At 34.4% G+C, this 144,179-nt stretch overlaps 1 protein-coding gene across 1 annotated transcript; it reads left to right on the top strand.

The window, feature by feature from the left end:
- Positions 1-60,923: 60,923 nt before the first annotated feature.
- On the top strand, positions 60,924-143,042 carry LOC133326230 (protein sickie). Its single transcript, XM_061534911.1, has 14 exons — positions 60,924-61,005; positions 61,723-61,893; positions 89,877-90,190; positions 110,271-110,398; positions 110,568-112,254; positions 120,208-120,752; positions 120,818-120,959; positions 121,063-121,380; positions 122,542-122,870; positions 122,944-123,095; positions 140,149-141,980; positions 142,054-142,309; positions 142,371-142,850; positions 142,916-143,042. The coding sequence occupies exons 1-14, from the start codon at positions 60,946-60,948 to the stop codon at positions 143,033-143,035; spliced, it is 6,534 nt and encodes a 2,177-aa protein (XP_061390895.1). The 5' UTR covers positions 60,924-60,945; the 3' UTR covers positions 143,036-143,042.
- Positions 143,043-144,179: the final 1,137 nt, after the last annotated feature.

Raw genomic sequence — 144,179 nt, 5'->3', positions numbered from 1 at the left:
TCAGCAAAAACAAAAACCTCATTTGTAACGGTACATAGGATAACCGAAAAATCACAAAGAGTAACCGAAAAATCGCAAAAACAAAAACATCAATTGTAAGGGTACATAGGATAACCGAAAAATCGCAAAGATTTTTGACAGCATTGCCATTTTAAAATTTCTTAATTCAGTATAAATTTATATAGAAGCAGGTGTTTAAAAAAGATGCATCCGCAATTAACAAAAAAAAAAAAAAAAAAAAAACCGATGCGTTTTTTATTTTATTTTTTAATCCTGTTTCTATGTGAAGGAATTTACTTAACTTTTTTCTGTTTATACCGCGCTTTCTGTGCTAGGCTATGAAATTACCGAACTGCCTTCGTATTTTCAATAAGTAAAAATACATAGATTTAATAAAAATTCTACAATTATCTCATTTGTTGTTGTTTTGTAGTGATGAGTAAGTCGCTAAGAGCTGTTTTTTAAGATTTTAAAATATGGACTTACTCACTTTTCATGTTAATCCATCGATAATATGCCTTTGTATACTTATTAACCATAGCAAATAGTACAATTCAATTTTTTTCAGTTTTAGGAATTTCAATAATTTATCAGCCTTATTCTGGATGTCAATTCCACGTGAATTTACTCGCTCTTCCCCTTCGTCTTATTCTGAACAACATTTTTGTGTGAATTTTTTCGCATTCTCGCTCTCGCCTTATTCTGAATGAAGTTCGAAAGCGAAAAAATCCGCTTTGGGGAAAAATTAGGTATTCTGGATTACAGGGAGTGGGAGAATGAGATGAAATTTTGTGCGAAATTGTTCGCTAATAAATTCAAAGTGAGTTGACTACAAAAACATAAGTTATAAATATTTTTATGAAAAATATTAACACAATACATATTCTATGACGATTTAGAATATTATAAATGATAATAAGCAAATATTTATCTGGAAAACAGCAAATAAAATGCCTTTGGAAATCCTATTGATAATGATGCCTGCAGAACCAAATATTGCCAAGGAATGTATAAAGGTAATAATGAATATTTAAGTCGAGTTTGATGCATTTGGGAGGCGAAAAAAAGACATTTTGGGTGAGGATCTGTCTCTCAAGAAAAAAATTATAGAAAAACCAAATTTGCCTAATGAGCCGCTTAACAGTGAAAACTTAAATACAAATTATGAAACAACACAAAAAAAACTACAAAAAATATATATTTTTTTAAATTATCGTTTGCATTATTTGAAGGAAGAAATAAAGGAGTAGGTCACTTTAAGAATTTGGAGAGATAAAATATCGAAATTAAATTAAAAGGCACACAATTATGTGCCTGTGTTTTTGCCATCATAAAAAATGTTCTTTTATTTGTAATCTATTGTAGTTGTTGTACCAAATTGCATCAAAACAATGAACAGCTGTTTCACATGTCATATTGTAGGTTGCCATATTTTCAAACTTTAATTAATTCTCTTTTAATTACAAAACATTTATAAAGCGGATTCTTGATATTTCACATTTGTATTGTTATAAAGTTTAAACAACAATAACAAGTAACAATTTTTAATAAAATAATCAATAAATAAAATATTGAAAAATATTACACAATTAAAATACAATGGGGCAACACACATTACAACTTAAATTACAATATGGCAACACACATTACAACTTAAATTGTAATATAGCAACACGAATCTTTTTTTCAACCACCATTTTCGAAAACTCGAATCCGCATCTCGCATTTTTTGCGTCTCCTTATTCATTCAGAATAAGGCGTGAATGTGAAAGCGAAAAGCGAATATCCAAAATAAGGCTGTATATATTATATCGAATTTCATAGAAATATATGATAGATATTGAAACTGGTTGACATGGTCACCGCTTGAAGGATTTTTATTTATTACATTGTTTCTATTTAAAAATTGGTTATCATCTAGAAAGCCTTAATAATAACTTAGAGTAGTTAAAGGTGGACGACCTCCTCAAATTTTTTTTAAATTATATTGGACCTCGTTTTGACATTTCCCCTATGAACGGTACATTCTGTAACATATTTTGGTACATCTTTGTTACTTGTATATAAAATATAGAAATGCGGAACGGAGTTTTTTTTCGAATTTTCCAAATGGTTTTAAAAGTTTGGCCGAACGAACTTAACGTTCTTCGACGTCAAATTTATATATACGTGTGTGTCATACGTTCCATACGTCGGAAAAATCATAAATTGCAGAAACATATCTGTTAGGATGGGCTTTGAAAATGTGTATTCCTCAATGCAAGATATTCTGTCATTATCCTTCATTCTCACGAGTTTCAGTAATGTGTAATGTGATTTGAATGGAAATTGCAATATTTGACTCCAAGGGCTATTTCAGTTATTCGATATTTTCAGTTATGCGAAGTTTCACTTATGCGGTGTAAATTGTGAGCGATTAACCTAAAATGTAATGGTGCCGGAAATCAATTTCACTTATCCGATATTTTTCAGTTAAGCGACTTACAGTAAAGCGGAGTCGACTATAATGGGAAAACTCTGCGAATTATGTCAATATTTTGTACCTTAAATATTCTTAAATATATTCCAGAAAATTCGCCTTCTTGATGACCTGATCACATGTTATTCAAAATATATCAAATGTAATTCACAACATATAGGTTTCAATTCGAGAATTCTACACCTAATTTCAAATGTTATTCAAAACTTTTCAATTGCAATTCGAGAATTTAATTCGTAAATCGAAAACTTTATTTGCAATTCATAACATTTTACTTGTAATTCGAGAATGTAATTGGTAATTTACAGCATTTCATTTGTAATATTACATTTTTCATTTGAAAATAAAACAAAAATTCTTTTAAATTTAAAAAAATTTCATTTGTAATTGGTATATTTCCATTTGAAATTTGTAAATGCAATCTTTTGAATTTCAAATGGAAGTTTATGAATTTCAAATGGAATTCTATGAATTTCTAAAGGTATTCTATGAATTACAAATGAAATTCTCTAATTACAACTGATATGTTATGAATTGTAATTCTGATTACAGTTTAAAATTACATCGAACTATGAATTTTATTTAATAACTCTCTTCCCAAAACTCGGAAAGTTGTCCTGCACGAAAGTTTTAATGATGTATTTTTTGCAACGGAATTTAAAATAATTCTTTAAAAAGTTTTTTTTTGAAAGGTTTTTAAATTTTGGAGGCAATTACTAACTCTACACAAGAGAAAAATAATTTTTTTTAAATAAATAAATATGACACACACCGTAAGTTATCGGACATAAATAAATGTCGTTGGCATGGGGGATGGTTTGATAAATTAATCCATGGTGGTGAGTTCTCACAGACGTTATTTAAATTTGTATTTTATTTCTAAAGCTGAATTTAATAGCATGTTGACACCTTTTGTAAGAGGATTTCTTCATTTATCTGCGTGACATAAATGTGAGAAACACGCAACCACAAATACACTGTAGATTGTCCCTGTCATAACAAGAACTAATATAGACGTAATCTATGGTTTCGTGAGGCATTGAAATATGCCACCTCGTAAATGCATTTACAAGCGAACCAAGTGTCACATTATTGCCGAATCCATGGAATACAGCAATCTTTAATATAATATTTCGTTAAGTAGCCACACACTGTAAACGCAATAAATAAATGTGACAAACTGAACTTGTTTTAAAATTGAAATGTACAACTATTTGATCTTCAAATACAGATTGGATTAACTGGGAAATGTTTTATGAATGTTTGGATTGGTTATGCTTATGGCAATACGATATTATAATTCCTTCAGTCATTTTATATAATATTCCTTATTTGTATTTTTATTTATTTTTTTATATTTCATATTGCCCAGTCTTTCGACCTTAAGGCTGTAAACTACGTTTCACAATTAAATATACATTTCATCATGATAAAGCGGCTTAAATGTAAAAGGGAGGGAAATTGTACTACAAAAAATATTATACCAAGCAAATTACAAAAAAAGGTTTTGATTAATTGGATTATGGGTTATGATTAAAAATAGTTTTGATTAACTGGATTATGACTACTCCAGTGGGAATGGGATGGCTGTTAATCCACACCAAAAGAAAGTTATTATATATAAAAATGAGTTGTATTTTTATCTAAATAAACGGATTCACAAATATAAAAAAAAATTAAAAATACAGTCGACGCCCGGTATAACGAATGATATATTGCCAGGCCTATTCGTTATATCGAAAAATTCGTTATATCGCGAAGTTATTTTAAGGTCCAATTTTATTAAAAACCAAAAAGGTAATCCACTTTTCAATGGATTTCTTACAAAAAATATGTTAGTTAACGTAATAACAGTAATAATAAAGTGTATATATGTATTTTTTATAAGGCTAGCCAATTATGTTTTGTGCCATTCGTTATACCCAGTATATAAATTCGGAAAACGTTCGTTATATGCGTTAGTCAGTGTAAAAAGTCGAGTATTTTTTTCATTCGTTATATCCCGAATTCGTTAAACTGAGTATTCGTTATACCGAGCGTCGACTGAACAAAAGTATATTAAGAAATTGGATTGGATTTGAACTTCTCCAACTACTCGTTCTTTTTATACTCAATATAAATGTTAAAAGTGTTTAGTGTTTTAAGATTTCTTACGATTCAACGTAAAATTCAAGATTTAAAGTAGCAAAATTCCATCCACTTCATTTAGATATGTAAGCGTGCGTTCTACTTATCAATGAATCTGGATTCATCTGCATTAATGAGTATTGCTACTCAAACGTGTATGGAATATTACACAAAAAGGGATGGAAGCAGTAGGCTAAACGAAAAGGCAATCGTAAAAATACAAAAGAAAACAAACAATATTTTTGCATATTTTTCGCATAACATTTTATGTTCGATAGGTAAATGTAAACATATGATGCTAGAACAAAAACACCACCGAACAATTCAGCAAAATTTCGTATATCTATGGACAGATCTGGACCGGCAACCGAAGATATTGTTTTCAAAAGTCTATTTATATTGAAATGTGATAAATGAACTACGACATTGTTCCTTGGAACAAGCCAAAGTTTATTTATGAGCCTATTTGATATATATGTTTGGCAAAGTTTTGAAAAAAACATCGCGATTTCTGCATACCTATAAATAAATTTATATATTATTTATTTTGCAATTGCAATTATACGATTCTCTATTTATTTGTAATAACTGAATAAGCCCATGTGAAAATCTACAGGATTATATAATTACACAAAATATACAAATTAGTAGCTCAGTAGTGGGGTTCTTCTGTACATTTTCCCTTTTATCGACAAATATTAGTAAACTTAAAATACATGTTTTTTATGTAAAAACTAAAACAAATTTTTAATTCTTTATAGGTGTCGTTAGGGCTTTACGAAATTATAAACATATGAAAATATGAATTTAATTCTTTTTTAAATAGTTACATAATTACACTACAGAGTTACCGATATCAGCAGTAGCGTTTAATCGAACTTGAATTTGAAATTTTGTGGCCGACTGTAGCTACAAACATTTGTACATTTACATATATTCCTTATAACTTCATAGTTTACTAATGTTTTTTCCGAACTGAGTGATGGACGACCATTCGAATGCCTTTATTATATTCCAAATACATTCAAATATATGTACATATGTATTTCATTTCCCTCTTGTTTCATTTCAAGAAGAGATATACACATAAGAGAAGATGTACGATTCATCGTTATTTAGTTTCTCTTCAGTGCCACATACACATGCAACAATGGGTACAGACGGAAACGAAACAGGATATTCTTTAGATGTAAGAAACAAGTGTCTGAACAAAGAGAAACCTTGAAAGGAAAACCGGTCGGCTTTTCCTTTAGTTCCGTTTTGTTACCAGCGGGGACCGGTTGTATGTACGCACGACGACCCTTCAACAATCCTCCGCGTGTAAGAACGAAAAAAAAAACAAATAGAGAACACAACAACAACACCCATTAGTCGGAATCTATAGCTCTGCCCTTTTCATAACACTTCAAAACAAGTAAATAATGGAGCCGTAAATTGTGAAATATTAGCTATGTTCATGGATACAAATGAACAATCTTAACGTAAATTAAGGAAAGCAATGGAATTCGGCGCATCTACAAATTAACAATAACGCCATACCGACGTTATGTAAATAAGAAATAAATGCTCAAGAGCGGAATCAAAATTATTTGAGTTATTGAGCCATATTACAGCGTGTTTGATAATGTCCGGCGATAACGTTTATTGTCGTTCAGACAACAGTTCGTTCTTGATTTATACAGCCCTTCATTTTTTTATGAATGCGACTTGAAAGGGATTCACCAGGACACGCAACACCCCTTTGTCTGTGTAAAAAGTGTCAGTCTAGCGCGGTCATGCTATCTGATTGTGAATATGTGTCAGTGTGTGTGTGTTAGTGGTAGAAAAATGTTGTTAACTGCCTTTTTAAATTAATGGCTTTTTAATAGCTCGTGTTACAAAATTGTCATTGTTGTTTTTGTCGTTGTGTAACTTGTTTCCCACTCTGCGGAGGTAGAATACCACCCTCTGCTTGTTAACAATGTGCAATATACGCTATTTTAACCCTACCAGCAAGCGAGCAATCAGTTAACAAAAAAGCCTCAAGTGATTTATGGGTTGTTTGTGTGATACGGTATTGCAATTTGCAACATACCATCACACATACTATTGCATTCAACAGTGTTATTATGATCGTACCATGCTGCAAGCTTTATTATGGATTACTGTTCCTGTTTTCACGCCAACCCACCGAACTTCTCGTAAAACATGAGATTTGATTTCCCAGCTAAACGGATTAACAATTATTGGATATACACACATTTATTTTCAAATTCGGTAAGAAACGAATGTCACAACATCAGATAAAGTCATCAAAAATCTATTTAAAAAATCAATAAAAAATATTATATAAAATTCCGTTGAGATATTTCAAGTCGAAGTGATGTTAGTATCCGATGAATATTTTTCAATTTTTAAAGTGTAAGATAAACGTATGATTTGTTACTTGAATATTATCTATGAACAATGCGTTAAATTTAAAATATGTACAAGAAAACAAACACAAATATGTTCTTATCTCAGGTGTCTATAGCCTATGGAAGGATATTAACACGAGGTGGGTGGGTGTCAGCTCATATATATCCTATTTGAGAATTTATATTCGGATAAAATATAAAATACGCAACACATAAGGCAAATTGAATTTGAAGGCGTTATTTGCTACGTTACGTTCCTCAAGAAACACGTGCAAATATTACGAGTTCGTGTAGGTGTATTACCGACCATTTCAGTTTCAGTTCACACCACTCGTTTGGCATTCGACATATGACAGGCTATAAAAAATATTTTACGACCTCATATTACATAAACTCATCTCGTGAATACACAAGCTGCTACACATTTTTAAACAAGGAAGCAGAGACGGTTTAGTGCGAAGATGACTTCCTTTTCCCCATTTTCAAGGTAAACATAAAATTGTTGCCTAAGAATAGGATTTCCTACGAAGATACAATTTGATATTGACACATTTACACAGAGCACTCATTTAGCCGATGATGCACAAGTGGAACATGGATGAATCATTCAAAAACTTTCACAATATGATTATATATATTCTTTCAAGGATTTTGATTTGATGTGTCATGAGTCATACTCTAGCCAAAATGCAATAACAATGTCTGTCAACAGGATACATTTGATGGCAATGATATTTGGATGACTAATTTTGGGTTTGCATTTAAAGTTAAGAAAATATAATCTCGGTGTATTAGAAAATTTAATTGTCCTCACATTATTTATCTACATGCTTAAGAAAAAAATCCTAGGTCTATGGTCTAGAATTTTTACAGTTCTATTTAAGTTGATGTATTTGAGTGTCATCGTTATTTAAAAAAAAAATCCCCAAAAACAGGCAAGTCACTAAATTAAATGAAGTAGGAGTCTCTAACGAATTCGTTGTCATCAATTAGCCAATTGGTTAGGAGTTCTTAGAAACTTTTGTGGCACATTTAGAATGCAAATAACGACTTTTTATTAAATATGACAAACAACATTAAGAAACCCACGTAAAACGATGTTCCGTTGGATGATGACAATTAGCCAAACGCAAACGACCGTTATACGAAACACACCATGCCTAGAGCTTCGACTCAATGTCAAAAAAACTTCGACATTTACAATAACTACTCGTTGTAAGAGAGTAGTCCATAACATGATTCAGACCCTTAAATATGGCACTGAACAGTGGTGTCATGTTTAAGAGGCTCTTGTATTACCAAGTAATCTTAATGATAATCAAATAAAACAACCCACATCAACAAGGACTACGAAAAAGAAACCATCGTTGGCGGTTTTACCAAAACTCGCTCAGAGGGTGGCTGTCTTCCTATGAAATGTGTTTTAATTTTTGTTATTAAACTTGAAGAAAGTTCCATTACCTTTTGTTAGGTAAATCGGTTTCATTGCAGTAGAGCCCACTTGCCTCGTCATAAGGAAACACTCCTCTCGCCCTCTTCGTCGGCCATGTACACTTCGAATTTGAAATACAAACATTGTGATCAAAGATTAAATTCCATTTAAACTTTCGCCGTTGTTTTTTCGAAATACTTTGGTGTATGCCAATTTAAAGGATAAATGTGTTTGTACCTAAAGTGACTGTAGGGCAGTTATAGACGAATGTTCACAGGCAAAATATCTGTTACGCGGAATGTGTTATAACATATTCGTAGTGTGAAAATGTGAACACAATTTTTGTAAACCGTTTCTCATGCGTGTGTGTGGCGTGAGGATAAGAGGATTACTGTAATTGTTGTAAATTGACGCTTAAGTTTTTCGATTTATGTACTGTTTAGAATAAAACACAGCCCTTCAATATGACTTGACACATCTTAAAAACTAAATAATCCTTTTTAAAGGAGCTATTTGAGTGATGTTCATTCATATGTGCTCTCTATGATAACGTTATTGGCACAAACTCAAAAAATAACTCTTTCACAATTTTTGGGGTTTCCTACTTGAAAATGGTAGAAAATAATAACCGAATTTTACAAGTACTCATACGTTATCGTTATCAACTGTGCATAATATCTTATATCTAAACGTTGGAAAGGTCATATATACAGTGGGGTACAGAAGTGAGTGGATGTTTGAACTTTGGACAATACTGAGAAAAGTAAACAGACAACATCCAGTAAGATTTAGCAAAATATCACGTAAATTTACTTAAAATTATAGAAATTTACTTTTTAGAACTATTTTGAAAAATGTTTTTTGACATTGGTCAAAATTTAAAATTAACAGCTGATTGAAATACTTAGAGTTGTGTTGGATAAATCTTACTAGAAGAAATTTACTCAGTAACATTCAGTAAGTTTTGTTAAACTAGCTCTCTCTTTTCGCTCTCCTTTACTGGATTTTCGAGTAAACAGACGCCATCCAGTAACATTTGCTATTATTGTATGTCTGCATTTTATGAATATTTTGAAGAATAGAAATGCAAAAGTACACTTTTACGTTTTTTCGCAATTAAAGAGGCTGTTTTACCCTAGAAATTGCAAAGGGACTTAAATTGTGCCAATGGTCATATCCCCTTATGACCACTAATTGGTAAAAACGGTGTTCCCTCTTTTCTAAGCCTCAATTTTTTTTAATAAACGAATATGATTCGTTAATACTCGGTGGTCAATGTGATAATGATGGTGGAGAAGATTTTTTTAATCTAGACTGACTGCTGGGGACCTGAAGATTACAATTACATTTATTTGGTGTTAAAATATTCCTTTCAAAGTTCAAGTATTAATTCTGGCAGAGATAAAATTACAATTGCCTTCAAATATGTTCGCATTTGTTGATGGCGGCAAGAAATGAAAGTATTGCGATTGAAAGTGTATAGATTCAAGATTATATTTTCATTAAGAATATATTTTCAAATCATGCCCAAAATAGTTTAATACAATATTATATTTTAAAATTTAAATGCGGAGTTAGAGGAAAATTTACTCTTCAATAAATCTACGTTGATTTTAAGTAACATTTTAAGTGTAACACAAATTAAGCAATGATGAAGACAGAACCTTAGGACGACGCGTTTGTTACAAAATGTTTTCAGAGTTCATGACTACAATAAAATTGTGGTCACTATCTGTGTATCCATTCCAAGGAAAGGGTAGTTATAATAAAGTAACATTTCGACGCATATGAACGTACATCCCCTCAATAATAATAAACTATTCTCTGGACAAAGGTCATAATAATTAGTGGTAGGGCAATTGTTGTAGTTCAAGCAATGTACGATAAATGTACACTGTTTGTACAATAGTGTGTTAAAACTACTATGGGGAAATTTTTTCTCGTTAGAATTTCTAACCTACCATGTTTGGGTTTAATTATCAAATTTCGCACCACTTCTACTGACCGATACACGCTTCTCCCCTAGTTGTTGCTTTTGATTAAATTCGACAGGTCAAATTTTCTCTATCGACTCTGATGTGGATTATTTTAGTTGTTTACGATTGCAGTGTTATTTTTAGCAAACCGTCTGCCAACAGTTTATCAATAGTTTTGGCCTGTAATCAACCCCCTGTTTTCTGTCGAAAGGACAGACTTTATGATATTTGCGTCAAGCCCGCATAGTTTTGCAATTTGCACTTTACAAATAAAGGAGTGATTTCTAAACACCCTCGCAAACACCCCAACACCAGTATTGGATGATTTCCGTTAGAAAAGTGTCATCCATACTACAACTACATATAAACCTGTCTATGAGCACAAAAACAAAAAACACATTCGTCCTTTCCAAATTTCGCATTTTTATTTTATGACTTTTGGCAAAAATCGTATACCCAAAATGTTGTTTGTACATACGGTCGATGTTTGTGAGAATTCGGGGTTGCAAGTCATTTCGGTATAGATGCGAAAGAGTGGAAATCCAGCAAGGAAAGGACTTAAGCCGAATATATGATACCCTACACCCCATTGGGTATATGAAATATGAGAGGTTAAAACTTATATAATTTAAAAACCTTGCATTCGCTATTCTATTATCAATACACTACGCATAAGTTCTTGGTAATAACAGACGTTTGGTGTACCATTTATTTGACATCGGAAGAAAACATTTATGGGAGCTATATTTAAATCTGAATTATCCAATGTTAAATAAAATATTTAAGTTATATGTTCAAAAAATCCAACCAATTAATTACCTATGAAATCCACAATTTTATAGGAAATCTGCTATATCCGACTAGCATGACCTTTACGTATTTGAAAATATGGTGATTATTAAAATAATAGTACAGAAGAGAATAATAGTACTGAAGTCGATGTCAGACATATTCATACATATTTAACGTGTTTTACAGATAGTTTACTGGACCAAAACACACGACATTTGTCAATACACACATGCCACGGACAGCCGCAAACACAAACACGTTCCACACACGTGTCTTCCAATATATAATGCAAGGATATAAAGCATAAAAGGAAGCATCAGTGATAGAGAAGGGCGGATTGTCATATCATGTCTTACAACGATATTTCGAATTGTTGAAAATACTAACGGGTGGGGTTCTTGTACTATACCGATAACACGTGCCTAAAGAAAGTCAGTGGAATTGTATCTCTACAGATATTCTTAATTTTTTGATTTGCCATCATGAAAACCAGCTGATTTCCGTCAAATGTCAATGAGCAGTAGGTAATCCATAAATCTACCTCATTCTGCCAACAAAAATACCCTATATTGTAAATGTTTTGGTGGAAAATGAATTTATTTCTCTTATTGTTCTACAATGTTTTATTTAATCAAAATAATGTTCTGCATTAGTTGCTGAATACTTGGCAACATAAGTCGAATGCATACATAGTCGGCGCTGGCGGTAAATAAATTTATCCAGTCTACAAAATATTTAATATACATTTGTTCTGAGATTTATATCTTATTTTGGACAGTTTTTTTCCAGATCTGTTGAGTCCATCATAAAATCTCTATATCTATCATAAACATCTTAAAAACAAAATGTCCGTAAATGTTACATAGTCGCCATTGCGGGATCCAATTGAAAACCCCTGGATTGATTTCATGTCTTCAAAGAAAGTGGTGGCTTTTATCACTTCTTTACTTGTGCTAGAATTAATCGGGAAGTTATTTACACTAACCACATCGTCTTCAAATTAAAAACAAATATTTGCAAACTATTATTCCTATGGCAAAATATAGTTGAGTATTATGTATTTCTTGAAATCACTATCCAGTCCGTCGTAGACATCCGTATTAAATGTCGAACATGTTCGGAATATACAAGGCCGAAGAATTTTAGAGAGATTTTATGTTACCTGTGCAATTATTGTTATAATTCCATTGCACAGCCTATTTACAGAAAAGTACGGCAACTAAACAAAATAAAACAAAAAATGGTAAATTAGGAATTACAAAGCAACACAACAATGATCCCATACAAATGATCCTGTATACCATCTTTGTGACAATGAACCCTCAGGGTCGTCTTAATAATAGTCCAGGCACGTATCTGCAGCTTAAGATAATGTGGAGCTGAATTCTCTTCCCCCCATCTGTAGCGCAAACCTTCTTCTCCGCACAACCATATACATTTAAAAAACGCTCCTTCGCCAAGTGATTCCGAAAGGGACAAAAAGCAAAAGAAAAGATATAAACAAACATAAAGTGACACAATATAAGAAACGTGAATGGATTTGAGACGAGAGTTTTAAACGAATAACGAACTTGCCGGAACAATACAAGCACACTCTACATGGAATGGGCTAAAATATTTGGCCCAAATTTTAAGTCGATGTGTGTTTCGGTATTCCCAATAAGAACGAGAAATTCAAACGGGGATAACAAGAAAACGGCGGAAGGAAAATAAAACTTTAGATGGCGGCAAATAATATTTATACCAACAACAACAACAACACATGCTGCTTCATCAACAACAGTTGTTCAGACAACAAACTGAACAAAAAGGAAACTGTGGAAGTTTTGTGGCCGTGTGGATGTAACGAAGCATTGACGATGGCAATTGTCTACGTACACATGGCAAGCACAGCAAGATGATGGCCAGAGGGAACCTATGGCAAAGCGTCGATTACCTCCCTCGCCCCAACTCTGAACAGCTAAACTTAACGGTTGTGTCGCACAACAAAGTTTTCTCGAAACGAGCGAGGGAAAGTAAAAGTTTTCAAAACAAAAGAGCGAGCACATCGCCAAACACAAAAATACGCCAAATTGCAAAACTAACTCTTTAAGTGACAGTTTAGCTCATTATACTCATTTCCAAAAATAATTAAATTTTAATAAATGAAATGAGTAAAAAGCAATAAACAATTCGAATAGCAAACTACAAAACAGGATTTAGAGGAAAATGCCAATCTAAGGGTTTCATACACTATTGTTGTAATACATAGTTCAATTAAATACAATCTTCATTAGTTTCCCCACAACTTCATGCCTTCGAAATAGGAACGAATATAAGTCAGTTAGTAAGTGAAGGATTTTCAATCATTATCGATTTAAAAATCTGCAAATTCCATATATAAATTGTTTAGGATTCCGGTTTAACGGTAGTCCTCCTTGATGATCATGTGTTTTAAGAAGACAGTAAACTAGAACACGTAAAATAAACTACTTTAATTGCAAAACGTTTTTAGATGCATATGTCGCAGTTTATTTAACGTTATTTGGAAAGACGAGGTGAAGTATTTCAATACAGTTTTCCAAATTAGCCGTGACAGTAATGCAACACATCAAAGAAATATAACAACCATAAGCAATGTCGGCAGCAATGGTCAGAGTTGAAACACATGGATGTACTATGTACGTATGTATGAAGTCCTGGCAGGCAACTAAACGCCATACGAATTACATTAAATGATTCAATGAACAAGAAACGACATCTCCTTGTAGTTTAGTATTCTGGTCAGCGGTGCGTATCGGAATGCAAAAAGCGACTCATCCGCACCATGGGTTATTGGGCACGTAGTCACTGAAGCTGTTGAAATACATGCTATTTGTGATAAAACATACAGTCCACCTAGCCAACTACTAAAGGGAATAATTCATCATTGCAGATACATTTGGCTCAGCTAAACAATGCGACATCGAAGTGGGGACTATGGAAGCACATATATATTTTGTGATAAATACATAAGGTTTTTGAGACGTGACGTTTTCTTTGTTATCACGTTTAAATTGCTTTAATAAATTCCTAAATACGTTAAATAAAATATTTTTTTACGCATCTTTATCGGTGCCAGATTGGCCCGATGATACGGATGGGCGGATTAGTAGGCCACACAATTCAAACTGCAATTCAAACAATTTAAACTGCTGTTATAAATTTATTGTAATATTTTAATTATCTAATTTTAAAATATATAATTTTATTGGTCATCAGACTTCTCAATAAAATAACTTGTGTAAAAGAGTTCCACTTCATAATATAACATCTGAACAGTGTTGTCAATTTAGCACTTTAAGTGCTAGTTTTAGCAATTTTTAAACTCGTTTAGCACAAAAAATAGATGTAGCACCTAGCACCTTTTTTAGGATTCCTTTTTTCTGAATGTTTTTTAAACCGTCGGGTTTTTTGGTTTTATCTCAAAAAACTTACTGTTTTTCGAGTTGACATTGGCATATTGAAATTTTCCTATGTTAGTCGGGTACTTCTCATGGTGAAATTGGCATTGTCCATAGTAGGTTGTTTATTTGAGAAAATGAAAAACCAAATTAAGCGGGGCCTTTGTATGGGAGAGATGTAAAAATCGTGAACTTAAATTAGAAACTTTCTGGAAAGAATTTCACTATTTTTAATATGAGGGCTATGTGTATATATGCCCCGCAATGTTGAATTACAGATTACAGTGCTGTTGCCACATTATAATCAAATGTATCAAATTGTTGAAAAACGTGCCCGACGTCCTCAAAATGCTGAAAAAAACATATTGATAATTATTATTAGGGAGATTTTCTGCCCAATGTGAATCCAAAGAATGAACATTTTAAAATTATTGCAATAAAATAAACAATATTAATTCAATTGCAACCTCACAATGAAAGTTATCTTTTACTGCTTTCAACCTAGTCGTCAAAGATTTTACCTAGTTTTCCGTGTAAGATGTCTGAATTTTTCCATGAGAAGATTGACTTTTAACCGTTATTAAGTTGAAAATAATAACGGTGGATACTTTTCACTGCAAGGTTCTTTTTACTACCCGTTTTATAATGAAAAATCAAATAATCTAAAATAAGATGCCCAAAGTAGGATTACAAAATTTAAGCAGAACAAAATATAATCAAATGTAAAATTTATTTCTCTTATCCATTTTTTCAGAATATGCAACATTTATAAAGCAAAATGCCGAATTTGCAATATGTGGACTATAACAGGAAGTACTCCGCACAGGAAACAATACAAGTAAGTACCAACTATAAAGAAATTCCCTTTTACTATTGAGCCTCATGAAAACGCATATTTAATGGCGGCTTACAACCGTCTTGGTCGAATTATGCCAATATTGTTGTGGGTTGTGTTCGTTATTATTTGATTATGTTGACAGAGAACCAGACAATTATCGTTAAGACGAAAGGCCCGGCAAACATCGAACAGAATGAACTCTGTTCAAACTTGTTAACACGGTTGCTAAAGTGGTCACAAACTCATTTGTCGATCTTGGCCTAAAAACTCGTATTTTTTACGGCACGTGCCATTTACCATGCTTCAGTCATTAAAGCAAGGCAATTTATTGAGAAGGGGTGAGAGAATGGGTTGCAATTTGTCCATTGTAATTTTCAGCAACTGAAACAAAAGAGAGATGGAACAAAAAAACAAGGCGAATCTAATTTTGTTGTATTTGTATTCGTTTTGTGAAATGACTTTATTTTCGGGTCGACTCGTTTTATTACAAGGAAATGTTTAAAATAAGGAGGTAATCGGAATAATTCATAACCAACTCATTGATACGTGGGCTCTAAGCCCGATACATTTAACAATGCTTGTACAGTTTGTAGGGAAAAATTGTATTTCAACTTATTTCGATAAACTTAGCATATTAGGGTATTAATTAGTCGGCTTATATTATCTTCCGAATAAAAAATGCAAAAGTATTGTTAGGCCATGTTACCCTTTGTGGCTGTCTTTTCCCTCATAGACTTCAAAGTCCATAGTGTTAACATCTTCCGGATTTTCCATGAATGCCTCGTGTTCAAAATACGATATTCTGCTCGTAGTCTTATTGGTTTGAATACATTAGAAAACTTTGTATTTGAATAGCTTAATTAACTTGCGAGGAATGGAAATTTGTCAAAAGGTGTTCCTAAGGTTGAAATTTGTATTGATTGTAACTCCGAGCTGCCGCTGGACGTATATAATACTGATTACTGTGTGATTTCATTTTAAAATGTTCTCCATTTTTAATAGTTTTTATCCTAATCAGATTTCAGACCAAATGTTGATTAAACTAAAATCATAAGGCATTTCATTAAACCACGACATTTACCATAAAAGTGGCTGATTTTTCCAAGTTGTTCAAGTAGTAGATTTTTTGAGTGGTCTAAACTTTAAACCACTACTGTTGCATCCTTAGTTGTTCATAGAACAACATATCTAAACATATTCAGTTAGAAAAACATATGGTAGTTCCATGTTTCATTTTCAAGTGTTTCGTTCATTAATAAAAAAAGTATAACCGAATGGCTGCAATTTCGCGCATGACTCGTGGTTACGATTGGGAAAATCTCTCTTTGTCAATGTAACGCTCTTTATAAGAATGCCGCTGATAGCACGTGCAACAGACTTTTGCCTTTAGGAGGACCGTTCTCTTATTAAGCTTTTGTTGTTTTACCGCGCAGACAAACAAAAGTGATAGAATATGTTTATGTACCGGAATGAAATTTTAGCACATATACATTAAGAGGAACCCATTGAAATATAACCAGGAGGATAATGACAACAAATTCTCTCATACTCATCTCTGTACAATTTCTAATGGCCGAGGTTAGATGGGAACTCTTAATAAAGTTCGGTTCCGGGTGATGTTTATAGAACACAAATGCTATCTTTATTACCCGGTATTATAAACAAGAAATGTTACAAATATCCAAAACGGGAATAATCTGCACTAAAATTAATTAATGGAAAAAAGTATAAAAAGAGAAGTAAAGTAACATAAAAATAGAGAGAAGAGTGTTGATGTTTGGTTTCTCTCAACCTTTTGACCATTTTTTATAACCTCGTTTTGATTTCCATGTTTTTGTTTTTGTGCGTTGTGTCTACAGCAGATATTTGGCCATCGGGCAGAGCCTTTGCATTCGTGTGGCGTTTCTCCGCATGTCAAAGCTAAAAATGTTTTTGTCCTTCTTCCATTGTGAACAGTGACATGGAAATAGCGATGTCTTTTGCTGCCTGTGTTTATGGTTAACTTAATATTGTCTTTACGGCGTTTTACGGCGAACAATTGTTAAACTGTTTCATTTAAGTGCTGAAATGAACAAACAATGCTTGTTGTCAGTTGATAATATCTTCAATAATGCCTCCCCAAAATACGAATACGGAACAGTAAGTATGGCCCAATTAAAATGTAAACAAAACAGGTCTACGAAAGAAAATGAACTTATTGGCGATATTTTGGAATTAAGATGGAATGGCAAATAATATTCGAAAATATTGGTATTAAATGACAAATAGTTATGTAACTTTAATTGAATTTTATAGACTACCCCCTTTTATGTTGGTCCAACATTCCCTCTATTCCTTTGATGAATGCATGCAAAATTGCCTAAGTGGCTGTTTAGCATTTTTCCTTCTGGTAGAAATTACATGACTTTCAAGTCGGAAGTTTTCTTGTAATGCAAGGGAAATTGATTTGTTTAATGCCAAGTGCGGGAATTAAAACAACTGTACAATAGAAGTTCTCTGCGCTGTTGTCTACCAACCTTTCTGGTTGTGTATTTTAGCCTCAAGGTTCATTGCCAGTCGTTCTACATGCCAGTCGTTGGACATTCAGGATTTGCGTTATTATTTGGGCCTGCCTCTGTTGGTCGAAGCGTCGTTATAACTTATTCCCATTCATAAAGCCCAGTTTATTCAGAAAATGTTTACATGCGCGTATTTTTTGCATTTTCATGATTTTACTTTGCTGTTGGCCGTCCGTCGACCTTTGCTTTGGAGTTTAATTGAATTTTTACGCAGTAAAATGGAGATATGAATATTTCATAGATAAGCACAAAGTGGGGAAACAATGTTACCGAATGGTGGACAATGTTTGGGTGCACGCGAAAATTGTTTTTATCATTGGTAGATGGACAGTGGGATTCTACATTTTTAGTAGATGAATGGCGTTATCGAATGTGTTTATTCTAACGAATGGTAAATAAACTCTATTGGATTTGCAACGAATATTTTGCAGACGGAATGTCAAAATTAAGTTACAGTACACCTTATGATGAAGTGTATAATAAAATAAACTTTTAATTATCCTTTAATATTTCAGTGTGGAATATTTTATGAAGATTAAAAAAGAAATTCACTTCCAATATTTTGGTGACGCTTTAAACAGTCCCTACAGCGACGTTCCGCATCACATTTCCTTAAACCACAAAAACCAAAAATATAACCCAATCTCACTAGAATGTGAGTTGAGTTACATATGTGTGTGCGTGTGAGTATTAATGTACGCCACAGACTAAATTTTTATTAGATTTTCAAGAAAAGGGTTAAGTTTGTACGTTCTCCTACATACATTTATTTGTAAATCTTTGAAGCATAAAAAGGTTTATGGCCTCAGAAAAGTTCGATGGAACAACTTTAGATTTTTATGGAAATGTACAATGCGTGTCATATGGGGAAACAAACAACTAAATATTGTTATCCCTTTCTCAGAGGGGTTAAGATAAATCGAAATCCAATCAAAAGACGTAACTATGATTGGGAAAGAGAATTAGAAACATATTTAATGCTATGAATACCAAGTGGGCGTATTACGTTTAATTTCGGATTACACCATGATATACACACAATTAATTTTTGAGATCATAATGAATGGATTGGAATTAACTATTCTAACAATCGGGATTGACTTTATTATTATTCAGGAACAAAATTTGACAGTTTATAGATCTCCCTAAATTGTTATCGCCTCTTCTTCATTCATTGTTACAATATCGACGAATTGACAGGTGACATCGTGCCAGAGGTCAAGTCCGTTTCATATCAATTTACTGCTTTGAGGTTGTGGCAATAGAATTAATACATTTGTATGGCTCTTTTTCAATATCTACAATGGAATAATTCTTCAATCAGTCGATTCCCAATGCATAGCCACAACAATAAATTTCTTCAATTGCAAACGTAATTTGTAGTCGTCCTTGCACTTGGCATTCAACATTTCCAGACAAACGGCAAGAAAATGTTGTGTATTTTCTCTTCCCTTTCTATGAAAAGGCCAAACTGTAAAAGTTTTCTTTCAGTGGCTCCTTTGTCGACTCTTAATTTAGCAGCAATTGTCTGAATGCTTGTTTGAACAGTTCATATGAATGGGACTGTGGTGTGTCTGCTGCACATGACCACCCCGACACTCCCAAACCGACAAAATAAATTTTATTCGATGTTTTTGTTGGTAATGGTACCTCGTTGCGGTTGTTGGTAGGAATCAAAGCAATTGAATATGTCACCGGATCCATTGATAAAGAGTTTTTTTTTTAATTTGGAATGGCGCCTAACGTATATTGCAGATTTGGAATAACAATTCGCATTTAGTTTATACTGTGAGACATCCTCATTGGTCTATGTCATTCCGATGGCATGACAGTGTGACATAACTCTGCTCAAGTTTATCCAACACAAAAAGCATGTAATTGAATTTTGTGGCATTGATAAAAGAGAGGGGTGAATACTAGATAAACAAATAAACATGAATGCAAACAAAACAATCAAATCGGAGCAATTAAAACTATGCTAACGAAAATAATAAACAGAGCTACATTTAAATTTGTATCAACGATTCGACTGATAGTTTATTATCAAATAAAATGGGGTTTCCATAAATCATATTTAGATTTGTTAATCAATACGAACAAAGACAAGAAAATGTTGTTTCCCATTTTGGCATTAAACTCCACATCCAGTATTAGTGGAACACAATTGTTTAATTAGTAATTACATGTAACTCTTGGGCTAGATCTCGAAATATGCCACGAAACAATAATGTACGGCAATACAGAACAAATATTTCAGAAACTATTCAGACGAACACTTTTATATATCTTATATCTATAAAACATAACAAATCAGCTGTTTATGTTCGATTCATCTCTCAAAACAGTAGTAAATATAAACGAGTTCTATGAATACAACCAATCGTGAAAACTGTTATTAAATTCTGACTGAATACTAGAACGTTGTACTTTCGGAAGCAATACGTCTTTCAACGCGATAATAAATTCGAAAGAAATGTCGGTCTGTCCTGTCGCAAGAATAACATTTAGATTAACACGTTTTGCATGGTTTGTTATTTTTTGAAACAAAAAATCATGGTGATAGAATCCATCCTCAATATGAAGGAAAACATTATTTTAGTATTGATTTACTATTTATTAGTGGGGAAAGTATGACATTGTCCACCAAGGGGTAAGGCAGGGAAAAATATAATAAAAGTGGAAATAACTTAATTATTTTTATGGTACGGTGAAAATGTGCCTCATCGAAATATTGGTTGTAGACCCCATGTTTCTTTGGACCAAATCCGTTTCAGAAAATTTGGAGTCGATTTACAAATGTCCGCCCGTCCGTTGCCTATCTGACCGCCTGATGCGCACGATAACTCTCAAAGGAAATAATCGATTTCAACCAAACTTTGCACATCTTATTATTTCTTCCAAACTTAGTTCAAGTTCGAACATGGGTAATATCGAACCACTCCTTCCCACACAAAATGGTCAAAATTGTGCAAAAAATTAGTTTTATAATATCATGCGAACCGACTATCCTATTTGAACGAAAATGTGAACAACCTATTATCTTAACCAAGCCTAGATCAAGTCCACTCCTCCTGGTACCTCCCACACTGTAAAAGTTTTATTTCAGTGGCTCCACAAAGGGTCAAAATTTTCAATATTTACAAATCCAATAACAGGCGAATGGAATATCCGATTTGAACCAAACTTTGTACAAGCTATTATCATTACGAAACTTATATCAAGTCCGAGAAATCTAGAGAATTGACAAAAAATAAATCGTTGTAGAAATATGCTTCCCTATAGATTAGGGGGTAAGATACGGAAAATGTGAACTTTAACCTCAATTTAACGTTAGTTGAATGTGTTGTTTTCGGCAACTACTTTCCTTTTTTAACGAAAAATCAAAAGATAACTTTTGATTTTGCTGCAAAACGGGCATAAATAAAAATCTCGATTTTGCAAAAATTACGTTTTAAGTTTTCAATTTACCTAACCTTACAAGGAACAGAGGAACTTCAACAGCTTCTCAATCAGAGTGTGTAGAATATATTTATCTGCATTTTTGTAGACAACATGAAGTGTAATATAGCGAACAATTCTGCATCATTAACTCAAAATAACGATTTCTTATTTATGCCGGTCTTGCAGCAAATGCCCAATATAATACTAAAATCCCGCATGGAAAGATAACAGACTTGGATATCAAAGGTAAAACGAATGATAATACTGTTTCAATATTCCAGTGTACATAGATTGTCGGTAAATTCCCGCATAGAACGATAACAGAGTATCATCATCAATGCAAAACTAATGATAATACTGTTCAAATATTCCAGTGTGCATGGCGATACATTTAAATTTACATTTCTGTCGATAAGACGGTAACAGAAATAATCTTAAAATGTGCTAAATATTAATATATTGTGTAATATAGTCCTAGATTTTAGTACTTAGAAGACAATACAGTTTTAGCACTGACGTTACTATCAATGGCACAGTTAAAACAAACAGCCACACTTTTCGAATAAGTGCTCAAAAGTATGTAGTTTTTTGTGCGTTTTGTAATATGGTTACGTTTTGTTATTGCTTCGTAATGAAACGCTTAATTCGTTTATGTTTGGTATTTCGTACACATAGAACGGCGAGTAAATGGTTGATACCACCGAGTGTTCATTGGTGTCGATAAGACTGTAACAAAGAATAATTATAAAATCTGCTAATTTTTGTTTCAATGTATTGCTAAACATTCAACTTACTTCATAAATGTGGACTGAGTATTTTTAATTTTAGGTAGCACTTATATGTTTTAACGTTAGGAACTAACATCTTGTTATCAAATTATTCGAATACAATTGTGAAAATGTTCACCCTTTATGACAAACAGTTCTTAACATATGTTATTCAGAGTTGATTTTTCTGAGGAATGTATTACTCAAAAACGGAATGTTATGGTTTTGTTCCATTCCAGTGATTGCACAACTTACTTTTATTTGTTATAGTAAGTTCAAGAACCATGTTATAAAATGTTGTTCGAATATACTCCATGGGTTCGTATTGGATTTTCGAATGAACTACGTCCTTACAGGACTAATTACGTCTTTTTCCCATTATTGTGACATTGGTATATAAAAAGCTATAAAAGTAAATACTTTTGTTTTTTTTTCGAAAATTATTAAAACCGATTCAAATGAGGATAGAATTTATAAACTACGACGGAGGTCCTATAATTTTATATTGATATTTTGTATTTAAATATTTGTTGTCCATTAGTATTTTTTACAGTTTAATATTTGCTTCGACAAATACCACTTTCTGTATTTTTTTTTAATTATATATGGAAACCTTTCTGATATATATTTCAAATCCGCTGATTGATAAGACAACTCTCATGATTTGGACATATTCTGATATCGTAGTATACAGTCTGGTTCATGCGGTTATTGCCATAAATATTATTATATCATTATATAGAAGAGGACATTTTGCTTTGCCTTTTTCAGGACATGCATTTCTTTCAATTTATGGTGAATTGCCTGTTTAGCTGTAAATGGTTTTGATACTTGCTTCTAGTATTCTATGGGCTAATTACAGACGAAAGCGGTGGGCAATGTTATCAATATAAATATAAAAAAGTTAAAGAGGGCCATAAATATTATTATATCATAATATAGAAGAGGACATTTTGCTTTGCCTATTTACGGACATGCATTTCTTCGAATTTATTGTGATTTGACTAGTTTAGCTGTGAATGGTTGTGGCCCTTTGTCCTTGTATTGGGCAAATTACAGACCAGAGCGGGGGACAATGTTATCAATATAAACATAAAGAAGTACATTCAAATTCATTCAAATCCCACATGGACTGAACACTTTTTGCTTTCAAGCCTCATTAAATTTGATAAGCCTCATATTTTTTTTAAATGCCAAGCTTATAAAAACAAAAATTAATATGGTGAAAATTACAATTAATTTCGTAGTCTTATTAACCTATTTGAAATTAGACTTTGTAAAGATAATGGGTTGTGCAAAATTTAGTTCAAACCTATTAACTAATATTGGATTTATAAATATTGAAAATGTTGACCATTTATGGGGGAGGTACCAGAAGTAGTGGACCAATGAGTCCCGTCTTTGAGCCCAATCTAGGCAAGGTAAAGATAACCGGCAGTGCAAAATTTGCTTCAAATCGGACATTCCATTCGACTGATATTGGATTTACAAATATTGAAAATTTTGACTATTTGTGGGGAGGTACCAGAAGGAGATCTAGACTTAGTAAAGATAATATGATGTACAAAGATTGGTTCAAATCGGATAAATTTATAAAATTAATTTTTAGCACAATTAAAATTTAATTTTAGCACAAAAATTATCGTAATATCTTAAAAGGTCAGATTGAACAAGATGCTTCAATAACACTGTGCGACACGAAAATTATTCAGGTGTTCTAATGTACCAATTCTGTTTAGTTGGAGTCCCTGGACCACGAAAATACCTCTGGTGTTTCTGGGTCACTTTGAGAATATTAATTTTATAACGGTAAATGTAGAGAAAAACCTGGTTTCATAGATTTTCGATTTGAAACTCGAATGGCTTCTTTTATTTATATTATTTTTTTTTTCTTTCGAAGAGTAGAATTTTTCCTTTCAAACAAGATATATATTTGGTAAAACGGTTGAGGATTGGCTGAGTTACAGTGGTTGAAATGTAAAAAAATACGCATAAAAAGACAAAATTTATTTTTCTTCGGACTGTACGATGAAAGTATGATATCAAGCCGTATCAGTTTTATTATAAGTTTTATTACATTGAATAAGCTTTCGAAAATGAGAAAAATACACATTTTTGTATTGATAATATGCATACTCTCTAAAGGAATGTGCATAGCACAGTGTAATATATGAATTTGCTGATTAAATCGATTAGTTTTAAATTCTGAATGAACTAAAATCAATCGATTTCGTCCGCATTGACGTTTTCAATGCTTCCATCAAGTATTTAAGTCTATACTTTCAAGGCAATCTGGCATGGAATACTCATTTGCAGTAAATAAGAACGAAAGTAGCAATGGTAATTGGTTTAGTTTATAAATTTAAAAAACAAATTTGATGAAGAAATTAAGGTTTTAGTATACATACAAAAATACAGATTTTAAATATTTGTAGAGATCACAAAATAAGGCTCTCAGAATCGTTTACAATCTTCCAAAAATGTATCCGACGTCATTATTGTTTAAAAATTAATCCAAAACTATTTTAACACTATACGGACTTTACAAAATGCAACTATTAACATACATGTACAAATGTATAAATAACATTGGTTATCATGTCATACGTTTTTCGCAAAATCAAACACATTTTAATACGTGAAATAGTTCTAACCTTTATTTTAAAAGATGCAGTTAGAAATCACAAAATAGCGCATTCAACATACCGTTTGTTCTGAATATAATCACCTCCCTCAAAGAATCCCAGAATCTCAAATTTAAAATCCCAGCTAAAATTATTTTTTTTTTAATAATTTCGAAATGCTTCTAAAGTCATAAACTTTTTCTACGTTCATTCCTTTTAATTGTTTAATTCTTTGTTTTTGAAAGTATGATTAGAAATTTTAGTCAGTTGCTCCTAAAATGCCCAAGAGGCGCTGGGGCTATTATATTATTTTTTTCTTCTTGAAATAAATAATGTTAAATAAAAAAATTAAGTTCGGAAAAATCAGTATAATTCATATTTTAACTAGAATATTAAGAAAATATAGTTTTAAAACATTTGAGGTTTGGACGAATCATCCTTTATTATTACAAATAACTATACATGACTTCCCCTTAACCAAAAAGGGGAAATATCCCAAAAGCATGGAAACCCCTATGTATTGGAAAATTAATCGCACGCAGAGCAAAGCTACTCACAATGACGTCATAAAAACAACCTGTTAGTCAAATTCTATGTATTTGGGGAACCAAAACAAGCGGAAGTATAAATGGCCACAATGAAAACACATATACTTCTCCCAAAAGGAAATTGTCGTAAGCGACTAACCATCCCTTGTATGAAGGCGAAGGTCAACAGCTACAGTCACAGTAGCAATTGTGAGAAACAACAACAGAGAGAACTGACACATATTCTCCAATTGGAATATTCTCTCATCGGGAAAGAGAGAATTTCCCACTATGAACATCCTTCGAATGAGAAATCCAGGAATATGTTGTGTGCCATTTACTGGTAATTCAGTTACCGGCTGTTTGCGAAGGAAGAAACACGTAACGGTTTGCCAAAACGGATTATTATTATTTTTTAGAATTGTACGTGTCAAGCGCAATGGATATTTTCCAAATAACAATTTCAAATAAACAAAAAAATTAGTCAAGAAAAATGTCATCGAGAAAATGTAAAAAACCAGTGTGAGTGAGCGTTTCTTACAAATTTCGGCCATCATGTAAACAATAATGAAAATTCGAATAGCCAACAGGATAACACAATATAATGGCTCGATTTTAAGCAAGGAAATGCAATAATAAAGCACAATAAATAGGTGAACCCGGAAATTGCTAAAAATATGTTCAAAATTATCCGAAAGTGCAAAAGTTTAAAAGTGAGAAAGCAAAATTGTTCCGATTGTACAAAAATAGAATGTGAATAATATTCCCCGCATCTACCATCATGAGTAAATTATGATCGAATATAAATATATTAAAATATCAGATCTAAATCATATAAAAATATAACAAAGAAAAAGTGAATTTACTCATTATATTATATTTCTCGATGTTATTAAGATGGTGCATCTAAAATAGTCCATTGACGACACAACTGAAAATCAAAACTCCAAATGGAATTTAAAACGGATAAAAATGTCTTAATACCAAAGGAGGAGAATAACGTGATAAAAACTAACTGAAGACATCATAAAGCAAAACATTACAGTTTCCGTTTCCGGGTATAAACGGCTCTTCTGCATTCTCAATTCGAACAGCATTGCGATACATTTTTGAGGAAAATGGCAGAGCATGACAGAAAATGGCATAGTGTCTATACACCTTAAAACTAAAATAAAAAATAATCCATCCTTGTGTGCGCTATTCACTTTTCTTTGTCATATGGCATTGAAATTCCTTTGTGGCCATTATCAGTCCAAAGAAAAAGTCCTAATATTTTGCGTGCTTCACTTTAATACGACCAACCGCCAATGAGAAGAACACACCAACAAATAATGTGTCCTTAATAAGCCCAACAAATAATAAAAAATAATGTCGCAAAACAGTCGCACATTATGTGTGGATTACATAAAAGGTTTCCCCGGATAAATTATGACCGTGAGCAGAAACGAAAAGCTCTGTTTGTTTTTCTTTTTGCCAATATCCCTTTTTTGTATATTGTGTGTAAATGGCCAATGTTCGCATTAAGAAATCGTGATCTTTTGCCATTATGGATTCTCAAGAAAGTAAATAAAACTAGAAGGAAATACGACGGAACCCTCACAAAATCCCTCGCATAAAATACACTTTAAGATGTTTGCTCCAAGAAAATAAAATATAGCAGGATGTGTTGTATTTCACTTGCAAATCCTTCGAAAATGGTTTTAAGCACTGTCGTGCAGGTGGTAGAAAACACATCGCCTTGGATATTATAATGAATTATGTTAAAAAAATATATTACACTCTTACTCATAGAGGCTATACTGGTAATTTGTAAGTGTTTATATTTGAACTTTAAAAAAAAAAATAATATTTCAGCGGATATTACATTTGAAGTAATGTTTAGCAAAAACTAACCTTATTATCGTAAGCGTTAGGGATATTTTCGATACAGGATTTTTAACGATTTTTGATCGGCATTTATATACGTATCAAATTAGTAACGAATTTTTCTTCGCATTTCTACAAAAAAGATTGAGCCATGAAAGTGTTTGTGCAAGGTTTCTTCATTACTATAAAAATCAGTTATTTTTTTCATGAGTCTCCTAACCATGCCCTCATACATGTCGTACATAAATGCGTACACACCTATATACATATTTCTTGTCCTTTTATTTTTTCACTTTTCTGATTTGGACAACACAAAGTACGTGTCAGCTTTTAGGCTTTCAGCGCGGAATCACAAATGCTCTCTAAAGTAAATTACGTGCTAATTTTGTGTATTCTTTCCCTTCTCAGGCGATCACGTGCGCTCCCTTTGGTCTTCCCACAAGTTAACTGGCAATAATAGTCAAGGCATTTAAGACACGCCACTAGGAGTCACATTTGTCGAATAGCCAACTACAGCTCACAGAATGTTACCGGTAGTAACACGCACCTACGTGCCTAACTTAACGTGACAATGCCTCCCACGTAAATGTAATTTATAAAATAGCTTCGTTCAGAGGACAACTTACAAACAAAAAAGGAAAAATCACTGTTTCATACGCAATTAAATTGTAGTTTAGATTAAAGAATGGGAATAATTTTTGCATATTGGTTTTTTGTATACCCACTAAAATTACGAAGTATTATTTTTATAAATAGATTCATTACTCAGCTTCTAGATGGCGGAATTTTATGGATGACAAAACCCGTATTGGTACAGAGGAGCAAAAACAAAAAAGTTAAAGATACTACTCAGTATAATAAAAGTTAACATTTAACCATTTGGACTCATGCGTGAGAACAATCTTTTCCTGAAGTTATAGTCCATATTTTGGTACTATTTGGAAAAAAAAAACAATCCGTTTTTGTGTATTAAGGGCGAAATTGTTTTCTCTCAGCAAATCCAAATTTTCTAATGTAAGGTGTAAAAAACCAACAATGTTTTAGATGTAAAACAAATTTCAAAGCTCTCTTGTAAAACTACATTAGCAATGTAATGCAAACAGCTTATAATTCACGAAACAGGATGGAACATGTTTTTGAATTTTCAAAAAAAAAAAACAATGTCAAACATTTTTGTATTCTTGCATTACATATCTTCAGTTAAATTTCTCATTGGAATACGAGTATGAATTGTGCATACTGTATACGATCATATTTTGTATCCATATTCCTATTTTATATTTAAATATAACAGTGATTGTCACCATGTGCTTACCTTCAGTGTATGTTTTGTAGAAGCTAAAAAGATACGAAAAAACAATGATACTCATTTAAAAACACAATCAAATACTATTCATATGTGTGGTAAAAATTTAAACATGTTTACATAATAGTGTGATCTTAATCTTAATCACACTATTATGTAAACACGAAATCAAAAGAAGTAAATTATTTTGTAAACATATTAGTCATAACAGTCCTGACAAATTTACTTTTTGACCAACCCAGATTCTTGGTATAAAATTTAGTTGTACAATGCATTTATATCTTGCACATAGTTCAGCCATTTACCACTTGACTCAATTTTAAAAAAGTTAAAATATAAACAAATCGAACATAGAGGTTGGCAAATAACTTTGTCATTGACACGATTAAAAGGAGAAGAAAAGAGAAACTCCCTAAATGCAAAAGCCTTTTCATTGCAAACAAACCACTCCCACAATTGTATAACTCTTAGAAAACCACTTTTCGTAAACCAGATCAAAAGTATTTGCTATCGAAAACATGTTCCTTACAGCAGACCATAAAATCTTACCGAGCTCTAACTATTCTTAGTGAATGCGACATGCGAAGGGAGATCCTCTGAAGGAAGTGTGTATGACAAGCACAAGTTATTTACACAATCTCGGCACTGGAAAATGTTTGCGAAAGTCGTTGAAGAAATGTTGGATAGCTGGAAGAAAGTTGAACAAAACTGTTCAACACATTATTTAACAACAGCACAGAATTGAGAAATATTCGTTGATTTTTGGCGAGAAGGAATGTAGTCGCCACCAATCGCCCAGTCACGCTGAGTATTCTCAAGCGGTAACATAAAATTTAGACCTTTTTAACATAGATATTCCGCTATGGCGAAAAAGTATAGTCTTTTAATTGTTACTCCTATATACCTTCTTATTCCGAAATTAGTTATTATATGCGGAATATGATACAGCATAATAAATGCTCAGGAATATAACCTATTGTAATGCGAACCTAGTTTGAAACTACACAGATCCACTAGTAAAGATAGTCGATTATTAGTAAACAAATGTCAACCATAGAAGCTATGATATTCATTTTCTGATACATTTTAAACTTTAAAATTATGAATTAAAGTGTTCCCATTGATGTTGAATAGAATCCATAAAACAAAACGAAAACAGTTAGTAGCACTCCTAGTTGTGCCGTCCACACCTCAATAAACATTCTCTACGGCATTCCAAACATTCTGGTAACAACAAAACATAAAAGGATTTCGAGGCTTCTGTTTTGCAAATTGCCAAAATCGTGTGTTTTAATTAAAATTTACTCTGTCAACAGTCCTTCGGATGAAATAAGGAAAACACAAATTTATTTTCCTCAAAAATGTATACAAACGCGAAGAACATTGTTACTCAATATGAAAAATATCCTTTGAAACCAACCAAAAAGTGATATGGGTCGAAAGTCATTAACTTTCGAACCGACTGAAGAGAAACGCCATTCACGCTCATAGTTGCCTCATTTGGACTCTGTTCCTTATATTCCCTGTTTGCCAGAGCAGAGCAAATCCTAACAAGAAGTGTTGTGTATATGAAGATTTATGGAAACAATTAAAGACAGTGTCGGCATGCGGAATGGACGTTTCGCTGACAAACGTGTTAACGGTTTAGTCATAACCAGTGGACATCTTTTCATATTAAATTAAAAACAGTTTCGTCACGGAATAAAAAACGATATCTACTTCCACCAGCAGCAACCATAAACCCATATGAAATGTACTCAGTAAAAGTAAAATATGTGTGATGTTGCTGTCACTGTTTCAAGTGATGACAACTGCACCGAGAACGACAAGGAAAAAAACGCCTCAGAAAATAACAATACTCAAATCGCCTCAGCACAATCACTTTCAAAGTCTCAAGCTCAAAGGTTGTCACAGCAACACCTTTCAAAGCAACTGAAAAGCTCCATATATGACTGGGATTCTCCAAGCTCAACTACTGGCACAATCAAGAAAAGACCACGTTCAATCGGCACATATGATTGCAAAAAGGGCACTTCGACCAACAACAATGTTTCGCCCAGGAGTCAAGAAACCTCGGCCAGTAGAGGTGTAAGACGTCAAACAATACATCTGTGCTCCGAGCGAAAACGTGTAATCAAGCGTGCATCACTGACAAATTTGTCGATCAAAAAGTCCTCAAACAGTATGCAAAGGTCTACATGTAGCAATACCTGCAGCACTGAGAAATCCCAAAAACAGAGAGTGCCAAAAACTTCCGATCGCAATGCAAACTCCACCACAACATCACCCACATCCAATGTTGGCAGTAACATTTCTCCACTGCAAACGAGATCTATGCGAATGCCACCCACCAAACGGTCGAAGGACACAAATGAGGAGAACCAGACATGTGGAAATGGGTATCAGGATGAAAATTACATGGAGTTCGACTTCAGTGCTCGAGAACATACTGGACAGGAGCCTTGTCAATTTACAGAGCTGTTTCGCGACTTTCCAGTATGTTACGAGACTACAACATTACCTACAAACATGTGCACTACCGCAGCCCAGGAGCAACAACACCAGCTGCAGCCTCCTCCGTACAGAGATCCTCCACCGCCAACACCACCACCACTATCCCAATTACCATCGCGCAATCCCAGAAATTCCCAAATAAGCGGAGTACAGTCATGTCCTTCGAGTCCTTTTAGAGGCAAAGTTGTCTTAAGCAAGAAAGAGAGAAAGGAGTTGAGTAAATTAGCCAAACTGCAGGACAATAACACGTCGAGCAGTACATCGAACATACGAAATTTGGATGGTTCCGATGTATCCGCTTCATCGCAAAATAACAGTCCATACAAAGGAAGGGTCACAGAGTTAAAAAACTGCATCGCTCGTATAAATTCAAAAGGTTTATTTGCTTCGCTGCATCGTTCATCCCAGAAATCCTTAAACGCGCAGCAGTTATGTGACGAACCAAATTCATCTAGTGAGGTATCACCTCCTCCACCTGCCCCTGAAAGTAGTCCGCCTGGGTCGAACGCCTCCAACAATAATGATGCCGACTACACCGAAAAACTCAAAAATCTTCCAGTAAGACAAAGAAAGGCTCATACCTCACATATGGATAATTACTGCTTGTTCGACCCCATGGATTTTGTCAACGAGAAGACACTACGGAGGCGAACTCATGATGCTCTGCATATGAATCAGCCTTTGCAACAGCAAAACCACGGCCTTAGAGATCCACTATTTAGTTCAAGGCAGAATTTAGATTTTAGCGAGGAAGAATTGGTACCAGAAGTGATTTACGATCAGGAACCTGTGGAGCCTGAACCAAAGGAAGAAGAAGAACGTCCCAAAAACTTCGACCATCACAACTATTTCGTCATAGATCCAGACGATTTTGAAGAAGAGCCACCGCTGGATATTGGCATACCAAATCCCTATACTAACGACCAAATAGTCCAGGCGAACTTGACATCAGTCCAACACACATATGTGAACAACATAGACTCGCTAAAAGCATCCGAAAGTCTAGAGGAACTGCTGAATGCATTTGAGACGGCGCCCAGCATGTCCAATAGTCAGGAAAGCAAGGAAACTACTAATTCTACTACCACCACTACATCCACAGCTCTAGTTGAATCTTCCACCTCAACAAATTCCAATAGTTCTTCGTCATCAAACACTTCGTCGCAGACCACGTTGCAAAGGACCAAAAGGAAACTGACATTCCTAAATCTTTCTCCGTTTCGATCTCACAAATCATCGCACGTTGATAAGTCTGATAATAATAAAGCAGCGGGTAGTGGAACCTTAACGCAACAACAACAACCGCGCGCCGTTTCCGAACTCGTAAATTCGGAGCACATGTTCCATTTACAGCAAATGCTTCTGAGTGCCGATAACGTTTTGAACGATATGCGTTCACAAAATGAAACAATTGAATTAAATTATGTGCTCTTTAATCCGGGTCCGGTTCCTAGTCGTAATATTCAATATAAAATTCGCAAATCTCGTCCTCTCTCAACACATAGCGATGCGGATAGTGGATTTCTTAGTCCATGTTCACCAGAAGAATTCTCTTCTATTAAATCAAATCCAGCCATATTGGTATTGCAGCAGTGTGAAAGTATTCAAGGATATATTGAGGTAAGTCAATAATAGTTTCGGAATATATGTATGTACATATAGTTTTAAATATATTAAACAAATCCTGCGTTCATTTTACAAATTTGAATTTAAAAATTTCAAATATTCAAGTTTTTTGCTGTCTCAATTGATCTAATTGACGTCAATGAATGATCCTTCGCCCTAAAAAGGCATACAACTTAAAAATATTTGACATTTCGTAAAAATACATCATGATGGGCACACAAGATTATGAAATGCATTCTAATATAAATTGCAATAAAATATGTATTTATACAAAGTAAATAATATGCATCCCACCCCTAAGATACATCCCACAAACTGTTGAAGATAGTACGTGCAAGGCTATCAAATGTACATTTTATCTAAAATTACTTATTCATACGCTGCTTTTACATTTCCCTATTGCTGTATTAAATTCTAAAATAAAGAAAAATATCAAATATCTGAGAGTTCACCACTTGAGCAAGATATCACTAGTAAAATGGAAATTTGGTGTTGTCTTCGCAAAATTCATCTATAACAAGTGGACTCGACCGCACGTCTCTCTGCCAGAGCAATTCGTTCCTTGTCGATATTTTTAGCGTTATGTCCACAGCTCACAAATAAAATAATATTGATTTTAAAACTTTATGGAATAGACCATACAGCAAGGGCTCTTCTTTGAAGCTTTCGTTACAACGACGTATCCATGTAGTAAGGACTCTTTACTTCGATCGAATAACTATTACATTAAAGTATAAATATTTTACTACAGGACCCATAATAATGTAAATAATGTTTCGTTTGGTTATTGACACGAAAATAAAGTGTTTAATGGTAAATATCGAAAAGCAATGTAATATGCAGTATCGGTACATCTGCACCAAACTTATTAACAAAATTGGTGTTTTCATTCGTTTGCTTTCAATATGGTCAACAATAAACTTTCAAAATATTCGTTATTGCCATTTGTGACACATTATCTGTGAGGACCTTTATTCTAAAAGCTCTTAACAAGTGCTTATTGACAATAAACAACAAGCCAAGTCATGGCTGCTGACACACAATTCCTTTGCAGAACACATCCCGGTATTCGTTACTAATGAGCCACACTATGCCCAATGTAACAGAAGCAAGTGTTTAAAAGGTTTGCTTCAAATTTCACCGATGAAGTAAGAAAAAACCGAAATTGATTGCTCCCCGGAGGTAAGCCAGCACACATTTCAATACTTCAGGACTCGGAATGCCACAACCAAATGTCAAGTGTTTACATTTCGCGTCAATAGGGGTGTTAATGCAACTTTGCTTAATTTGCTGCTTGACTGAAAAAGACAGAAATTCTGAAAGGACAGTGGAGGGCGTCTCATCAACATCAACAATGGCGTTCCTGCAATCATCAAATTATCAACCCTCAGCGAACATGGGTGTGTATGTGTGTGTGATTGTCTGGAGTCGTAGAAAACACATGTTGTTTTTCCTTCCAAAGAAAATTTAGAAAATCGAGATTTTTATTCTTTCTTTCTATATTCCCCAGTGACTCCGTTGTTCACCCTCTCATTTTGTTATCTTCGTTGCCCAATAAAAGCGAATTATCGCAAATATTAATCTTCATCCTCTATAGAAAATACTAAACTGCATTTTCATGGGCTACCAAGCCTTATTGATATAAAATGGGTCACTTATGGAAATGCAAACCTGTCCCTTTATCTTTGCAACTGTGACCCTTTTCTAGTGGCACTTAAGCGGCTTATGTTGGTTACAAGACAGCACTTTGAAGATAATCGGTTCTTTCGTAGTAACAATATTTTTCCGATGTGGTTTATCTTAACTTTGTGTTTGTGTCGTTTCATAAATAATACAGCAATATCCTATTATGATTTAAATGGACGGATGATAACAAACCATTTGAATGCATTAAGATATTATTGGGTCATTGGGGAGTTTTGATAAAAGAGCAAAATAATCGGTCCTTGAAAATGTAAACCGAGTGAAAGTGAGCAAAATAAGCTTCCTTTGAAATGCAAAACTAGTTGCTGTTATTCCATGTTTGTCTAAGCGCACGTTATAAATACATTATTAATGTTTGATAGCTTAATTATACTTAATTATAACGATTTACAACACGAAATCAACTATAGATAGCGAAATCTACCAACATACATATTTGTCTTTTTTTTTAATTTGCATCTTGTAAATAACTCAGTTTGTTTTTAAAAAATGTGTGATTTTACCATGTACAAGATGTACCACAAAGCATTAATCGAGTCCATTTATGATGTATATAGACCACCGATGGGTGGTCCTGTAATGATGGATGGGAAGGAAGAATAAATAAGTAATGCACTTACAATTGAAATATATTGTTCTATATTATCTTTTCATTTCATACATCTTCTAAAACATCCAATGTAATGAATTATATTATTATTACTTTAATATCGATAACAATAAAATGTTATATTCAGTGGCAGGACATATCCTTCATTCTTTATGGAAATGCTATTACATTTTCTACATCAATATTCCCGAATGAATTTCTAATATGTTATTCCTCACGATTGATCTATCGGAACAAACGTAATTGTCACGTGTTCAACACACCACAACACGACACGCTTTCTACGACACCAGATACACTTTGATGGAACAAAACCTTTATTTCAAAAAACCAACGAAAGCATTAAAAAGTGTTCGAACTGATTTTTCGGGGAGCGTGCAAATTGGAAATTAGTTCCACAACGACGCAAATTACTGAGCCACCCGCCCTCGCCCCGAGGAAAGCAACGGTAAAGCAATAACAATAAATAATACAAAGAGAGGAAATTTTTAGCAGCAATTTAAATGGCAGTTCATTTTTTGGTAACATAAAAATTCAGTTTATCAGCCATATGCAGGGCTGCAAATGTTTTTGTTAGACAAGTTTCAGGTTTATTTTATGTGGCCCAAAGGCGCTAAGCCGTTAACAGTCAAGTGCATGCGACAAAACGTTCTAAACCTTAGTTGGTGGTGGTTTGGGGATTGCTGTCAAATGCAGTAAAGAAACAACTACAGGCAACCGCCAAAAATGCTCTAATGTTTCCATCATAAACTTCAAAAAACCTATTACTCCTTTAAGGGATTAGCAATGGAAATCGTATTATTTGGAAAATGCACACAGGAAGCAGTTACATGCGTATCCTTGCTGAACCCTTGAATATATAGATATGGAGAAGTGACACGCGTTGTCCTTATTCCATACGTTCCCTTGCCAACACTAGAGTGCAAATTGGTACACATTCTACAGGGACACAGCGGGGTCGTCATTAGCTCAATACTACTAAAAACTGTTGTAATCTTTAATAAGAATGTCCTGTGTCACAATTTTGGAATATCCATTGTAAACACAGTTAAAAGGAATTTTGTTAGCGGCAGTTCGAAACAATTTTTGACATACGGTAATCCCCACGATTTTTGTCGTATGACTTTTTGATTTATGGCCGTAATTGTATGTACTCAGTGGGCTGTAATAACTTGGATTAAAATATGGTTAACGTGGTTCTAGAGCTAAAGTATGTCATGCCCTATTTATTCCAACGTTGAATACTTAAAATTGCATTGACAGAAACATGTGTTTGTTGATAGAAAGGGGATGAATTAGTACGATTGTAGTACTGTGTTTGTACATGAATATTTTTCTAGAACTACTACTTGACAAGCATTGTAAGAAAGAATACATCATTCGGTATATGCAAATTATGGCAACAAATAATTTCCAGGTTCGATATCGATAAATTATAATGACTGTATTTTTATATTTTAGTAGAATATTTCAGCGCAGAAGCTGTTGACCATAACAACACAAATTTATAAAATTATGACTCCTACTCCTTCGAAAGCTTTACTTTCCTTTTTCTTTGTACAAAATATCAGCCCTAATGACTGTAACACCGGGATTATCCTTCTCATAAACAATTAACAATTTTAATTTCTCACACAGCTACGTGGCAAAAGACAGCCCCCAACAAATACGCAAAAACACATCCATCCTCATTTTGAAGAGAAAACGAAACATTTTATAAACAATGTTAAAAACACCATAATCTTAGCCCTTCCCTTCTGCTTACATGAGAGTCGGTAAACGAAAAAAAATAACAAACGAAAAGGAAAATGAATGACTTCAACATAAATAAAGCCAGTTAAGAAGGATAAGAAACAAAACTAAACAACACCAATATTCCTAAATGACGTCCTCTTGCTTCCGGTGACTGAAATTAATAGTCCTATAGCAAATGTCAAAGTGAAAACCGAATGTACAGATCGACGGAAGGGGAACAGTTTACAAACATTTTTTTGTCGGATAATAATATGCAGGCAATCAATAATTCTACTTGGTAGGAAAACTTTCGAGCAAACAGTTATTAATATTTGAGGGAAGTAAAAAATCACCGAATCAGTCAAAGAATTCTAATAATAACAAGGATAAACAAACAGAGCAAAATCGGTTTGCTATACTAGTCAATACTCATAGAATAAATGTAAAAACTACACTAGTAATCCCCAAAAAACATTCATGTGACCCATTTACATTGCTGGGAAGAAATGTGTACCAATATCCTATACACACACGACCATCTATCCATCAAACTAGCTGGAAAGACGCCTTGCGCGCATTAATCCTCAAACGTATGTGGGTTTATATTTCTTCCCTCCTTTGTGGGCAAATAGTAGAGGGATGGCAGTTTCATGAAATAGTTCTTTTTTTGCAAAAAAAAAGTAAACACCCATTGCAATTATTCCCATGACACTAAACTTGGCTCAAGGATTTCTTTTGAAAAGAATGATGGGAACAACATATTAATTATTCTCGCTATAAAAACGTGTGTGCTAAAGAAAAGAATTTGGAAATCCATGGCGTATAACGGAAATATTTGTAAATACGCTCGAACGTATTTTTTTATAATTAACATTTCTTATTTTTCATATAAAATACTTATTATAAGCTTATTTATTTCCTCGCGCTATTTTTGTGTAGACAAGAGGTTAAAAGGCGACCTTTCTTTTAAAAAATCGTGTACATTTTTGAAATCTATATAGCACCTTTTTTAAACTCTTGATAAATGTTTTAAAAATGATTTTGAAGAAAAATGCGTCTTATGTAGGCCTCTAAAATAAAATATTAAAAAAAAAAAAAAAATATATGACTAATTGGGGCCTTATCGCTTTACATATGCTCTTGGATTTTTTAGTTAATGTCCTTTATAGGCACATACAAAAATATGTTTCAAATATTCACTCTTTAGTTTTTTTTAATCCACGGTAGCGCTAGATTATTTCCAATGATTGTGGTCCCAACTATAACCCTGTCTGTATGTAACTCACATTACGTCCTGTTGTATTTATAATAACGACAATGTATAAACATGGTCGAAAGATCTGAACAACCCCCTTCATATTTGAAATTGCAATGGGGTGTCAGAAATTAAAACCTCATTTTCGAAAGAAAAAAAATTACAAGACTGTCATTGCCAGGGGCATTAAAACATCCCTTAGATATAATTTGAGATTTCTAAGTGTGGCTTTTGTACTCGTATCTATGATGTTTTGTTACTTTTCTGGTGCCGTGGATGTTAGTTGAACTCTATTCATATAATTATATAACAGAGATGTGACTTGCAAGGAAACGAAATGAAAAATTTAAATTTCATGTATGAGAGGGTGTTATGCGGTAACGTAGTATTTGTTACCTTTTCATATTACTAACGAAATGTACAGAGGCAGAGTTATTGATTCCTCTGCGCAACCGGTGAATGCAGTCAGCGCATGTGAGAGGTAGCAGCATCACATTCAAAAAGGTTGTATTTGTCAAACATGTATGTGTTTACATAAACGTATATCACCATACACGAGGTTTGTTTAAAAAATGTCAAAATTCGAACTGCTGCTGGTTGGAGGAAAATTTTGTTGAAATTTTATATGGATTTCAGTCATATTTTCCAAATTCATTAATGGAAATAGGTATTTTCTAATGGTTTTGGTATCCATTACTTTCACTGTCGGTCATTTTAGATATGCTGCTGGTTGGACGAATTCTATTTCCGATTATTTTCTTGCTGGTATCCGTTACTTTCACTGTCGGCCAACAGCTGCCAAATTTTCCCCAAATATTTAATATTTGGGGAAAATTTGGCTGCTGTTGGCTGGTCGGACAACATCAATAAATGTACACTGAAATTCGCGATACTTTTGTAACAACTATCGAGTATACATGCACATACATTGCTGAATCTATTTACTTTATGTACGGCCGGCAGACAGACAGAAAGAATAGATGTTCATATTCGACATTTGTTTGTAGTTTCTGCTTCTGTTTCGGTTTCCGTTTCCATTGTTTGTGGCTGTATATTTTGTTATTTGCCGTGTTTTTTTGCTTAAAAAGCATATTTCCTGTTTGAACATGGTTTGTTTGGCAGGATATGTCGGTAGTCGCAGTTGCCGTTTATCAAACACTCGTGGAGTGAGAATATGGTGTCGTCAAATTGGTTTCTGTTTTTGTTTCTGTCGTATCAGTCGTATGTACATCATGGCCACGGTCAGGGTGGGCATATCTGGATGAATGTTATACAGAGGATTCAATTGCTATGTTGTATGTTTGTTTAGACGATGGATTTTTTTATGAACGTCAAAATTGTTTGAATGTCGTTCAATATTTTTGTTGGAATTTTTAATTTGATTCTCTCATCATTTGAAAATACTAAATGTTTGATACAGGAACGTCCATTTCATCGTTTATTTCTGGGCCAAATCCTATGCCCATCACTCGTCATAATTTTTGTGTAGTTCATAGATTTTGGTATGATTAATATGTACGTATATACATAAGAACAGTACGATTTGTGATTGGTAAATAGACAGAATAGGGAATGTATGAAAATGTATAATGTAAAACTATACTTAAATGTGAGTTGTCTAAGGTTACAAAAACTTTTCCGCAGTTCAAGTCGGAATATATAAGTGAATTTGTTGTAATTCTAGGTGAATAGAAAAGAAAATTGATATTCTACGAGTATGACAGGCATTAATCACTCTTATGAAATCTTCCACGTCAATACGATATTTCATGTATGACTCTGCAAAAGCCCAAACACATCCTAATCAGTCATCTTACCAAGGCAACTGAGGGGAGGGAGAACAGTTTTCCAAGCTTCAACTAAATTCGTACAATTCACTCACCCCATTTCCTCAAGAAAATCGGATTTTGGAAGCAGGTGGCCAGTCATTCTAAACAGAAGTTACAAGACTAATGAATGAGTGTACCAGCCACCGGCGTAAAAGTCGCAAAGAAACCCCAATGAAACAAAAGACGAATGGGTGGCATGGCAGTTTACCTTTCAATGACTTTTCACAAATAAGCATTGCTGGTCCTAGCTGGGCAATCCAATTCCCACTGGCTGACTGACTGGCGTATTCACATTTCAGATTGTTTTTGCTCTGCTTTAATTTAATTTATTAGTTTAAGTCATATTAATGTTCGGGTAATACCAACTAGGATGTGAGTAGCTCATTTAGGACTGGCAGACGCCCGTAACAAGGCCCCAAGGACATTTCTACCTAACATACATCATAATAGCACAGTTCGGAGATGGGGAGGGCTATACCAAGTCACGTTGTCCGTAGATGTCCGTAGTGCTGTGATTTCAGCAAATAGTATTTTTTGCCTCATTTCTTCTCGAGTTTGCCTTTTACAATTTGTCAAGTCAGCGGAAATCATGCAAGCAATTTTTGTTGGTGTTTAGTTCACTCCAGTCGTATTTTGTGGTCGGGCATAAACAATTTTTGCATGGCACGCAAAAGTATAAAAATTGAAAAATTGCCTTTGCATGTTATGTCACCAGAAGTCAAGTTATTTCAAGGGATTTCCTCGTCTCAAGCCCGAGTAGTAAGTAACTAGAGCACTTAGCGTAACTACATCCACTCCTACTATGGCCTGAACTTTGACTGCTGCGGCTATTTGTGGCACTTGCCAAAAGACATTCATATATGAAATGTCATAAAAATGTTGTATGAATTTAATGTATGTGACTGTGGTTTATTTGTCGGTTTCCTTTTTCCTCTGATTTGAATGGTGTTGTTGTTGCTGCCGTACGAATATGATGAATGTTTAAGAACATTAGAAAAATGTACAGATTTTGTAGCCACAAATGTCATATGGCGGTGTCATGCCCGGTATGGGGGAAATGGTAAACCAATGTTTAAACAGTTCAAATATGCATTTTGATACAAGAAAAACCACTGGCATTCCGACTTCAAATATGGCCAAATATTAGTTAAAAGCTTAAACCCACTTAGATTTACAGTTGGGAACCATTTTACAGAAACAGCCTGTTATGCAATTTACTTAAAGCGGTTATTTTTGATTTTTTGATGTATGCAAATAAAACCATTTCTGGAAATACATTAGATATTATTCTTTGGTTACGGTATCAGCAAAAAGATTAAAATTTACTTTGATGGAGTATTTTAGCCTGGTACTGAGGACACTCTTCAGGCATATGACGAAATTGAGTCATGTGACTGGAACACGTGTTGACAGAGGGCGAAGTACATGTTTGGAGAGAACACGTGCAATTTCTATAAAAATAAACATCAAATTTATTCGAAACCTATGAGGTTTTGAGCTCTTTGAAGCTAAACAAACAACGACTGATTCCCATTAAGGACTTAAAACAAATATTTCTCATTTATCTCCAAGGAGAAAAGAAAAACATATTTTTTTTAAATGACAAGAACCCAAAGTGAGCCAGGAATAGTGGAGTGGTAAATTTACTTTTTGGAATACAACCACCCAGTCACAATATAATTCGGATGCATAAAAGGGAAACCGCGTGTCTTTTTTCATTGTATCAAAATGTTTGCACGACGCGAGGGGTGGCTTCCCGTCGACGACAATAATCGGCCTTTATTTGTCTGGCAACGACAGCAGCATTGGGCCAGAAAAAAGAAAAGGGTGTAGACTTGCAATGACATGATTGAGTATTATAATTACAAATTGATGGCAAATTGACATCATGAAATTAATCAATTCCTACAACACCATAAACTGTGCTGGAATGGAATGTGCAGAGCACTACTTATGAAATTGTGATATTTGTTTTTATAAACGAATGTTAAAAAAATAATACAGATTGTAAACATTCTCGCCAATGGTCTGCATTTCAGTATTGTTGATGTATATATTACTCTTTAAAAAACGTGGTTAACATTAGGCTTTATGGATGTTTTCTTCAACACAGACTCAAATTTTTCAAACAAAAAAAATTTTATTTTTAATCATTTTAAGTAAGTTATTTATACTCCTTCGTGTCTAGCTCAATGATCTAAGTTTTGCAATGAAAAGGAAAGTCAGGTTAAGTGGCTCATCTGGAATATTGGGCTGTGTGACTTTTCAAAGGTCGTATGTTGATAACTTGTATTAATTCGCATATGCGAATTAAATTCAAATTTGTCAAGGTTCGACATTCGTCTTTATTCTAGAAATAGTCCTTTTTCAAAGCAGATTTAATCTATGCTGAAAAGGTAAATCGCCTTCTCCCTTTTTCAGATTTCTTCTCATAATCTTTATTTGGACAACCTACTTGCAAATTACAATAACTTTATTTGAATTGTAGTCAAAATTCAAGTTTATCCACTTTTGGTTTTTTCGCGGAAAAATTCTACCTTCCTAAGACATTTGATCCATGACTTAAACATTTGATTTTTGTTTCTTTAATTTATTTTCAAAGAGTGGAGTTTGACTGCGACTTACCCCGCTTTTAAAATACTTTTACACAATAAATCGTACAGAATCATATTTTTTGACGTGTTTTATATTCAATGCCATGAAAAAAATAATATTTTCAAAAGTTGAAAAACAACTTTGCGATGGAATTTTCTTTTTTTAATATTCGAAATTTTCGTATGCATTTCTACTTTTTGTAATATATTCAACAATAGTAACGAAGTCGTCGTTGACTGCCAACAATGCATAGATTGTGGCTAGCCGCCAGGCATTTGTGTTCCTTGTATGAATAATTGGCACTCTGCTTAATATTGCATAATTTTTGGATTAAAACCCATTTCCCTTTTTTGTGATAGTAGTCAACGGCTTCAACAGACTCTGGAATTTTCATAAATGTTTGGAATGGTAAGAAGTCGAGTCGCAGTTGTTTGGCAATGAACTTGCTAAAAAGTACCCAAATGGGGATTAATTAGAATTATAAAATGCTGGAGTTACATTACACGACTTTGTCTCCACAAAAAGTAAAAGAAGACTAAAAGCATGGAATAGACGTGTGTAAAAACAGGAGTGAAAGAAATTCTAGTTGGTGGTTGGCGCAGACAACGAATGGAAAGAGGTGTGGTGGGGATGAGGTGACAAAAACGAAGATTTGTGAGGACTTTCCAGTTGATGTGGGTGTTAAATTAATTTATGGTTTCAAAACATACATTGCTGCTTGGCACTCTACGAAGCCGTAATAGGCGTTACATTAATCACAGGATTCATAGATAATTGCCAAGAGCTGACAACAGGGTCTCAACTATCTGTTTTATGTTAATTAGGTTCATTTCACAATCTAATAAATGAATTATATACTTTACGTATTGTGAATTTAAAGGAGATTTATGCTATTTAGGACTTTTTCGAACCAAAAATGTGTCCACATATCTGAAATCGGCACCTATGAAAGATCCTTTGGAACTGTATAATATAAATTGTGAGTATTGTAAATATCGTATACGACGATTGACATTCTTGTTTTTATCATACTAATATATTTATTTGTATTTATGTTGGTATTATCGTATTACGTATACAACTTGATTTTTAAATGTAATTTATCTGAATACACACAGCTCTCGACAAACAAATCACCAAAATATTAAATACTTCTTTAATGAGTGGCTGCAAATTTCGCTAGTGAATCGTTTTCCCAAATACATTAAGCCGTTTTCACATCGACAATGGCACGTAGAGGGGCTTAGTAGTCTATTATAATATTTTGAAAGCGTACACAAGCCAAACATAATGGTAAATAAGAGTTTGGGAGTCTGTTTTGAATGCTGAGGATTTTGGGTACTTTGTATACTCCTGCAAACATCGCCAATACTTGTCGTCCTTCGTCACAATCAAAATTCATATTTTCACAGCATTAAAATTAATAAACAAAAAAGGAAACAGTACAGATCAAAATATGTTGCCGCATACCAGTGCCACACAAATATGGGTAGGGAGAGGAAGCGGATATGCACGTTGAAGCAGAACAAAAAGCAAACACATTGTTTTTTGTTACTTTTTATGGCATTTCGCCACTTTTGTTAATGTTCAACTTGAATTTATTTCCCGTTCTGTGGCATTATCAGTTACCATTATAAACACTTGTGCCGAAATTTAAGTTCGTGTCCTTATCATTTATGGAGTGTATCCTTTGCTGGCAGCACTTAACATATTGTCTGTGTTTGCATTAGTATTTGCCGCCAAGTTTCGAATACCCACTCAAATATTTGTCAACAAATAATTAACTTCCCGGAAAATGGCAAATTGTGTATTCAGTTATGTTATACTCTCGCTCAAAGGGTACTTAACTGAATTATGTGTTTGTACTTTGGAGTGAGGAGGATAGACGAGATAAATCGAGTGTAGTTTTTAGTGTTTGGAAACTTTTATTGTTTTAATGGTCAAAATGTTTGTATTAATTAAACACAAGCTTTTCATTTCTAGCCAAGTAATTCCCGGAAGTTCTTAGTTGACTCCCCATGTTTAGGAAATCTCCCCATGTTACCACAAACCGAGTTCAAATCGAATTTGTTGATTCGAATGAAAAAAATTAAATTTTTTGAAACCGATATATTTTTAATGAATAGAGATTAAAACAACATTTAATGTAAACAAATGTCCAAACAGCACCTGAATTCAATCTGTAGTTTGGTCAAAATACCTTTTTTCTGGCAACTTTGAACTCTATCCCTTCTTTCATGGAACCCCTAATGCTGATGCTTTCCAACTCAAAAAAACAAAATGTACACTTAATTTTTATTTCTACAAACGAATTTAATTTTTGTCGGTTTCACTTTAAATACAAACAATCTCCATCACAACCGGAGCAACAATGTAGACATAAAAGGTGAAAAGTCGCCAAAACCGCTGAATGGAAAATTGTGAGTGGTTCAAGCTAATTGTGGCAACAATCGGAGAAGCATGCAAACATCTCGACCAGAACGATACACATTGCTAAATAAAGACTGCTTCGGCCGAGTTTAACTTTGTATTGAAGTATAAGTGTACAAATAAATTCTTCATATATATATATATATACATAATAGAGGAACTCATGAAATCGCGACTAATACTATAGAATCCCCGCCTACAAATCACCTGGAAAACATATTTTTCAAAAATCCAAGTAACAGTTGTTATTAAAGTTGTTATTTTTAAAAAATGCAACTCCCAATCAACTCCTAACACCTTCATCTTTATAAAAGGTGAAATTGTTGCCTCAAGAAATGGGTCAGTCGATTGACCATTTGAATAGAGTAGAGTTCCATTCATAAATGTTTTGATTGTACTTCAAGCTGAGACAAGCCCCCTTAAATACTTAGTAACTCAAGTTTTGAGGTACATCGGAATCTGCTCATTGCAGCATTCTTTTTTAAATAGTTTTTCTTTATTTTAAGACATTTCCCTTCTTTTGAAAGATTTTAGTAGAAAAAGACGGAACAAAATATTTTTAGTTGACAACTAAAAGTACGGCATTGAACGGAACTAGAAATACAATGATATTCACTCAAAGAATTTTCTCCGTTAAATATAAGAAGAAGTAAAGAAGAGAAACTCGAAAGTTGTTATCAGCTTGGCCGGTGAGACACTTTTGGATATTGCCCATTCAACATTATACATATTAATATAATAATATTTTTTACAGGAAATTGCACAATGGATTTGTAAAATATATAAAAGTAAGTCATTAGACATTTTAGGCATGAAAAATATTTATGGTTTAAATCGCGTTGAATAAATTATATCAATAAATACCATAATTTGATTGATTGATGATTTAAAAACACAATATTCAAAATCGAACAAACATGTGTGTAAGTCACAACTTGTGCCGAAGGGGGAAGAAGATTGATTTCATTCCGTCCAATGACAAGTTACACGAGTATTCACAATTATTTCATAATGTGTCACTGTGTAAATGATGCTCAATTAGATGTTGTCACTTTCCAATGTTAGTATCCACCAGGGTTTAAAATGCAGCATCAAAAAATATTAGCATTAGTCTTACAGAGCTACTGCTAAAAAATATTGACATTATGACTAAATCAGCAAACGGCTAGCTTTTTTAGTTCGTAGCATCCGTGTAAGCACGTATTGCACATGCGAGCTTTTTTTGTTATGACTAATCGGCAGTACGACTACATATTCATATTTCGCTGCCGACGAATAATCAGCCGAGGATTGTTTTTATGTTTGTGTGTTGCCAACGCAGAAATTAGAAAAAAGGAATGTCATTTTGTGCGTTTTTATTTAATTTAAACTTGTCAAATCGCAATTAAAAACTGTCAATAATAGTACTAAAAACTAAATAATATATTAAATTAAACTCTTTAACAAGTATTACTAATTGTCTTTGTTCGAAAAAATTAAATTATCATAATCGCGATTTTTAATTCTCTCATATAATTTATAAAATTTCAATGGGCAACACTGAACTCGAAAAATACTCGGGTTTTGTTAGCTAAAAATCTTGCTAAGCAGCCACAGTCAAGGTGCTTAGTCTTCATTGTAAGCTTTGGTTGTTAGTCGCGTTGACAATTATGTTGTAGTTGTTTATTGCTATTTTGTAGCTGCTGACGAAAATCAAGAAGCTTTAGTTTTGTTTGCTAAAATTATTCGTAATGTATTGCTATTTGTTGCAGTTGTGCTTGGCTGTGCTGCATATTTTGAGGATGAATTTAGTTAGCAGTGCGGCAATTTTCTGTGTTTTTGCTATTTTGGCGTTAGCATTTTAAACCCTGGTATCCACTGTTCATGTGCAGTACGAGTCTACACTTTGCTCTATGTTTGCTGTCGCGTGCTAAATTTAGATCACTATGTGTCAGACGAGGTGTCAATTGTATGAGTCGTCACTGTGTTAGTATTAGGAGAATGCCGTAGGCACCATTATTACACATGAGGGAGCCACTGTGAATAGGATTGAAGTGAGGTGGTAAAAGAAGGTTCAAAGAACTTCAATGTAGTGCTAAAAGTAGACCTACATTTATAGACATCACCGATGAGAAATAACAATATATTCCACAATTATTATATATGTATATAAGACTTTGAATCCTTAATGGTACAATGTATTTGGCATTACGTATGTGTCATAAATTATTTCAAGTTCAATGTTAACAGATGTCTTTAAAATTTATTAAGCATAAAATTCGTGGTAAAGAAGTCTTTGTAAAATGGGAGATTGAGAACAGCAATACCTTCAGAAAGGAAATACAAAACATAATTAATTATTTGTTGTTACTTTACTACATCCCTTTGGGCCTGGGATGAGTCTCCAGTGTAAAGATGGCTAGAAAGAAAATCTTATCACTTTCGGAAGCAAACGCATTTCTCTTGGCGTCCGCAGAAAAATTGACGTCACTTACAGGCACAGTGTTCCTATTACACCCAATATGTAATGTTTAAATAAAATATATATTTTTAGAATCGTAACAAACGATTCTATAAATATCCCACATTCTATAAATATCTTAAAATTTCTTTATACTAATCATAGGAATTATGATTTCCCCAATGTAAGTACTTCATATAAAAATCAAAAAGTTTTAAATTAGTCGTCGATTTTGGATTCTTTAGATCTAAAGTAATAAATACAGTTTACGCTCGGTATAACCAATACTCAGTTTGACGAATTCGGTATAGAACGAATGGGCAAAAACGTTTTTTACAAATTTGTATACTGGTTATAACGAATGGTTCAATAATAATGTCATTGTTTTAATTATTATTACATTTTTTGGAAATGCATTGAAATATGAATTACTAGCAAAGTACCCGCTACTTCGTATGCGGAAAGGGAATAAAAAAATATTTCATATGGAAATCGTGAATGCCGTATAATTAGTTGTACTATAGTTCTGAATTCCACCTCTGTTCCTACATTTAATATCAAGTTTATTACCATTAAGTACTCTTCATACACATAAGCACTATTTTCCGAAATCCACACTTTAGCAAAAACGTACAGGTTCCACATGTAATTTCATTTAGAACTTTTCGAACACATAATTATACATTTTCAAGACTACCTCTATACCGTCACCTCCACTAAATTTAGTACCAAAAACCCTTTGGTCCTTCTTTCTAACTCTCTGTCAATGACCAACATTCTAAATTTTAGGTTTCCAGCTCTCTCCGTTACCCAAATTCAAATTATTCCAAATTTAGTGAATTTTCTTCCACCATAGTCCAAATTGTTCCAAATTTAGTGATTTTCGTACTCATAAGTACAAATTTCCAAATGTACCTCAATCCTTCTTTCAAATAGTCCAAATTTAAGAATTTCAGCTCTGTGTGAAACCATTCCGCACTTTTCGTACCCATATACCAAACCAATCTCAATATTCCAAACCTGCTTTCAATCGTAAGTCCAAATTTAAGAATTTCAGCTCTATCTGTTCACTAAACTGTACCATATTTGATACCATTCTGTACTTTTCCTACACTCCCAGAGTAACCTAAGTTGCAACATTCAGGATTCGAGTTCTACCCGTTCACCGAAGTCCAAATTGTACAAAATTTTTTGGTTGTCGTACCCAAAGTACAAATTTCCAAAAATACCTCAGTCATGCACTCCAATAACAACCTTAGGTCCACATTTAAAGATTCCAGCTCTATTCGTTCACCAACATCCAAATTGTACCATTTATTACTTTTCGTCGACGTAAGTATGAGTTTCTAAAACTGCCTCAATTTCCCACTGAAACAGTAATTTTATTCATTAATTTCAGGATAACAGCAATATCTCTTCACATAGATCCAAATTGTACCATATTTAGTACTTTTCGTACTCATGAGTTCGAATTTCCAACACTGTCTCATTTCTTTGCTATAAGAGTAATTTTATTTTCAAATCCATCCATCTCTATCCTTTCACTCAAATCTAAATTGTATTAACTTAGCACCATTTAGTACAGATATTTACGTATTTTTAAAACTACCTCATCCTACACTCCAACCTTATTTTTAAGTCCAAATATTAGGATTCCCGCTCACACAAAACGAATTGTACCATATTTAGTACTAATTAGGTCTTCTCGTATCCATAAGTACGAAATTCCAATACTTCCTTAATCTTGTAATTTTAATTCCAAATTTACGTTTACTATCTCTATCCGTTAACTCGAATCAAAATTGTACCAAATTTTTTTACCATTTACCATAATGACGAATTTTAAAAAATTACCGACATATCTCAATTCTGCACTCAAACTGTAATATTAATTCAAAATTTCAGAATACAGCCCTATTCGTTCACACATTTGTAAGTTTTTCGGTACCATTTAGTACTTTTTGTTTCTATAATTAAACATTTCCTAAACTATGTCAATCCTACACTCCAACAGTAATTTTAATTTAAAAATTCGGGAGTCCAGCTCTATCCGTTCACATGTAATCAAGTTGTACCAAATATAGTACTATTTAGTAGTAGGTAGGTGATATGCTTCCATATCTCAATTCTATATTCAAACATCAACCATTAGTCCAAATTATTGGTTTCCAGCTCTCTCCGTTCACCCAAATCCATCTAGTGCCGTTTAGTACTTTTCGTACACATAAATACGAGTTTCCAAAGATGTCTCTATAGCTCAATCTTCAACAGAAATCTTAATTCCAAATTTCAGGGTTTCAGTTCCATCCTTTCAAGCAACATCCAAATTGTACTAAATTTAGTACCATATATACCTTTCGTACCAAAAAGTACGAATTTCATAATCTACCTCAGTCCTACACTCCAACAGTTATTTTAATTCCCAATTTGAAGACTTCAGCTCTATCTGTTCACCTAAATCCAACTTCCACCAAATTTAGTACCAATTAAGTACTTTTCATACAAATAAGTACGATTTTTTAAAGCTAATTCCGATTATCAAGATTCCATCTCTACACACTCAACTGAAGGTAAATAGTACGGAATTTAGTACCATTTTACACTTTTTATACACATAAGTACGAATGTCTTAAACCATTTCCGTACATCAACACCACTTCCCAACATGTTTTCCATTTAAAATGTCAAGATTCCAGCTATATATGTTCAATATATATACAATAGGAAATAAATTCAGTAAAGTTTAGTACCTTTAGTACACTTATAGGTCGAATTTCCAAAAACCCTTTTGCACATCTTTCTAACCTTCCATCAGTGACCAACATTCCAAATTTCAGAATTCTAGCTCTTCCCGTTCGCTAATAAAAAGGGTACCATATTTGGTACATTTTAGTACTTTTCGTACCCTTCTACTTCCAACAAAACTTCCTGCATACCCCGATCCTACACCCCCATAATGATTCCAAATTTAAATGTACTAAATTTAGTACACAGTAGTACGAATTTCCAATACTTCTTACTAAACCCACACCCCCACAGTTATCCTAAATCCAAGTTTCAGAATTCCAACTCTATCGGTTCATCCACATACAAATAAGTACGATTTTTTAAAGCTAATTCCGATTATCAAGATTCCATCTCTACACACTCAACTGAAGGTAAATAGTTTTAGTACAATTTTAAACTTTTTATACACATAAGTACGAATGTTTTAAACCATTTCCGTACATCAACACCACTTCCCAACATGTTTCCATTTAAAATGTCAAGATTCCAGCTATATATGTTCAATATATATACAATAGGAAATAAATTCAGTAAAGTTTAGTACCTTTAGTACACTTATAGGTCGAATTTCCAAAAACCCTTTTGCACATCTTTCTAACCTTCCATCAGTGACCAACATTCCAAATTTCAGAATTCTAGCTCTTCCCGTTCGCTAATAAAAAGGGTACCATATTTGGTACATTTTAGTACTTTTCGTACCCTTCTACTTCCAACAAAACTTCCTGCATACCCCGATCCTACACCCCCATAATGATTCCAAATTTAAATGTACTAAATTTAGTACACAGTAGTACGAATTTCCAATACTTCTTACTAAACCCACACCCCCACAGTTATCCTAAATCCAAGTTTCAGAATTCCAACTCTATCGGTTCATCCACAATTCAATTTGTACCAAATTTAGTACACTGTAGTACGAATTTCCAAAACTTCCTACTTAACCCAAACCTACACTCCACAGTGATCCTAATTCCAAGTTTCAGAATTCCAACGCTATCGGTTCACTCACAATCCAAATTGTACCAAATTTAGTACACAGTAGTATGAATTTCCAAAACCTCCAACTTACCCTAACCCTACAACCCCACAGTGACCCTAAATCCATGTTTCAGTATTACAACTCTATCGGTTCACTCACAATTCAAATTGTACCAAATTTAGTACACAGTAGTACGAATTTCCAAAACCTCCAACTTACCCTAACCCTACAACCCCACAGTGACCCTAAATCCAAGTTTCAGGATTACAACTCTATCGGTTCACTCACAATTCAATTTGTACCAAATTTAGTACACTGCAGTACGAATTTCCAAAACTTCCTACAGACCCCAATCCTACACCCTCACAGTGATCCTAAATCCAAGTTTCAGGATTCCAACTCTATCGGTTCACCCTCAATTCAAATTGTACCAAACTTAGTACATAGTTGTACCAATTTCCAAAACTTCCTAAATATCCCAATCCTACACCCCCACAGTGATCCTAAATCCATGTTTCAGGATTCCAACTCTATCGGTTCACCTACATTTCAAATTGTACGATATTAAGTACACAGTAGTACAAATTTCGAAAACTTCTTACTTACCTCAAACATAGATGCTAAATCCAAGTTTCAGGATTACAACTCTTTCGGTTCACTCACAATTCAAATTGTACCAAATTTAGTACACAGTAGTACGAATTTCCAAAACGTCCCACTGAACCCAAACTTTCACCCCCAAAGTGATCCTAAATCCAAGATTTAGGATTCCAACTCTATCGGTTCACCCACAATTCAAATTGTACCAAATTTAGTACACATTAGTAAAAATTTTTAAAACTTCCTACATATCTCGATCTTACACCCCAACAGTGATCCTGACTCCAAATTTCATGATTCTAGCTCTATTGGTTTGCATAAAATTCAAATTGTACCAAATTTAGTACCATTTAGTACCCATGAATAAAAATTACTGAAACTGGGTAAAATAATTCCAAAACTACGTACATTCCCAATCCTACACTCCGACGGTAATGTTAATTTCAAATTTCAGGATTCCAGCTCGATTTTTATCTCCAAATTAAATTTGTACCAAATATAGTATCATATAGTACTTTTCGTACACATGAGTACATGCTTCCAAAACCATCTCCTTAAATGGACTCTACATCTCATCCCTAATTCGCATTTCAAATTTCAAGTTTTTAGCTCTATCAATTCACATGGTACGAAATTGTGAAAAATTAAGTACATTTTAGTACTTTTCGGATATTTATAGTTCGAATTTCCAAAAACCCGTTGATACATATATCCTACACTCAGCGACCACCAATCCAAATTTCAGAGTTCTAGCTCTACCGGTTCGTCAAATACAAATGGTATCACATTTAGTACTTTTTAGTACTTTTCGCACCGTTCTAGTACGAATTTCCAAAAACGCTCTTGTACATCTTCCTAACTTTACATCAGTGACACACATTCTAAATTTCAGAATTCTAGCTCTTCCCGTTCGCCTAATACAAAGGGTACCATATTTGGTACATTTTAGTACTTTTCGTACCCTTCTAGTTCGAATTTCCAAAAACCCAGCCTTATCTCACGCCTACACACCAACACCAACCCACACTCAAAATTTCAAGCTTCTAGCTTTAGCCGTTTCGTCTGGGCGATGATCTGTCAGTCACTCACTCACTCACTTAACACTAAGCTCTTTTATATATATAGATTATATCGACTGTATCAAGAGAGGTGGAGTGGAACAACAGCCTCATCCTCGTGAGAGCTGTCGTCGTTAAAGTGAGAGCTATCGTAAATAAAATTACCAATTGTAAATCAGGCTCCTCTTACAATTATTTAATTGACCCGCAGTATTAATATAAGCTTATATTTAAATAATCAAATGTGTTATGCATTTGAAAGTAGACTGCCTGAAACGCCCATTCAAAAAGAACAAATGTGGTTTCCATGGCACAAATATATGAATTATTTATTAAGGGGGTGACTTCATGATACAAAACTGCCATAATAAATCTTTAGAGGAAAACTGAAAGAAATTATTTCCATTAGTGAATATTGAAATTACTCCTTCAGTAGTGAAAACCATTCAAAATTTCTGCTGAAAATAGTTTACGTTTTGATTGGAACTATTCTAGAAATAATTGGTGTATGACGTTTTCGACGTTTAAACAGGTGTATGACGTTTTCGACATTTACAACATTTTGACTGCCGAAAATCTAAAAAAATCACTCGGACCATCCCTGGTAGATCCCATTCAGAGAGAACAAATGTTTCCTTGGCACACATATAAGAATTATTTATTAAAGCGCACGTCATGATACACAACTGCCATAATAAATCTTTCGAAGAAACATGCAATTCTGTACCTCTCCATCATTAGTGTTCATCTCTCTTTATTTTCGTAAAAGAAACCCAAGAAAATGTCTCTTCCTCCTTTCATTCATTGAATTCCAATAAGAAAATAACACAGCTCCCATATTCAGTGCATTCTCACTCTCTCTCTCGCTGCATTGTGCTGCACCTTGAGTTGCAGCAAAAGTTCGAAGGAGGAGCAAGTGATGGCATCAAATTAGTCTCTAAATGATCGCTAAAGCGTGTTGTATTTGGTTGCCTTCCGAATCGAATTCTTCCGTGAGTTTTTTTTATGCGGGGCCGAGTTTACTTTTACGCATCGTTTTGTTTGTAAACAAACTAAGTGAAAAAGTTTTAATCGAAATGTATGCCTCGGGGCAACGCGCCGTTCAAACGTCGTTCAATTCGTTTATTTTCTTTAATGAATTAATTACTTTGGGCGGTTATTGTTCGGATGCAGTGCGTCCAATTGTTTACTAGAATAGACGTGCAACGTCTACGGGTACATCGAAGAGAAGTTTGCTTTTGCACTGAATGTGCGTGTGCCGTGCCTATCTATAAATATTTTGAAACGAAAACCCGTGTGGTTTCAGTTTAAAAATAATAAATGTTCATTTATCTCCCAATCGGGAAGTGCAGTAAATAAATTTGTATAATAACGAAAGTAAAACACAAACGAGTTGTGTGAAAAGTGATGCCGAGGGAGAGAGAGGGCCGCAAGAAAATTAAATGCCACAGCTGTCAGAAGAAAATAATGAATAGAAAGAAATAAGATAATAACAAACCAAATTGAGGTTAATAAATACACAATTTGTGGGCAGAGTATAAACCGCGGGCAAAGTTTTTTTTTTATCCAAATATCGATATGTTTCCTAGGGTTGGGAAACCTAAACACATAATATTTAAGAAGCATTGAATAAAAAGTCGCAGGCAATAAACTAAAATAGTGCGAGCTCCAAACCAAACTTTTTAAATTTCAAGAATATGACAAATTGGAATACAAACATGGTGGACTGCTTTAATTTCTGCAATGCAGTGGATTGATTTTCTGTAATGCAGAAATTCATGCTGCTAGAAGATTGTATAGCGTCAACAATTTTGCACATACATATACACGGTTCAGTCCATATTTTAATTAACATAAAAAGGAACCAAGTACTCGTATGAATCCCTGCAATCATACAAATCGATGTTCTAAGAAAATGTAAATGAGAGGACTTCCATTGTATTGTGTTTTTCCTTGTCGACAATAAAATATAATTACCATATATTTAGAGACACCAATTCAACACATCTGTGGAGAAAGTAGAATAAATGACAACGCCATCCACCGCCTATTGAAAAAATTAGTGAACCACAAAATAGATGATATTTTCGATAGAAATGACTGCCGGTCAGTAGTAAACGTGAACACTTGTAGTTCCTGTGTTATCTGGTCTCGAGGCTATATTTCAGCTATTGATGTAAAGTGGAAAAATGAAACATGTGTTGCAAGGCGTTGTCTCTCGTAAAACAAACAACCGCACATCAATTGGATGCTTGCACATATTAGACATTACCCTGAATGAATGAACTGGTGACATCGATTAAGGAATGTAATCATCCCTCAAAAAATCAACAATCACAGTGAAAATGGAGGTGGCGCCAATGCTTTTAAGGAGTATTACATTTTGAACAAATGGTTGAAGATTGTGCTTAACAATACACAATTCTTCGATATTTCATTAGCTTTTTTCTGGTTTTTTCATTAATAAAGAAAACGTTGCCCTTGCCTCCACCCCGTTACACGTGGCAAAGGGTACCAGGCATTTGAATCCTCTCTGTTATTTTCCCTTTTGATCCTGCTTAAAGATATTTTCCGCAACACTTGGCGTATTTTATTTGAAGATTTATCCCAGTTTTCTACACTTCAAGACTGACTCACAACCGAAATGAAAATGAGCCTCTCGGCGACTTTTACTCCTTTCATCTAATTTAACTGGTTGGCCGGCTGCACAGCTAAGCACAACATTAGCAGCTGTTATTCTTCTTCGGAAAATAGCCATGGGCATAAAATTGTACGACTTTTTCTTTAATAAGGAAGACATTCAACGGCAACTTCAGCAAAACAATAGAAAACCGAAAAGCAGAAAAATAGAAAAAAAACAAATAGCTGAAACAACAACAAGTTACGACATGCTTGTACGATGTTTATTAGGCAACGGTTTGATGGGGAAACGAGGAGATGTAGGAGAGATTCAGAAGGGGGTTTTAATTAAATTAATGATACTTGTAAACAAACAAATGTTGACGGAACGATGGGTGTTTTTCTCTGACAACTTTTATTAAATACTCTGCACAACAATGTTATTGTCCACAAGCCTTTACTTAAAAAATAAACACCATAAATATGAATGAATATATTTATCCTGTTTTGAAAGTGGTTTAAGTCCATTTTAGATTCTGACACAAATCTTAGTTTTCCACAAGAGTTTACAAAACAAATTACATTACATATTCTAGCATGTTTTAGGGCACAAAGCCAAAAACATAATTAATACCACATAAGAATATTTTTCAGACAAATCAAACCCAAACCTTTACATATTTCAAAAAATTTGACTTATATCACTTTCAAAATAAACGACTCATATATCAAATTGACGTTCAGTCATAAATCGAGACACCACTAAACACTACCCAAATAATTTAATTATTTTTTACATTATAATAGTAAATTAAACAAAACCAATTCAGTTAATTCAAAACTACTGAATTTGGATGCCATACCATAACAATTCCTGATTTATAAACAGGTGAACACAGACTTCAGCTAGGTGGCAATATTAAAAAACCTATGGCACAATTCCAAAACGTACACCTTGTATTGTAAAGTGACTATAAAGTGACAATTTAATTCTTCGTATTGTTTACCATTGTTTTTGGTGTGCAATTGTTAAACTTGACAGATGTCAATTACAAACATACATCCGGACATACAGCACACAAAAAAACTTCACCAAGCGAAAAATATATTCAATATTGATGTGTTCTCAATAACAATTCAAATGCCCAAAAATGGATTCTCTAAAAGAAGATCACATTGTTCGAAATAGTTTCTAAACTAATCGAGAAAAACAATCATATTAAGTGTGGACTGGGGATGCGAAAGTCAAGTGGGAAAGCATTTCACTTGTTTCGTAGGACTTTCTTTAAATTATCATAAACATCGTTGGAAGAAAGAATGGGAACATTGAACCAAATAATGAAGGGAGTGACAAAAATATGCTTGCTTCGAATTTCCGAGATGTGGAAGCTTTTAGGAAGTCTCTCCACATGTCTATTTTGATGTTTGCCATTAATGTCTATCTAAATACTCTTCATTTCTGACGACATCTCATCAAATATAAATGTGACCCACTTGTGGCATCAAACGGCAACGAAATTATCTTTCAATGTTTTGAGCAGAAGAAAATTTGCCTGCTTCAACCCCCAACTCCACACCACCAATACCCAGACCAATTTATTTTGATATTTGTAGTAGTCCCAGCCACCGTCATCACCAGGTCTTTATGCCATAAGAATTTTATAGCAATTTGATATTCCGTAGAGTATTTTATTTATATTTACTTTTTATATCTGAAGCGTCAGTAGCCCATGTACACCACCATCCCTATACATATTTCTGGGAAATCGTAACAGAGATGTGGAAGGGAAGAAAGGTGAGTTGCCAAAAAAGCAGCAACAGAATCCAACATCAAAATAAACAGGAAAATAACAAAAAATACACGTCAAACTTTCTGTGTACCTTTTAAGCAAATTGATTTTGGCAGGCACTTAGAATTCGGAGCCAAATAGGTATGCATGCATGAGATATTGAAAACTTGAATGGGAAAATGTAAAAGTATTAAAATATATTTAGATAGATATTGATAAAACATTATTAAGAACTCAGCATACATAGCGAGGGCACGTCGAAACGTCGATGTAGACACACCACTGTCTCGAGTCCAGGATAGCAGTCCCAATGAAGTTTTAGTAGCTTATTAGGCAGTTGCAGTTTAAAATGACATCCACATAAGTACACATCTACGTTTTTTGTGTAAGACTAATTAATTCAAGAAACCAACCTATCCTACGCATTGGATGACTGAAATAACATTTGACAGTCCTAACTATCTGATAGCAATACTCAGTGTTTCGTGTCTGCATCAACATTAGAATGTAAAACTAAATGACTTTTGCAGGGCTCCAACTCCAATTGAATATCACCATGTCGTATGCATTTACACCCCAATATGGCACCTCTTCTTTTACTGTTTTTTGTCCTTAATTCAACCTCAAAGCCAAACACTTAGGTATATATAAAATAAGAACCACCTTTTAATTGTTCTTCTTTGAGGAAATCGTGACTCCTCCTTTTCTTAATACTTCGTAAGCAATTCGTGGTGTATGGGTAAGCTTAATAGTGCGATAATAATAACAATTCCGATTTAAAGGCCTTCGCATAGGCGGAACACCTTTTCCGAGTTATCGGCCTAACAATAAATTTGGAAAGTGTGGAGAGACAATCGTCGGGGTAAGCAGATTTTATGCTGATTTGTCCACGGCCACTGATAACAAATAAATTGCGAATAACAAATGTCCTTCTTTCCGTTTTGAACACTGATTAGGAAAACCATTAACTATAGCTACCTTTAGCCTGGGACGCATTTAACAATCTCAGAGCTGTGATAAATGGCCACAATGAAATCTCCGATGACAAGGGTGGACTACTGCTGCAACAACAACAACACAATACCATTTGAGGAAACTAAGCAATTATGCAAAAAGCTTTGGACGACCAGTTAAACAACCGAAGGAAGACCTGTTGTTTGATGTGTTTAACCCTAAGTTAGTGGCAAACGAACCACCACCGTCAGTTGCCACACTTTATTCAGGATATTCTTGATATTGCAAGTTTTTCAATTAGCTTGGCAGGCGTTGTCGTCTACGCCTAACCGGCTGTCTTGGAAAACGCCTTATCATCAAAGAACAATGGCAAGACAAAAGGGATTCTCGCGCACTCCCGGTATTTGCACTGTCGACAAAGTATTATTTTTATGTTGAAAAAGCAAATCGGATGAGGATGATTCGTTTAATGTGTTATTGACAAGAGTTTAAGAACGCAATAAAGGACTCTCGACTTACAAGAATCAATCGACATAATTTTCGATTACCATACAGTTGATTTTATTGCCAAAAATGCTAATTTGCATTGCACAAATATTGATATTAATAAATATGGAGAAAAATGAAACAGAATAGGGGTTTCACTTTTTTGGTAATATAGATAAGAAGAAAAGAGAGAATACGAGAAATGAGAAATGAAAATAAATTAATTGGAATGTTTGGGACATTTTCGTTATGCCGTACATCAGATTTGATTCTATGTAACTTAATATTGAATATGTTTAAAATCAAGTAATTTTCTCTATGCCGTACATCAGATTTGATTAAATTTGAAATTTACAATTTAATGGAATCCATGGTCATGTAATAAAAATGTTATCAAAATTGTGAACATATATGGTCGGTTGCCGTTGAATATTTTTCATTGAATAGAGTTCACTACACCTTTTTCACATGTTATTCAAAACATATCAAATGTAATTCGAGAATTCCATTTGTATTTCACAACATACAATTTGCAATTCGAGAATTCCATATGCAATTCATAACATATCAGTTGTAATTCGAGAATTTCATTTATATTTCATAGAATATCTTTTGAAATTCATAAAACATCTTTCGAAATTCATAGAATTACATTTGATATTCATATACTTCCATTTGAAATTCAATGGATTGCCTTTGAAATTCAAAAAATTCCATTTGAAATTCATTACATTTCATTTGAAATACATAACATTTCATTTGATATTCATAACATTTAATTTTAAATGTTATTGGTAACATACAATCAGTGCTGCCGATTTAGCACTTTTAGTGCTAGATTTATCACTTTTCAAACTCGTTTAGCACCAAAAAAAGTGATCTAGCACCTAGCACCTTTTTTAGCATTTTTATTTTTTCTGAAATTAGTTAAAATTTTCGGCAATGTTCGATTTCAAATTAACCCTAATGTTAAAAAAGAGTCAGTACATCTGTAAACAGCTAAAAATTTTCAAATTCAGCCAGTTAGAACTTTTTATAACCTCCTCCACATGGTGTATTAACATTTTCTCTAAAAATTATCGGACATATTAATACTATAGCATAGCTGGCTAGAAGGTTGTTTATTTAGTAAAATGAAAAACCAGGCCTTTGTGTGGTGTAGAACCTAAATCGGAAACTTTCTGGAAAGGAGCTTTTATTCACTGTGAATCCGGAATGCCAAATTATAGCCACTTCAGAGTACAGAAAATGAGTCGCGTTTAACTTTGTAATGGGGTTATGTCAAAAGTTGGACCTACATCAAAAAGCAGTACTTTAATATGAGGCCTATGTGCCAACCTTAATTTGAGAGTTTTCTTCATAGATGAAACTACGGCACATTCGACATTGGCGTTAACTAACTTTGATCTATAAATAACTGTCGCAAAGTTTGAAATTTCTAGCTATGCTTATGTAGATGCGCGGACGTCCACAAAATTTCATTCTCTAGGGCCTATCCTGAAACATAGCCCACATTGATAATTTTTGATGGGAAATTTGAACCTAATGAAAATCCAAAAATATCAAATTACAGTCAATTCTACTAATTTCTATTATAAACATTTTTAGCACTTTTATTTGGCACTTTTTTAAATTTTTTAGCACTTTTTTAAAGTAAATCTAGCATTTTTTATCAAAAAAGCTTTGGCAAAACTGCATACAATGAATATGTATGAATTTGAAATGAGTTGTTATGAATTACAACTGAACTTTTATGAATTACAAGTGAAATGTTATAAATTTCAAATTGAATTCTTTGAATTTCAAAAGGATTTCTTTGAACGTCAAATGAAACCCTAAAAAATTCAAATGAAAATATACGAGATACAAATGAAATTCTTTAAATTTCAAATGGAATTTTTGAATTACATATGAAATGTTGTGAATTACCAACTACATTATCGCATTACAAATGAAATGTTATGAATGCTTGCAATTGAAATGTTTTGAATGACATCTGAAATAGGTATAGGCTGTTGAAAACACAGATCTATGGCGTATTTACAGTGACGTGTTCTAAAAACTTCACTAAATATGTATCTAATTACATGGTGTCTGCGTTGTCCGATTCACTAAAGTCATATTCGTACAATATCATAGGAAAATTTTTCAAATAAATCTTACCTCCCATATATCTGAAAATAGAAAAAGAAATATGGTTAGAAAATTCGTACATAGAAATATGAAAAGTGTGTATGAGTAATATTATGTTTTACATTAATAGTAGTAATTACCTTTCAACAGTAATGGATCGTTAATGTATTATTTAAAGCAGAAACTGATTTTTTTCTTATATTGTGTACATACTAATAACACATACACGAATATTTCAATAAAACATCGACATGTTGGGTGGATGTGTCAGCTATCAAGGATCTTGTGAAAACATTGCCGACTACGCCAAGGTTTGTATTGAAATTTGTCAGTATTTATAATTTGATACAATTGTATGACTTTACATTTATAATACATATTAATAATATCTGCGTTGTTTGACTATTTCAGAAATAACGAATCGATTACAATACAGTAATTTTTCTCTCGTTTCAACAATAATTTAATTAAATAATAAAAAAATGGACATTGACAAAAAAAGACTTACATAAAATACTATAGCTTGTGAATTTGTTCCCAACAAGCATTTTGCACTAAAACATTATGTGTCGCTAGGCCTTCCTACCCCACACCCACCAGTAATGATTTTCTAATAGCTTCAAACGATTTTAATGGATTTTTCTAACGGATGCTATAGAAGAAAATTGCTGGGCAAGAGCAACACCATATGCTGCCAAAACTAATTAAGGCCATTAAACTGAAGTAATAGTCGTTCGTATGCAAAGCCAATATTTTTATTTAATAAATAGAAGTTGTATAGCAAATTCCCGAAATTATGTAAAATCCGAATAGCCTAACTATTTGGCTACATGGTTAATTTAAGGCAAAAACAATGGAAAAAAGTTCAATAATGACTTTCATTCCTTAGTGTGTGTGACTCCGGAAATTTTAAAGTAGCTGTGTTGTCATTAGCATTTCATTTTAATAACTATGTAATGGCATAATTGAAGAAATTAAGAATTATTTTTGATTATTGTTACTATATGGAATGTTTCTTAAATTTTCAGATCTACACCGATTGGGCCAACTATTATCTGGAACGTGCCAAATCAAAGAAAAAAGTCACAGACTTATCTGCTGACTGTCGAGATGGCTTACTACTGGCCGAGGTGATTGAGGCGGTAACTTCATTCAAAGTGCCGGATCTCCACAAGAAACCCAAAAACCAACAGCAAATGGTAAGTAGATATTTCATAATTGTAAAAATATGGTTCGAAGTCCTTGTTTGTGCAATTAAATTAATTTGGTTTAAATGGGGTATTCATTTTGCGTTTAGACGATTATTTAATATTATTCTGGGTGAGAAGAGAAACTATTAACAAATTTGAATTTAGTAGGTCCGGATTTGGAATCGCTATCCAAAACTTCCGTCGAACGATTTAGACATATTTTAGAATATTGTGCAGTAGTGAAAGACCTGTATCACAAGAGTGGATAAAGTCAAAAAGTGACATGATTGTTGACGACAATTATGGTATGGACCCATTGACGACGATGAAAATGTTGGAAGTACTACGAATATAAACTCAAGTTGACTTCTTCATTATTTCATTTCGTTACTTCTGTTGTTTCTTTTTTATGTATTTTTCAAAGCACGTCTGTTGAAAAGGCGAACCACTAAATACACTTTACAAGTCCATGCACTTGGAGAGTATTATTTGGAGGCCTGTATATATCTTATTCATTTCGAACCTATGAATCATATATTTAGTGGACTTCTTTACCAAACAAAATGTGTGTGAGTAATTTGATTTATTGATTCGTATTTTTGTTTCGAAAAAATTTCGATGTCTACTGTTTATGACACCTAAAGAGGGCAAAATTAAATCCCCATTAAATTAATGGAATTGATCCGACAGTGTTACAACAACATGTTGATAAAAGCAATAAAGAGAAATATTCTTTTACAAACTTTGTCTCAAATTCAAAGTGAGTTTAAAACGAATCAAAAAGTTGTTTAAAACAAATAATTCGTTCTAATGGAGCATGTTCTGAGGCAAAAATAGTCCCTTAAACAATTTTGTTTTATTCACACACTTTTCAAATGCCTGGGACAGGTTTTAAAACTTTTCCCTTACAAATTGCAATTTTTTCTTTTCACAATGACGCTTTGCGAAAAAACTCGACGAAGTGGAAAAGTGTTCAAAGTCAACATTGCTTCTTTTTTTTTATAAAGACGAATGGAATGGTAGAAGAGAGAAGTAAAATCGCACTCTAAACAGTATTTTTTGTTTCGCTACTGAATAAATGCCGAACACTAATGTTTTCCTTCTTGCTATTCAAATGTTGATTCAAGAGTGCAGCCAGTCACTTTTCACAAGCCGGGGAGGAGAGGATCCTCCAAAAGCATCGATAAGGCGTGGGGCGTCAAAATGCTTTTTATGCTATGTCATCTACACTTTGTCATAAGTTTTGAAAGCAGAAGCGCAGTCGGAGGACAGAGAGTAGAGGAAAAGATTACATGAGGAATGTAACGATAAGCTTACAAGGGATTTGAATTGAAATGTGTGTTTTTAATGCAAATACAAAATAGCTATATAGATGCGCTTAAAGTCGATGTGCAGTAATTTGCTGGAATTGTATGTAATGTCGACTTACAATTTAAAATATCGATAATCCCAAACTAGAAAATCGAAATCTTGCCCTTTTCTGTACCGTGGACCCATATTTAATAAATAATAAATTTTTTACATAAATTGGCATTTAAAGAAAATATTGATATCGAAAGAATATCTTTATAAATGCAATTGTTGGAAATACACATACACAACAATAGCTTCCTCTTAGTCGGATAGTTTCATTTTGCCGGTTGAAAGGAAGAATAAAACTTCCCTTGCGAAGCTTATTTCATCTGTGTAGCTAGAAATGACTCTTGTCTGGAAGAATTCCTTTGATTTCAACATACTTAATATTGCATTATTTTTCATCCTTACCCCTCAGAAATGTTACTCTCATTGTTCCCACTCGCAAAAATCTAAGGAGAGATATGAAAAAAATTAACCGCAACAAAATATTTTTCACATTGTGTATGGGCAAAGTGAAAAAGAGAAAATTTAATTGTTTTCCATTTATGTTTCCTTAATTGCTGCAACGGGCAAAATGTGCTTCTTTTTAGGAAATATATAAACAATGGACATTGACAATATTTGGTACGAAAAAAATCAGATTCTATTGGAAAAGGTAAACTAATGCTTTGTACTGCTTAAAAATCCTGCTCACAATACGAGATCACAAGATGTTTTGGAAATATAATCATTTATTTGCATATCTAGACATATCATATTCTCCGGCTCAAATGTGATTCCTTTGTACATTGCAAATGTAAACATAATGTCAAGATTTAGGTAATGAAAAAAGGTTTTCAATTAATTGTAAAAGTGTAAATTGTATATTAAATTCACGTTTAGTTGTATATACAATCAATGAGTTTAAATTTGTATTTATTTTTTAAGCCGAAAAATTGTTTTAAATAAAAAAAAATCGGGTAATGTAGACCACTAGAAAAACAGGTTATTTTCATGGGGATTAGTTTGAAACATGGGCCCATATTAAAAACATTTCTACGAGGAGGTATTCCATCACAATCAATCAACAACCAGCCTTTTAACGTACTGGTCCACATTACCCGCTAAGTTATTTTTATTCGCAGTTTTGAGTTTTTTAAATATAATGCAATAACATTTTATAGAAAAGTATATATAATATATTTATTCTATCGAGGACATATTATTTGGAGAAAAAATGTGTTTTTTCGGTTTGTGTTTGACACGTATTGCGAAAATACGGCTTGAATAAACTGCTCTATAACCGAGCAACAAAATAACTATACACACATACACATCGCCCTCAGACGCCCTGTAGGGAAATGGACCAATTTTAAACTAATTTTAAAATAGTCACTACTAGTCCATTTATCGATTATTTTTCTTTGGACCAACTGACCATTTTTACATGGCGATGATCGCGGTAGTAGTCAGTAACTTTTCAACTGGTTACAAACTAGTTATTTTTGACCCATTTATAGTTAGATTAAAAAAATGCAGATAGTCATCGGTCTAAAAGAGATTAATTTGTATGTAGAATTTTCGAAATCACTATTAGTTGGTATATGTTAAGATAACTATTTATTAACTTGGCTAATTTGTAATTATACCAATATTGCAGTGTTTGAATCTATGAAATAACAATATATAATTTCAGTTTAGAATTCAATATATATTTTTATACATATTCATATATTCACAGTAAATTATATAAATGACTGACTTATAGTTGTTTTTTTATGCATATGTCGTGGAAGTGACGTTTTTTATAATATGCAATGCCTTTCGGAGCTCTTTCTCTGGATTCACTGGAAATGATCGCATATTCTCCGGCTCAAATGTGATAACTTTGTATATTGCAAATGTAAACAAAATGTCAAGATTTAGGTAATGAAAAAAGGTTTTCAATTAATTGTAAAAGTGTAAATTGTATATTAAATTCACGTTTAGTTGTAAATACAATCAATGAGTTTAAATTTTTATTTATTTTTAAAGCCGAAAATTTGTTTTAAATACAAAAATTTCGGGTAATGTAGACCACTAGAAAAACAGGTTATTTTCATGGGGATTAGTTTGAAACATGGGCCCATATTAAAAACATTTCTACTTTACTTTTACTCTACTTTTAACATACTGGTCCACATTACCCGCCAAGTTATTTTTATGTAGTTTTGAGTTTTTTTTTTAAATATAATGCAATAACATTTTATAGAAAAATATATATAATATATTTGGACAACAAATCTACTATGTTGTGAAAACAATTTGTTTTTATTTTTTACGGTTGGTACGCCTACAATATCACAATAAAATGGTAGTTCACATTACCCGAATATATATATAGTGGAAGTGATGCAAATGTGGTATAGGTTGGTAATGTGGTATAGTCACTTTTTTTGTAAACTGAAAATTTTAGAATAACTGAAACATGTTCTATAGTTTGCTGTTCTCAAAAAAATAAGATAGCAATGACCTGTTTAATTTATTTAAATCACGTTGAAAATCAGTACCAAAAATAAAATTTTTCATGAAATTGACTTTTTTTCGGTTGAAGTTTAAAAATATTTTTTTGTTTTACGGATGTACTTTAATCCTTATTAATAAAGCATTAAAATAATCAGTATGAACTAAAAATCAAATAATATGCGCGATTGCACCACATAATCACCAATTTGAAAAAAAAAAAACTAGACATTTCTTCAGTAAACACAAGTGTAGGTAATGTGGTATACCTTGATTTTGCATGAAAAAAGGCCAGCACTATACAAAATCTCATTACTATGTGAAATATTTGTACTCTACGAGAGTCTACCATGAATCACAGGGATGAAAAACAAAGGCTATGAGCTTTAACAACTTCTCCATACAAAAATTAAATATTGCCACGTGTAGACATTATTATATAATAAAAATTAAAGTTGCACTCAACGTATCCGTTAAAAATCTTAACAGACATAAATCTCGAGCTAATTCGCATTCATTAAAAACGATAAATTATATAATACCACATTGAAAATTATACTATACCACATTAACATCATGTGGTATACCACATTACCTGCACTTTTTTAAAATCACTTTTTATGCGATTTCTAATATTTTCTCAAATATCTCTTAAATTGCTAGAATATTATTTTCAAATTGATACATGGGAAGACAACACATATAGCATGTTAAGTGTAAATTTTCAATTTAATCGGATAAAAAATAAAAATTTGGCAATCTAAAAACAAATGGGTATACCACATTTGCATCAGCTCCTATTTATATATATATATATGATGTACAGATTATTGAATTAAAAAGGGTATATTGTATATACTTCACTTTAAATTCATTGCTTTGTGTACTTCTAGTAAAACAATAGCAAATGTAAGTAACACGTTTTTCTATTCTATCGTCGACATATTATTTGGAGAAAAAATGTGTTTTTTCAGTTTGTGTTTGACACGTATTGCGAAAATACGGCTTGAACAAAATGCTCTATAACCGAGCAACAAAATAACTATTCACACATACACATCGCCCTCAGACGCCTTATAAAGGTTGACTACAGTGAGACTATGTGTGCGACAGGAGAATCCTTTCGATTTGTTAAACAGTTCTCGTTAAGCCAGGAACTGCTTATGTATGCAAACGTTAACGTTTTCCGTAGTACAAAAAGAATGGAAATGTGTTGGAAAATAGTTGCAATTTTTTGCTGTTTTAGTAGACCTTATCATTATTATTTGACAATGAACTTGATCCTCTTCCCTTCATTCCTTCATTCCGAGACGGGAAATTGGCTTTCTTTCTAGTCCTTGCGAGCAGTTAGACTTCTAATTTCATTTTGCACTGCAGTATATGTGGAACGTGTTCAAATAGCTTGTGATTATATTGTACGAACTTATATGGGAATCACGTACAGACACTGAGAATATGTCGGTTGTTTGAAATGGATCAAAATTACAAAACTGTATTATGTTGTATATTGTATAGCAAATATTTAATTTTAAATTATCAATTTGTTATAAATATAACTAATTTTGGAAATTTCAATGAATTTAAGGCATTTTTATTATTAACTTGCGGCTGTGCTCTAAGTTAATCCCACCGTAGTAAATGTTAACGACGAAACCAACTGAATGGAAAATGAAACCGCAAATTTCATGTATTGTATTTTCCAATAAATGTTTTATACGTTTTAACAAATTGGATTGAAAATTTGTTTTGAGAATGAATGAGGTCAAAGTGATAATCTAGCAAAAGAGTGTGGAACAACAACATGAATCATGCACCTGTACAATTTTCAATCCAATGTGAATTTCAAAAATGATCTCTTGGTCCGATACAGATCTCCATCCCATTGTTATAAACAACAATGTCGTATCGACACGAATTTCCCTGAACAACAACAAAACTATACCAGGGTTGAATGACAGTTTGTGTTCGAATAAGTAGGTCCCCGGTTAATCCGTTGCCGGATAATATATTTAAAAATTGACAAACAAAATTTAGCACACATTTCTTCACTTTTCCTATTTTACTTTGAGAAACTCAGTATGAATGTGTCTACAAAATTACTCTATAAATCATTTTATCAAATATACAATCCGCATTCGACCAATATGCATTTTACGTAACACATTTATGTATGTAAACACATGCCCCAAAATTAAAATAGTTTCTGGCATATAATCTGATCTACTCGAAATATTGACCAATTGTTGGGTGGTATTTCTCATTGAAGTTAAAAGTTTAACAATTTATGTTCTTTGCCGTAAAAAGAAATCGTAAAAACTACAAACACCACCTTCATTGCCTTTTCTGCAATTGAAACAGCCGTATTCTGGAAAACATAGAAATCTACATTAGTCGATGTTTAGTTTCATCTCGAAAAAGAAATTGTTGCCCAACTTTATTGAATTGTTTTGTTTTCTGTTTGTTACTCCGAGGCGCCTGGATATTAGGTGGGGTAACAGCAGTAGAAAATTTTTAAGAATAATGTAACGAAAGTATTCTGCACTCGGCAACTTATTTTGGATTTAGAACTCACAAGCCAAAAATGAAGGTACACAAAAATTATATGTTTTATGGAACTTTAAAGCACTAACCCCACCGAATATATCCACATATGGGTATGTACACACATTTGACTGTTCAGAAAATCGGTGCGGCCAAAAATATACAAATACGAGCATGTGGAATGCTTGTTTGTGCAGATTGGGTGAATACAACTACAACAAATTACATGAACAAGCATATTGCCAGCAGCAGTACACTTGGAGCTGCCCAGATGTACAATACTTTGGCACAATTTTAACATCTCAATGGTATACCCCACAACAGTTTTGTTTCCCATTATTGCGAGTAAAATGCAACGAAACAATTTTCAGGTTGTTGCTGAATATCCAAGGGGCATTCATTATTTTAGGGAGCATTTTCCCGTTTTCTGTTTAATAAGTATCCGACATTTTCCGATTTAGAAGGATTAGCCATTTCCAAACAATAACTGATTTTGGTATACCGAGCATGGGAATCAAAACATTGACGAATGTCATACACATTGAATACCGAAGACGCCAGAATAGTACAAATCGGTGTATCAAATTTCCGGGCTATCACATTAAACGAAGATATGTAGTCCCCTGTATATGGTTATAATGTGTGAGCCATTATGATTTTTAGAAAGGCTTCCCATAAGCGAATATTAAAACTTGGATTACCGAAAACGAACAAAAAAAAAAGACTTAAAAAGAAACAACACAGCTGTGTGAACAAATAACGAAATGAGATCGAACCAACAATCATAAACAAGATCCTTTTTTACAATCGCCCACACATTAAATGGTGATGAACAAGTCCGCAGTGACATCAACAAATCAATTGTTTACACAAAAGAAAAATAAATATAAACGTCACTTAAGCGACTTTAACCGACAAACGATTTCGAAAAAGAAAGAAGTAAACAAACATGATTCACTACACAGATACACATTTCGTTCCGAACCCAGTTGGTCCCCAGTGCAATTCAAATTGTAGCCTGCAATCGGATATTTCATGGTACACAATGTGAAAAGACCGGTAAATAGGTTCGGGAACTACTCTGTACCAAATATGTTTCATTTCGGATATTGTATTCTACAAAATATTTATATTTTATTTAAATGTGTACCAAGTAAATATGAGTTTGGTGTAACAGGGTTGTCATGTTACAAGTATGTCCGAAATAAATATTTAGAATTAAAAAGAATTAAATTCGAACACTTTTGCACGTATTAGAAAAATCAATATATTAAGCGATTTTTAATAGTTTGTCCCCAATGTTTGATCTTTTTTAACATTGAATGTGTTAAAAATTCACTTGGAATTTTGTTACATTCCTCTTGTGTTCTTTGCCAGAGTTCATAAATATTCTTTGGTGCTCTTTCATACACGGTCAGTCTCATATTTAAAAGCGCTATTAATTTTCGATAGGATAAAGCTACGGGGTTTTGTGTTGGTCATTTAAGCAATTACAATTTTTGGTTAGAAAACAAATTTCTAACAATTTTCGAGGTCTGCTTAGGACCTATAACTTGTTGAAATTTGAACTCTTCCTAGGGATATTCAGTTTCTCCACATTTTCTAACAAATTGGTTTAAAGTAGATTGAGCTAATCGTCCTTTTTCACTTTACCTTCTATATTAATAAGAATTATACCTTTTATCATGACGATCCACCGTGTAAAACACGTCCAAACCATCAAACATTCCCCGCAATGTCGTCCAGTTTGATTTACTTAATGTCGCTCATTAAACTTCCAATACGCCGAGCATTGGCGTCAGTTAAAAATCTTGAGCGACCAGATATAAAACATTTCGGTACTATATGTCGTCTTTGCTTTCAAAATCTCAATACCGATCAGATAAAATGTGTATATGCTTATTTATCAGATCAAAGTCTTCAGTGTTGTGCCTTGCAAGATTATAATCCAAAACTGAAAAAATACACAGAGGAGACATATTTTTCTAAAATTGCAATTGCAACAGAAATTGTCTACTCCAGATTACATTTCGGAGTAAATGATAACATTTTTGAATAAACTATTACTATTATTTTAGCCCACATGGCAACCCTTAGTCCAGCGGGCGGAACATTCGGAAACGAAACAAACTGATACAAATAAAAACTGCTGTACACATACCAACATACAACTACGATCGCCACAGAAAACAGCTGTTTGTAGCTGCATGCTTGTGTGTCGAAGAACAAGAGCCGGCTGACTGACTGGCAAACAAGTTATAAACATTCTACGCACAGTCTTCCATTAGTTTTCATTGTTTCAACCAACTGTTGACATCGAACGGCGCGGCTGCTAACGAACATCCGTGTATAAATAATCTACGACGAATTTTCGTATTTTGTTCGATCCGCCAAATTCAAATCGTTGAAGAAACCATCCAAATTTTTGTTCAAAAACACAGTGAAATAATTTTCAATGTTTTTTGTGGTGTCTTGCAAACAAAAAGTCGTATTGAAGCCAATAAAACCATTTTAATTAAGTAATCTGTTGTTTTTGATTGTTCGGAAATCTCAAGCCCGTCTATGGGCTCACGGTCCTCTAGCGGATTTATATTTACTTACACATTTATTATTGCAGCTCGAGTATCTGTACAATCTCAATTGAAGTTAAATTATAAAATATGCAAAAAATGTGAGATGAGTTCATTCATGATTGGCGAGCAGTCAACTCAGCGGCTTGGTCATTTTCCTTGCCTGTTTATGACTGCTAAAAATAGTTCAACTACAGCACACTCCTCTGTGGATATTCCAGAGAGTTAATGTCTACTCGTATGCCATAAATCATTAGAAACGAAAATTGTCTTTAATTATTCTATTAACAAACACATGCAAATATGAAAAACAAACACAACGACAAATTATGAGCCAGGCATGCAGAGTGCCAGAGTACTACAGTGAGTTTCTCAAGTATTTCTGTTCATTACACAAGTGTTGAATTTGACTTTTATGTTTAAGCTTAAAGAAAATATTAGTTAATGCTCCGCAAAAATAAATAAGAAGCAAAAACGTGTTAAAGTGTTCCGACAACAAGAAAAACGGTTTAAGCAAAACCAAGAGGTTGTGGTGTTCAAACATCAAATCAATCTGGGTCAAGTGCTGGTCGCTCTCAGGTAAGTAGGCACGAAAAAAGCCATCATATATTCCATTGAGGAAATATCAACAAGCAATGGTGAATACAAATAAAACTATGAATCGGTGTTAGTATCATCTTTGATCTTGTGTAATTGTAGTCACCATCAATTAATAATATTTTGATAAATCGGTTGAAGTAACGATGTGGAGTTGTAATGTTTTTACTTTAAATATTATACATTCATAAACCTAGGCTTTAAAACGTTGAGAATCTAATAGTACGTTTACACTGTACCGGATTTCGTCAACCCAGTCGGTTTAAATTGTCAATTCCATTGTATATATGTCAAATAAATCCTTATAAAGTAGGTTAACCTGGTAAAAAGTTCTTATGTAATTGTCGCTTAAGTGTTGAACAAACTGCAATATTTTAGAAGTTATTTACAATACTATGAACGAGCGAGTAATTGACTGGAAATATGGCATACATACAAATACATATATCATAACAATGTTAAATATCCCTTATTCAAAAGACAACAGATGTTTTTTTCTGTCTTCCTCTTTTGGCCTATCGTCACATTTGTCACTCATTGTTAGCTGCATTGTTGATCAGAGAAATATCCTATTTTAGTTTTTAAACTAATTCACCATAATAGTAACAATAACAACAAACTTATTTACGAGAGGGAGACACATTTGTCAATTTCAACACCTAAACAAAGCTGGTGATTCGTGCAGGCAGGAAAACGCTCACGCTAAACTACCTTTTGACATCATCACTAATCAGCCTACCAGCCAGCCAGCTAGCAAACCAACAGTGAACGGAGCAGACAAATTATTTGTCCTTTGTTATTCGTCGCCAAAGTGATAAAGTCAAACAACAACAACAACAAAACTAAAAGTAGAAGGGAGAAAAATACAATCGACACAGTCATACAACCAAACACGCCCAAAAGAAACAAAAAAAATGACAATAAAGATAATGACGATACTAAGGATAACAACATCTTGTGTGTGTATACAGGGTAACATGTGGTGTTCTGCCACAATATAAAAAGTAACAGCCTACACAGCTCGCTGAAGTCATCTTAAAGGAATAAAATAACAGTGATTTCGAATAGGAAAAGAACCGCATGTCCCATTGCCATTTGGTGATGTTCAGTTATTCTTATTCCCATATTTCATTCTACCTATTGGCAGAACATTTCGATCATTTCCTTGTGAACCTCAATCTCATTTTTACACACACTTTCTTTATTCCTTGGCACATGTCTCGCTCTAAACACCCTTTCTTCGCTTCAAGCACTTACCTACCGCAGCGCATTTCCCATTAAAATTCATGGGTTTTACTTTCGCTCAGTTACGCTGTCACATCACAAGGCTAATTGCTTTGGTAAGTTTCGTACTGAATAATAGAGGAACTATTTATTTTCATTCATTAATTTTTCATTCACAAGTATTGAATAAATCGTTCTTGCATTGCTGGACATGATGTCTCAACTGCCCCCTATTTGTGCGTCTCGTCTCTTCGAGGGTCATGATTATTCCATTATCATAATTTCATCGTAATTTGTCTCACTCTCGTCGACGTGGACCCTCCATATATCAAAACTCACAATTGTTCCATTGGCATAACGTTGTTGTTAGAATAATAACTGCTTAATTTACAAGATGAATTTCCATCAATCTTTTTCTTCGCTGTCGAACTTCTTCGGCGTTGGGAAGAAAATTGTGTTCGTTTGACTTGTTTATTGTTTCTCTTTCGTAATAATAAATATGTTCTGTTGTTGTTGTTGTTGCTGTTATAACTTATGATGTGACCACACTATGGCTATGATTATTAACAAGTGACAGCTGTCAATTATAAAAACAAAATATGAATTGAATGTTCAGTTCGCCGAAGATTGAAAGAGTCACACGAAAATTGAATGCGATGTGGGTGGTCGCGACACGCTGGGAAAAAGGCGGGAATTTAGGGGGTTATGTGGTGATAAAATCTTTCACATTTTACAAAACAAATATTGAAAATAATGTAGGTTAAAAGAAAACCATTAGTAGGGACTTTAAGGATTTGTCTTTCTTAAATAGTTATCAACTCTGAATGCACGTTTCCAATGAAGGTAAATTATTATGAAATTTTATGTAATCTTCTATGACTCAACATTTCGTCGTTTATAAAAAAGTAAAAGTTAAATTATAGGAATAATTTCTCAAGACTTCAGGAAACTATTATCCTATAACCAGTCTTCAGATAACATAATTCAGCTAACTTCATATGAGAATATATTTAAATTTGTTGACTTAATTTATACATAACAATGAAATTGATTAATCATTTTCTTACAAACATAGCTGGCAAAATAGTCGAAGTTTATCTGTTTTATTATTTATTTATTTATTTTTTTTTTTTTTTGTAACCAGATGGAGCGTAAGAGTAGCGGCATTCAAAGATCTATAAACCTTCCACAAAAGTGAGATTAGGGACTTCAGAAATACATTTATCCAATGGGAGGTGGAAAAAGTGTAACTTATATTTCTTTTCTTTTCAACTGGAAAACAACAAATTCTAAACGTCTTTATTTTGTAATAAAAATATTTAATGTACAAAATTTTACTACTAGAGTAAAAATGGAAAATAGGTTGGCCCAACATTCAAAAATTATTATTGCCAATATGTGTTTGTATTGACCACCATTCAATAGTAACACGTCCATTTAATTGTCTGTGATAAGCAATAATAAAGGCAATACAGGCACTTAGGAAATATATACAACATATGCGTTTAGCCAATTGACATAATTCTTTGACAATTAAATATGGGCATTAATATGGCCAACGTTTTTTTCACACTGAACTAAAAAGGCGGGCGACAGGCAATAAAAAGTCTTCAAGGTGTCCAATTCAATAGAAATTTATCAATTGCATTGGCTAAAGAACATGGCCAAATTATGCATTCCATTCTAAAAATTTACAATTTGCCAATTGTTGAAGCAATCATGATCGTAACCTGATAAGCAAACCAATGGCCATTGACGCTTTCACCTATATATTTAAGTACAGTCAAATTCTAAACAAAATTTGAGCGATTTATCCAAATTCCAAAATTTCATATACTCCTTTTCATAACTTTTACAAATCTATTCCACGCTATCAAATCTAATTAAAAGCATCCCTATTTTTTTTCCAACAACAAAATGTTAAATAAATATTTAGCGTTTTATTAAAATTGGTCCTTTCGAATAATCAGAAAATGCAAAGCAATTAAGAAATGGATCTCACAGAACCCACACAGGCATTGATCCTCGCTGTCGTTTATCATAAACACAATAACTTAATTTGTAACTTCGTATATTTCCTCTAAGGCTTTGTTTTGTTTTTTCACACCATCGCCACAAAACTAAAACTTTATTGGACCAAGGAGGTGATGGTGCGCTTATCCGTGCGAAAATGACAACAACACTTCAAATGTCATTCTGTCTGTGAGGTCTTCTGAGAGCCCAGAGCTTGTTTATTTGATAGTTGGTTGGTGGTCAAAGTTGTGATTTTTGTTGTTTTAATGACACCTTTTTCATGGGGTGGCCAATTAAGTCCCCCGATTAAACACAATTTCGTTTTGCTTGATATACAAACAAAACATGTTGTTTATCTCAGAAGGAAGAAAGGTTTGGTAAACTCAACTACTTAACCGCAGAGACGTTTAGCAATGAAATTAATAAATAAAATAAAAAATGAGATTAAAGCTCTACAAAGAACACGTTCACATGCACACCACTGGGCATGTGATACACACCAAGAACCGTTTCGCAATAATTAACGTTTAGCGATTTTGTTATGGACCTAGCGTCTTTGGGCGAAGCTGACCACCGGTTGATCGATTCGTCGGCTTCATTCATGTTTGAATAACCGACCTTGCAAAGTTTCTATTTTTTGCAACTCTCTGCATACACCCATGGTAAACGATGTTGCTCAAATGAAATCCGAAAACAAACAATCGATGTATATTCGTATGGTCGCGAATGAGTCATACCATTCACACAGTGGATTCACTTGAAGCTATCTTGCCTGTATACGGTGTGGTTCACATCAAATGAAGGCTGTGGGGAGATCTCTTTGTTTCCTACTTCAAAGAAGTCGTTCAGTGTTACTTAAAACCACAAAAAAAACTTAAAACTTATATTCAAAATGTTCGTTATCAAGACGCAGTTTCATTGTATAATGTGTATGTGTGTGTGTGTATCATTTACATAACTTCAACTCTATTTTGCATTCAAACATCTGATCCATCCAATAGAACATGTGGAGGAGGACCATTTTGCGAGTGATGTTGGTTGGTGACGTTACTCAAATATGAAATATTACTGATGTGGCGTCGTTGCCTCCCAAGAACACAACGAACCCTAAATCGACAAAATACGGGTGTTCCTCCACCCGCAGAGTTGGTTGATCATTTCCATTGTCGACTGAAAACTGTTAAAGCTTGTAACTTCAGCGCACGCACGCGGGCGTTGAAAAATCATCCAACAGCGATACCAAAATAAAGTTTGGCAGCAGAAACAGACACAGACGTTGCACCATCTTAAGGCTGCTCATGTACACCGCACCTATAAAGATGTCTAATTAGGCCGCACATTGCTGTTGAAATAACAATTTGAATATAAAAAGTAAACACCAACAACTACAGCAACAAGAACGGTGAAATGCGCTGGCTACAATTGGCGGATACGACGCCACATGTTTGCCTCTCAAAATTGTGGGGTTAAAATTAAGCGATTCGCTGACGTGAGCAGTAGCGATGAATTTCTTCACTCCACTGGATGGCAGCCAGCAAATGGCCGGTGGTCGTCCAAGTGAACTCAAATGAATTACGAATTACGTTGTTGAACAAATATTTCCGTTTTCAGTTTTTGTCCATTTCGTCGTGGAAATGAACCCAATGAAATTGTTGCTGTTCGCTTGCGACACTGCCGATGCTGGCAATGTTACACTGTGTGGGGAGATGTCAGTCTATTATCTGAGTTGGCTTGATCGTTTTTTTTTCTGAATATATGTCCGTACATTAAACTCATTGAAATTTCCAAGAAACATTTTACAAAATAATATACAATTGAATTGAGTGTACTCGTCGTCCGTCGTAAGACATACATATGTATGCGCATATATGCTTATCTTAACGTAAATTGTGTTTAGAATGAATCAACATTGGAGCCATAGCTGTCATAAAATGAGCGCACACCAAAATGACACACATACACACCTGTCCAACACAACGTCAATATTGTGCACACCCATGTGTGTTGCACTGCTGCAGTACAACAACAATAATCGTAGCATATTCCTTTTTTAATAGCATCAACTACAGATGACACTCTTGGAATTCAAATTTGACATAATAATTTGATAAACGTAATTACATCTTTTTCGCAATTTGCGCAAAATACGTTACAGCAGAGCTCCTAGTGAAGGAACAAAAACCAAATATATGGCATACAAATTTCAATAGATGACTCCTTCAGGCCACACTGTGTGTTACAATTTCATGGTTAAGGGTGCTGCCTTAGGTGAAGGCAATATAAAAATGATTCAATACAACGACTCAGAATATTCAATATATTAAGAAATATATCAAGGAAATGTGATATTTCTAGTATCGCATATTATTGTAATATATCACTGTGGGAGTGGAAAATGTCTATTGGAGTTGAAAGACCTTGGGAATTTATGAAAAATCAGATGGAAAAATTCGTCACAGATTAAAGTTCGGAGATTATACTTGAAGATATAGCTTCATATCTTCTTTGTTTGTACCTATAGAATGTATTATTTACGATTACATTTCTTCACTAAAATCGAATTTGACATTTTTTGGTACAACATTTCGTCCTACTAACTCTATTTCGGTGCAAAAACACCCGATTTTTCCGCACCTGGTATATTATAAAACTAGTCGATTCTTGAATGTTCTGCAACGAAGCTTAAGAGAAGAGCTGTTAGATTTCAATGTTGGAAAATGCCAACCTTATACTTTCTTATTAGCAAAATATATTTGGGGAAAAAATTAATTGAACATTTTGTGTAGTGTTTTTTGTCACGCCTAATTTTGGTTTTTGAGGTTTATCTGTACCGCATGCTTCTCGAGAATCAACGTGTAGGTGTTTTGGGTTAAAACAATATTTGAATCTTCTTGTGACGGGGAAATTTGGAGCGAGTTTGTTTGTTCATATCCACCATTTTAAAAGATCTAAATGTGTATCTAATGTCGCATTTCCTTTGACACATACTTATAGTTTGTTTTAGGCGTTTTCCACTGTTCTGACAATACAGTGGCAAATGGAAATGGATATGTGAACGGGTATAAGTGCTAATGGTGGTGGAACCAATTCTGTTCTTCAATTGCCGTCGATGCCTGTTTAATGACATGTAACTGGAGATGTTCCTTACAGGTAAATCGAAATGTCATTGGCATAGCTGACTTTGTAAAACTGCCTTAAAATTTAATGACTTTCTATCAAGTTGATGATTCATGAGATTGTTCTCGTACGCTCTAAAGACCGAACGTGCCAACGGAATTTCATGTTCAATGATTCAACAAATTTTCTAAAAGGCCGCTTCCAACAATTTTAGATAGAGCCACAAAAATGTTTAATAATTATTTTTTTTTCTTTTCGCAATTCACTTTTTTGTGATATTCCCACAAGTACTCACCTTTTCGAAGGTGTGTCTTGTCGCCTCGCATTTGTGGTTGCCTTTTACCCACCACCGCAAGCTTCCCTATTCGATTAGTTTGCTTAAATATCTGCAAACAGCTAATTTGCCAAAATTTTGTAGATAGTTTGCTACAAACACTCAGCCACAACGTTGTGAGACTTGCACCGTAACATTAGGCTTGGCCACTGACTACTACTTTAAAACTAAAATGTCACAAATTGGCAACGATCTGGCACACGAGCAGAAGTGAGAGTCAGGAACCGGGTGCGTTGATGGGGGGAATGCTGCCAAATGGCCATGTTGTTGTGGTTGGCCCATAATGAGGACAATTGTTAATTGAATTTCTGTTCCAACAGTCATGTATGTCGTTTCGGACAACATAACATTGTGTTGTCCAAAAGTTCATACCCCAAAAACATACTCGGGTATATTGTTTTTCTATTGGAGACATACAAAATGGTTAGAATTTTGCAAAGTTAACAATCGAACCTCCGGTACCCAGATTTCATGTCGGACAACCTCGCGTTGAGAAAGGGTAGAAAATTTGTCGAATAAGTCCTACTTCCTGAATTTGCAAAAGTATTCAATAGAAATATAACATTGGGAAGCAAAACGCCCACACATGCGAATATATCTTCAAAAATGCAAATATGTGTGATATCAGTTATTATATATCGTCTTGAAATATCTTTTGGACAATGAATGTCAGTTGTCACCGTCCGGTACATAATTGAAAAGAACAGTGTTGAGGATACGGAGAGGTGACAGACATTACGATTGTTTTACGAGCTTTAAATAACACAAATTTAATTTTTATTCGCCTCTTGATGAAACCAACAAAGCTGTAGTTTACCAATGTGCCGGCGACATTGTAGCACGTATGGCACCGAGCGACGACGTCCACAAATCGCATTAAAAATGCATCACTAAAATGCTGTTCATTCATTTGTTCTTTCCATCGTTTATCTGCTCTTCTTTTTGTTTTCGACCATTCGGATTCAAGTCCAATGATAATTTATTAAGATATTTGAGAAAATTGCAATCATAAATACTTGATGTAAACGAAATTAATGCGCTTGTAAACAAATAAACCTTCTCACACAAGTTTGCATTCATAATCATAAAGAAATGTGAATCGGTTGTGCAAACCATTCCAGTAACTCTATAAATTTGTATGCAATTGCAGAAAATTCTTGGGAAAGGCACAGTTTTAAGTTTGCAGATTGGGCGACCACCTAATATCAGAATTGCTATGTACGAACATAAGTCTGCCTAATAGAGAAAACAGTAGTAAGGTAATTTTGACTAACCCATAACTATTGGAGTTTGTATGCCATCCAATATGAATGGTTGATTAGTGTCACCATTGATATATCCAAGTGCCCATTGTGGAAAAAGTGCGATTGATCAGATTCCAACACGAAAATCGCTTAGAGCTGAATAAGAAATGGTTAATTTGCTGCCTTTGTTAGTTATTTGTCAATTATTTGCGCTGTTCTGGTAGTTGCTAACTACTCGGACAGGTGTTCATTATTTCCAAAGTTGAACTTGGCACCTGAGCTAAATGATGTGCCGGCGACAATCAGCCAGTCAAATAGCCAAATAGCTATTGTTTGCATTGCTTGTTTGTTTTAAGTTTTTGTTTATTTATTTATTTGTACTTTTATTAACTTTGCTCAATTAGGCACTCTTTTTATTACTTTTCGAAACGTGATCGTAATTTGTTCGTTTGTTTCATTTTGGCCGCAAACACGGAAGTCTAATTTTAGGTTAGTGGGCAAATTTCGGCATGTCTTTTTTGCTGTGCCTTCTTCATGATTTCACTTTCCTTTAAAAGGAACAAATTCCATGCAAATTGAGAAAATCAGAAGACTTTCGACCTGTTTTTGGCAAGTCCAAACTCGAAAACATAAGCTATGTACACTGACCTACGAAAAAATTGAAAGTTGACATAATTATCGATCAAATGTTACACTGTGCAGCACTACAATCTTGAACCAATCGGGACCGTCAAAATCTGAAAGCTTATGATGGTAAAAGAAAATCCCTAGCTGGGTTTTGAATTATTGGCTTAGGTTTTTGTTTAAATCTGGTTTTAAGTTTTGTCGACTTGGAGCGGATTTTCAACTAATACGTATTGTTTATCACGTAAAATACTCGAAATACTGATTTTCACTCTTCAGCTATGTTTTACCTTTACCCCTTAATTTTCAGAAAAAAATCACAAACTATTCTTTTTAGAAATAAATTACATTGTATGAACACCTACCGCCACTGGTCCGAATCATTTTCTGTGATAAATAATTTGAATTATCCATGCACTGACTTTGTTTCAAGCCATTTTTATATATTTTTGGCAGACCGAAAACAGACACGGGCTGTTATAATAAAATCGTTTTAAAAATTACCTAATAATTATGATGATAAAACAACTAACATGTCAGTGATATTCTGTCAGAACAGTAAAGTGGTTTTAGTTTTGTCCAAGCAGGACAATTATTTCCTTTGCAATTTGAGTTGCTTTAGTGATGGCAACCCGTGTATAATGATTCTACGGAATCCGATTATACACACTATTATCGGATTCCTTACCCCTTATATGAACATTGAATTTCCAATAATATAAAAAAAATCCATAAATACCCAGAATACTACATTAAATTTCGAAAAATCCATTAGCAAAAACAATTCTACAATACCCGATCCAATTAAAGTTTTTCAAATCCTTTTGGGCTTAAATGGAAGTTATGGTTACAGACAAAATGAATAAGACTTTGTTTTTAATACAAATTTACAAATAGATAAATAAACAAACCATTAACCCACAGGCGGTGAAGACTTCAGCTATTAACTATAATTATACACATTCTACAATTCATTCGGAGCGAATACAAGTTTTATAATTAATAATAATTATTGTTCTCATAATTAGTAATAATTATTGTTTGTTGAAATAATAACGACACGTTCTGACAGAATAACTCTGGGGCTATGACGGTTTGTTGACCTTGAAACCAATTTAACATAGATATTGGCAGCATTTTGGCAAGCATATATATTTTTAAAACTCAGATGACTTCCTAAATACGAATGTTGTGATGAAATACTCAGAAGAATACGAAATGGAAGGCGCATAAATGTAACTTTACATTTTTTGCAATTTATTGAATAATAATATTTTTTCAGACATATTTCATGGAACACCATTTATACATTTATACATAAATATAATTCCCACCTAGCATTAGACAACAAATTGGCCGATTCGAATGGCATTCCCAACAAGCTCTCACCCCCAGTTCTCGAAACGTCTCTGTAATTGGAAACAATAAAACGACAACAACAAACACAATAATATTATTAATGCGTACAAATGTCTAAAATTAATTCGAAATTATTAATTTTCATTATAATAATTCTCAAATGAATCCCTACTGAGCCGATACACGCCACCTCCAGTGGATTGTCGTGAATGAATTCTTATTTACGTCTGAATGAAGTGGAAGTGGACGTGACCGTGCTAACAATTAAAACAGCACAAATTTGAAACTGTCGCTGTTCAGAAACGACAATTGACAAAATATGAATGTGTTATGTTTTCAATTGTACCGCGCTACTGCTTCAGCCGTTCGAGGGCTACACGTGGGAAGGCAGTGCTGGTTGGTGTAAGTGTGCTCCAAATGGAACGTGTGATGTTTGTTTAAAGCCACCGATGTTCCGATAATCAACATATTGCTAGTAATTATAATACAATTATGGACACTTTTTTCAAATATGTCCTCACAAGACATTTCGACAAGACAAATTATTGGAATACACTGAGGAAAAAGTAAAAAATATCATATATAAAAATATTATAGTATAATATAATAATGCCATTTGAAGAGGCATACTTACAATCGAATTTAAAACATTATTAAAAAAATGGGTTCATACTTGTTACTTGGTGGAAACAATCCAAATGTGTCTACCTGCAAAACAAAATAAATTAAACAAAAATCAATAAAATATCAATTGCATTAATAATAAAAGTGTACAGAAGTTTTCATTTATTATTTGTTAAATGGTGTTCCACACCACATCCAAATATAAATTAAATGAGAAATATTTTCCACAATATCAGCAAACGAATAAACGAATACAAAACTACGTTCAAACACATATATTGTTCGTGCTTTAGAAAAACTGTGTATGCAAATTGAACATTTGAAATGTGCAAAGGGAGTGAAGTGTGAAAAACGAAACAATATGTTTTATAGTTGACGTTTCTGTGTTCGAGTTTGTGTTTTTTCCCGGCCTTAACTCATACAATTTTTAACATTTTGTAGGAAAACTTAAACAATGGGCAACAAACCATTTACTTCATATCGCCAAACTTTTTTTGAGAGGCTGAACTATTTTTTTAGTATTGTTGAAAAAATTAAAAGAATTTTTTTTAGTTCTACAACATAAATTCTATTTGCAATAACCTATCCTCAAATAATGCAGGGTTTTTATTTCCACTAAACGTAAATCCGTTATTTGTTATGCCCTCAGCCTCATGGCTAATGACTACTACAAATTTCTTTGCACCAAATCAGTTTCTGACAATTTGTCTGTCTGGTGGCTGGTATGCACTTCAACTGTCGCACTGCACTTCAACTGAATTCATCCAAACTTTGCACATAATAATTCTTATACCAAAAATACAGTCCATCCGAAAGTGAAGGCTATAGAGCCACTTCTTTTGGTACCTTCCCACAGTACTACATTTATCTCTTATATTCCTTCCACACATTTGTTCCATCTCGACACTAGACACTGATCCGCAGAACTAAATATAATACAAAAAAAAATTATCAGCTTATGACATAGTACGTAAATAAATGTCGGGAATACCGACTGATACTTCTTTATATTTTGAAACACCAGTTACTAGTTGTACGAGTATGCATAAAACTATTATTAAAACTATTAACATGCGTCCAAATATTAACATGAAATGGCAGTCAATTAAACAGATGGAACTGGTGATTATAATGAAAGTGAAAATTCTCAGTAACTTGAAGATAAAAATCAAAAATTCCGCGCAAAAAGTTTTTTAAGTTTTTGAGATTCAGAACCAAATATATATATATACTACCGTAGCCCGAAAAAGCCTGCAAATGCTTGCCGTACTAAATTGCAATTATTTCTCGTTAGTATATTGTGCACGGTTATCAGCACAACTAAACAAATTGTAATACTTAAATCTATGGCAGGACTGAAATCAATTACCTGTTCAAAACGGTAATTATGAAAAACGTGGCAAAAATAATTTATGCAAAATATAAATTAAAAATTTCTACAAATTAGTTTTGCGATTAGACATTCCATTATACAATAGAACAGAAATTACATACAGATCATGAAACGTACAAACACAGCATAGCCGCCGAATTATCTCATACCACTCCCATATACTATAAATTGTACAATATAAATGTAAATAACGTTTTAAATTGTTTCATCCCAGTATTTCAATTTAAATGTAAATGAGTGCCTAAATTTGTGCAGTAATATGTGTTAAAAATAGGCTTTAAATTCGCATTTAACAGAGTCGCCATAAAATTATTAAAGAACTGTCCTTCATCCGGGGCAACAAGTCCAGTGTTGTCATTTAATATGCCGCTCAATTTAATCGCCATTAAAATAGGCCCAATACATTATTATTTGTAAAAGTCGTTAAATTTAATATTATCGCTTGTTTTCGCTTAAATTTATCAACAGACCATCAACGATTTTTTAACACGACCGTTCAATGTGTTTTTCTCGTCAATGCACAAATAAACAGTTGCACTTGAATTCATATGAGTATGAAAAAATGCCACATTATACGTCTCTTGCGGTGTGTATTTTGGTGAAGTCTGTTGGCAAATCAGTTCATTTTATCAGTTAATAGGTGTTATAATAAAGTTTTGAAAAACAAAACAAAAAAGCAAATACTAAATGTAATTAACCACACAAAAAGCCTTAATGAACTAACGCAATGGTTGGAGAATAGGACTAATTTATGTGTATCCTGAATTTGCATCATTGTTTCCCTTCGCTTTCAAAAAAAAAATAAAATAAATTGACTGTCCGATAATGTAGGTAGTAGTTATATAGCCCTATTACTTCAAAGGTAAACATTGCCGGTTATTATCTTCAATATATATATATATATATATATATGTATATATAGTTTTTCAACTCTTTATAATATCGTGAGGATTATGTGGAGATATCTACTGATTTAGGCAACTTTGAAACGACCCTGGTTAGGAATAAGTTATGTATTGTCCCATTCTTTCCTAAAACCAAAGAACAACGCGATATCCTACAATTTTCCACTCAATCACTCGAAAAATCAACTCTTGATAAAAGTAATCTTCAATTAGGCCCAATGAAGGAAACAACAAACAAACATGTTGAGTTGTCATGCACATCGTTAGGCACGTTCCAATAGAAACATCACACTTTCCACACCTCTAGAGGATGTTATTGAAAAGCAGAATAAACAAAAATCTATGCGGCATCTACGTCCTGTGGATGCACCAGCCACTGAATACCAATAAAATTAAATAAATTTTGGTAGTCGACGAATATCTGACGACGAAGGCGAGCAGTGCAGTGGATGCATATAGGAAGTCCAATCCTAAAACCAACTGGCATAACTCCTGCAGATGTGAACACATTTTAACTCTTATTTTAAATAGCTACAGTTGTCCGTCTGCTTACTTCCTTTGCACAAAAATACAGACATGACTAACAAAGTCTTGCAACTATTTTTTGCTGATGTTGGTTCTTTTGAACAAACATCATTCAAAGTTGCATACGCCTATGACGTCTTCCCACCTCGCAATGGGAAGCAACACTCCTGCGTTTTGGAGGGAGAAAGAATTACAACGGTGGCACACGTCGAATGGAAGAAGGAAGATGGAGGCAACAAAAACTGGTATGAATACAAATAAATTGCCGCAAAACCAAACGAGATTGTGCATCAATGTATTTCATGATATCTGGCTGAAAAGAGGAACCCTGTACATAATGCACCACGTGTTTTATTGGTGGGCGTAGATGAGGTATATTTTTTACAAGTCGAATTGAAACACTAATGTTTAGTGGAAAATATTCTGAGGACTTTTAACGAATTTTAGACACCTCAATATTTGAAATAATTTATTTGCATTCCGAACGTATACACAATTCGTCCGCGCCTTTTATATAACAGACAGACAGAAAATCGACATTACACAAAGGACATTATTTATATGTCACTTTTTAATTTAACCAAAGTATTTAAAGTATGTATTTCATGATCAACTGTATTGATATGACATATACTGACAGGACATAGATCACAGGCCTACTGTATTTAAGGGGTTATTAATTTTGAAATAACGTAGAACAACGTTTGTTCACAGTTTTAATTAAAATTCCAAAGTCCATTATGAAACGTATTTCCACACTCTGCACTTTCACATTGTACATATGTGCATCGGAATGAATTGTATGTATGTATGCTTTCAAACTTCTCTCACACAGGGGAGAATATGGGAAATCTTTAAAACCACATAAGGGATGCATTTTTTGCCAATTTCCAACGGAAGCGATAAGATAGCGCTGAAATGCAATCTAAGGAGAGTGTTGATAGAATTTTGCCATATTGCCGAGACGCTAACCACAACCACCAAACTACTACTAGTCATGTGTGGGAAATCTCATCTATGTCTATATGTTGAGGAAGTAAATGAAAAAAAAATCCCAAGAAAGTATGATAACCCAAATGTCCGACCACAAGAACTTAACTTCAATTCGGGAAATAAAATGAGAAGTCTACGAATTGCTACTTGGACATCAGTAGCAGTGCATCAACACAGATATTTAAACACTCAGAAGGAAATCAATTTCCACAATTGACGAAGGGAGTTCCTAAACGATAAAATGTGGTCAATTTGAAAAAAAAGAAACACTAACTCTGATCGCCATTGTGCACCAGTATTTCCCTGATATTCCACAAACCTAGAAGTAAACGCATTTACCAGTTGAAAAGTCAAGAATTCTATCCATCAGCGTATTCATATCCTACACTTTCATATCCTTGTAATTGAAATGTTGTGGTATTTTAGAGGGAGTAGCGGCAATTTACAAAGGGAAGGTCGGGTATATATTTCATCATTGCTTTATTGAAATAGTATGGACATATCATATGGCCAAAGTAATACATGGGGCATCCTTGCACACCGACCAAGCCGAGGAAAGCGTAAAGCAAAATGATGTTCTTCGGCATATGCTGTCTTTGAGTTTGTGGCCAATAACTAATCTTCTACCGCACAGGAGGATTAGTCCATCCTCATTTTTACATTCATTTTCTATTGAAGATCTAAACTATATTTGGTTACCACGTTGATGAAATTAATGTGTGATTGGAGTTGGAGTTCTTCATGACACATTTTGTATCTAAAATTTCAGCACCAAAAACAAAAGTAAATTGTAATAACGGGCACAACGTCGAACCAACCGAGAGTTACATTAGCTAACATTTGTCTTACGTTTTTTTTTTTTGCGTCTACAAATGGCATCGTGTCATTCAGCTTAAAACATAATTTCTTGGCCTAGGCATCAAATTTCTCTAACTACGTTTTTGGCCCCAAAGCGCCACATTAACAAAATGCATTGCGGCCAAGAAAGCGGCAGCAGCCACTGTAACCCAATTTAGGCAAAGAGCATAAACGTAAATCTTCGAGTTGAATCTACTCGCTTAGTTTGTTATGAGAGTCGGGAAAGACAGCTGCGAAGGCCATTCACGTGGTTTCGTCGTCCTGAGCACCACAAACAATAACAACAACAACATACTTTTGATAGCAAACTAAAATTGGTTTCTGTCTCTGGTTGCATGAAAATCCCTGGCTACGACCACCGGCAACAACTCAGTCTGTCCATTTGGAAAATGGGAATGGAAAACGTTAAATTGTCGTTGATTGTAATGTCGATTAAGCGATAAATTTCAGACGGGTTCAAAAGAAAACAGAATTGGATGACCAACATTCGAGCCAATGCAATTGTAATGCAATAATCCTCAAAAGAAACAAAGACGCGACCAAAAGAAACCAGAGGCAGGGGAGATGTTTCGTCATAAAAAGTTTCACGAATCGCTTGTGGCAATGTGACCGAAAATCAAACACAAATCGAAGCCTGATAAATATTGCCACCAAAGCAAAGGAGAAGAAGAAAACAACACAAAACCAATAATGAAGCTGGTAACGGAGCCGAACGGAAAACCACATTAAAACATTTCTTAAGCATGCATATGCATGGCTCATCCGTGCCACATATGCGACCGCTATAGACGATCATTTCAGCAATAAAAATTCGATATGATATGCCAGGCAAAGTCACAGCAGCAACGTGTAACACACACGTCATACCCCGACGCCACTTCAATAGCAGCAGCGTGAAGTAAAACCACCAAATGTTGCAATGCCACCATGATGCAACAGTAGCACAAACAACAAAAACAAATCTGTAAAAAAATATTTTCAAGACAATATTTATGATATTTAAATAAATTTAATATGGAATAACAACTGCTGAAGCGCCATCCACAGCCACCAATATGTAGTAGCTGCTGCTGATATCCAATAACACCGAACTTATGCCAATGATGGCCTCGATAGTAGCCAGTGTGAATTTTTGCCGTAGTCACAACAAAAACAAACCATATTCAATATGGCATTTGTACAAATATAGTCAAAACGGTTGAAATTGAAATGACTTTAAATCTTTGTATGGCTGGTCTGACGCTGTCGGTGTGTCTTACCCACTTTTTATGACTACACGTTGATGTTGTCGCGGATATTGTTATTGTCGTCATCTACCAATGTCCATATCATTTATTCATATTGAAATCGTCCTAAGTGAAGGTGTGAGATCTTTTGCAAATCCGTAATTTTTGTTAGTTATAAGTCCGTAATTTTTGTTAGTTATAAATCGAACTACTACGCTATATACACATCAAATATACATTATTATTATTAATTCGCTCATATGTTCGGGAATTATAGAAAGAAAGATATAAGAAAACATTGTACTGCGTGCGTGAAGTTAATATTGTACATAGCCGCAGACCCGTAGGATGCGCAGCACATTACTAAATTACAAAAGTCCAATTCAACTAAATTTTGAAAGATATTAAAATTAATTAAATCTTATTTGCAAAAACAACATCGGAATGGCTAAATATTGGATATACCCAAATCCTAAAATCGCCGACTACTGATACTCTCACCCTATATCATTCTCTAGTTTCTAATTGCTTTGGTTTTTGGTTTCTTATTTAAACACAATCTTTGATAAAAATTTCTAATTGAGTATAAAAGAAATGTCACATTTTTCTTACGTAAAGTTGTGTATGAAAACACAACTTTACGCGATTATCTTGAAAACTTCGTTGTTTCAAGAACAGAACTACATTCCTTCTTTAATTGTTTATCCTCATGTTTGTTCTTCATTGTCGTGCTTGTCTAACAAAAACTTTACAATTTTTAATTCTTGCATTGTGTGATTTTGATTGATCACCTTGGACACCTAAAAACTCAACCGAACACCCAACTCGCTTGAAACACACGACACAGAAACAGAAATGTGTAACAATTTAAGAAGAAAACGAAGAAAAATAAACGACACGAACTTTTAATTAATTACCAGCAAAAGATTAAAGAAACTGTCTGAAAATTTTCAACAATTCGAAGAAATAAACGGAAGCCGTGCAGGCATATCCCCCCTTAAGGATTGCCAATGTAGATGTATGTTTTAATGAAATATGACATGTTAATTTATTTTTAACAATTCGATGCCTTATTTGACACGATGACATTGAACTTGAACTGTTTTGAAAGCGATCGAACATTTTATTTTGTATGTGGGAGACACACATATTCACATATTTGAGGGGAGATTACAATACGAAATCGAACTAATCCATTGAATCAACTTAATATAGATGTACATTAAATTAATGTTAATGAAATTGAATTGCATCGGAAATACGATAAAAAAAGAAATATAACAGATCTGCCAATGTAATAACGGGGACACCGATATAGTGAATATGATATGTTACAGGCAGTACACTAACGAATAATGGGGTTCTAAAGTCTATTTCTGGGCATAAGAATCAAATATCTATTGAAGAATTCTGGATACTGTGAAAAGGCCCTGCAGAAATTAATTACTGTATACAGAAAAATGATTCTACGTTGGTTATTGTCATTGGGGTTGTTGTCAACAAACCGAACGTAGCAGAAGATCCAAAAGTAGTGAAGTCAACTTAGGCAAAGTTCTAAAAGCATGTTACACGAGCTGAATTCGGACAAATTCTAGCTTGGAATAACAGATGTAAAACGGGGTCCACAATACACACCGAGTGGACTTCGTAAATCTAAACACACTTTTAAAAACACACATTTTTATTGGCATTTTATTGAAACTAGATGATTGAAATTTAAAAAAAATGAAAATTATCAAACCAATGTTTTTCATTACAAATACAAATATAGTTTTTATAGATACATACATAGAAGCTGGGGAAATGATTATTAGTAAATAAATTGTATTATTGTATATTGTATTATATTTTATTACTGTTAAACAGACATATCAAACTATGTAATAACATTTCTTAGTTTTTTTTTAATTATTGGTGCTAAATTGTTGAAACAGTGACTTTTTTGCCATTTTAATTTAACTAACGCGCTCAGTGGATCTAATATTATATATATTTTTTTTATTTCCAGTACGACAACGTCAATTCTTGTCTTAATGTTTTACGTTCACAAACGGTTTCCGGCTTAGATAATATTACCACCAGCGACATCTGCTGCGGTCGCTTGAAAGCAGTCTTGGCATTATTTTTCGCCCTAAGCCGATTCAAACAACAATCGAAGCAGGGAAAACAAAACACCACGTCCGGTTTATCGATAAAAGTCGATATCCATCAACAGCCGAATGCAACAACCGCCACACAGTGCGTGGAGAAGACAACACCGTCGACGAACTCAACGTCCACCATACAAAACATACAGAACGGAAATGACAGCATGGTGAATAGGTAAGTGTCTGGAATAGAATAAGTGAAGAGGTGTGTGTCTCCAATAAAATGCAACATGAAAATCTACAACTTGGTGAATACGACAGTACAGGGTAACGCAGACGAGAGAGTTTGAAAAGAGGTGAAATCATGGACAGCCGTTAAATACCTAACATCACCATTCACATTTCCACTGAACATACACTTAAAAATATTAAATGATAGAATATTTCCCACAGACAATTAAAAAAACATTCCAAACACAATACAAAATATATTTATTAGCGTAGACAGTCGTGGTCTATACAAAAATAAGTGAGAGGCGAATATAATGTGTTTCTTCAGATATTTAAAACTCTAAATAAAAAATACACTTAGCAGTAATATATTTGCATATACAGTCCACGCGCGGTATAACGGATATACAGTTTAACAAATTGTAGGATCGACTTTGTACGCTGCCTACCGCATATAAGGAACGATTTTCAAATTTGTATACTGGATATAACGAATGGTGCAAACATAACGGTTTTGTCTTATAAACCAGTAAAAAAGGGTTACTTGTGTTAGTAAAAAAGTTATATATAATATTGACCCTTTTTGGGGGAGGTAAAGATAATAGGTGTGGACATTCCATTTGCCTGACATTGGATATGTAAAAATTAAATTTTTGACCCTTTGTAGGGGAGGTACCATAAAGGATGTGCAAAGTTTGGTTCGTTCCCAACTTCGCACTTAATCTAGGCGTGTAAAGATAATAGGTGTGGACATTCCATTTGCCACATTTTTACCGTATAAAAGTGTATATACCTTCATTAGCCATAAGGCCAACACTTACATCATTTTAGAAATGGATTAAAATGTGAATAACTTTTTTTTTTTTTTTTTTTTGTTTAATAAAATTTCAACTCAAAAACCAACGCGATATAACCAACGATCCTGGCAATACATCATTTTTTATATCGGGCGTTGACTGCGTATGTGACAAAAAACGAAGTTTAACCACCGTTTTCCCGAATAAAACGTTGCACCAATTGCCTACTCTTGAAATATAAATCGGAATTCACAACAATATTTATTGCATGGTAACCAAAAAATGTTAAAAAATTTAGTTTATTTTTAGTGTGTTCGTATACGTAAACAAATACCAGCTCATGGGATTTAATATCATGCAAGAGAATATCGCTCATTTGCTGCAAGACCGGCATAAATAAAAAAATCGATTTTGCAGAAAAAGTCGATTGCAGATGTCAATTTACTCACAATTTATATGGGACAGAGGAACTTCTAAAAAATCACTAAAAAACGACTTTTGAGTTAATAATGCCGGTCTTGCAGCAAATGAGCGATATGAAAAAAATAAGATTTGTTTACGGTTTTATTATCACAAGGTTATTCCCAAATCTAGTACAACTGCGACATTACATTATATTTCCTTTCTCAAATTAACTCTACCTCTTTGTGATTGGTTCGACTATAAAGATACGTATTTTCTTCCCAACATTGTAACGTTGCCACCGGAGAAAACTCCTTCTAACCAACTCCCAGAAACACTCACTCCACCACGCATACATGCATAGTTCAAATCAAATCACTTAAATGGAAATACCATGAAATCATGCGAAATTGTTTCACTTTATCAAATCAAAATTTAATATAATTTATCAGAAAATTTAACGGAAATTTCTGAACACATTCATTGTTGCATAAAAACAACGCAGCCATCGAAATATTATAGCCGAAAGCGGATATCACAGGAAGTAGAGTCTGTTGCCCGGACGTATTGCATGGTTTGAGGGTAAATATTCTCATTTTTCTCTCGCAAAAAATAAAAAAACAAACTTTCTCCTTTGTCGTCCCAAGCAAACAAAAATACACATTGTTGCTGAAATTAGAAAACTTGTATAGCATGGCCAAGTATAGACAACACAAAATCCACCCTCCCCCATGAACCCAACCCCCACCATTTGACTCCAATTCCACAGCTCCAACGAGGTATAGACACGCGTACATGTAAATATACTCCTTGGAAATCCCAAAAGGCAGGAACAGGAAGTTGTTGTTACGGTTTCCAGCATCCCAAGCATTTGTCACCCATACACAGGCAGTGTATGTGTATGTATATGCTCTGAAGGAAGGTCGCTGAAGGCGGGGAATATGCGAAGCACACAGTGTTTGAATAGGTCGTTAAAAACAGAACGTTTAACTTTCATTTTTCACTATTATGGAGTTGGGAGTTTTATGTAGCTGTTCTCCATCCACGTTCAACATCTTAAGGACAAAGTTTTCTTGTTTTGGCATCAACAATTTATGGGGGGAAATATCAATGCTCACAAAGAAAGCAGTCCTGTAAGAGAGTGGGGGCGTCGTCAGTGTTGTTGACATTCGTTTATCTTCATTTTATGGAGGGATATGGCAGACTCAACATTCGATACCGAAATATAAGTCATATTTTTAGATAGGGCTATTTATGGACATATTTATGTTGATATTATTTTTGGATTTGAGGATTATTTAAAAATACAATTATTCAGGATGCATCGGGAAAAGCGTAACAAATGAACATTTGCCTATTCTTGGGCGATCTCCTCCATAGTATAGAACATTGTTGCAGATTACAACTACTTGTATTTGAAAATAATTTATTTACTAAAAACAACAGTCCACTAACTAAACACTATTCCTAATGAAAGTCATTTATATGTAAAAATGTTAGCCGATTTCCCCAGAAACTCTATATTTGTAATTCGTCTAAACATTTTAGAAAAAGTCCCATCTGTTCATAGCACCAGTCCTGCGATGATGTTAATGTCTGCTGCCGAATTTAAATATTGTGTTGGCATCGACAAAATACGAGACCGCAATAAATACGACTTCCACCAGCCGGTGTGGTATGGTGGCATTCTCTAGTCCTGATGAATATTGTTTACAAACATCATCCTCCAAAATGTATTTAATGTTTGATATCCTTGTACAGCCGAATGCTTCTGTGCGGGCATTATAAGGGTAGTTGGCTGTGTATTTTTGTTTCCTTTTTCCTTCTTGTGTTTGTGTTACGCATTGCCACTGAATCAGTGGATGTCTGAAGTTGGCACGACAGTACGTGTTTGTCGGAGAGAGAACACATTTATTATTTTACTACTACTCTGCTTTGGTCTCCTGGATGTTGAAGGTTTGTTTGGTGCTGAGTGTGGCCACAGCAGACACAATAAAGTAAAAATTTGTATTTTGGTATATTATGCCCATAGAGAGTTCAAAGCAGGATAACTTATACATAAATATAAATTTAAATCAGCCATGAAAATATATAAACTGAAACTGAAATATTACAAATAGCATTACTTGCTGATTATTGTACTGGATTAATTCAATTAATTTATATTTTAAAGTTGTAAAAATTGATATGCATATTTTGAAATTGTTTTGATATGCGAAAATCTGCAGCATTTTTACTAACTTTAATTTTGGGAAATGTAACAAATTTCCATATCAAATCAATCCATTAACATAATTGTCACCCAGTCATTGTTCTTCCCTTTCAGGCAATTTCCTTCATATGTACCCAAATCGTTGACATCATGTTTGCATTTAAACCTTATTTAGGGGGTATTTGTTGATAAAATAAAAATAAATTGAATTTGAATTTCGACCGACGTAGCAAAAACTGCCCGCAGCAAAACGAAAAGTTAAGCCACATTCGTCAACATATTTCACCAAAACGAAACCGACACGAATGGTTGACAAATTCACAGGACAACAATCAGAAACCCGATTTACTTCATCTTGTTTGTGGTTTGGAGTCACAACTCAAACATAAATTTTGAAGTGGGGTTGTGTTGCGAATATTGGCCATGATTAGGCATTGACTTTCAAGGGGTCTAAATCTTTAAACCAAATGCATTTACATTAAATACTCGTCAAGTCTCACACTGTTTTACGGCTACCCGTTCTATTTCCCACGGACTATGTGGTTTCCAAGGGATTACTATTTGCCTACATGCTTCTCCGGTTTGTTATAAGCTCAGTATTAAGTCTGCAAACATGTTTTTCGTATGCATTAGAATTTTCTTCGACAAGATGTAGTTTGAACACTGTATGTGTTTTGGTGTGTACATAAACTTTGTACCTTCTGTTGCTCCAATAGCTCCATTACCCGCTACAAGGGTAGTTTTAAAGATGCCTTTGCTCAGACATTCAGCTGTGGATGTTGGCTTGTGAAACAAAATGACATGAGCTGAAATAAATACGTCGTCCCCAAAGCTTCTTGTGTGCTACGACGATTCGCCAAGACGAGAGCTAATGGCTTTCCTTTTCTGCCTGACTAACTGAAGAGGTAATCACGTGTACTTAAATGACTCTCAGACTTTTAATGTCCCATGTATCTGAAATAGCAACTGAAAAATTTTCTTTGTAAAGCTTTTAAAAAATGGAACGTTGGGAAGAATTCATTTCGGAATTTGGAGTTTTTCATCAGTTGCGCTTAATGGCTCCCACTCCACCAAGGCATATCCAGTTGTATTTAATACACTAAGACGTTAACATCAACTCTCGAAGATTTTAGTATTTATATGTATAAGTTTCATTAATTGTTTTAACATAGTACAAACAATTGAATTGTTTTATTATTAATTTGTTATATATATAATATATATATATATATGTATATATTGCGATCACTTTAAAAAATCTAAGCATTGCCAGAACTTCTACTTATTAAATATTCAAAGTGTGCTGTATTGTGTAACAAAAGCGTACGATTATTCAGAGTCTCATAAAATGTGCGGATATTTGTCTGCATTTCCTCAGGGAAAGTGACCAACTACACAAACAGTAGCTATAAAATGCCTGCAGTGTTTACTTTACATTTTATTCCGTATCCCTTAGTCAATATCACACAGCCGGGGCCGGGGCGATATTTAACTGTCTGTCTATAAATGCATTGAATTTTATTGGTTTAAGTGCCATACAAAATAGTAGACATGCCATATATGAATGTAGAAATACACATACAGACTGGCATATGTATGAAAAACAATAAATAAATCAAAATCAAATATGCTCGGAGCGCCAAATTATGATCGGAAATTAAATGCATACAAAACGAACTCCACTGTAGTTTCTAGTGAAGGGGGGAACGCTATGAAAAAAGTTTCGGATTCCAATGAATAATTTACCGAAATAAGCGTAGTGATGAAATTAAAGGCTTTATATTTTGCCGTTGGCAGCCAGACAAAATACTTAATAATAAAAAGGGATAAAAGCATTTATAAAATAATTAAGTCTTATTGTTATTCTACGAACAGCAACAGCTTGTTGCGGGTTGCTGATACGGTGGTGGCATGGCATTGTTAACGATAAGTTTTCAATTATCCTTTAAATTCTTATTTGTGTAAATTCTTGAGGGAGTTATTTAAGTGGCAACGGCCCCGGCAACAATTTCTATTTAAGGTAACCATTTTCATTTGTTTTTCGATGAATTTGTTGAAACAGATGCAGACCAAGTTATATTAAAATTTGTTTAATTTGAATAATTTGGGTTATTGTCAGAAATCAATAGTTACATGGAATCTAAGCTTTTTCATATGTAGTCCTTGAAATATGAGCACAAAGTGTCTGTGTTTGAGTCTTCTCGTGATTTTGACATTTGTGATAAAGTCGGTAGTGGTAGCGTTTCTAAAAAATGGTTTGCATCAAATTAATTTGAAAATGTGTTATTTTGACAAGAGTAAGTCCAAAGATGGAAGAAGTAGATTACTTTTAAATCACTTTTCAAGTACATTTTTAAAATGAGCTGATTCGCCAGTACCAATGATCCAAATGACATCGAAACCCTTGCCTTACCTGACAGAGAAAACAGAAAGGCATAAAATTATACAATGGCGATAATTGCGTGAGATTTATTGGAAATAGGAAATGTACATGTTGCTACCCGCCGTCATACCAAGGGAACGGAAGAAATGTTGGCTTGTGTGTAGACTAAGTGGCCGGAATGGTGATTTACGCCGTTGAGGAATACGAGTATTCATGCTTTTGGTCGCATGAGTGGCACATGCTGCAGCATATCCGCTCTGACTACATGCTGTAAACCAAGACACATATTGAAGGACACCAACAGCTACAAATGTCTCACAATCATATACACACGCATTTAAAAAATGTATTTTTGTAAAAAGTTTTGTCAATGGCCTGCAAAAAGGCCTAACAATTGGCAAAGGGCCACCATTGTAGCAATCCTCTCGTGTATGGACATTCTGCACTAAAAAGGGGTCGGATTATTGCTATTATCATTTGAGTGTGTTGGAAACTCCCGAGTCTGTGGCCATTACTCCATGTTGTCTGTTAGGCAGGCAATTTTGTGTAGGTTGATATTATGATGGAACCATGAAGAAGTGTCTGTGATATGACAGAATTACTGTTACATTAAACAAAAGAAACATGGCCAAAGCGAAAATAAAATCAGTTCCATTTGTTAACATTACCTGATACATTGTATAAATGAGGACATCTGTGCCTACAAATTTTGTAGGCGCTGGTTTTTTCTCGAAAATAGTAGAAACTCATATGCCAGAAAAAAAATACAAAAGCTATAGGAGCTTGGTTATGTATAGCCTGCCTCTCACCTTGTATTCGACTGGACTCTTATCGCCAAAATGAAATGTCGTCGGCACAGCTGATTTGTAACGTTTCACCTAACAGACTGGAAATAGTGAAATTATCATTTCCAGTAAATCTTGTTTACTCTTCCTACTTATCTAAGTGGATCAGAAACGAGTTTAAATGGGAAAATGAAAATATGCAAAACTCTCAAAACTACTAAGCAAAAATAGCCTCATACTCGAACAAGCAAAACATAGCGCAGACTAAAACACCCTGCAAATGAACAAGTTCCAAGGCCTCAAATGTTGTTAGACTGATCAAACAAAAATATTTATTATTGTTGTTTATGTATTAAAGCAAATAAAATACACAGACAATACAAACAAATTAAACTCCAAACTTATATTGAAGTTCAATGAGACAGACAACCGATAGAAGGACGGGACATCATACACACACAACGTACATAAATTTGTTTGTAAAGCAAGTATGGGGGGTATACAAACAACTAATTGTAATTTTATTAATAACACAACAATGGGCATACGAACGAACACGGCGTATTCAAGTGACAGAGCGATCTGCGAGGGGGTATGTCCATCGTCGGACTTGTTTGAGATTACGACGTATGTCTTTAGTTAATAGAAATTAGAAGCGGTGAGTAAACGTTTTTTCTACATCTGTCATAGCCTTGTTTTCGTTGCGTGTAATGGCTTACTATCAAGTTATGTGTGCTCCCCGGCAATATCGAATCCCGAGTGAAAATAAAGCAATTATCGACTGACATCCATTGATTTTACTATTGTTTAGAGTCGATTAACAACTACTAAATAACCATTAAAATATCTAATGTAAGGGCAAACAACTGGAATGGATTTTGGAGAACCATTTACAACCAGAATGTGTGAAAATATGCCAGTTCACACTGATAAATATACAGCTATACTTAAGTGTTTACACTGATATCCAGCATAATAACAATTATAATAATCGTAACAAGACGCCTAGTCTAGCTCTGAATATTCGAAGTCTATAAGTCGAGCAATTTTTAATTTTTACATTTACAATCTTGAGTTTACAGAAATGCATATCCCTGAAACGAAACTACTTCGATTTGTCGGACATTATCCACTTTTTTATAAAACATGTGTTTCGATGTATTAGAGAAAATCATTAAAATATGATGTTCGTAAACACTTGGCAAGCTAATAAACAACATCAACTTGAGCACTAATCAATGTCATTCCAAGTATAAACAATTTTTTGGAAGAATATAAACAAAGCGAATAGGGCGAATGCATATAAACGCACGAGTTTGTTGAACTAAAAGTACAAATGTATGCGCTCGTTTGGCCAAATTCCCCTCAGCTATTAATAGACAGTGGCAACTAAAACGTCAACTGATGTTACTGTAGCTCAACAGACACTAATATTTAATAATATCCATAAAATATGGCTGTGGATGGAGGCAACATCTTGCATCAACAGAACCAAACCAGTCTGTGAAAGAAGACCATGGTTCATACAAAACACAACATCAAACACGACATGAGTAAACATGTTGCGATAAATGAACACAGCTTCCAACGTTCCAGCTAGCAGCTGTACAGCTGTTCCATTGTTTACATATTATTCTTCCCTCAGTATCGGGTAGATACGAACAACTGTAGACATGTACGTTAGGGTGTTCCGCATAATACAATATGGAAGATTCTCTATGCTATACAAATTTATTAAGTTCGAAGCGTATTTTATACCGTGTATATATTTTGCACATAATGGAAGAGAAATATGCAACGAATATAAGAACAGCTCATAAAAGAGAAATATATACAGTGGTGGACACATTTTAAAACATCAACTGTAGTATTTTTTTTTTTGACCAGCACTCGATACGTTTGAAGTATTAGAAAAAATATTACAAATACCTTAGATATACTGTACTAAAGAGATTTAGTGTGATTGCATAAATAACGATTTAAATGAAAAAACTTCGACTTGGACAAGTAATTAAAATATCGTGTGATTTTTTTACATTAATGCTGATAATTTAAAAATAGTAACAAACAACTTTGTTTTAATAAATTAAGTATCAATAAATTCATTTACGGAACGTCACCCTTAATATAGAAAATTAATGTCCAAATGTACCAAAAATTTAACCCAGATATGCCGAGGACACAAAATGCAGTACACCTGTTATTATTTTCAAGTTACTGTTAATTTTATAATCAGAATGCTAAGGCTCTGCAGAACGTAGCTGTAAATTACCAAGCAGTAAACACAGAATTTATAACAAACAAGCCGTACCACATGCAGTACACTCAACATATCCGGGTTAGAATAAGTAAATATTTTAAAGACATGCTCAAAAGGTGGTATAAAAAGTTGTGAATAATATTTAAAAATATTCAAAATTTTATCGAAACAAATGACACACGTTCCGGCTCATCCTAATGTAATTTTACCGCACCGCATAATGGTATATCTACAAGGCAGATTGTTGTTGTCTCGCTTACCAACTCCAGCATGTGAAGTTGGAAACCGGGCTGTGGTGGTGGTGGTGTTCAGTTGTCGTGTGGTCTTTGAACGCTTAGCTTGTTGGACGACGGATAAAATAAACTGGCAGTGGGAATGCCGTCGATTTATAGACGTGAAAATATGTTTTCAATGTACACATCCGAAGTGCACCGCGTATAGACAAAGTACAAGAACACATCAATTCAAAATAATTCGAAATAAATGTTTGTCTTTCGAAAGCCACGCATGGAAACTGTAAATTTTAAAACAATGCATAATAATAATAGTGTCAAACCAGTTTGAATCTAGCTTTTTATCAAATGTCAGCAGTTAAGAAGATTGCAAATTTGCATTGAACTGCACTGCAGCCACAACAACATTCTGAGGTTCTGCAGCAAATCTAAGCCAATTGCTCGCTCGCTCACCTTGTCTCTGGGATATAGTGAATACAATAAAAAAACGACCAACCAACAACAACCGGTTCTAAGATATTTCAATAAATAAAATAAAGATGATTCAAAGTGAAAACCATTGTCCATACGTTAGTTGAAATTAAATGAAATGCTATTTAACATACAACGCATAAACAAATCGAATTGAAAAATAATAACAAAAGTGGGTTGAGTTTAATAACGACAAAGTGATGCTAACAATTTAGTCGAGAACCGATTTATATTATAAAAAAATGGATAACAAATCTATGTCTTAGAAATGGAATACCAAAAAGCAAATTTGATGTTTACTGGATGAAAGAGGAGGGTAAATCAGATGATCGAAAGATTTCATTGCATTTTTTATAAAAAAAAGAAACCAAGAAAGTTTGCAAAAGCCGAGGAATATTGTTTTAGCTGGAAACCAGACAGTCATCCGCTGAGATAAATTCGAATCTATGAATGTGATGTTAACCAGACATCCACAACCTAAGGATTATTTACTCATTCCTAAACCTATCTTCTATAGGCATTTGTTTTACTAGTTGACAACAATATCTAATGCGATTAATTTGCGATGCAATACAGGTTTCCCTTAATCTCAAATACCGTATATGCCACTGAAGGTTCAATCAAACTAAACTAAGATAGAAAGAAGAAGATAGGTATTTCGAAGGAACTGCCTCAAAAAATGTAAAGCCGTTCAGTGTCAAACGGATTTATGTATGCACACGGAAAGAATAATATAGAAATAAGAAACATCTGTTAGTCGAACTAAAAAATAGGTTTGTAATAATGAATGGTGATGCCGCCTCTTCTCTCGCTGCGCTATAAACTGAACTTTTAAAAAAATAGTTCATATGCGAGCAAATGGAGGAGGTAAACATTTGACATATTTTTAATTTACGTTTAGAGTAGTTGACACCTACCATGACCCAGGGGTTCATTATACCCCACAAATGACCCAATAACAGCATTGTTGGTATTAAAACATTAGTTTTCTTTCGACACAAGTCTCCCTCATGTTGACCCTGTTGACAATTCACCCCGATAAAGACAGCTGTGTTTTTCATGTGTTGCCATTGGCTTTTGAAATGAATTTTATTTTATTATTCCTTTGCCCAATTTATATGAAAAAATCGAACGAATTCTCTCTCCATACGATATGTAAACCTTCTTTACTTCCAGTTAAGTATTAAGTTAAAAACAAACAAAAAAACATAGACCGTTCTGGTCCATTTGGATATTTATGTGATATTTTGACAGATTGTCATTGACATTTTGGAACGAATGTTTTTGAATTTTGATCATATTACAGAAATGTCGAAGTGTTACCGTTTATACAGCCGACAGAATCTCAAATTGGGGAGTGGAATGTTTTTCAATTGAAACCCATTGATAAAAGTCCGCAAGAAATCAACGATTTTACGTATTTGTCGCAATGACACATGTCAAGCTTAGACAAGCTTAAATAGTCGAATTTTCCTTTAAATGCTACGGACAATGTGAAATAAATTGAAGGATAGCTACTGAATAGAATGACAATGTTGGGAATGGAGCGAAATTGGATGACATTTGTAAAAAAGGAAAAATGTACTCACCACTTAAACTTGCAGAGTCAATATTTGTCGTTTAGATAACGTCACCTGTAAAGATTAAGAATATTCAATTAATAATTTTAAAATATGTTGTCATTAGAAACTGATGCACTTGATTAGCGCGTGACAAATTTTATACAGCCGACAGAATCTCAAATTGGCGAGTGGAATGTTTTTCAATTGAAACCCATTGATAAAAGTCCGCAAGAAATCAACGATTTTACGTATTTGTCGCAATGACACATGTCAAGCTTAGACAAGCTTAAATAGTCGAATTTTCCTTTAAATGCTACGGACAATGTGAAATAAATTGAAGGATAGCTACTGAATAGAATGACAATGCTGGGAATGGAGCGAAATTGGATGACATTTGTAAAAAAGGAAAAATGTACTCACCACTTAAACTTGCAGAGTCAATATTTGTCGTTCAGATAACGTCACCTGTAAAGATTAAGAATATTCAATTAATCAATTAATAATTTTAAAATATGTTGTCATTAGAAACTGATGCACTTGATTAGCGCGTGACAAATTTTTAAATAAATAACCAACCAAAATATAAAACAGCAACTTTCTGCTAACAGTGACACGAGTACGACCACCACCTCTACCACCAACTAACATTCTCAGAATAATACCAAACATCAACTTAATTGTTTCCGTTTCCCGCACAATAACCTGTGTAAGTGTGACCCAACCCATCAAAAGAACACCAGGCGTGCAACAGAAACACTTGAAGTGCAACGAAAGGAGAACAAAGAATGATTTCTTATTGAAATTGTGGCAAAACATGTTTGTGTTCCTCCAACAGGAAAATCATTTAACGCGTACCTATTTTTTTCTGAAACATGATTCTTCCTTTCGGACACGCCCGCCTTTTCAATATTCACCACGGTGTGAACTCCTCCCTCCCTTACCGCAGATTATGTTTAATGCAAATACGTTTTAGACGCATCGATAAAGTCAGCCAGTGCAGGTTCAAAGAATGCCAACGGACGTATTCAAATATCAAATCTATTCATAACGCACAAGAGGTCGTTTGTTCATATACGAAAACGTGACTAAACCGCAATTTTCATAGAAATTCATCTTAGAGCGGATTCAACAGAAAGGGCAATTTTGTGCAGCTTGAAATGCACCATTACTGGAATACTAAAAAGACAATGACAGGGCAAGGGTGTTTCAAAATTATTCCACAAAAGTCCTTTGCCAATCATAATCTTTATTAAATGCTTTGCAACTACTTTATAAGTGGGCACGAGCAGATCCTCTTATGATTTTGTGACAGAAGATAATTTAAGATGCTGTGACAAATACATTTTTATGCGAGTGATTAGTTGGAGTTTTGGTGGTTAGACGTGATGTTCATAGGTAATATTGGATTTACTGTCGGGGTAAACCCAGTGATACACCAAGTCACGGCTTATAAATTGAAGGCATAAATATGTCATTATTTTTCTAATGCAAATACAAAAAAATGCGAACTACTATTTCGTCCAGAACCGGAATAGTAAGCTTCTTTTTACATGGTTCTGCTGCGAGTTTCTCCCAATGTATTATTTAGCGTCTGATACTACAGTTGGACAGTGGGTAATTGATTCTGTTTATTATGGACCTGTGCCGAACGCAGCTACAGTTCTTAATTCTATTAAAGTGAACAGCTCATGTTGTGTTTTGATTCAGTCAACTCATATAAACACATTAGAAATATCTTAAACTTCTCTTTACACACTCTTCTAATAATCTGCAATTTTTATTTAAAAAATGTCAACATCAGCTATAATAGCTCAATTTGATGGCTCTAATCATGTTTATCGTGTCTCTGACGTTTATTCGTTATATGTGTCGTACAATTAGCAGCACATTTCGCTGTCATTCGGTTACTACTAACGTGCGGAGGATGATAGCCACCGAGTGGCACATCGACTGATTCCACGGTTGAGTGCCTCAGAACAGGAAATGTGTTGAGCAAATGCTGGCGTGATGGCGTTAGATAACAGCTGCAAAGAATGCTGCTATCGAGTTCGAATGAAATAACTCAAATTGGCATTAGCGACAAATAAAAAGTTATGGTGGTGGAGCATACCCAACGACTTGGCTTTGTTGGTCTTTTGTTAGCGAACATGGCTGTCATCAATATGGTTACCATCAGACCTCCAACAAGCTCAACTCCACGGCAGGCAGACATCATGTGTGGCGATATCATGTACGATTTAAAGCCAATCACATTTTCCAACGGTCCTCCGTCCCTTTGTCAATAAATTTGAACAATTCGCTTGTGTAGTTTATTATCCCCACAATTGTGTAGACGACTGGCGAACTATTTGTTATCGTCATAAATTGCGACAAATTTACTATGTAGTTAGGCACCACTTTTAAATCAGATAGGCGAAGAGGCAGCCAACCTGCGACTGGTGGTACAATCTCATCATTGTCCATGACAACAGTAATACAATTTATCCGTTTCTAATTGGACGTTGCATAGCAATGAATTGAGAATAATTTCCCTGACCAAGAAGGTTCAGGCTACAACATATTTTATAGTTTCGAGCTACGCAGATACATATGCACAAACTTCGAGTGAAGTTACCTGACGATTGGACTTTCATTCTTCTCTACCACTTGAAATTCATGGAGCAGAGTGAATGCCTTCTAGGAAGGAGTAATGGGAGTGTGTTGCAACAGCAATTATAGGCGTCAGGTTGACGCTTGACATGAGACTGTCAAGATGTAAATGCTTGCCGATTTCGTCTTCTTAACACCAACACAATTTTATTTATAATCGCTCTGTGGCATAGACTTCTTATGCCAACTCCACATGATGCTTATTTCTGGTTTCGACTGGCAGTCAAACTTCTTGAATTATTGGAGGACTATATTTGTGACAGTATCGCATGTTGCGATGCTCTCGACAAACAGATACTTCTCATCCATCGTCCCACTGAAATTTACTTAAAGGGAATAATTTGTGGTGATTGTCATGATTTTCGACCGTTGTTTTATTCACTTTTTATTTGGTGTTCCGTTGGATGAGTGCTGAGATCCAAAGATGAAATTATGCATCGTAAAAAAATGCATTCGAAATAAAGGCGAAGCAGACTATGAGCTTGTTACATAAGGAATGCTTTGATGGTGCGTCATTGATGAAGGTGGTAAACAGTGGTTCTGAAGCACTTTCATGATACGAAATCTTTTAGTAACAGTATCGCATGTTGCGATGCTCTCGACAAACAGATACTTCTCATCCATCGTCCCACTGAAATTTACTTAAAGGGAATAATTTGTGGTGATTGTCGTGATTTTCGACCGTTGTTTTATTCACTTTTTGTTTGGTGTTCCGTTGGATGAGTGCTGAGATCCAAAGATGAAATTATGCATCGTAAAAAAATGCATTCGAAATAAAGGCGAAGCAGACTATGAGCTTTTTACATAAGGAATGCTTTGGTGGTGCGTCATTGATGAAGGTGGTAAACAGTGGTTCTGAAGCACTTTCATGATACGAAATCTTTTAGTACTTGCCTACATATATCTCTGACTATTATTTCGTATCTACCTATGCTCCGCAACGTACACCATACTTTGAAATAAACAATTTTTTACTGTTGTATAATCGAAGCTATATATATGTATATATCTGCAATCCGCTCCAATTTCAAATTAGCCTTCATATGTGTTCATTCTGCATAATATTTTAATTACAAAAGTGTTCATCGCTCACCGAACGGTGATAACCAACAATTTAAGGCTATTTAGTGCAATTTCCCATTTCAAATGTCCCATTTTAACTATTTGCGCATTTTATGTGGTGATAATATTGAATCTGGGGCACACAGTACAACTAGGCACGTGTTCAATCATTTATTGCCAAGATTTGGTCGAGTCTTACCTCGTAGCAGCTTAGCTTATTTATCGTTTCTGTGCAGGACGTGCAATGTGATATTGAACGAACATTGGGTTGCGTGCAACCTTTACCCCGCCCCGCACGCTTATGGTAATCAATTTGTCTTAAAATTAATGGTCGATTCAAGTGGGTGGTGGATTAAGGTTCATTTTGAGTACATTTTTAAAGAAAACTCTAATTGCAGTTGTCGAACATACACGTGTTTTACTCGCACTGGGAGTTCTGGAGCGGGGGGAATTTGTATGGATTTCCCAACTCCAACAAATTGATCAGAGAAGATTGTTAGAAGATTATTCTGTTTTTTGCAAAAATATTAACTGTACAAAAACGACTGTCTGTCAATGTGGTGCTGCGCCCATTCTAATCATGATTGTGTCGCATTTTTTGGGCATTCAAGACAACGTTCGCAAACCCTTTATTTAACAGTAACTCGCTTAAACTGTCAAGCACTTTGACAAATTTCATATAACTTCATACATATCTGCTTGGCTTTTGTTTTGCAGAGTCGGTGTTTCAGTCAGGTTTTCTGTTGGTTTTTTTACCTCCACATTAAAACGGAAGTCGTTGCAGTCTTCTGCGACATAAATGGAAGAGAAATGTTTCCAGAAACCCAATCGAAGGGAATGCACAGAACAGTTAATACCTGTTGAGGTGCATACCTTCTTCATTGCCATATATGCACGAATTTTACTTCTCGTGAAGTATTTTTCTCATTGGCCTCCTTTTTTGACAACGTTGTAACGGAATAAAATAAAATATGACTTTGCTTTGTTGACTTTCGTTATTGTTGTTATTTTTTAAAAAATGCAATGAAATATTAGACGGATATATTTTCAGTTGAAATCAGAAAATGAAAAACAGGAATATCGATAAATAATTGTAGGTACGTGAGATCTCAATTGTTATGAACAAAACTAATCTAAAATGTGGACAAAGTGGACATCGATGAAGAAATGCAGCATTAACATACGATAACGATATGATCCGATAAAAAATAAAAATGGGAAATTCGTCCTCATCACATGGCAACAAGACTAGCCGGAAATGTCGCAGTTTACCGAATTCGCCAGACGTCAGAAGGTAACATTATGAAATGCACAACACAAATGAAAATCGCATGCAAATTATTTTTTATTTAATTAAACAAAAGAAGACGTTGATGTTGTCGCTTGTTTTTCAAACGAATAATTTCAAAACTGTAATTGAACATGAACACTTTTGAATTTTCTTCGATAAAAAGCAAACACAATCCAATAGACTGGTGGATGAGCACCAAGTGTGTGATGTATATTTGTTCCCACTTCTCCTTCTTTTACATTTGGTGCCATTAGTACTCCCGGAGGTCATGGCAAACTGCCAAAATAATGAACTGAATAATGATCAAATAAGCATACGCACTGTTAATTTTAACTTGGAGAATAATTGCCAGCTGTGTGTTTTCTATTTACCACTGTTAAACGGCCTCCATGGCTACACTTATTTTTTGCTGGAAGACCTGCTCTTATAATTACTTATATATATTTTTAATTATGTTAACGTTGTGGCTTCTCTTAAAATACAATAAGAAATTCTAGAAACTTGCCACAACATGAATTCACATCAATTGAACTTACGAACTCCAAAATGTTGTCTGAAAAAACCGCCATCTTATATTTATGAATTGCAACATCGATTCGTTGCGTGAATATGAATTCAAAACTGTTCTAAAAAATCGCACAAATCATAAGAGTGCTAGTCATTTGTGGGAACAGATCAACCCCCTTTCGTGGATAAAGAAGAAGTGATTCTTTGTGAAATAAATGTCAAATCAGGGTTGAAAATACCCACACCAAATGAAAAGGTCCCACACTTACTTCCTCAAATCACGGGTGGCGGTAATCATAGAGGGTCATAACATCAAATAGATATTTCGCATCTGTATGTGCTTAAACATTTGGAACGTGCTACGTGTTTCCATCCCTGTTATCATAAAGAATGTTCATTCCGGACCACATTATGACAGCTTGAAATAACCGGCAAGGCAGTTTATGTCCAGTGTACCAATTTGTTTGTTACATGAGATCTAAATATAAAATCTGTAAAACATCTGCAGATCTCTCAAAAGAAAACCTCTCCATGTAACAATTATCAATTAGCAAATAATGATTTTATAATTTTTTTCCAATACTTAAAGTGTTAACAATTGAAATTGAAGTGAAATTGGATATGGCACAGTATTGTTGGAGTTAAATCAATTATATAGCCCGGAAACTTTAATATAGGCCCAAGTCCTATTTTTTACATTTCACTGACAGATCAACCGACGTCCGTTTTCGAAGTGGTCCTCCTTGCAGTGGTAGTGGTAGCCACATAACTATCGCCACTGAGGTTTTATGTAAATTAACATTTCTCGAGGAAAAGTCTTTTCCATTTAGCCAAACCGAAAGGAAGCTGGCAACCGTAACACATGTTAAGTACTTCTTCTGCCACACACTTCTGCTAGCCTAAGCGAACACAAACACATCGTCATATGTGTGTGTATGTAGTAACAAAGCAAAGGTAAAATGTGTATCCTTTTAAGCATTCATCATCACTTACAATGCCACTAACAAAAACAAACATAGACATGGTTAAAAATAAATCCTCTTCAGGGAAGACACTTCACACAAGGAGTAGCAACGAATACCAAACAAGAATAACATCCATTAGAACGTTTCAACGTTCTTGACGCTATTCTAATGGAAGCATGTGTTATTGTGTACTCTCACTTGAATTCTTTTCTAGCTTTCAAAAAAACGTATCACGGTTTTACTTTTCACATCTGTTTGTGTGTCGTAAGCCCCGCATTCAGATCTTTGTAAGCTCAGCCACTCTCCCTTCGTTTTAGCAGAAAATGGAAGTACTGTTCCGAAAGCATATTAAACAAAGAACAGTGGCGTGTAAGGTCCCTACCATAGGCCTTGTTCGCGAAATTCCAAAGAAAACTAAAGGCGAAATTTCTAGCCAAGGAAGTTTTAAGCTACCTCCAGTTCTCTGCCTACGTTCAAAATGTATGTCTACTTCAAAGAAAAGCAAACTTCGTGCGGAATGAATCGGCAATTAAATTCATGTTGCACCCAATTGACGTCTTAATTAATACTATAGGATGTTAGTTGTAATTTTGTTATCGCGAAAGAATATGCTTTTTTATTTAATCAATAATTTTAAATATTCCTTTTTCCATTTTACTTAACAAACTGTCGTTAACGTCATTTGCTCAAACAGCATATGCAGAGCAAGAGTTTTAATATCAAAGTAAATAAATCGAAAATAGTATAGCATTATAAAGAAAAACATCGTGTGAAGGCATTTGTGTATATTCAAACATTACCTATCAGCGCATTAAGCTTTGTAGATTCTCGTTAGAGAATTATAATTTAGCCTCCAACAAAAAATATTACTCTTGAATTAATTCATTCACTGACAGCAAAGATGCATTTTATCATCCCATTTGTAATATTTGGAGGTTATTTAACTTTGAAAACATAGTTTTAAACAATTGTGAATGAAGAAACATAATGTATCCAATAGATGAACTTGCATGAGTGAAGTACAGTCAACGCCCGGTATAACGTCTGATATATTGACAGACCCATTCGTTATATCGCGAAGATTTTTTAAGGTGCAATTTTATTTAAAAACAAAAAAGTTAATCCACTTCCACTATATTAATTAACGTAATAACAGTAATAATAACGTGCTTACATATTTTTCATAAGGCTAAGGCCCATTATTTTTTGTCCAATTCGTTATACGCAGTATATAAATTTGGAAAACGTACGTTATATGCGATAGTCAGCGTAAAAAGTCGACTATTTTGCTCATTCGTTATATCCCGAATTCGTTAAACTGAGTATTCGTTATACCGGGCATCGACTGTAATTGCCAAATACACTGTAGTCCTTCAAACTATTTATTCAGATATCGACCGATATTGGCATCCAGTTCTTATACTAGTACGTCCAGGAACTGAGCGATGTGATCTTGGCTCATTTGTTGCAAAATCGGCATAAATAAAAAAAAATGATTTCGTAATTGTGATTTTCAATTTACTCACATCTTATATAGGACAGATGAACTTTTAAAGCTTCTCAAGACATGAAGACTGATATAGCGAACATTAACTCAAAATTCACAATTTTTGATTTATGTCTGTCTTGCAACAAATGAGCAAAATGTGCTCGACGGTATTGAAATAATTCTAACAGCCAAGTCTTGTGACAACGTCGTTCCTGCGACTGGCGACAACCTTTGACAATAATAGTTGCATATTTCCCTGCATTTGGATTCAATTACTTGCAACAACAAATGCACCACACATACCAAAACAACAATTCTATAGATGTATACAAAAGCAAGCATGCTGTAATTTAAATAAACAATGTACCTGTGTATAAAAGCAACGTGTTTGAACAAAAGGCGCTACAGCCGAAGAACGTATTTGGAGCTAGTTAGGCATATACTGCTAACAGTCATCAGAAAACTTTATGGCACACTTGAATTATTCCAGACGGAATTGCGAATCATCTAAAGAAAGCTTGAATTTCCAATGCGTTTAGGTTGACTGCCCTACGCATCAAATAACGTTTTTGCACTACAACCGAACAGGAAAAGAACTTGGGATGTTGGATACCACAGGCATGAACAGTTTCAGATGCCTGTACGGTTGCAGATGTTGTTGACACTAACATAAACTATACACTTGAATCTGGATCTTTGGCGAAGGGAAGTTGAAATTCTAGTTGCCATATTTGATATTGATGTTGTGTACAAAGCGTGTATTACTACTCTGATAAAAGGCGAGAACAAAGTATAAGTACCAATACTCAATAAGTTGTAGTTGTATCACTGAATGATTGTGATGTATATCACCGTTATACGAGCGTATATAAACCCCAGTTGGAATTTCTAGACGGTGTCCCGGCAAGAAATTACTTATTACGGACACATTTGTAATAGAATTACATAAAAAGACAGATAAATAGATTTCTAGTGAATAACAATTAATTTCATGGACTTTCCTCTTTTATTTTCAGACAAATTCCACAAGCTTATACCAAAGCCAATGGTACCGCCATACCATTACCTGCCACAGTTATGGTGCAAAGACGTTGTCCTCCGGACAAAGTAAGACCTCTGCCGCCAACCCCGAACCACGCACCATGTAAGTATTATTCACATCGGCATTCGAATCATTATATTTGAGATTGGTTTCGAATGTATAAATTGAGTAAATGTTTTAAATCTCTCGTTTCATTGCGAGAGTGAACACCTTTCAACCATTCAACGTCAATAATGAAATCACCACCTTCGTGGTTTATCATTTCTTATAGCAATTCCAGGCTTAGGAAAAAGTGGCAGCGAGTTCAAAAACTCCCGTCCAAATAGTCCACCGTCTAACAACCACACTATCCAAAATCTGAAAAGTGGCAATAATAATGAACTTAGGCAACCTTCAATTAAATCGGGAATACCAGCCCCTGGCTCCACACTGCCCACCGTCAATGGCCAACAGAAGCACTCAATGTTGGACAAGCTTAAACTCTTCAACAAGGACAAGCAGCCGCAAAGTCAGCAACATGGCCCGCTTATCAACTCAACAAACAAAAACCAACTGCAATCTAAAAGGACATCTTCATCGTCGGGGTTTTCGTCGGCACGCTCTGAGCGTTCTGATTCGAGTTTAAGTCTTAACGATAGCCACGTCTCACAAATAAAACCGCCTGCCGTGTCAGCAACGGCAACCAATAAAATCAGGGAAACCAAGACCAATGCCAAACAGTCCAAGCTCCTGCAGGCTCAAGGCAAGAAAGACCAGGTGAAAAATGTATCCAAAGCCGATAAGAAAGAGAAAAGTCCTGCAAGATCGTTAAACAAGGAAGACAATGGCGTGGAAAGCAAGACTTCAACATTGAATCGCAACAAGAATTCTTTACCCCGTGGCAAAGATTCGTCCCTGAAGCCCAATTCAAAATCAAATTTGACCTGTAAATCTGAATCAAAAACTTCGCTTATTATACCACCCTCCAAACCCATTCACAGCCCCAATAGTAGTATAGGCGGTCTTCCGAAACCCATTGCAGCCATTAAGGGCACCAGTAAATTACCTCAATCTCCTCTGCAAAATGACAATAAAGGTCGTACGGGCAACACCAGCTCTACACAGGAAATGTTAAAGCGGCAGAAGAGCGACATATCATCCGTATCGAACATATCACAGCCACAAATTCCTAGCAATCACCAGCAACAACCACCGACACATATCGTCAAACCAGTATCCATGACCGAACTACATCAAAACCAACAACAACGATCACCATATTATGCGAATCCTCAACACTTGCAACAGCAGGGAGTAATTCAACAGCAGCAGCAGCAACAGTATCCACCTTCGTATCCTATCCAGGACCCGACGTACAGTCGTTTGCCACCCCCTAAACCTAGTGCCATAGGCACGCCAACCTCGCTACGTAAATTAGAATACAATTCTGGTCCGGGTGTATTACAGCCACAACAACATTCTCCCCTCAGATCCGTGACACCAGCAGTCACTCATTCGCAGCCTGCTACACCCACTTCGCAACAATCGCCCCTTACTAATGGCGGTGCGCCCAACAAATATCACACAATTCCCTCAAAAATTGTGGGCACCATATACGAAGAGGACAAGCCTGTCAGTGTGATACCTATGCGACCTCTACTACGGGGCTATAATTCACATGTTACCCTACCAACACGCGGTGCTCGAGGCACCCACAATTTTATTTCGGAATTCTGTGAAAATGACATCAACCAGGGCTATTGTAGTGATGGCGATTCGCTACGCTTCAGTAATTCCAGATTGGGACATGGTTCCCCACTGCAAGGCTCATCTCGATTTCATGACATTGATAACGGCTATTTGTCGGAAGGCAGCAGTGGCACAGGCCTCAACCACAATGGACACCCCACATCACATGGCAAACATTTTCTAAGTATGATGCGAGCCCGTAGCCAGTTGCCCACCACCATTGAAGAGAGGTAAGTGAATCGGATTTTCCAATTACATAAATGATCTTTGTTTGTAATAGTTGTATTTGTTAGTCCAATAATCGAATTGAATACCAAATCTGCGCTAAATAAAAACTATGAATATTTTCGAATAATCCAGACCGATACTTGGATTATTCGATACATTTTTTGCTAAGAGGCAGTAATTTATCATTCGATTTGAAAAGATTAGTGTCTCATGAATATCTGAATCCAATCACCTCCTTGTGGGTCAAAAACGTTGACCAAGTCGGTAGAATGTGAGGGCGGATATCAATATATTGTGAATCACAATGTTGAAGTGGATATTACTAATGGAAAATTAAAATTTATGTACAAATTGTGTTGTTAAAATTGTCTATATTGACTCGATCCACTAATAACTAATATACGTAAAAATAACTTTAAATATACAAACAATTACTCGTACTCACAAACATCACTCATATGCTCTACAGAGGGTGCGCTATTCTTACCATTTACAATTGTGTGTTTTCATGAGTTACCTTGTGATTTCCATTTTTTTTCCTTCCACTCTAGTCTAGTCAATGCACAAACCTATTTTCCACTTCTTGGAGACTTCTATTTTGAATCAACAAGGGAGCTTTCAGTTTTCGTTATACCTCTTAAAAATGAGTGTATAGTCAAAAATGCACTGATATGTCTCATAAATATTTTATACTTTTTTATGGTATTTTCACACAATGTTCAAACGTTAATTAATTAAAAATAATATTATAATTGTAATAAAAATTTTGAAAACAATGCACACACGTTCGCAGTTTTTTCGAAATAATAGGAATGAGTAAGTAGAGCAAAAGAGAGATTTCAACATACTTTAAATAACAACGGGAATGTGAATTACCAACACCTGAAATGCTTTGACCCGTTTTTATACATACCAATACCAATGCGAGTGAATAGAGCATCTCTGCTGTATGCACAATGCTGGACAAAATTGTCCTTAAATAATTGTTTAGGGAAAGTAAAACAAAGCATTTTTAAAAAATAAATGATATCCGAAGATATCTACAAATTGCGGAAAACGTATCGTTAATCTTTATTTTTGTTTTAACAACAAAAATTTTAAGAGAACACACCATTACAACTGAAATGTTTTGAATAACATTTGAATTTCTGACGTTGTGTTGTAAAATGTCCCAAATTTCGAACGACTATGGGCCGAATGGCATCAAAATTATGGAATGGTGGAAAAAACCTTCTATGTTAGTTAAATCCCAGTAAAGGGCCAAATGTTACAATACGATTACCTATTAAAAAATTAACAAGTTTGTACTTATTATGTTACCTTCGCAAATAAATCGCTCCGCCTATTAGAACTAAGTAATCCTTAAACAAACAAATTATTTTGGCTGTATGATCTGAAATTACTATATTCCGAACATCCTACAGGGTTTTCATCAATAACCTGATTGTTCTAAAATCTTGTTGCAATATAAAATTTTAAATGTTTAACCCTTTGTGGGTTTGAATATAATCTCTAAAACAAAATGTTTTATAGCGTATATTCAATATGCATCAAGTAGATATATAATTTGGATTTCATATGTCAAGTACTGATTATGGACGACACATATCAAAAAAATTCAAAATTTTTGAAAAGTTATGAGTTTTTCAACATAAGTACTATTGTGTACAATACTATTTTGTGTATACAGTCCAAATTATTTAAATCGTTTTGTATTCTGCCATCAGAATTATGTACAAATCTGCCATCAGAATTATTTTTGATTCTTGTAAAAATGAATATAGAGAATAATTTAACATGAATTTTCCGTCGCTTTTGCATTTGGGTTTCTTAATATTGGACTTTAATATTTCCGAAAGAATGTACTGTATATCCCGAATGCAAGGATGTAGCGATGTCAGATTTTGTGCATATCGTATTTAGGATTGTTGCATTAAGTCTGAAAACTGAAGTTTGTTCTAAGAATGCGGAAAAAATTCGAGGCTCAAAGGGTAAATCACCAAAACTGGTGTTGCCTGACAAATGTGGACGGAAGCAAAAACAGTATCAGAAAAAGAAAAACAGGTTACAACTGTCCACACTGGTGAAATGGAATGATAGAGAACATCTGCGATAATAGCCAAATCCCAGGAAAGAGAGAACAATGGCATCAAAATTATGGAATGGTAGCCAAATCCCAAATTACAATCTATACAATACAATCTACCAATTAAAAAAATTACATGTATGCACTTATTATTTTAGCCATGTGTGTAAATTAATCACTTCGCCTATTATGAACATAAGTATTCCTTAAACAAACAAACTACATTTGGGTGTATGATCTGAAATTACTATATTCCGAACATCCTACATGGTTTCTATCAACAACCTGATTGTTCGAAAGTGTTGTTGCAATATAAAAAATCGCTTTTAAATTTAAACGTTAAATCGCCAAAACTGGTCGGCAATACGCCTGTGTTGCCTGACAAACGTGGACGAAAGCAAAAGCAGGCGTATATGCAAAGTATCAGAAAAAGTAAAAAACAAGTTCCATCCGACCACACTCGCATTAATCAGGTTTGATTTGCAATTTTTGTTTGTTTGTTTGTTTTTTTTTTATGAATGAACTGTTGAATGTTTCAGTGGGGTAGAGAGGAAACAAAAGGTTGTCAAAGAGAATTCAAACGAATGCTAGGAAATCGCGTCAAGTTGTTGCTATTTCGAAATTCAAAGAGAACGGAATTGAGCCAGTCCCCATTGCGCTTTTTTTGTTTTATGGAGATTTCAACACACTCTCTTCTATTAATCTACACCAACTATGGGTAAAGTTTGTGCTGACTACTATTTTTTTTTTTTTTATACAGACAGCATCCTTGAAGTAGCTACATATATTGCGAACTAACCGAGAAACGGAGACGAAAGGATTATGCGCAGTAGTTCGCAAAAAGAAAACTATATGTAAAAATAGGGCTGGGGTTCTGACATACGAAAATTCATGCAAAAATATGAATATTTTTAATTTTGGCAACCGTCAACACATTTTCACCGGCGGAGTTCTATAACAGCAATTGTCAACAAATTATTTTTTTCTCGTTGTTACCGTTAATTAACGAAATTTCATTTTTTGGAATTTGAACGGCCATTACCTATTTCTAAAGGTTTGTTTTTGCAAACGTAGGCCGTATTTTTGTAATCTAAACGGTACATTTAAATTTGAAATACAACGTTTATTTCGAATAGTAATGCCATCCACCATACATGAGCTTTTCCCCATACATGCAGTTTCCTCTTAGCCACTCTCTGTCTCTTTGCTTACTCTCCTTGAGAGCAGCGTTGATGCGTTCTCTTAACATTTTTTGATGTTAAAACAAAAATAAACATTAATGAATTTTTTTCCGAAATTTGTTTAATGAATTTATTTTTTGAACTTCCTTGGATATTATTTATGCTTTAAAAATATTAAAATTTATAAATTCCGAAGAATGATTCATGTTTTTATTTTCCCTTAAACATTTTTTAAGAGAAATTTTGCCCACCATTGCTTGAGAGCATGTTTTCTGTCGACTGTGCTCTTAAATAACAAACGCAGAGTCCAACATTTTTTCGGAGAACACAACAGACAAAACATTTCTTGCCGAAGGAAACCACCCTGAAAACGTATTTTGACTTTCGGTTGGTGCGGTCGCAAAGTCTTAACACGAGTCAAGCAATCGAAAATGCGTAAACTCTAAAGAAAAAATAAAATAAAAACCCGACAACGGTATAATTTTGTGGAAAAAATATGAAAAATATATGTATTAATGGCGTTGGCTAACTAAATTAGAGTTTACTGCAGGCTACAATTCGCTACACAATTGTTTAAGTGTCCTTCTTTTTTCGCTTTGCAATGTGATTTGATGTCTCCTTTGTGTGTGTGTGTACGCCTGAGTGTGTTTGAGAAAATAAGTGCTTTAACCTCTAGAAAAGGATTACAGCAATAAGCGTGTCTGTGTGAAATCAAGTAAATATTTAATGCAGCATACTTTTATGACGTCTCATAAAATAGTAGTACGTGCCTAGTTTGCGGCGCCTTTAATTGTGATATTCCGTGTTAAATTAAGTTTGCCCCGAAACAACATTCAGTGCTTGCTGCAATCTCTGTGTGGCCCAAAGGTTGCAGTGGCTGCATATAGCACCTTTATCTTTAATGCCTAAGGTAAAGGTCACGTTGCATGTTATGTGCTTAAAGTGGGTGGGGCTGACTGTTTGATTTCTACTGCATACAAAAGGATTGGAATGTCAACGCTGACCTCCTCGGGCTATAAGTTCATTCTAGTGATTTGTATAATGGAACAAGTGCAACATGATCTTACATTGTCTACATATTTGTCCACATAAGGTAATAAGTACAACATAATAAAACTTTATTTAGAACGTTTGCTGCAAGACGCTATGCATATTGACCAATCATGAACAAGGTAAATTATTGGCATAGTTGCTTATGCCAATTTTCTAGGAAAGACTTTTTCAATTCAACAGTTGTGCACAGACACATGACCCATATACATATAATATTATCGAACAAGTGACATGCAATATTAAAGGCGATTACTTGAAGGACCTCCGTATATCGCACACGGCAAAAACCAACGGTTGTGAGAATGACTTTGTCTTCCAACTTACCATGCAACGAAAGGCAACGGAGTCTTTTTACCTTATCTGTCGAAGTCATATACAAAATGTTCGTTAAATTAGTTGTCAATATGTTAGTGTGTCATAACTTATTTTGCAACCCACAGAGTTCATTGCCCTAATGCGGCAATTTAAACATTAATCGCACGAAGTTTACTCTGATGGTCGCATTCGCTCGATGTCGTCCAGAGCTCATTCGTAGTGGTAGAAGAATGAGCTCCTGTCGAATTTTTGACTTATTACGCAAACTAATACCTGTGTATATGCATTTGAGGGCAATACATGAACTTTATCGACACTAAATGTGGGAACCAACTTTTTTTTGCATTTGAACTGTAAGTTTGCATATGATCCGTAAACGTTTATTTGGAAATTTTTTGTTGATTTTCATTTCGGTAGTACTTGTCTTCATGATATTGTCTGGAACGCTAGGTTATACAAGCATTAGTTTAATAGAAGAAGCATTTTCGAAATGCAATGCAACCTATAGATCGTGATAAATGCTTTTCTGTGATTTTGTAAATTCTATACATTCAAATATACACCATGAGTATTTATATTGGGCGCTAATTGGTATTAAGAAACATTTAGTTTTATAACGTGGCTTAGCTGATCAACAATACACATATTAATATGTAATGTGCTACGAAAACATCACATGGATAATATTCAGATGATACGATTTCAATTGAATTTTTAGCTAAAAACTCATTCCAAAATGACATGTGGAAAATTGAATATGAATCGCTATACCAAATTCAGAATACAGCTTATAAAATACATTATTCAGACCGATATTACTCTTTTGAAAAAATATTATTTATTTTATCCAGGAGCAATTGACAACTTTTGTTTCCTCTGTATTTGTAGAAAGCCACCCTCCTCTTTCTCGGAGTAATATAAGAAACATTCTTCCTCTATTATCCTTAATGTAGAACATTTCCTTTTCTCTCAATGAATTTCCAAACAATATGACGTCATCGGTTAAGCAGTCCGCAGCCGGGTGTTTTTCAGCGTTCAATAGATGTGTATTAAACGAGTAAAACTCGTCGGTACAGAGTTTACAATTTAGACGATGTATGCATGTATGTGCATCTATTCTCTCGTTTGCTTTGTTTTCCGTTCGTTGTGCTCGCCCCTATACACTTTGAAGCACGACTTACAATACGAAAATCCACCACAAAGTTAAAAGAGCAAAAACGAAGGATTGAATCGGTGGTTGGTGATAGCTTGACGCATTTTCAGTGGCACTTCTTATTCTGTAATAAGTAAATCAAAACTCCGATGATATATTTTAGTTTAATACCTAACAGTGTTTATTTTTGAAAGTCAGTAAAGATTCAGGCCGACGGGGTGACCTGATCTCTGTTTCAAATACTTGTCGTACAAAACATTTAAATGCATATGTACTTACCACTACCAAAATTCGAGTGTGCATTATGATATTTGCTGCATATGTCTTGTACGACGCAAGCAAAATGTTAACATAAACCCACACACATGCTCAACTGACCATCCCACCGCTGTGTTGTTCGACAGAAGAGATGTGGGTTTTGTGTATTCGCATGTAATGGAAATCTAAATGGTTTTACTTTGCCGCATAGCAAGTCCAAGTTAGTTCCATAGCACAGTTCCACCTGCGCCCTTGTGGCCTACATTGAATAGTGTGTTATATGAATGTATAACTCAAGCCCTTCCATTTCTTTACATAGCCTTTAGAAAATTGGTTTCCCATAAAGAAATGGACATGATTGGACTACTGTGTTTGCACAGCTTGAATGACATTAAAGTACGAATCGCGCTCATAATGCACTCGACGATAATTCAAAACATCAACTAGTTTCACATATGTGTGTATCAATGCTCATAATAAACTGCCACTGCCTTGTGCCACATGCATACTCGTAGGTGGGCGTAGAGGCAATCACTCACTTCTTCTAAAATACTACTTGTATCATTTTTGCGCGAGTATCAACTAGTTTTCACGCCACATCATCCATATTTGTAGATGGTAAACAAACCAATATCCAGTCAACAACACTCGCCAACAACCGTGAGGTTCAGTCGGCATCATAACCTATTGGAAAAAAAGAAAATCAAATCAACGTTCATAACTTGTTAACTATCGGCGAGACAAGCGTCCATCGTCAATAACAATTGCATGTGGCCGTCATAGAAAATCGATAAGAATATTACAGAAATTAACAACGAAGACGTTGGAAAAACGAAACAAATGAAAAATGGGTCAGAATACACAAACATTTTTTTCTTATTTTTCATTTTTGTTTGGTTCTTGGGCGAACTATGATTTTTATTAATTAAACAAGGCTTAAACAACGCCTGTTATGGATGGAGTATAAGACAAATATATTTTTGGGAATTATTACCGAAGAAAAGAGTTGATTCGGATAAGCGAACACCGTTTAATCCAAAAAAATCGGTTTATTGATCCTAAAAATTATAATCTAATACTTCGGTTAAAAATAAAACCGGTTAATTGAAAATTCATGTAAAGAAAGATTTTTTGTTACGAAAACACAAATACAGTAGAACTTCGGTTTGACGATTATACGATTTAACGACGGGACAATTTTATTACATAGCGTAGCTTTTATGTATAACGATGGCCATCAAAACAACAGTTGTACCCGATGTAACGGTCTCACAGTATGAACCGTGACAATTCCACCTATTCTGTTTATTTGTGAATTTCTTTCAAATTAATTTGCTTGCCATTCCATGTTAGATCGTAGTTCAGTAAGTATTATATTTGTGAAAAGGTCGTAAAGATGTATCTGTAAAGTTTTTACAAACTAAATTTAATTTAACGCAATCGACTACATCGACTATTTAAAGTCTGGTACACACATTACGCAAAATCTAGTAATGGATTGAAATTTCCTTCCTTTGAAAAGGAAGTTTTTAATCGTGCCGGACATGCAGCAAATGGGCCATATTCGCATAAATTCAAGATTCGTATTAAAACTATTTAAAGATGGAAATTACTCAATATGGTAATATTGGTATATTATTAAAAAAGTTTTCTGGAAATTTGTGCAAAGGAGCAAGACAGCAAGAAGTACATAATAGAACATAAAATTATAACATAACAGGGTTTCTTAAATTGTTATAATCAACCTGCAATATTGTCTTCAATCCTTGATATTCTTGTCGACAAACCATCGCGTGGTGTAAACGGTGTTTGCTTTTCAACGTGTATTCCTTGAAATCCCAGCTAATACGAACTTGTTGTTGTTTTCATTAAGAAGTAATATCGATCATTTCGTAATGCTTTTTTGCAGAATTCGAAGCAGTCGTGGCAGTCTAGACAGTTTAGGCACAGGTGCCCCCTCCTCGGCAGCATCACAAGCCAGTTCTAGTGGTGGATCGAACACCAAAATGGATATTACAAATAGTTCAGCCAACAATAGTGCCAACAGTAGTCCCCAACACCATCACAGTAATAGTCCTTCCCACCGCCCATCATCTAGGAATGGCAATAATTGGTCAAAAATGCCCGAAGCATTGAATGGACAAAAAACTGAACACAAGGAAAAATCTTCTCCTTCCAGACGTAGCGTTGGAAATTCATCTTCCAAACAAAGTTCATCCTCCTCTAGTCGCACTAAAGGAGTTCCACCCAGCTTTGGCTACGTCAAACGTTCCAATGGGACTGCCACTTCTACCGCAGAGCAACAAAATATTGCCATGATGATGAATGCAATGGGTAATTGTAGCCCCCAAAATGGACGCAGTACAGCCCATGTTTCGGCAGTGCCAAGAACTGGAGCCCCTGGTGGGCGTAAAATGTCGGGAGGAGCTCAAACTCTACCACATGACGTGTCAAGTAAGTATCTACTTTGGAGTGGTTTGGGTGTACGTTTTATGTAATAATGCCTATCTGAATTTCAGAAATGCCGCCCACAACACAACACCGCAGTTATTCTCTAACAGGGCCGGGAGCCACACAACTCAGTCAATGTATCCGTGAACGTCTTGCTGGCTCGCATAGCCTGCCCAAACCTGGTTCGGACATGCATGTCTTTCAACATAGGTATTTTTAGTTTTTACGTTTTATCAAATAGTCCTAGTCGTTATCTATAATTTTTGTGTAGTACATGGACATTCATTAATTCATTAACTTTGTTTTCCATTAGGTTATCCAATCGATCAGGCAAAATGTTGGATGGCTCATTATCCGACACCCAAACATATGCTGAAGTCAAACCCGAGTATAGCAGCTACGCCATGTGGTTAAAGCATAGCAATACGGCGGGAAGTCGTCTATCTGATGGCGATTCTTTGGAAAATATGCACATTGCCTCGCCATCCATGTCCAGGCACAATCAAAAGTTGATGCAACAACGAGCCGCCGCAGCTGCAGCAGGAAATGCGACCGCAAATACGGCTACAATGGCTGGTACAGAGTCCCCGTATGTGCAGAGTCCACGTCTGAACCGCAGTAATAGCATAAGGTGAGTCAAGTGTATTATGAAGAGTAGATTTGTGTTTAGAATCCCTAGCACGGGACTAGGCCTATTGCACCACAATGCACATGCCAAATTCTGACTTTTAAATATATTCCTCTTATTTCATCCTGGTAAAAAACTGAAGCTACTTGAAAGAAAGGACATATCCAAGGTGATTCATATTACAAAAATCATTCAGAATACCTGCTTCTCGCTTTCTAGAACTATTTTCGCTTTGTTCTTGTTTTTATAAACGTCATTTATGTATTTGTCCTATAACTGCATTAGGCATCCTAAATTATGGTTGGCGATGTCGTGTCGAAAATAGTACAGTGTACGACAACTCGGTATTATGAATGTTGTTGCAATGCGATTATAAATTCAAACGACTACGACAAAGTCTAATAATGATGTTTAATTTTATATTTCCTTCGAAGAACTAAAGTTAGCATTTTTATACCCTACACAACTATGTTGTCAGGTTATCATTGTACTCCTTCAGTCATTTAAATATCTCTAAACTCACGTTTACATCAGTCAGTATGCATAACGCAATGGAACATATAGCTCTGCAACGCACATATTAGCTTCAAATTGATGCATATGTGATCATGCTTGCGCCACAGCATACTTTCGAGTGCTCTTTCTTTGGGGGGTGGATCGTTAATGTAAGGGTGGGAGATAGAGATGAGCAGTCATTGCAAGTTACTTCTTTTTTACATTTTACTTCTAAGAACTGAAACCCGATACGTCCATTTTAGGTTCTGATGTATATCTTGCTTTTCTAGTAATTTTTGTAAAACATATTAAGTTATATATTCTAACATGTTTAAGGGGCACAAAGCCACACAAAAATGAATTCCACTTAACAATATATTGTAAATAAATCAAACACAAATTCCTAAATATCTCTATATAAGAAAAAGTGGACTTAAACCACTTTCAAAATAAATGAATCATTTATAGCAGAATTCTAAATATGTAGTTTATCTGAGGTGTTCATCTGATGCGTATTGCAAAAGGACTTGTTTTAGCACTCATGTAAAACGAGTAATTTATTTCTGTATATTTTTCTTGCAAGTTATATGACAGTTTTTATTTATTATTATTTATTTATTATTATTATTATTTTTCTAACCATCCCCCTCCAAATTTTAATTCCTTTAGATCTACTAAATCCGAACAAATGTATCCACCTATGATTTCAAGAGGGTCCGAAGTTGAAATAGAACCATATTATTGCCTACCAGTGGGTGCAACCCACAATGGAGTAATTTCAGCTCAAATGGCTGCAGCTGCGGCTGCGGCTGCCGCTAATGCTCAATCATCCGCAGCTTCCGGAAATACAGTTACGTGGAGTCAACCAACATCGCCCACTCCCGTTAATCGTGGATTTGCTGGTCCGATGTCACCCACACACTGCAATGCTGCGGCCATGTCGAATATGAGTGGAGCAGCGGGTCACCGACTAACAAATCCCAAGAAGAATGACGAAGGTAACAATAGCAATTGTTTTATAAGATTCTGAGCAGCATTTTACATACCGATATAATTTTTTATACATTTCAGTTCACGGCAGTGCAGCTTCATTACTGTCTGGAGGCAGCTCGTTATATGGAACTTCAGAAGAGAGACAAGCTCACGAAATACGTCGGCTAAAACGAGAGCTAATGGAAGCCCGAGAACAAGTCCTGAGTCTTAGCAGTCAGCTGTCAACAAATGTAAGTTTGCTGTAGCAACACATATCTTTATATAGTTCATAAACATCCGTGAGTACCGCCTGAAGACTAGCTTTGGGCGAGGAAGGATTTCATAATTGTTTTATGGGAAACGAACTGTTTCAGTTTTACGAATACATTGAGCGGATAAACTAGTGTGCAGTGCTTTCTATGCATTACTAGTGGCAATTGGTGAAACTTGTTGTCTTAGACAGCCGCTCAATAATTCTATGTTACGAGTGCAAATTTTTTCTCTAATGCAAACGACATTGGACTAACGCAGGGTTAGTCCAATGTTTCACCAGTTTGAATAGATTTTCCAAAATGTCCACTAATACACTCTAATAGTCGTCTTTCTTCTCTACCAATGGACGAAAACAGCACACAGCGTTAACTATAGTCGTTGTAATCTTGTGAAATCTTGTTTTGCACCTTAACACGAAGACGGTCCAAAATTAGGAGATATTAAAATATTCCCTGAAGGAAATGTGGGGTGTTGAATCGCTTTTGTCTACTATTGTGGTGACATGTTTCTATATTTTCAAAAACTTGTCTACTGCAACGGCCTACTACTGAGTATGGTTATGCTTCTTCTTATTTTTATTTTATTAGAAATCATTTTGGCGGCAGAAGAAATAAATTTGGTTAAAAACGCGAATTTAAAGTTATTATTAATGTAATTAATAATTAATTGATGAAGAAAATTTTTGAGCAAAAAGATTTACAACTGACATATGCGACCTTCTGTCTATATCTACAAACAATTGACTTATTACTGACAGTGTCCACACATGTGACACTGTGTCTACATCTACAAACTACTGACTTACTACTGACCATGTCACTAGTCCATTCTCAATGACAAGCACGTGTTAAATGTCAATAGCATTGGGGACAATGTCAATAGTAAGTCAGTAGTGATTCACCATAGACATTTCCTACAGGGTTCTTTTCCACGAGAGGTGGTAGTAGATGATTGGATTTTTCCGATTGCCACTATAAAAAAACATGTCATTAATGTACACATATTGACATTTAAATGGTTTGGGAAAAACAAACGTAAAAGTGATTGCACAAAAATAAGGCTGATATAATTCTATTTAAATAAGATGTTCCATTCCATTCAAGAATTTCACTTCAGTTTCATGTCAGGTAATATAAAAATCCTGAGAAAATAGTCAACTATTTTGGACGAAATTTTGTTTTTTTTTATTGTATACACAAAGGTACAATAATACAAGGTAACTGCAAAACTACAACAAATACAACTCAACAAAAGTCCATAAAATATAAAAAATTGTACATAGTCTCTTTAGTGAGCCGTATTTATGATTTGAAAACAAGAACTGTTATTAAGTTTTTCTCTTTCGAGTTGAGCTAAATGATCCGAATATGTAATGAAATTTAATTTTTTGAATTGTAAATTAATATCTTTGATGTTTAAATGAAACTCTACGACTTTCAAATGGAAATATACAAATTTAGAATTCCATATTAAAATTATAAATTAGATGTTGTAGATTACAATTACATTCTCGATGAATTGCAAATGGAATTTCGAATGAAATTATCAAATTGCATTTGAAAGCTCAAAAAATCATTGTTTTTGCTATATATCGGTAGTTTTTGTCGCTTACATATTTTTCGTTGTCACAAAACTAAACAATTACTCCTCAGAGTGGTGTTTGCAATAAAAAAATCGCAGCATAAAGTACAATGTCTTCATTAATTATTGTTCATTAATTTTCGTGAAAATGCAAACTTTGGATGTTTATTCGACTGTTGACAGTTAAAATCTTTATCGGTTCACGTTTTGGTAAAGCTCCCACATACCAGTACTGTTCACTGTACCGGTACTACAAAATGAAAAAATTCGCTGTTGCAAACATAAATTTAATGTGAAAAAAATTTATTTCGGCCCCCTCTGTGTACGTCCTTGGGTTATAACGAACTTCGTCTATAGCGAATACTTTTCGTGGTCCCAACGTTTTAAGAGATATTTTTCATACAATTATTAACTCTTATAACGAACTACAGATATAGCGAACTTTTTTATAACGAACTATTTATTCCGTCCCAACATTAAATTTTCAAACTTTTAATTTGGTTATAACGAACTTACTGCCAATATACGTAATACTGACGATGACAATCTTCACAAAAGTTAGTTTTTACTCTAACGCTGGCAACCTTTACAAAAAAATATCAGCTGTAACGTCATGTCCATGAATGAGAAGAGAAAAATTGTCAAAAAGCCAAAAAAAACCTACCCGTTTCTAACTAAATATATACTTTTTCTGCGAAGCCTATGTTTTGCTTTACCTTGGATATAACGAACTTCTTCTATAACGAACTAATTTGCTTGGCCCTACTAGTTCGCTGTAACCGTACTCGACTGTATCAATAAACGCTGTACATTTGTACCCATCCAAATTAAGCGCTGTAATTCATCAAATGATCACTGCACTTAAATGTAGACTAATTTTTAATGAATTACAAGCTAAATTTTGGATGGGTACAAATGTACCACCATTATTGATCTACGTAGGCAATAATCTTAAAATACATATGTATATAAAAACTATATATGGTAAATGTTTACAATTTTTTTTCATCAATTAGAGGTAAAACACCTCGAGAATGATTCCTCAAAAATGTATCCAAATATATCCATTATTGAAAATTATACAACAGTTTTAATCAAAAAAGGTGAAAATACAAAGTGTACTTACATTAAAACGGGTTTTGCTCTAATCTCATAACGGTTCAAGATAGCATCTTTCTATTTTGAGGATAAGCATATTCTTTGTCGAATAACATCAAAAAACCAAAATAGAAAAACGGGAAGGGCTCGATATGCTTTTGATAACAGTATAATTGGACGTCTTAATTGAACACTATTCACTAATGACCCTTAAAACGGAATGCATAGTCTAGCAATAAATATTTGTGGCATTTGCTAAAAGAACCGATGTGGTTTCTACCTCGTACACACTCTCAGAGAAATCAGTTGTTGCAAACCAAATTGGAACATTTTTGGGTAAAACTTTCTCAAACCTCGATTATGTCTTTTCTCTTCCATGATGTCTTTTCTATCGGCATTCAATGCATTTCTCTGCGATTGTTGCCACCAATGCTTCTTGCATTGATGGAATATTGCCACAAAGCCATAACTTTTAACGACACAGAAGTGTTAGATATCTCAACACCAATAGAAAACCTCCAATTTCCTTTAGATGGTTTCGCATTGGCTCGTACGAGCACCCAGCCAGCAGCCCAAAGGCGACCCACAAACATTGTACGCAGCATTTACAGCTACAGCATTCGTAGTTCGATACCATAAAAGTGTGCGGTACAAACATCGTTGCGGTATTCAATGGCATCATGGGTATTTCATTTCACATTTTTACCTTCGATGACGACAACGTACAAGGAGCTCGCATGGAAGGAAGATTCATGCGAACAAAGCGAGAGTTACCGACAAACTGATGCACTTTAAAGAGCATGCTAGCATCCGCAATACGAAGTTGCTAACAATGGATAGTAGACATTGCTGAAATGACCAGGTTTTTATTTTAAAATGCATTGCGGGCCTGCGTCATTTAGGTTGTGGTAAGCGCAATGACTTTAAAAATGAGAATGCCATGCCGCCGTTTAAATTTATTCCATCAAATGGGATCGGTAAATATCGACTGAGGGTCTGAAATCCCCTGAACAATATAAAGCCCACTCTCTTCCCGTCTACCGGATACATTTATTCTTCATATGAATCATTTGTGTGACCATGAGTGTCACACAAAGTCCCTTAACATGATGGTCCGTTGGGAAAACCAATTTTGAATTATTTCACTTTGGGGCGATAATGGGAAATGTTGAATGCAGAAATCAGAAAATATATGCGCGAACATCTTCATTCGCGATAATAATAGGAGCAAATTGTGGAATCACCTACACGTTTACACGATAGCATGCTACTCGTTTATTATGAAAATATACAAGGTTATCTACAAACAAAATCAGAACCTGTCCATCGTCGCCGCTCCAATAGCGACTATTACGATAAGGAAGTAAAGTATATAGAATGTTGTTGGGAAATATGTTCACCAAATAAAAAGTGGCAAGTTTTTTTATGTCTGTATAAAATAAGAAATTACACATGAACATTTCGCCGAAGTGGAGAGAAAATGTGTGTGGTGGTTCGCAATGAAGTTCGCAATTCATACACAGTGATTCTACTGGTAAAAGAAAAGCATATTGTTACCCTATCTTACAGTTTGAAGACCTAGTTCGATCTATCTTGTAATAATGTCCAAATGTGAGCGGATCGTATGTTCAATGGTGGTTAAGGCCTTATCTCGAGGCAAGACTGCATGGTTGGCAATTGGATTACATTAGCATTGCATCAGATATTTATAAAACAACACAGTCGAAACAACATTTAAAGATTATTGAGCCATGCCCTACGACTACTTTTGAAAGTCAGTTACGCTATCTTATCGTTGGTAGAGACGCATACAAACGATTGCCAAGTGCTGTGGCGTTCACAGCATAAACAACAAAATCACATTGGAATATTTTTGAAGGTGATTACACTGATTGTTAGACCTACCGAATTAAAATTTGGTTTTCATACCTGCTTTATGGCTGTTGTCGAAGGCATAATAGTCCATAGTAAAAATTCAATTTAAATTAAAACAATGTGTCATATTCCCCCAAAATAAAACTTAGACCACAAATTCTGATTTTTACTGGAATACAGTTTGATTAAATCGAGAACTATCGATTATGATAAAAATCGAACATAGATGATGGCGAGGAAATATAAATATGTATGTACACTGGGGTTATGCCTTTTTGTCTAAGATTGATAAAATCTTAATGGTGGGCTTAGTGCATATATGAAAACCTCGCGTCCAAAGCCAATTGAAAAAAATTATGAGAATTTCTACGAATTTTTGAAAGTTGGATTGAATCATTAAGGGTTTCAGCGTTCGTTACAAAGAAATGCAACCTACACAGAATTGTAAATAAAATAGTAAAATGTATATCGATTTCTATGACCAACGTCTCATTTCGTTCATGAGTTATGTGGATTTTTTGCTTTGTATGATATAAAAAAATTAAAACTATTTTTTTTTAAATATATGTAATTTCAAAGTGGATTCGTTCATACTATGGAAACTCATGTTTAAGAAAATATCATAACTCTAATGTACATACATATTTTAAATTTCATAACAAATAGTTGAAATTTGTTAACATCTTAAGTCATTCGCTTGTCAGAAGAACTGTAAACAGTGTTGTATTTCTTATAAAAAATACTCATAAAGGTAACATTTCCTATATATTCTAAGGGGCTTTGAAATGGGCAATTGCTCTTACAAAAACAAACAAGTATTTGTATTCTCATGTTTGCAATTCTTGGCATAGAGTCTGAAAACTCCGCCAAATGGTTTGACTCGTCATGAACCTTGTGTGAAGTTACTGCCAAGGTTTGAATTACACAGAAATAACACAACAAAATTAAACACATACACACATAATTGCTCCATTGACTTTTTGGCATCACAAGCCGATGCTGTTGACAAAATAAAGGATAAAGGCGCGACATGGCGCCTCAAAGTCTGCTTTCAAAGGAAAGACAACATCAAAAGATACAGCTTGCCGAGGGTGGGTTAGTATAGTAAATGTTCAAAGAGGGTGTACATAAGTACATGCATGACGTCAATATTGCAATTGTCTATGATTAGCGAAATAACCAAACGAAAAAAGCACTATCTCATATCAATTTATGTATATCGAATTTTGCATTATGTATTTATCTTCATACTCGTGACATCTAACAATGTGTATTGTATCTAATGTAATTGGTAGTAAGGAATCACAACAACATCATCATTTCAATCAAAAACTAAACGTTGAAAAGTCTGCCCTTTGTACCAGCCTGAACATAAGCATGTTGTAAAGCGTCATGGGGGGTTGTAAACAGACCAACCAACAGCCTTATTTGTCTCATACCCACAGCCGAGTCTTCTACTGTTATACTTAATGTGGCGCCTTAGAGGCGCCAATAGTTTTGGCAAATACTGAAAATCGAACTGACTCTTGCGCTTCTGCTGTGAAAGGATGCGTCGTATGATTCGGAGGATGGCGAGACAGATTTTCGTGTAAAAATATATCAGCAGCAAGGATTCTCAAACGGAGTGACTCAGTTCCGTATTAGCTTTGCGTGTGTAAAGGTTAAAAAGATGAGGAATTATTAAAAATAAAAAGTGTTGGAAATTGTAAAAGTACAACATGGTTTTGAATTCCGTTAACAAATTATTACCTCAGTGAGAAAACATGTATAGGATAGCCCTATAAATTCAATACGTTTTTGTATGCGATAAAATAATACTATTCTAAATGTGACTAATTGTATTTCGAGATTCGCTAAGTTTATTGTCTAAATCAATATCATATTTTTAGTTTTAATGAAGAAGAGCAGCTCATTTGTTGTAATTCCGTACGATTGATGTTCTATCAAAAATAATTCGTTGACAAAAATTACATTCCAATGAATAGTGATTATACAATTAAAAAGCGAAACTCGAAAGTATATTAGGTATCCATACGGTCCTTACCTGTGAATAAATTCAGATGTCTGGAACTTAGTGTTGGATGGCAAAACAGCTTCTTGCTTTAAACAGCCAAACCGTGCAAAACATGTTCATATAAAATCGTGATCTCCGTGTGTTAAACGGCAGTGGACATAATTATAAAGAATTGTGATACACGTCTGCTGAAAAAAAAAAACAAATTAAAAAATATGAAAAACTATTTTCTTCGAGTGAATTTTCTAACCAGCAACATGTTTCTCTCTCTCTCTCCTTCACTAACTATCTGTCTCTCTCCTCTAAAAGATTGTGTTCTCATTGAACATTTGTTGTTCATTTTCCTCTCTACAATTTATACGAGTGTGTGTTTGCTCGATTGAGATCAAAGCCTACTACTCACAGTGCCTTAGTTTCTGTTTGAACTTCGTACGTTCCGCAACAAGTAACGGAGTCATAGCTTTTTAAGAAAAACCGAAAACGGAGAATAACTTACTGTAAGATCGGGCGATCGTTTGAGCTCACATTTTATAATTGGAAGCAAGTGTTCATTTAACCGATGACCAACAGAATAGTGTATATGTGTGTGTGTGCGTGCGCGTATGCGACTCGTGATAATATGAAATTGAAAATGTTTACACCAGCGACGACCCCTCCAATGTAAACGGATCTGCTGGCGATTGAATGTCAAAACCTAAGGCTTTTTGTTAATAATTATTTGTGAGAACAAATCCAATGTGATGTGTCATAAACAACAAAGACGATCAGTCAGCATTAGGATAGAAGTGTTTACTTTTTTTCGCTTCGAGAATGAGCCACAAAACGTAACGTAAAACAAAACATAAAACCGGTTTCCTTGCTCTTAGCACAATAGAAAGGCGTAATTACGACGAAAAATACGATGAAAAAGTTGGTGAAAAACAAAAACAACAAAAGTCGGAAACGCGATAAAAGAAAATTCCCAGCATCAACTTAAAAAACAAAAAAATTTAATTAATTACTAACTATTCAAATATTGTGCAACGCTAAATGGCCTTTAACCAGCAAATGTTTTAAAATCGAAAAGTGTCGCAGCAGCACCGCCATCCCACCCTTGTGTGTATGAGTGTACTTCGTGTCGTGAAATTTATGTATATGTACATGGGAATATCAAATGGCACATGAAGATAAGGCGAATGCCGTTACTATCAGGCCCAAAGATAATTCCGGCGGAAAACTGAACTGATCGCACAAACCCAGATAACAACATCTAATATTAAGAAATGTGTTTACGTACAAATAAATAATGTTAATGTTGCAAAAACACAAGGAATCATTATTACATATTTGGATCAGTTCCCAGCTCCTTATATATACATTATTACATAACAATTGACCCAACCTTCTATTGTATGGCATCAGATAAAAGGAAATGGGGGAATATGCCTAAATAATAACGGCGTTACATTCAGCCGAAATTTGACAATTTAGTAGAATAGTGTTTTTTTTCCTTGGCAATAGGACTGAATCTACATGTATTCAACCATCATCAGTTTACAGTCACATATTGACATATGCATTAAAATATAAACAGACGTGTGTACATATTTTCATGTTGTGTTTTTCAAGACGCACGAATTTACAAACAAATTTCTCCTGTTTGCTGCTGACATGCGGGTGTCAAAGACACTGCAACAGCTGTATGAGGACGTTCGGTACGATATTTGTGCAATGTGTATGTGTGTATCTTCAAGGGTATTTTTAATGCTTTGCATTAACTGTTCAACATACCAAATTGCATGGATTAGTCACCCCTCTTTTTGTTGCCTCTCTTCCAATCGACTTGCAATATATGCAATGTGTATGTCGAATTGAATGCAATTTATTGGTCCAATAGCTGCAGACAATGTAGTGCAACATAATAATCTGGAGGGTGATGTCTTTTTAGTCGGTTCAGTATTTATTTGACGTTGTCATGTTTCGTTTGAAATCGTTCGGATGCAACGTTCATCTATTATCTTTTTGGAGTGGAGACACACACACATTTATCTGTTTCAGGTTGAACTTAGTGGCATTCTAAATGAAATGAAAGTATCTACAGCACCGAACTTTTGGAACGTAGAAAACTAAGCGACTATTCAAAATAAATGCAAACACGTAGAGAAACATGCGAAGATTTGAAAACACAATGCATTCAATGTACAATAATCAGCGTTGTGCTGACAATCACGTATATTTTTGCACACTAACCAACAAGCATGTTTGATAGGAAATTAAATACTAATTCTGGAAAAATGTGCAAAAAAATTGCCCAGAAGCAACAATAAATTTTGGAGCTTATATCTCATACACAACTACACCTTTTTCTGGTGTTATTCAAAACATTTCAATTGCAATTCGAGAATTTCGTTTGTAATTTGAAAACTCATTTTGCAATTCATAACATTTAATTTGTAATTCGAGAATGTAATTGGTAATTCACAACATTTCATTTGTAATTTTTAACTTTTCATATGTAATTCAAAAAATTCCATTTGAAACTTAAAGAATTCCATTTATAATTCGCGAATTTCATTTGTAATTCGAAAACTCATTTTGCAATTCATAACATTTAATTTGTAATTCGAGAATGTAATTGGTAATTCACATTTCATTTGTAATTTTTAACTTTTCATATGTAATTCATTTGAAACTTAATTTTTATAATTCTTTCATTTGTAATTCGAAAACTCATTTTGCAATTCATAACATTTAATTTGTAATTCGAAAAAAATTCACAACATTTCATTTGTAATTTTTAACTTTTCATATGTAATTCAAAAAATTCCATTTGAAACTTAAAGAATTCCATTTATAATTAATTTTAACTTTTCATATGTAATTCAAAAAATTCCATTTGAAACTTAAAGAATTCCTTTTATAATTCGAGAATTTCATTTGTAATTCGAAAACTCATTTTGCAATTCATAACATTTAATTTGTAATTCGAGAATGTAATTGGTAATTCACAACATTTCATTTGTAATTTTTAACTTTTCATATGTAATTCAAAAAATTCCATTTGAAACTTAAAGAATTCCATTTATAATTCGTATATTTCCATTTGAGTGTTTCATATGGAATTAAAATAAATCCATTTAAAATTCAAAGAATTCAATTTGAAATTCATAACATTTAACGTGTAATTAATAAAATATCTGTTGCGATTCGCAACAATTCATTTCAAATTCATAACTTTTTATTTCAAATTCGAATAAAACAATACATGGGGTCTAGTTTTTTATTATTTAGTGAAAAATATTAATAGACATCATTTTATAAAATAAAAATATAATAATAATTGTTTTTTAATTCCATGGATATATGGAGTCATGACAAATTTACTTTAAAATTAAATTTACTTTAAAAAAAAATGGAATTTTTGAAATACAAAAGGGATTATGGAATTTTAAAAATAATCAATTGGAAGTTTATAAATTTCAAATACTTTGAATTTCAAATGGAATTTATGCATTTCGGAAGGTATTCTATGAATTATAAAATAAATACTTGAATTACAACTGATATGTTATAAATTGCAAATGTAATTCTCGAATTGCAATTTATATGCTGTGAATTACAAATGGAATTCTCGAATTGCATTTGATATGTTTTGAATGACATGTGAAAAAGGTGTAGAAAAAGTATATTAGTTAGATAAGTTAAGGCCTGATGACATGGTATAATAATAGAAGGTAACAGCAAGTGTTGTTGTACAAAAAACGATACAACAACCACATGGAATTTTGTTGTTGTAAGTTCTACTAGTGTCAACTCATTTGACAGAAAAATGTAAACAAACAAACAAATTATCATCAAATTATTTTTATTTTGAAAATGAAATATTTTCGAATCCTCAAAATAAAAATTGAAAAACATGAATGAAAATCTATCAAATTTATATTTCTATCGCTTCCACACCTTTCCTATAATTGAGCCATTGCCATATATATGTGTAACACATATGAAAATGCAGGGAATAGCGAGTTGTTCCTTGAAGAAAGATTTGCTTCCTCAAACTTTCCCAGCAGGCAGATTGAGTAAGTTGAATACAAATTGTATGCGTTCCCAATTTTCCTGTTGGGTGATTTTTAAAAACATAATTTGTCAAATTCATATTGACACTTGTATTACGTTGGAATCAAATCAGCTGGGACTTGCTGTTACCTTTTATAATTGTACCATGGCCTGATGATTGACAACCCATAATTAAAAATTATAACTCAGGTTATATGCTTTTCAATTAGTGAATACAGATGAAATTATTTAAATTGTTTCATACTGGGACTATATGAATTAAATGCTTTGAAATTATTTTAGGTTTTAGTAATAATAATTTTTGAAGTTTTTTTTCGTTCTCGAACGTACATATATAGGCATTTGCCACATTATGTTGCTTTTCCTTGTTTCCTATTCTAAAATGTCCTGTTTTAAACCAACATGTTGTAAATTGACAGACACAAGGAATGCTTCGATACTGAAGAAAACCTTTTAAGCATAATTTACGTATTGCCATCAGGTCGAAAGACTTGAAAACAAACTCTCTATCACGAAAAAGTAATGAGCAGTTAAGGAGTTATTGTCACATACATTACACGCATTGACGTATTCCATATTTACAGTTTTAAACCTCTATACAGTTAATTAAAAAAACAATGAGAATTAGTGTTTCTTATCGCAAACGAGCTGAGAAAGTTAGTTTTGGGCTGATTCAATTTAGACATGAAATAAACCCAGCTCACGTCTCAAATCGATTCAACCCCAATACACGCTCTACGTATAAACCTTTTCCAAGCAAACACCATAAAAAGTTAAACGTGATCAAGTACACAGGTAGTTTACTTTTGCTTTTCTCCACGTTTATTTGTCGTTGTTTTTTCCATTTCCAGAATCATAAAAAACTGGTGTTTGTGGTTAAAACTACAACACAGCTTAATAATTTCTGACCTCCTGGGTGGAAAATAATGAGAAGTGCTCCAACAAAATGTGCACCCGCAGAAACCACTCCCTATCTTGTCGAATTAAAAGACGTTGATTAAAAAGGTTGTATTCCTTCGTACAAGAGTACAATAGATCTGATTCGACCATAACCACTCTCATTTGTGTATTCGCCATTTATCAGTATTTATTTCTAATTCTTAAAGACAGATGCAGCGGTATGCTATACCGTTCGGGAAGAAATGAACCAAGCACTCGTTACGTCGATATCACACATTTGGTTAAAATTAGAAAGAAAAAATGATTTCATTTTCTGTCTGGTGATTAAAAGATGATACGATCTTCGAATTATATATTTTCACATTTTTAAATCCAGCGCAACTATGCTGTGGCGATATTAAATATTTATGTGGCCGGCACAACTATGTTGTATCTCCACAAAATATTACTACTAGATCCAAATAATTATTACGTGGTCATTAGTGAAAATCGATATCAATTTGTGAAATATATGTGTATTTATGCAAATCTATGTATATGGCCTCATATACCCTTTGCGAGGTTAAAGTATAAATTTGAATTTGAACTCGGAGAATTGTTGAAAATTTTAAATTGCAAATACTAACAAGATTTGTTAATTTTTTGCTCATATGCTGTATACATAAAACTATTTGTGACGATGACGAACAAAAATGTTGTTTTTATTCAGCGTCTACAACAAATGTTATCAATATAAAGTTAAAAGTATATAAAGACATATTTTAATGAAGTCATCTAATCATTTTGATTATCAATATGCGGCCGAGCATGGAGAACTGGAAATGTGTACAATCAAATACACTATTTCAGATTAACTTTTTCCGTTAAAATTATATTAGAATGAAAGGGGCAATTCAATAAATATGATATACTTGAATATATGTCTACATAAAAGTATGTCCTCTAATATAGTGAATATATAAAAATACCTATGGAATACAAAACATTCTCATTTGTTTTTACGTTCATATAGTTGAAAATGGGAAACTGTTTTTTTTCATAACCCATTGAGACCAAAATTTTGTCACACAAGCCGAATGCAGAACAAATTAGTGCTGCACTCAGTCTTCCACTCAACTATTTATTGTAAAGCTCATAACTTAACCTATTATTTGTATATAATCAAAAATAAGTATATATACTTGTTTCGTGTGATATGCTTCATAATTTGTTGTTGCTTGCGGCCAGTATTGCGACTTACATAAAGGATTAAACAACGTGTCCTTTTCATGTATTCCTTAGTGTTGCTACCACCTGCTTCACTTATCGCTGTTTTGCAACAGCTGCCTTTAATAACTGAAAACGACTAATTTTGCACAAAACAATAACTAAATGAAATAATGTATTATACTGAAAATAATTAACGATGCAATGGTGGGTTACATAGCTAAAAATGACATCAATGTTATTTTACAAACTGACACTAGAGTCTATAAATACTCATATGTCATGACGTATATATTCACGAGAACATAACATGAATACGAAAGAACATTACTTCCAGTTCATTAAATCTACAGTCATATTCTACCCTTCAACAGATTTAATAAATCTCTAGGAATTCTAGGTGATCTGTTGTCAGTGAAACTTCAACAATATACACACATATCTCTGGTTTAGGATTCTGATTTTACTACTTAAACATATGCCGAAAATATAACATAAAATATATTGAATTACAATTTAATACTTGTAAACTCTGGCTGTTGGAATTGCATAAATGACTTTTTTCATAAACATATTGAGAGATAATTTGCCCTTCCTACAATCTTGAATATTGTGGTAGCTATACAACGGCAATTATATATTACATTCACAATTTTTGGAACATACGAAGTAGTTTACTTAAACATTTCATTGTGCACATGTATATCCAACATAGCAGTCAGTATTGCCATGTGCATTCGAATGTGTTTTTTTCTATTTAAATGTGACTTTATATTCAATTAAAAGCTTTCAATTGGAGGCACTTAAAACACACAAAGGCAGAAGCAACAAATCAGAACACTGCCGTTGTAGGCATAAAAGAAAAAGAGTTTTAATGCTAACAGACGCGACTGCAGCAACAATTGCTTGCGATCGCTGCATTCTTAATTAAAGCTAAATAACTCACACACACACCCACATTTACAACAGCCACGAAGGCACACGCACTTATCATTCAAACACGTATCAGCACTTGTTTGCATCTGCAGGCCGTGTGAATAGAGGGCCTTAATGGATTTGTGAACAGACAGTCGCTCTAACAATTAGCTCAAAATTATGAATGATGAACAAATGTATATAGATAAAGATATAGGCCTATCAGAAACTATATTAGGTCACTTAATGTAAAACCCCAAAATGGTTAATTATTTTGAGTGTAATTTTAAGGAAATGCTAATTCCATATGATTTTGTGGTACGATAATATTTCAATCCTGTCAATCTCAATATTTGAAATACTCATACATTCAAACCGAATATATTCTTTTAGACGGGTTATGTTTTAAATAATTCGATTTACGCACAAGAACTATCATTATTATACAAAAAGTGATTAGTTCCCCGAAAGCTCCTACAAGAATATTGGCTTACAATTGTGTGTTTTAGCATATTATGTTAATTTCAATAAAACTTAGCTCAATATGTCATAGCTCGTACAAAACCGTTTCACTTGCACAGGATTTGTGAATGTGCAAGAATGTAACATAAAATGTGATTTAGCGAAGATAATTCCAAATTGAATTCCACTTTGAGGATAGTATCAGAATTTGTAATAATGATTCATTGTGAAAATACAATTCGCCAACTGTACACACACATACATATAATGAATACATCCCGTATACACGGCCAATTAGTCCATATTACATTGCCAACATTGGAAAAACATAAAATAATTTATAAATTTTATGGCCATATATCCAGTTTTTAACCATATGTGAAAAACAATTCATTTTCAAAACTGAAGCTAAGAAAGAAAATTGAAAAGTTAAAATTAAAAAATACTGAAGAAAAATGTGATTGTAATTTCCTCAACCAAGAAGTCCGGAAGGCAGATAACTTAAGGCCCAATCTTGAGGTTGACAACAAAGACGAATATTTATATTTGTTGTCTTCAACTATAGAAGCAATAACTATCAACCCGCAAATGTCAACAACAACTACATCAAGGGTTTCACCTGCCTCCACACCACTGTATGATGGCTACGCCACCATAAGAGGTAGAGGTTTAACAAGATCGCTGTCGATACGGGCCAAAGAACTTGAAGCTGCCCAGCAACAGGAGGAGTATAATGAAACGGCTGAGCACGGCAAGGCGTTGGCTGACGCTAAATTGGTGGTTGAACGGAAGAGGACACAGTCATTACGTGGTGATTGTGAAAAACAGCTATCGCCATATAGAGGTATTGCCACGGACAGGACTACTAACGTTAGTGGCAGTATGTCAAAAAGTCTTCATCAACCAACGAATGACAACAAAGAAGATGTGTATATATCTCGCAATTCGGCAAAACCTGTTAAGACACCCACCGTTGCCGACATTGAGCCTTTGTATGCAACTGCCAATAGTACATTCAGGCCATTATCCGATGCCAGTTCTTCTTCGGGCGGCAATACTTCTCTGTTTGGCTGTCGAGATAGTGTAGCGGGATCTTCTGGTTCGGGAAGTATAAATACAGACTACCAAAGTTTAAAGAAAAACTCAAGATTTTCTCTAGATTCGCTACATAGTTCAGCACTAAAGACTCCCGACTACACAACTGCTGATGAAGATCAAATATTTTTATATACTGCACCAGAATCTCCAAAACGTAGATTGGATAGCGGCATAAGAAATTCCTTTGACGAATCATCTGACCGGTGTTATTCCCCCTTCAATAGGCAGGCATTTGAGATGCAAGAGTATCCTGCAACGCGAACACCTTCGGAACATTCACATTCCTCTAATTCGCCTTCCAAGTCATACAGGGTGTCGAACTCATCTGTTCACTACAAACGAGTACATTCGATGGGTGAATACTCACGGCGCCTTAGCAACCAAACAGGTTCATCATTCCAAAGAAGTGATAGCGATAGCCCCACTTATAGTGGGCCCGCCCGAAGTCCCATATCCACGGGGAAACCGCCGCCAACCCCGGTTAGAAGGGAAAGCCTTTACGCCAAGCCAAATATTTATAAGTCGCCTACCAAAAGTCCCTGTCCTAGTCCGTCATTAGTTTCTTTAGAAAAGAAGCCATCTACATCGTACTACCAACTGCCGTCACCACCTCAGCGGAGTTCAAGTGCAGAAATCTTAGAACGTTCATACACCAGCCATAGTTTAGCCACCTTGGACCAAGATGAAATTTTGGCTGTACCTTGTGCCATGCCGGTATTGCAAAATCCTGCTGATCGCCGATACCATACCTTGGGTCATATGAGGGTACAGAGTTTGGGGAGTAGTTTAAATCGACCACACGACTCTCCCATGGGCTCCCTAATGAACATGATGTCAGGAGCATATTACCACGGTACCACTAATTATTCCCATCATCCCTGCAACAATCTGCATCCCAACAAATCTGCTGGAAATATTTATGCTTCAGCTGAAGCTGCAGTGGAAGACCTAAATAGACTTGCCCCCGAATACATGGATCCACTGGATTTTAAAATTGGCTGCCAGACCACATTGAGAAGTAAGCCAATCATTCCGTGGTATGAGTTGGCTATACGCAAAGATCTAAAACGTCAATCGTGTCCACCCATTAGCAGTAGTATGCATACAAATGGAACACAGACATTAACGCCGGCAAGAAGTGTGGATAATCAGGTTAATATTTATTACAGTATTCTTATTCTATGCCCATTTTCCCAAGTAAATATTTTTATTCTGAGGCTATATCCCAGTATACAAATTGTCCATTAATAAGTTCGGTAAAAATAGGAGCACAAAGGAGATTAACTCAGACAAAAGAGTGCCTTTGGGGAATTGACAATTTTATAGGGACGAACATTCAAAATTGGGGATTAGGTGGGAATTCTTATTTCAAGGAGTCTTTCGAAACATGTATTAGGTACGATTAAATTATAGACCAATTATTTATTATGTCCTAAGATATATGATCAAATCTGAGGAATGTTATTGAGGGGTCCAAGGATGTCAAGGTGTGTAAGAATCACAAATGCCGGTTTTTACAATATACATATAGTAATGACTATACAATTTTAAATAAGGGTACACATCAAAAAATAATTTACCTTGTCTACTTTTATTAGTTGGATGAGATTTTTTCTGATGGTAAGTAAAAATAACGAATTGAAACTCAGCCAGGCTTCATACGTCCCTCTCAACACTCATCTTTACAATGTCGAATGTATAACGGGGCTAGACATTATTATTCAGGAAATCTATTATAAATCTAAATAGCCAAGACTACACCAAGGCCTTTGGCACTTACATGAAAAATATATAAAAATTGATGATGCTTTAAACTTTATTTACAGGCTCATGTTGTTAATGCTTTCGAGCAGTCGCTTTCCAATATGACGTCACGGTTACAACATTTGACGGCCACAGCAGAACGTAAGGACGGCGAATTAACGGATATGCGACAAACCATTGAACTCTTGCGCAAACAATCAATACAGGCCGGCCTAACCACTGCGCACATGCAAAGCATGGGTGTTCAAACGCAAAGCCAGACCCAAAACGATTTGCTTAGTCAGAAGCCACCGCCATTGCCGTCTTCAGTACCGGGTCAGCATATGTCGCGTGCAACACAACACAATTTGCAACAGCAATCGGCTTCATACGCTCAAACAGGTGCCATACAAAGACATCACAGTTCGGACTCCATGTGTTCCGTCAATTCCATTGGGTCATCGTGTTCCGCACAGGACAAGAAACAAAAGAAAAAAGGCTGGCTTCGAAGTTCATTCACAAAAGCCTTTTCACGTAATGCCAAAATATCCAAAACTAGTCGCCACGTTGGTAACCCGCATGTTCAGCAAACCAACAGTCAGACGATAAATTCCAGTGACAATAATTCTCCAGTTATATCCGCGCAGAACAAAACAAATGGGCATTCGCATGGTGAGGCTCAAGGTCTCTCAGCTTTAGCAACACACCATCCTCCTCCATTGCCCACATCACCCCCAAACTCGTGTCCAGCTAAAACGGTTACACTCATAGACAACGCGAAGCCCATAGATGCCATCGATCATGAGGACACTAATCATGTGGTAGAGGATTTAAAAAAACAACTTAGAGAGAAGGATTTAGTTTTGACCGATATTCGTTTAGAAGCTTTAAGTTCTGCCTCCCAATTGGAGAGTCTTAAGGAAACAGTTAACAAAATGAGAGCTGAAATGATGTCGCTCAAACAGAACAATGAAAGACTGCAAAAAATGGTCACCAGTCGTTCCTTGGCTGGATCGGAGGCTTCCTTAGGCAATGCTATCAGTCCCAACGGATCCATAGGTGAGCCTAGGCGTTATTCATTAGCAGATGGTAATACTCGACCTCCAATGGAATTACCGAAACGTTTGGAAGAGGAAACCGAAGAAGATAATACACCACCAGCACCGGCACCAGAACCACCACCACCTCCGCTATCACCAACAACCCACATTGACTTGACACCTCCTCCGCCTGCTCTCGACACAATACCCAGTCCTGCCCATGTGCCCACAACTACGGAAGAAATGCCGGATATAAATGATGGTAAAAAGATTGCTATAGCCTGTTACCTCGGCCAACCAGAATCGTTTGTCAAGTACTGTGAAGAAATGTTGGAGGTTGATGACTTTTATGCCAATAGTTCTATGATAGGAAGCAATTTAGCCGAGAATGGAGAGCGTAAATCATTTCCCATAACTACTCCAAACGAATTTGTCATTGCATATACATATATATCAGGCAAGACTTCGTGGCAAAATCTAGACTATATAGTTAGAAAGACATTTAAGGATTACGTGTCACGAGTTGATCCTGGAACTAATTTGGGCCTGAACACAGACTCCATAACATCTTACCACTTAGGTGAAGCCAAGCGAGGTCCTGAAATGGGATTCCCGGAATTGTTACCATGTGGTTACATAGTCGGCAATGTTAGAACTTTGTACATATGCCTTCAGGGAGTAGGAAGCTTAGCTTTCGATAGCCTTATACCACGCAGTATTGTCCACCGCTACATTAGTTTATTAACAGAACACCGTCGACTGATTCTGTGTGGCCCCAGTGGTACCGGTAAGTCCTATCTAGCCAGACGTTTGGCCGAATTTTTGGTGGCAAGATCAGGAAAGGGGAATCCATCCGAGGCTATTGCTACATTTAAGTAAGTTTCTATTTTTTTTTTCGATATTTAATTTATACAAAGTAAAACTATATATTATTTTTTTAAATATTAGTGTGGACCATAAATCATCAAAGGAACTAAGACAGTACTTAGGTCATGTGGCAGAACAAGCAGCCATAGCGAATAGAGCATCTGAATTACCATCGGTAATAATATTGGATAATTTGCATCATGCTTCGGCACTGGGTGATGTATTCTCATGCTTATTAAGTGCGGGACCTGCTGCCAAGTTACCTTGTATAATTGGAACTATGTCTCAGGCAACATGTAATACGACAAACTTGCAGCTACACCACAATTTCCGATGGGTAAATAATTAAAGTCGTATTTGATTGATATGAAATGTAATTCTTTCTTCCCTTTTTAAAGGTTTTGACGGCCAATCATATGGAACCAGTTAAAGGATTTTTGGGGCGATTTTTGCGACGACGTTTATTCCAATTAGAGTTGCAAACTCAACATCCACAACCTGAGTTAGCCGCTGTACTAGCATGGCTGCCCACGGTTTGGCAGCATATCAACCGCTTCTTAGAAGCCCACAGCTCTAGTGATGTCACCATTGGACCCCGCCTATTTTTGGGATGTCCCTTGGATTTGAAGGAGTCTCAAGTTTGGTTCACTGACATTTGGAATTACCACTTGTCCCCCTATTTAATTGAAGCTGTCAGAGAAGGTGTGCAACTTTACGGGCGCCGCGGTGGAGCCTGGAATGATCCATCAGCATTTATACGTAATTCCTATCCCTGGCCTTACGGGCCTGATTCTGTCCCACCCCTGAGGCAAATCAATGCCGAAGATGTTGGTTTAGAAGGTGTGGCAGCCGGCAGTTGCGACAATCAAGATCCATTAGTGAGTCAAAGAAAGTCACAAATGTTCCTTATTTTTATTAATTAATTTTCCTTTCCTATTTGTAGTTAAACATGCTAATGCGTTTACAGGAAGCGGCTAACTATTCTGAAAATCAAGATCAGGAATCGGACTGCGCCAGTCTGGACTCCAACATAACACCAGATAGTTCGGCTGGTGCTGATTGAGAACAGTATATATCATATGTGGCGATGTTAGAAACCAATCCGACAAATAAATCTGTCGCCCTGGCCATATACGTCTTAGTAATACATTATTAGACATAACTAAAAAGCATCATATTGAACTAGAAATGGCAGCAATACTAAACTTATACAGCTTTCCCCCAAAGTTTTTAATACATACGTATTTATATAATATGCCAGTAACAATAATCATAATATGTGAACTTTACAAAGACACTTATGCTATATATCCCAAAATGTTTGTACTTTTTTAAAAAACGATTTTTTACGATAACTATGAAATGTAAGACTTCTTAGGGAACGCCACTGCACACAGTGATTGCTCTACTGAAAGAAAATCAGACAAAACACAAATGTATGATTCGCGAACGCCAACATACATACAACTAAAATATTCACAAGATATTTTCAAGTTTCAAGGCATCGAAGTCTAATCACAATTTGTTTACTACCAAAGGTTATCGAAGTTTATTTGACATTCCTTGCCTGGATCAGTATATATTGTTTTACGTACTGATCGATATTGGAAAATTGGTCCGTAATACGGATACAATCTAATTATGAGACATTCGATGTAATCAAAGACTTACACTCCTTTCTGTAAATATTCACTTCTTCAAGAGAAAGCAGTTGCATAAGTAAAAACAGCCGATGTAGACAACACACATAAAGAAGCTTAAGTTCAAAATTGCACATTTTAGCTGCACTCGTTAAAAATGCAAATTTTCGACACCCACATTGCACAAGATTCGAGCTTGTAACTTCTACCGATGAAATTTGAAAGTATCTTATCACACTAACTAATCCAAGTATAGAAAATCAAATATTATAGCTGTAATATGATAACATATTTCCACTTACTTTGTAGGAAATAAAATGAGAAATGTAATCCTCCCTTATCACACCGCGACCACAGTCGTCGTCCGAAATGTAAAAAAGTGTAAATATATATTTACTTATAAGCCAAATATACTAAACTATTTTACTAATAAAATACCAAACAATGCATTGAAATCATATTAATGCTTTACAATCAATATCAAAATAAGAATTCTTAGACTAGAATAGATTCGCTTATAAGGCTACCCAAGGAAGACCATTTGAAATTCTCGTTGACTGTCAAAAT

This window comes from Musca vetustissima, unplaced genomic scaffold (genome assembly GCF_032173495.1).
Source record: "Musca vetustissima isolate MV318-11 ecotype Yass unplaced genomic scaffold, APGP_CSIRO_Mvet_v1 utg3129, whole genome shotgun sequence".
Lineage (NCBI taxonomy): Eukaryota > Metazoa > Arthropoda > Insecta > Diptera > Muscidae > Musca > Musca vetustissima.
This window is presented reverse-complemented; position numbering and strand designations above follow the sequence as displayed.

Coding starts and splice junctions, on each gene's coding strand:
- LOC133326230 (XM_061534911.1), top strand. CDS start 60,946: ATGTTGGGTGGATGTGTCAGCTATCAAGGATCTTGTGAAAACATTGCC. Junction 142,310..142,370: donor TACACCACAATTTCCGATGG/GTAAATAATTAA, acceptor CCCTTTTTAAAG/GTTTTGACGGCCAATCATAT. Junction 142,851..142,915: donor GCGACAATCAAGATCCATTA/GTGAGTCAAAGA, acceptor TCCTATTTGTAG/TTAAACATGCTAATGCGTTT.